The sequence below is a fragment of the Rana temporaria genome, chromosome 7 (genome assembly GCF_905171775.1).
Source record: "Rana temporaria chromosome 7, aRanTem1.1, whole genome shotgun sequence".
NCBI classification, from domain to species: Eukaryota; Metazoa; Chordata; class Amphibia; order Anura; family Ranidae; genus Rana; species Rana temporaria.
Window position 1 is genome coordinate 157,156,527 of NC_053495.1, and position 144,179 is coordinate 157,300,705.

At 45.1% G+C, this 144,179-nt stretch overlaps 1 protein-coding gene across 1 annotated transcript; it reads left to right on the forward strand.

The window, feature by feature from the left end:
* Positions 1–28,255: 28,255 nt before the first annotated feature.
* QSOX1 (quiescin sulfhydryl oxidase 1) lies at positions 28,256–115,678 on the forward strand. Its single transcript, XM_040360237.1, has 12 exons — positions 28,256–28,543; positions 78,445–78,545; positions 82,667–82,715; positions 87,308–87,404; positions 89,401–89,491; positions 94,677–94,822; positions 95,781–95,909; positions 97,270–97,399; positions 98,613–98,735; positions 104,497–104,641; positions 109,774–109,950; positions 114,634–115,678. Exons 1-12 carry the CDS (start codon positions 28,285–28,287, stop codon positions 115,449–115,451), a joined length of 2,265 nt encoding a protein of 754 aa, XP_040216171.1. The 5' UTR covers positions 28,256–28,284; the 3' UTR covers positions 115,452–115,678.
* The last annotated feature ends 28,501 nt before the right edge of the window (positions 115,679–144,179 follow it).

Genomic DNA, 144,179 nt, shown 5'->3' on the forward strand with positions numbered 1-144,179 from the left:
TTTACCCCAGTCCTTGGCAGTCCAATCCCTGTATCTTTTGCAGAATATCAGATTGTCCCTGTTGTTTTTCCTGGAGAGAAGTGGCTTCTTTGCTGCCCTTCTTGACACCAGGCCATCCTCCAAAAATCTTTGCCTCACTGTGCGTTCAGATGCACTCACACCTGTCTGCTGCCATTCCTGAGCTCAGCACTGGTGGTGCCCCGGTCCCACAGCTAAATCAAATGTAGGAGATGGTCCTGGCACTTGCTGGATTTTCTTGGGTGCCCTAAAGCCTTCTTCACAAATGCAGTGGATTTTTTTTATGGGATTATGTTCATTTTCATGACAAAGAGGGACTTTGCAATGAATTGCAATTCATCTGATCACTCTTCATAACGGTAGTGGATGGTTGCTACTAGTTACTAACATCCACCATGTTCACCCTGCTGCCAGACCTTCATACATCACTTTCCAGTAGACAATGAACAAACATTTGCTTTTGTTTTGTTTTTGTTTATTTGGGGTATATAACTTGGTTCTGGAAGGGGTATGGGATGCCCAAAGAACAGATCACTTTTGCCATCGTTATCAAAGAATTGCTGAATCAGTTGCACTTATAACAAATGATGGAAAAGGTATACCCTCAAATATTGGGAATTTTAAGACAATTTAGACAAAAAATAAAAATGTATTATATAAAAAATATTTATTAGTACAAAAAGATCCTAAAAACAGTAGTCCTATGGATGAAACCAAAGGCAATGCAAATGTTGGATACATAAGTATACATAAAGCAGAAATAAGTGGTACATATCAACTACATTGAACAAAGAAACCATAATACAAGTGAGTAGTTGAAGAGACTGACGCGTTTCGAAAAAGTGCATATAAATTCTTCATCAGGGACAAAAAAACACTTCTGCAATACAGAGTATAATATCAATGCAAGAGATACAAACATTGGACCAAATTCATAACATTATTTAGCGTCTACACCACACCTGTTTAGAAAACGTGCATGTCAATATGCTAATTTTTAGAAAGGACAACTCTTCCATCCCAGGCAATCCTCCACGATCAGTGTAGGCCCTCCATCGCATTAAGGGGCCCAAGAGTAAAAAACTCAACAAGGACATCAAAACCCAAAAGGCTCCACCATGTTGAATCCCGACCCCAAACGAAATAAAGGAGAGGGGGAAAAAAGAGACCTACAAAGAAAAAAAAAAGAAAAAATAGCTTGGGTCCAATATCAAGTCTGACTGCCAAGCATATCCAAAAAAGGGGGTCTAGGCTTGTCCAAACTACAAGGGAGATGACGTCAAACCCCCCTCAAACAATAAGAGGATAAGGGGAGCTGTTGCCACCCCACCCCCCCTCGACACAAGACACCTCAGCTATAACCAAAAAAGTAAACCCTATATATACCCATATATATATATATATATAATATATATATATAAAATATAAACCCCCTCCTCCGTATATTACCCAAAATGGGAAAAAATACACCCTTAGAGACCCTCTAAATCCACCAACGGGGACCCTGATAAGCCCTAATGAGTGCCATATCCCTGGTCTAGCTTTTGTTGGGCCTCCCCGGTCTAGAGTCTAGATACAGGCAGCCAGGCATTATTGGCCTGATCTCCCTGTATCTCTTGTCATCTCCAGGGTGGATCACATGATTCTGCAGCCGCGGAGGGGGTGGTCCTATCCTGCTGTGGTCCCGTGGTCTGGCGCAGGGTGGTTCTTGTGAGGGAGAGTGAGCCGCTTAGTAAAACTTACCGAGCAGGTTCTCGGTTTTCCCTTCATGATTCCCGGTGAACTTTTTACCACCGGGAATCCCGTACATGTGTACTAGGCATTCGGCCACAGCTGTACAGCATCATATGCTACTGGCCTTACCCTACGCAAGTTTCGTCTGTTGCAATGGCTGTCTTCAGGGGATAGAGAGAGAAACTAAAATTCTTATGAAAATTCAATTGTTGTTTGAAAGTGGTTCAAGGTTTCATTTGTTGCTTCATTAGATTTTGGAATTAATGGACTTTACTGAATGAAAACCACCTTTACTGTTAGAATTTTGTACATTTGAAAGCATTTTTTCCAGCCTGCTCCTTCGAATTTTCTCATCACTGCAGTCGAAAACATATAACGATTTAACACCAGGATTGATTGGGAAAACAAGTTTTTAGATTTTTATGGAAAATGTCAAATGTTGTTTTCTCCAATGAGATCTGTGAGTCCTGGTCTGTTTAAAGCTTCCTATAGACATATGATCTACTTGGGTGTTTTTATTATTTTATTTCCACAAACCAGCAGACATAATACACTGCTGATCTATTATGGATAGTGTTCTAGTTTCCTCCATCTGCAAGTTTGTGTACTTTGGCTCTTACTTTGCTTGCTGTGTTTGCACAAGGGAAAGGTGATCGTTGTGTTCCAGAGCCACGATGAAAGCTAAAAAAAAATCAGTTACATTATTTAATCAACGTTCTCTGTTCCTGCCTAAGTATGCCACCAATTATTGGATTTGCCCTAGAAATACAAATAGGTGTGTCATTTCATACAAAAAAAAATAAGAAGGGAGATTAGGATGGTCTGGATATTACTAAGTCTTCTTTGTTTTGGATAATCGCTTGTAATGTGTTTGGTAAAAATTATATTGTTAAAAAAAAAAAAATTATATTGTTGCTGGTGATGCAGAAGCAAAACTGCACTAAAGACTAATAAGGTACTCAGGATGTACTAGTGGGTGGTAATTGGCTAACATTATTTTAATATATTGCAGCTTACCAGTTTACCAATCCAATAGGGTCCTTCTTCCCATTAGGGGCCCCCTTCATTCCATAGGGTCCTTCTTATAGGGCCCCTACATCTCAAACATTCCCTTAATTCCTTAGTGCCCCTCGTTCCCACAGTAGCCTCTTCATTCCCTGGGCCCGCTGGTTGTCTTGTATCTCCCTGCCCCCTCCAGTCTGGTCCCCAGCCCCTTTCTCTGCCCTGGTGTCCCTGTCACCTGCCACCTAGGACTAGGCCCGAAGCCTGCCTGGCTCTGCATTATGCGACTGTGCCAGGCCGGCCGATTCCCTGGATGGGTTTCTGCAGCAACATCATCCTCCGGCCTCCCTCGTCTACTCCAGGGACCTCTCTGCCTGCCTCCCTGCTGCTCTTAAGACATCACACAAGCAGCTCTGGCTCATTTAAACTCACAGCGACTGATTGCTACCAGGAAGGCCACTGTAGATAGGTGAGTTTTGCCAGATGAAGCCAAAGAGCTGTCAGAGAGGAGGGGGCAGGGGAAGTCGAGCAGTGATGGAAAAGGACGAGCGCGGCCGGAGGTGGCTGAAGATGTGTACAGTGTCCGGAAAGAGTGCACCACGCTGCGTCTGGAAGTAAAACAAGTTTCATACCCAGCCATGGGCAGTACAACAGTGCTCAAATGCATGGCTGCGTGAGCCTCATTGGTCAATGTCCATCTGTATCGCTGTGATCTGTGCGGTAACCAGCCCTGGCCACGCAGGGAGTTTCCAGGGTGGCACAGGGCAACCTGTCACAGTGTCATATGTTGATGCACCATTTGGAGCATGCGTGCTTCTTCATAAGATTTGTCGGCGGCCATCTTTGATGTGGTTATATAGAGCACATCGATTCTGGCCTAATATATACACATGCCAGCAAATACACTTATAATATTGTTATACATGCTATAATAAAATACAACAGACAAATTCATATGTAATAGAGAATAAGACATCATAAGATCATAAGGGTCCTGTTAAAACAAATATATAGGCAAGGAAAGGTAACCCTAGACTCTGAACTGCCCTTTCAGGGCCCACATCCAATCCCTGTCCAAATTATGCTGCTGTAGCCTCAGCAACATCTCTAGAATATGCCCCTTTTTAACCAATGACCCCACCAAGCACCATTCACTTCCTGGTTATCTCTCGCCTTGACTACTGCAACTTCCTCCTCATTGGATTACCTTTACATCCCCCCTTCAGTCTATCATGAATGCTGCTGCAAGACTCATCCACCTTACCAACCATTTAGTGTCCTCCACCCCTCTCTTCCAATCTCTCCACTGGCTTCCACTCACGCAACAAATACAATTCAAAGTACTAACAATAATTTACAAAGTCACACTCAACTCTGCCCCTAGCTACATCACTAACTTATGCCACATGCACACGGGCAGAATTTCCGCCAGGAAAAGTTCGATGTGAGCTTTTGGTCGGAAATTCCGACCGTGTGTAGGCTCTATCGGTATTTCCGACAGTAAATTCCAACGCCAAAAAAAAAACATGCATGCTCGAAATCAATTCGACGCATGCTCAGAACCATTGAACTTTATTTTTCTTGTCTCGTAGTGTTGAACGTCACAGTGTTCTTGATGGTCGAGCAGGGCCCTCTGATTCCTCTTGTACCAATTTGTAATGTAACTGTAATGTCTGCCTTAACTTTGTTAAGCGCTGTACAAACTGTGGCCACTATATAAACCCTGTATAATAATAATAATAATCATTTCTAAAACCAATAGGTTAAAAAATTCTCGCACAACTTAATACAACTTTCAAAGTGATGTAATGTATTGTATTGTAATGTATTCTTTCGTTTTTAAACATGCGTGGTCTTAGTCACACGATTTTTCTTGTACAAATACTATAACAATTACATGAAAATAGTTCATTCTGTTATCTTCCGAAACATTGTTATTCTTGTCTCTTCGGATATTTTCGCATGAACTGTCGTGATCGTCTCTCGAATGCTGTGTACCTACCAACGATCATCAGATTATCGGATGATTACTCCAAAAGGATTTTTTTTTTTTTTTTCAATATTCCCATTGTGTATATGAGCCTTAAGCGTTAGATTTACTGAACATGTTTGGCTATGTACATTCTAACTAGGGTTGTGAAAAATTGAGCAAATAGAAAAAACGTACGCAAGCTTAAGTACATGGTGCACTACAAACACTCCGCAGGGCAGAACACTGAGTGATGTCAGAAACCAAACAGCTGAGAAAACACACTTACACGTCACTGGGTAGAAAATGAAATACACTACATTGTCTAGTCATGTCATGATTAGGAATCATATTGAATAATGGGGGTAGAGAGATCAAGTAAATAAAAAAAAGAATTGTATGTAAAAAAAAAGTAGTAGAATATAGAAAAAAACAACTTTATTACACCATTATAAATTCCCAAAAATAAAAACGTACTTAAGCAAAAAAAAAAAGAAGAAAATATTCAAATTTCTCAAACAAAGAATAGGAATAATGTATCACCATTTTAACATAATTATTAAACCCTTGAGTTCTATTTGCCCTCCAGGATTAAACCCAAGGATTTTCAACTTGGAATATTTTTTTAATTATAAATCACCACCACAGATGTATTGGTGGACTCTATCCAAAGCATGAAAAGTAAGTTTCAGTTGATTCTTAAGTTCACAAATTACATATCATACTTGCGGTGACCCTAAATTACCTGTTCTTCAATCCTTAATAGGCATATCGAAAGATGACAGTGTATACCAAACATCAAATAATCCAATCTTTGAAGGACAACTGAACTGATACGAGACACGAAAGTTGTAGGACTTGTATGACTTCCAATCCGAATGCCATGCGTCTTCAATGAATGGGATCAGACTTTGATCTGACCATACCATGTCCTTTCAGTCTGAATCTTAAGTGGGGAACCCCATGCCAAAATTGAAGAAAAAAAATTGTGTGAGGCCCCCCAAAATCCATACCAGACCCTTATCTGTGCAAGCAGCCTGGCAGGTCAGGAAAGGGGAGGGGGAGCGAGCGCCCCATCCCCTCCTGGACCATACCAGGCCACATGCCCTAAACATGGGGGGTGGGTGCTTTGGGGCAGGGGGGCCTTCTTGATGGGGACAAGGGCTTTTTCCCGACAATCATGATCTTGACCCCCTATTAGGGATGAGCTGAAAAACCCCCTGTTCGGTTCGCACCAGAACCTGCGAACAGACCAATAGTTTGTGTGAACTTTAGAACCCTGTTAAAATCTATGGGACTCGGACGTTTGAAACCTAAAGTGCTAATTTTAAAGGCTAATATGCAAGTTATTGTCCTAAAAAGTGTTTGGGGACCCGGGTCCTGCCCCAGGGGACATGTATCAATGCAAATTTTTTTTTTAAAAACGTCAGTTTTTTCAGGAGTAGTGATTTTAATAATGCTTAAATTGAAACAAAAAAAGTGAAATATTCCTTTAAATTTTGTACCTGGGGGTGTATAGTATGCCTGTGAAGTAGCGCTTGTTTCCCGTGCTTAGAACTCTCCCTGCACAAAGTGTAATTTCTGAAGGAAAAAAAGTAATTTAAATCACTCGCGGCTATAATGAATTGTCGGCTCCCGGCAATACAGGGAAAAGTCATTCTTTAAAAAAAATGCGTGGGGGTCCCCCCAAATTTAATTACCAGGCCCTTCAGGTCTGGTATCGATATAAAGGGGAACCCCGCATCAAATTTAAAAAAGGCCCTTGTCCCCATCAACATGATCACAGACCCCCAAAGCATCCTCCCAACGTGAGGGCATGTGGCCTGGTACGGTTCAGGAGGGGGGGCGCTCTCTCGCCCCCCCTCTTTTTCTGTGGCCTGCCAGGTTGTGTGCTCGAATAAAGGGTCTGGTGTGGATTTTTGGGGGGAACTCCACGCCATTTTTTTTAAATTTGGGGTGGAGTTCCCCTTAAAATCCATACCAGAACTGAAGGGAACCCAGGGTATGGGCTATGTACCAATTAGAGAGTGGGTTGGAACTATTTAGGAAGTATCTAAGGCTTCTGTCCTAATTAATTTTCCAGTGTGTGGGCTAAGTGGGTTGAGCTCCATGAGCCCTGGTGAAAAGTCTGGGTTTGGGTCAATAGAAGTCAAGAGACTGGGTGAAAAGGCACATTTCATCCTTTTACATGCAGCCCTGAAGTTCTGTAAGGTAGTACCAATGAGGGGGTGTACCACGCTTTTCATTAGGTAACATGTTAGGTCTGATCCACGTTAGGTGGCAGATTGGCAGGTAGGAGAACAATTCTTCCAGTCTAATCCAATCTTTAGAGTTTGCATGAACGTGCCAATCAACTATTCTAGTCAAGTGGCAAGACCAGTAGTACATGTATACATCTGGAAGTCCTTTCAGTTTGGGGTTCACTAGTCTATCCCAACCCATGCGAGGGTGTTTGAGGCCCAGATGAAATTGTTTATAAGTGGAGAAAAATGTTAATAGGATTTTAATCAGTAAAGTCTGGAAAATTATTTTGTATGACTGCTCCTCTCCCGAACCATGAGAAAGGGCCCAAGTTCCTTTTTTTAGGTCTTGTTGGATGACTTTGAGAATAGGAAGAAAATTCCTAGAATACAGATCAGTAAGTTTTACAGGGAGCTGGATACCAAGGTAAGTAATAGAGTGGGGATCCCATCCAAAGGGAAAATTAGCTGGGGTAAATTGGGGTACCAATGTTGTCAAAAACTAAAAATAGTTCTTCATTTCTTGTGTAAAGCTTCAAAAAGGTTATTATATATCCCCATCAAGATAACTAGCACTATCCACGTTGAATCTAAGTTCATACAATTTTCCTTACTCATCTGTATTCAGCATCAGCAATTATCACACAACTTGCACAATGCTGTTAAAAGGACTTTGTTCTTGTGAAAACATTACAGAGGGCAATCAACCCTTGACTTCTCCCCTTCAGGGGGCACACAACAGGACAAGGCAGCAAACCTCTATAAATAAACAATATGATCACTTACAGACAACAGAAAGAGCAGCAACAATATCACAGAACGATTAACTCCATTATGTCCATATGGGACTTTTTTCTTTTTTTTTAAACAAAGCATCTTTAACCAGAAATATGTTTGTATGCGTAGCATGTGTTTATGCAATTATTTACATATTTGCTTAAAAAAATAAAAAAAAAGTAAAAAATCCGGCCTTTCTTAATTTTGTCACAAATAAAAAAGGATGCTGAAGATGCTTGTAGTACCAGGCAATGTTTTTTTTTTTATTTATTTTTTTAGTTACAACCCCAATTCCAAAAAAGGTGGGACACTATAAAATATACATAAAAAACAGAATGCAATGATTTGCAAATCTCATAAACCCATATTTTATTCACAGTAGAAAAAATAAAACATATCCAATGTTTAAAGTGACACTAAGGCCTCGTACAGACGGGCAAACATGTACAATGAAAACGGTCCGCCAGACCATTTTCAGCGTACATGCCCGCCCAGAGATTTCTGTATGATGGCTGTACACACCATCATACAGAAATCCGCACATACACGATACGCGGCGACTTGCGCGGCCCTGGCAGTTCAATGCTTCCACGCATGCGAGGGATGGCGGCCGCTCGGACATGTACGGCAAGTCTGTACAGACGACCGAACATGTCCGACGGACAGGATTCCAGCGGGCATGTTTCTAAGCAAGTTTAGAAACATTTGCCCGCTCGAAAAAGGCCTGGCGGGCAAATGTACGCTGGAATCCTGTCCGATCGGCCGTACACACGACCGAACATGTCTGCTGAAACTGGTCCGCGGACCAGTTTCAGCAAACATGTTCGGTCGTGTGTACGGGACCTAACAGTTACATTTTTTTGTTTTAAATAACAAACATCTCATATATACCTCCACTGTGCAGTTTGTTTTGCACAGAGTGGCCCCAATCTTCGTCTTCTGGGAGAAATCTCAGAAAGCGCAAGGGACAAGGCCAAAACACTGTATCGGATGCCTGTGATCTTCGGACCCTCAGATGGCACTGCATTTAAAACAGGCATGATTCTGTGAATCCTTCCACAAATAAATGTCTGTGAACACAGTTCACTGTGCCATCCAAAAACACAAGTTAAAGCTCCATCATGAAAAGGCGAAGCCATATCTGAACATTAGCTAGACACGCCCTAGTCTTCTCTCATTTAAAATGGTCTGTTGCAAAGTGGAAAACTGTTCTGTGGTTAAACAAATTCATAATGTATTTTTGGCAACCAAGGGCCCCATGTTACCAGTGCCTATTTCAAAAGCCTGCATTTCTGATGGTTTGGGGGGTGCATTAGTGCATATAGAATGGACACCATCAATGCGGAAAGATACAATTATGTTCAAAATAATAGCACTGGGCCAGATTCAGATAGGAGATACGACGACTTATCTCCTGATACGCCGTCGTATCTCCAAGGCCGGCCGGTCGTATCTATGCGACTGATTCATAGAATCAGTTACGCATAGATATGCCTAAGATCTGACAGTTGTAAGTGACTTACACCGTCGGATCTTAGGCCGCAATTCCAGGCCGGCCGCTAGGTGGCGCTTCCGTGTCTTTTACGCGTCGAATATGCTAATAAGCATTTAAGCCGATTCAGAAACGAACGACCGCCCGGCGCTTTTTTTTACGTCGTTTGCGTTCGGCTTTTTCCGGTGGAAAGTTACCCCTGCTATAGCAGGGGTAAGTGCGGTTTATCCTATGTTAAGTATGGCCGTCGTTCCCACGCCGAGTTTTGAATTTTTTACGTCGTTTGCGTAAGTCGTTCGCGAATACGGCCAGACGTAATTTAGGTTAAAGTCGAAACCAATGACGTCCTTGCGACGTCATTTGGAGCAATGCATGCTGGGAAATTTAGCCGGCGGCGCATGCGCAGTTAAATCGGCGCAGGGACGCGCCTGATTTAAATAGTACACTCCCGCTAGCCGCGGAATTTGAATTCCGCTCGGGGGATTTACGATACGCCGCCGCAAGTTTTGAGGTAAGTGCTTTCTGAATAGAGCACTAGCCTCAAAAACTTGCGCCGGCGGATCATAAATCAGATAGATTACGCAGATCTAAAGATCCGCTAATCTATCTGAATCTACCCCAGTGTGTTTAAAAAGGGAGTAAAGCTCAAAATCCTTATAATAGCTTTCATTTACGTACTAGCAAACGCACAGGAAACACTGCACAGTCTATTCTAGATCAAAACATGAAGAAAAATGTTTCAAATTTGTTATTACTTTACAGGAAGTGAAGAAAAAGGAATATTAAGCATTTCCAAAAAAAAAAAAAGCAGTGTCTGCATATATGCAGGTATTCCATCCCAGGATGATTGTACTACATTCCACAATTCCTCTGCATTTCTTGGTTTTACCTCAGAAAACAGCATTTTTGATGTCACCTCACATGTTTTCTATTGGATTAAGGTCTGGGGATTGGGCTGGCCACTTCATAACGTTAATCTTGTTGGTCTGGAACCAAGATGATATTAGTTTACTGGTGTGTTTGGAGTCATTGTCTTGCTAAACCACCAATTTCAATAGCATTTTCTCTTGGCATAAGGCAACATGACCTCTTCAAGTATTTTGATGTACACTTATCCATGATCTCTGGTATGCGATAAATGGGTCCAACACCATAGTATGAGAGACACCCCCCATATCATGATGCTTACGCCACCATGCTTCACTGTCTTTACCGTGTACTGTGGCTTGAATTCAATGTTTGGGGGTCGTTTGACAAACTCTCTGCGGCCCCTAGACCCAGAAAGAACAATCTTAATTTCATCAGTCCACAAAATGTTGTGAAATTTCTCTTTAGGCCAGTCTATGTGTTCTTTGGCAAACTGAAAAAAAATTACGTGGTCCAAGGCACCACGAGTAATTGGCCTCCAGCCCAAATTTGGACAGAAAAAGAGAGAGTTTGGTCAGGGGGACTTTAAATGAGGCCAATCACTATGTAGAGTAAGCATGTGAGATATACAACACAGTATTGCTTATATAGGTTCCGACAAACCGGAACCTACAGTATATAAGCAATACTGTGTTTTATATCCCACATGCTTACGCTACATAGTGATTGGCCTCATTTAAAGTCCCCCTGACCAAACTCTCTCTTTGGGCTCTTTAACACGTCCGCTCCACTCGTCCGTGTATTACAAGTCCGTTCACGGACTTGTAATACATCCCTATGGGATCGCGTCCGTTAGCGGATGGAGCATCCGCTAGCGTCCGCGACTATCCGCGTCCGTCGGGATCCGGTTTTGCGGACGGAAGAAAACCATATTTTTCTTCCGTCCGGCGGAACGGATCGGATGCAGACGGACTGACGGTCCGTCTGCATCCGATCCCCCATAGGGGAGAGCGGAGCAGAGACAGAGCGGTCTCTGCACAGTGTGCGGGGACCGCCCTATCCACCGACAGCTCAGCGGGGATGACGGAAGATCACTGCTGAGCTTTGGCGGACACACGGAGCGGACCCAGAAACGGTCCGCTCCGTGTGAAAGAGCCCTTTTTCTTTGGAAAACTGTAACCTCTTTAGCACGTCATTTTTTCAACAATGGGACTTTGGCGGGGGCTTCTTGCCAATAGATTGGCTTCACGTAGGCGTCTTCTAAATGTTAGGCCTCGTACACACCACCCAACATGTCCGATGAAAATGGTCCGCGGACCGTTTTCATCGGACATGTCCGCTGGGATAATTTGGTCTGATGTGTGTGTATACACCATCAGACCAAATTCCCCACGGACAGAATACGCGGTGACGTGGCGGCGACGATGATGCCGCGACGTGCACGCACCAGGAAGTTCAATGCTTCCACGCATGCGTCGAATCACTTCGATGCATGCGTGGGATTTCGTGCCAGAGGACATGTCCGATGAGTCGTACTGACCATCGGACATGTCCGACGGACAGGCTTCCAGCGGACAAGTTTCTTAGCATGCTAAGAAACCTTTGTCCGCTGGAAACCTGTCCGCTAGGCCGGGAAACTGTCCGGTCGGCCCTACACACGACCGAACATTTCCGCGGAAACTGGTCCGACGGACCAGTTTCAGCGGACATGTTCGGTCGTGTGTACAAGGCCTTACAGTACTCACAGGTAACTTTACACCTTTCATCGCCCTGGAGCTTAACATTGGCTGAGTCTTTGCCATCTTGATTATTCTTTGATCCATTTGAACAGTAGTTTTCTGTTTTCTTCCACGTTTTTCTGATTTTGGTTGCCATTTTAAAGCATTTGCGATCATTTTAGCTGAGCAGCCTATCAGGGTCTGCACTTCTTTATATGTTTTCCCCTTTCCAGTCAACTTTTTAATCAAAGTACTCTGTTCTTCTGACCAATGTCTGGAACGACCCACGATTTTACTCAGATTTGCAGAGAGAAATGCACTATACCCAGCATGTACAACATTTCCTTCATCCCTAAATAAGGGCCACCTGTTTGACATCTGTTTTTTCTCAGACTGAATGACCTCACTTATTGAACGCCACACTGCTATTATTTTGAACTTATTTCAATTAAAGATTACATTTCTTGTATTAAGAGAGGTATTTGCTCCAGGGAGAGAGATATCATTGTGCCCCTGTACAAATCATTAGTAAGACCTCATCTGGAATATGCAGTTCAGTTTTGGGCCCCAGTTCTCAAAAAGGATATCAGGCAACTGGAGAAAGTGCAGAGAAGGGCAACCAAACTGATAAGAGGCATGGAGGAGCTCAGCTATGAGGAAAGATTAGAGGAACTGAATTTATTCACTCTTGAGAAGAGGAGAATAAGGGGGATATGATCAACATGTACAGATTTATAAGGGGTCCATATAGTGAACTTGGTGTTGAGTTATTCACTTTACGGTCAACTCAGAGGACAAGGGGGCACTCTTTACGTCTAGAGGAAAAGAGATTTCACTTCCATATACGGAAAGGTTTCTTCACAGTGAGCTGTGAAAATGTGGAAAAGACTCCCTCCAGAGGTGGTTCTGGCCAGCTCAGTAGATTGCTTTAAGAAAGGCCTGGATTCTTTCCTAAATGTACAGAATATAACTGAGTACTAAGATTTATAGGTAAAGTTGATCCAGGGAAAATCCGATTGCCTCTCGGGGGATCAGGAAGAATTTTTTTCCCCTGCTGTAGCAAATTGGATCATGCTCTGCTGTTTTTTTTTTTGCCTTCCTCTGGATCAACTGTGGGTATAGAATTGGGTATATGGGATTGTACGATATTTATTTTGTATTTTTTTATGGTTGAACTGGATGGACTTGTCGTGTCTTTTTTCAACCTGACTAACTATGTAACTATGTAACTACACAAAATCAGCAGCATGCATATCATGACTGTCAGGTCTGTTGGTTTTCTATTACTCTACTATACCTACTGGTAAATTTTTAGCCATGTAGAATATAATTTATACCAAAAACTGTGATTGATCTGGTTGGTGATGCTGGACTACTATTATTCTTAACACAACTGTATATCCAGATTTTAGAGCAGCATATGCTCCCATCCAGATTATGTCTTTTTCAGGGAAGGCCTTGCATATTTCCACAGGAAAATGCTAACCCGCATACTTCATCAATGACAACAGCATGGATTTGTAGAGTATGGGTGCTGTCACAGGAAGCCAGGTAAATCTGCGGGTGTTGTCACAAACGGGACATACATTTCTGCCTTGCTTAGACAATACACTAATCATTATTGGGCGTCGGCTGCAAAAATAGCCAGACAAGGTCTAAGGTCGTTGAAAGACTCCAGCTGTTCAGAGTGAGGCAATTAAGCCCTCTATAAGAAGTCCAGAGGATTACCACTAATTGGCTGCATCACTCCTAAGGCTGTGTGAGTAGGAGAGCAGTGCCAGAAGGTCTTCGGTGGAGGTAAGGAGAGGATTGATTTTTCTGTGTGATAAAAATCTAAAGACTATTGTTTGTGCTGTATGACCAGCACTGTCTACCCAGCAGTAGGCTGTGTTAGACTTCATAGATAGGTTCCTGTGTGGAAGGTAGACGCCCAGAGTGGCTAGGATTTATTTTATGTTTGATTTTGTTTATGCTGTTTGGATGCTTGCAATTGTTTTTCCAGCAAGATGGAAAAATAAACCAGAAACTTTGTTTTCAACCGTCTTCGACTGCCAGTCTGTATAAATTCAGTGTGTGGTGAACCCAACCAAGGGGTCACACACCCCGCTACTGAGCTAACCCCTCACAGTGCTTTTGCCCTGCCTACAGTCCAGACCTTTCACCATTTAAAAATATATGGCACATCTTGAAATTAAAAATATGACATAGGCCTCGTACACACGGCCGAGTTTCTCGGCAAAAACCAGCAAAAAGCTTGCTGGGTTTTTTTTTTTGCCGAGGAAACCGGTCGTGTGTACACTTTTCAATGAGGAAACCGCCGAGGATCTCGTCGGGCCAAAAAGAAAGCATGTCTTCTTTTTCCTCGACGGCAATGGGAAAATTTGGCTCGCCGAAATCCTCGGCGGCTTCACAAGGAACTCGACGAGCAAAACGATGTGTTTCGCCCATCGAGTTCCTCGGACGTGTGTACGAGGCTATAAAAGACCAAGACTGTTGAGTAGTTACAGTAGCAGACAAGAATGGGACAACATTCCTCTCCCAAAAGAGGAGATGCTACACCATGGTAAACATGGCCCTGTCACAACTTTTTTGAGATGTGTTGCTGCTATCAATTTCAGTTAAAGTGGAGCTCCACCCTAAAGTGGAACTTCCGCTAATCGGATTCCTCCCCCCCTCCGGTGCCACAATTGGCACCTTTCAGGGGGGAGGGGGGTGCAGATACCTGTCTAAAGCCCCATACACACGGTTGGACTTTTTGCCAACAAACTTCAAAATGAGCAAGTTTTCCGTAAAATCCTCTTTAATGTTTTTTATTTTCTATTGTAAATAAAATATTTGTTTATGAGATTTGCAAGTAATTTTAATTCTGTTTTTATGTAGATTTAGAGTTCCAAATTTTTGGAAATTCAGGTTTTACAATGTGCCAACAAATTAGGCAGTGTCTTTCACAGTGCAAAGACCCATTTCCCATTACCAAGTCAACCTTCCCATGTTTTGGGAAGAAACCAGAACAAAACAGAGGCATATAAGCTCAATACCTATAGTATCTCTACCAATGACAGCCCCCGGGACCCTTGTGCTGCAAGGCAAGCCACAGTGGTTGTAAGTAAATAGGTGCAACTTTGACTTTTTTAATTCTTTTTTTTTGGTTTATAGCTAAGAAAACACAATTTTGTTGTTTGTACTAAAAAAAATTAAAGACACACGTAGGGGGCTTAAAAAAGGGTGTCATCATTCATGGGTGCCACAGACTCCATAATGCCTAAATACAGCCATGTCTTGTAGTGATCCCAATCATTTGTGCACCAGACCTTTGTTGTGTACCCGAGTGTGTATGCTTAAGATATCCCATCATTTTTGTGTAATCGTCCTCCTATGCCTGAGAGCCCATTCACACTGATCGGTTTTTTCTTCCGTTTTTGCCTTACCAAAAGCAGAAGATAAATGCATGACTATTAAATCCTATGGAACGATTCACACCAGTCAGTTGGGGGTCAGTTTCATAATTAAAAGTCGTGCATGCTGCATTTTTGGTGCATGGTTGGTGCTTTGAAAATGCAAACGCACCAAAAACGCACCTCATTGAAATGAATAGAAAACGCATCAAAAACGCACCTGAGGCTGCAGGTGCACTCATGTCCTTTATTTTACAGGTGCAAAACATTTTTGTTATGCTTTGCAATAGAACAATGTGAAAGCAGCCTTAGGCCCCATACACACGATAGAATCCATCCGCTGAAAAATCCCAGCGAATGGGTTTCAGCGGATAGATTCTATGGTGTGTACAATCCAGCGGATCTGTTTCCGCGGATTTTTCTCCCATGCGATGGATTTCCAGCAGATAAATATTTGAAGACATGTCTTCAAATCTATCCGCTGGAATCCATCCCAACGGATTGATCCGCTGGTCTGTACAGACTCACCGGATCAATCCGTCCAAAGGGATCCCCCGCATGCGTCGTAATGATTCGACGCATGCGTGGAATTCCTTATATGACTGCGTCGCGCACGTCGCCGCGTCATCATCGCGGCGACGGCGCGACACGTCATCGCCAGAGGATTTCGGCGCGGATTTCGATTCGATGGTGAGCACACTCCATCGCATCAAAATCCGCGCAAATCCTCGAGAGGATTTATCCGTGGAAACGGTCCGCTGGACCGTATCCGCGGATAAATCCTCCCGTGTGTACGGGGCCCAAGGCCAATGTTTTATCACAGTGGAGCCCTAAATATTTTTCTGGAACCCTGATTTTTTACTGATTTGAAAGAGTTTTTTTTTCTCTTTTGCTCAGATTTAAACCCCCTAAAATCTATGACTTATTGGATAACTGAAAAATTAAAAACTTGTCTACCTACTTATGCTTGAACTCAAATCCCAGCAAGTCTCGCCTGCCTTTGTAGAACATACTACGTTACTATTATTATTAATAATAATAATTATAATTTATAGATAGAGTGGTGTCAGCAATTTATATGGATCTGGAAAACAAAATAGGCCATAAAGAAAGAAACATAATTGTGGAGGTTTTTTTTTTCTTTACAATAGTCATGTTGTAATCATCCATGGTGAAATCGTATGCAGGGTGTAAAAGCTTGGCACTAGCACAGTGCAGGAAGGAGATCATTTTTAGCAATTTGTATGGGGTTGGTCCAGTTCTCTCCCTCTGCTGTGTTTGTCTGCTATCATGTTTGTGGATAGTATCTCCCAATTAAGTGCCTAAAGTACTATATTATTTCTGCGCAAACAGCACTATTTGTGAGTGAAGGTTGCAGGAGAAACCTAGGTAGTGTCTGACTGGTTTTAAAAGCAGTCTGAGGCAGAAACAGATAGTAGTATAGTCTATGATCCAAGCAAGAATCAGGTCAGGTGGCAATCAGTAGTACAATCTGTATCCTGGCAAGTGGTCAGGGCAGGTTGCAATCAATAGCATAATTCATATCCAGGCAAGAGGTCGGGATAGGTGGTAAATAGAGTAACCCTCCATTGGCTAGCCGTAAAGGCCATTCAATACCCTCTGCCTCACCCACAAACAGGGGAGGGCTGGTAGCCTTAGGCCTGGGGGGCGAGTCCAGTCAAGTGGCCCATTGAGCGTGGAAAAGTGATGGATCGAGGAAAACAGTCTAAGATTTTTGATGATCACAAGAGTCCGCACAGAAACCCCTTACATCAGAGACCGCACAGAGGCCCCTCTTACATCAGAGATTGCACAGAGGCCCCCCTTGCATCAGAGTCCTCGTGTCTGTGCAGAGAGAGAAGGGGATGTCAGTGCTGGTGTGCGCTGAGGCTGAGCTATGTGTGAGACGAGACATAGCTCAGCTCTGCAGCCATCTACCTCAGGGCTCACACAGGCACGGCTGCACAGTGGGAGGTGAGCATCGGCCGTGACCTGTGTTAACAGAGCTCCAGCAGGCATATTCCTGCTCTGCAAAAACAGCATTTGGTAGTGGTGGCCGGTGGCTGTGCATAGTGTCACCAGCCCGGGGGGAGATTTCCACCATGCCCCCCCTGCCAGCCCTCCCCTGCCTACAAATACACGCAAGGAAACGCGCGGCAATGCTTATGCGAAAAGATAAAACACTACACCCCAAATCTGTCCCTACGATCAACTAATCAGAACCTCCTCCACATCCCCAAGTCCCGCTACAAATCTAAAGGAGAACGTAGATTCGCAGTCCAAGGACCACGGCTATGGAACGCTCTACCTATAGACATTCGGATGGAAGAAAACCATCGGGCCTTCAGAAAAAAACTTAAGACCCATCTATTCTGAAGCATGGCTGGACGACGACATTGGATACAGCACCTTTAGGTGATTTAGTTTGAATATGTAGCGCTATACAAGTTACTCACTCACTCAATATAAAGTATATACAGGCAAGGGTCAGTAACAGAAGCAAGGTACAGGAGTGAGAAAGCCAACCATATCACAAGCCCAGATCCCTAGGCTTGTGATGTTTAAATAAGACAAACCGATCGTGTGTGGGCCCCATTGGTTTTGCATTGCCAGCTTGTGGGAGGGGTACTGTTGGATACACTAGCATATTTAGATGGACTTGACTATCAAACAATGTTGGAAATCTGGTCTCCTTGGTCACAGCTGAATAGTTCACTGATCAAAGGGAGTGGGTATTGGTTGGGAATGGCAATACAATTTGAGGCTCTAAAGTCAATACATGGCCTGAGGGTGCCATAGTATTTCTACAGAAAAAAAAGATACCTGCACCACCAGGAGAAAGTAAGGGGTAAATGAAACCAAATTAGGCTTTAGGAAGACAGTGGTCAGTGCAAAAGCTGTCCCAAGTCACAATCTTGGATGTTTGTCAATAGCAACCAGGGAATACAGAGGGAGCTGAAGCTGAGAGGCTAGGGCTTCATCTATGAAGTAACCAGCTGACTCCACAAAGGCAGAGATATTATGCTTAAAGGATCACTAAAGGATTTTTTTTTAGCTAAATAGCTTCCTTTACCTTACTGCAGTACTGGTTTCATGTCCTCATTGTTCGTTTTTGCTTTGAAGTTGCTGTAATTCCTGGTTGTCTGTTTCCTTATAACCATAGTACTGGGAGCTTTTCACGGTGGTCTAAGCTGTCATTACTGTGTGTCTAAAACTTAACAGAACCAATCAGATTCATTTTAAAAACAAAACACTGCCCTGGATTTGTTTGTTTTTGTTCTGTGGGTCTCTTTACTTCACAGAAACATGAAACCAGTTTAAAAACGAAAGTGAAACTGTAGGCACATTATATGATTGAATTTAATCTATTTTTAATAATTTTAAAAAGGAATCAGTTAACTTTTATGTCTCTATACCCTGTAAACAGTCTTTTCAGCAACATTTTTTTCCTTTAGTGACCCTTTAAGACATTTATAAGATATGCAAGCAAGGATAAATAATTTGTTTTGTTCCTTGGAGGAAGGATATGGCCTAGTGAACTGCCCCCCCCCCCCCCACAACACAGGCTCTGCTAGACCTTGGATGCCTATTAAATGACCTTTGGTTCCATAATAGAGATGATTGGCGAGTGGCCCCAATCTACATAGCATAGCCTCTTCTAATGAAATAGTGGTAGCAAGAACCTTGGGTAAGGATGAGAAGGGTAAAGTAGCAGAAGAGGGGGAAGTAGCCAGAGTGGCACCAGGCTGGTTACTGGCAGCAGACAGTAGTGTAGTTTGTAATCCAGGCAAGAGTCAGGACAGACGGTAATCAGTAGCATAATCTGTATCCAGGCAAAGAGTCAGGTCAGGTGCCAATCAATAGTATAATCTATATCCAAGTAAGAGGTCAGGGCAGTTGGCAAACAGTAGAGTAATCCCTATCCAGGAAAACATCAGTAACAGGAGCAAACAAGAGACAAGGCTTGGCAAGCCACAAGGTACAGGAACCAGAACGCTAACACTATCGCTGGCACTATCATAAACTCAGGAGTCCAGGGATTGTGATGTTTAAATCAAGCACTGAGTTCTGCCAGCCAAAATAAAGAGAGGAGGCTAGGTATATGGAGTGCCACTCCACCAAACAACAAAGGATGCCAACCAAGGTGGGGTCAATGGAAGAGGAGACATTGCTGGCAGCGTGGGGCCTGTTGCCCTGCAAACAAAGCCCTGGCACCCAAGTGGTGGCTGCAGGAATTGTATGAGCTGTGGGGGGGGAGACAGGAGGAGCTTCTGTGGGCTACACCTTTTCACAAAAGGCAAATCCACTTTGCACTTCAAGCAGGGGAGGGCTGGTAGCCTTAGGCCTGGGGGGCAACTCCAGTCAAGTGGCCCATAGAGCGTGGAAAAGTGATGGATCGAGGAAAACAGTCTAAGATTTTTAATGATCACAAGAGTCCGCACAGAGAAGAAAAGTTTTTCTTAATATTGGCCAGTTGATTTATTTATTTTTCTTTGCAATGTTTTTTGTATTAAGACAAACCAACTGTTGTGGAAGTTAAATCTTTGTTGGATGTGACTAAGGGATCCCTGCAGCAGTGTAATAGTTTTCTCTCTGGGGGGCCACCCCCACCATGAAGGCTGCGAAGGCAATAATATTGTAGGGGCCCTGCGGCATAAATCTCTCACGATAGAGCTAGCAGTCACCTGGCATTCAAGAGAAGTTTGTTTACCTTGCAGTGGAATGTCTCAAAATGACTCTTACAAGTCCTCTGCGGTGTAGTGAGTTGAGCACAAGTGAAGCAATTGTGTTTTTTGGTTCATCTTGGCTGTCACCCGAGATTTGAGTTTTGGGTGTTTGTCATTAAAGAGGAAGTAAACCCTCTTAAAAAAATCCGCAAAAAAAAACCCTGCAAGAAAAAGGCATAATGAGCTAATATGCATAGCATAGCATACTAGCTCATTATGAATTACTTACCTGAGATCGAAGCCCCCGCAGCGGTCCTCGATATCCTCCTCCCGGAGTGAGTTCCGGGTATCGCTGCTCCAGCGCTGTGACTGTGATGAAGTCACTCCCGCGCATGCGCATGGGAGCCGCTAGTGACAGCACAATCGCCTTCACTAACGGCACGTTCAGTGCACCTGCGCTGTTGACTATGGAGCGCATATCTCCGTAACCGTGTAGTTTAAGGAGATATTTCTTGGACCTACAGCCTTAATCTAGGCTTACCTGTAGGTTAAAGTGGTCTGTAAGGGTTTACAACCACTTTAAATGGGGTGCTTGCCTTACCCACCAAAGTAAACCTCTGGCTGCAGTCAGAAGTCATTATTCTAGCGGTTGTATTACTACTACTACTAAATGGCAACTTCCCATTGTGTGTGTCCTTGGCTGCTAGAATGCATGTGGTCTTTTATTTTTGGGGTCCCCTTTGTAATCCATACTAGATCCTCATCTAAGATAAGGATCTGGTATGGATGAAGGAAATCCCCGGTAACTTTGTGTACAATCGTCTGGGAAATGTAATTTAGTGTCTGGAAAAGTGTTACTAAACCCAGGACCCTGAATTCACTATCTCTGGTCTCCCACAGTACACAGAACATGGAAATGCAATCATTTTAGTAAATATAAACTGCTAAATACCTTTTCTCATCAGCAGTATATAGCAGTCTTGTGACTCCTATCAGTCTCTGCTTAAAGCTTGTAGGAGGAGTTTTCATTCTACTCTGACTGCAGGACCCCTGACCCCCTGTCTGGACAGTGCTGATTGGCCCTGTGCTGATCAAATGCACTCTCCCAAGAAAAAAAAAAACTCTCTATAGAGCATGTGCAGAGTGTCCTTAAGGCTCTATAATGGCAGAAGATAGATTGGGGAGTGTGATAGAAGGGGAGGATCAGAGAAGCCTTTTTACACAATGCAGAGGATTAACCCCTTAGGTTGCACAGTGAGTATAACAAGCATGTTTTACTGCATATAGAGACTGATTTCACTGTTATGGGTATAGTAACACCAGTTAAGGCAAACTTTTTTTTTTTTTTTTTAAATAACAAACCTGTAAATACTTACCTCCGATGTGCAGTTCGTTTTGCACAGAGTGACCCGGATCCGGTCTTCTGGGGTCCCTCGGCGTCTGTCTCGGCTCCTCCTCGCAAAAGTTTTCCACCTTCATGCGAGAAAGCTTTTGCGAGAGTGCTCCCGTAATACAGCGGCGGGCATAGCTGCCGACTGTATGACTCGGCCCCGCCCCTCGGCACACCGCATCATCTGTTGTGATTGACAGTAGCACCAGCCAATGACTGCGCTGCTATCAATCTGCCCAGACTAGCCAATCAATGGCCAGGCTGGGAACCGTAGAGGATCACGGGGACTTTCGAGGGGTCAGGTAAGTAAAACGGGTTTCGGGGGGGGCGATTACCGTCGGATGTTTTTTCACCTTAATGCATAGGATGCCTTAAGGTGAAAAAACATTTACCTTTACAACTCCTTTAAGCCCCGGAATGATTTACCCCCTTAATTACCAGGTAATTTTTTGCGATACTGCGCCGCTTTAACTGACAATTGTGCGGGCGTGCGACGCTCTACCCAAACAAAATTGGCGTCCCTTTTTCCCCATAAATAGAGATTTCTTTTGGTGGTATTTGATCACCTCTGCGGTTTAAATTTTTTGCGATATAGACAAAAAAAGACTGACAATTTTGAAAAAAATAATACTATTTTTAGCTTTATTCTATAAAACGTACTGCGCAATTGTCCGTTACAGCAACTCAGAAGGGGGGAAAACCTTCCGGAGCTGAAGTGGTTAAAGCGGAGGAAGGTATGAATCTGCAAGAATGTAAAATATATGTCTTTACCTGGAGTGGATTTTACTCCTTTAGAGCTCATGCACACTGGGGCCCGGATTAACGTACGAGTTACGCCGGCGTATCTCCAGATACGCCATCGTAACTCTGAGTCCGAGCCGTCGTATCTATGCGCCTGATTCTTAGAATCAGTTACGCATAGATTTATATTAGATCCGACTGGCGTAAGTCTCTTACGCCGTCGTATCTTAACTGCATATTTACGCTGGCCGCTAGGGGCGTGTACGCTGATTTACGCCTAGAAATATTTAAATCAGCTAGATACGCCAATTCACGAACGTACGCCCGGCCGACGCAGTACAGATACGCAGTTTACGTTGGGCTTTTCCCGGCGTAAAGTTACCCCTGCTATATGAGGCGTAGATGAGGCGTACCAATGTTAAGTATGAATGTCGTTCTCGCATCGAATTTTGAAAATTTTACGTTGTTTGCGTAAGTCATTCGCGAATAGGGCTGGGCGTCATTTACGTTCACGTCGAAAACATTGGCTTCTTGCCGGTTAATTTCGGAGCATGCGCACTGGGATACTTACACGGACGGCGCATGCGCCGTTCGTAAAAAGCGTCATTTACGTGGGGTCACATAACATTTACATAACACACGCCCACATCTACCACATTTGAATTAGGTGTGCTTACGCCGGCCTATTTACGCTACGCCGCCGCAACTTTCATTTGAGAATACAGCACTTGCCTGTAAAAGTTGCGGAGGCGTAACGTAAATAGGATACGTTACGCCCGCACAAAGATACGCGATTCTACGTGAATCCGGGCCTGGATGTTTGGCCATCTCTCAGGGACGCCTTTCCTCCTGGCAGTGGTGTTTTGGCAGAAAAAAACGCTTGTAAATGTGTGTAAAGGCATTCTATGCATTACGATAAAAAGCCTCCTGTGTGCAGCAGCTCCCCTCAGCCCCCCTAACACTTACCTGAGCCACCATCTAGATCCAGCGATGTTGTAGGAGTGTCTAAGCTGCCTGGGATGCCCCTCCTTATTGGCTCCTGCTGCTGCCAATTAAAGTCAGTGAGCCAATGAGGAGAGAAAGGGGGCCGGGCTGCATCTCTGTGTCTGACTGGAGCTGCGGCTGGGTTCGGGTGCCCCCATAGCAAGCTGCTTGCTGTGGGGGCACTCAACAGGAGAGAGGGGCCAGGAGCATCGAAGAGGGATCTGAGAAAAGGAGGATCAGGGCTGCTCTGTGCAAAACAACTGCACAGAGCAGGTAAGTATAACATGTTTGTTATTTATAATAGAAAAAAAAAAAACGTTTTTAATATCACTTTAAGAGCTTCAATTCATTTTATTGGCTATAAAAATAATTTAGACCGGGCAATGAATTACCTTTCAAGTGTTAAATGTGCCTAGCGTTAGCGTCTAGTGTTTTTTCTGCCGTTTTTTTTTTCGGCGGCTCCTAGATGCATTGGCAGGGGGGACTTTTCTGCCTCTGCACACCTTTATGTGCATGGACGCGCGCTAACAGTGCAAGCGACTGCCTGGAGGACAAACAGATCTTTTTGCAGGTTCTCATATTGCATAGATTTGGTGAATCTGGAGAGAGTTTGTGCTGAGATTGTACAATCAGATTGTTCCTGCTTCATATGGTAAGTGGCCCTATCGATTTTGTTTTCCCTTAGCAGTTCCTTTAGACTGCAGCAATTTATTTGCAAAGCCAAGTATTTCTCCCCTCCCTGCTATGTAAATAGAATGTAGAGCTGTCAGTCTAGCCATGTCCAGGACTGTCCCCCTCCTCATATATAGGAGTTCATAGGAGCTGACTATAGCTGCTGCTGGGCATGTACTGTTATGCCCCCCACACACGGGCAGAACATCGGGCATTATCCGAGAAATGATTTAGCCTGTGTGTATGGCAGCCAGTCTGACATAAGCCAGGCGAACGTCCAACTTCTGTCAAAGGGGCATGAGTAAAAAAGGTCTGCCGATCGACATCTGATCAGCCAATGGCTGAGAGCAGTGACTGGTGTGTTCACACTAATAGCTTAGCGTGGAGATTGTTGTACTAACATCGCATAGTTAGTACAGCGGCTCCTCTCAAGCTCTTCATTTATCTTTTTTCATTCAGCCAGCTGGGTTGAAGGACACAAAACTGCCAGTGTGTACGAGGCTTTGTGGTCTGTGCAGCTTTCTCTCCTGGTATGAAGTTGAATACATGGGGCAGATCCTCAAAGAAATTACGCCGGCGTATCTGTTGATACGCCGCGTAATTTTAAATTTTGCGCGTCATATCTTTGTTTTGTATCCACAAAACAAGATACGACGGCATCTGTGTTAGATCCGACAGGCGTATGCCTTAGTACCCTGTCGGATCTAAGATGCAATTTTCCGGCGTCCGCTGGGTGGCGTTCCCGTCGTTTTCCGCGTCGAATATGCAAATTAGCTTTTTCCGACGATCCACGAACGTACGAGCGGCCGTCGCATTCTTTTTCCGGCGTATAGTTAAAGCTGCTATCTGGTGGCGTACTCAATGTTAAGTATGGCCGTCGTTCCCGCGTATAATTTAGAAAATGTTACGTCGTTTGCGTAAGTCGTCCATGAATGGGGCTGGACGCCATTTACGTTCACGACGAAAACAATGACGTCCTTGCGACGTCATTTGGAGCAGTGAGCCCTAGTTGTTTTGATGGACGGGGCATGCGCAATTAGTTTGGCGCAGGGACGCGCTTCATTTAAATGAAACGCCCCCTACTCGCCGCATTTGAATTCCGCGCCCTTACGCCGCGAGAAATACTCTACGCTGCCGTAACTTACGGCGCAAGTTCTTTCTGGATTTAAACCAAAGCCAGGTAAGTTACGGCGGCGTAGCGTATCTGAGATACGCTGCGCCGGTGCAGATCTTTGAGGATCTGCCCCATGCAATGTAAGTCCCTGGACTATACATTATACAATCTGATCGATATCAATCCCCTTTAGATCTACCATCAAGTATGCGGTGGCGGCTTGTGGCCCCGTGGCACTTCAAAGAAAGCCCCCCCTGCTCTCTGTCCGCCGGTCGTTCCACTTACCCCATCTAGGTTGCGGGCATTGGGCAGCGGCAAGGATCGGGCATCGGCGGACATCAAGGATCGGTGGAGATAAGGGCATTGCCGGACATCAGGCTGAGGCAGGCATTGGGTAGTGGCTTCTGTGTCTTCTGCTCCTCCTTCCTCCTACTCGCTTCCGCCGTTCGTCTCCTCTTTTCCTCCTAGGCGTCCCTTCAGCCAATCGGGTGATGGGTATCAGACCCGCTTCCCGATCGGCTAGGAGGAAAATCAGTCTTGCAACAGCGAATATTCATTCGCTGTTGCAACACACCAGGGTGGACTCTCCGGACCCAGTGCTCTGCGCCCCGAGCCCACCCTATTTTGAAGCCTATTAGAGCCTCTAGCTCTAATCAGTGCTTCTAAAAACACACCCCCACCCATCCCCGCCATAGGAATTCATACACCCGGCATCCTGAAAGGGGCTGGGCGTATGGATAGGGAGGGCAGCAGGATGGATAGGGAGGGCGGCGGTATGGATAGGGAGGGAGGCGGTATGGATAGGGAGGGCAGCGGTATGGATAGGGAGGGAGGCGGTATGGATGGGGAGGGAGGCGGCATGGATGGGGAGGGCGGCGGTATGGATAGGGAGGGCGGCGGCATGGATAGGGAGGGCGGCGGCATGGATGGGGAGGGCGGCGGCATGGATGGGGAGGGCGGCGGTATGGATAGGGAGGGCGGCGGTATGGATAGGGAGGGCGGCGGTATGGATAGGGAGGGCGGCGGTATGGATAGGGAGGGCGGCGGTATGGATGGGGAGGGCGGCGGCATGGATGGGGAGGGCTGCGGCATGGATGGGGAGGGCGGCGGCATGGATGGGGAGGGCGGCGGCATGGATGGGGAGGGCGGCAGGATGGATAGGGAGGGCGGCAGGATGGATAGGGAGGGCGGCGTTATGGATAGGGAGGGCGGCGTTATGGATAGGGAGGGCGGCGTTATGGATAGGAAAGGCGGCGGTATGGATGGGGAGGGCGGCGTTATGGATGGGGAGGGCGGCGTTATGGATGGGGAGGGCGGCGGTATGGATGGGGAGGGCGGCGGCATGGATGGGGAGGGCGGCGGCATGGATGGGGAGGGCGGCGGCATGGATGGGGAGGGCGGCGGCATGGATAGGGAGGGCGGCGTTATGGATAGGGAGGGCGGCGTTATTGATAGGGAGGGCGGCGTATGGACAGGGAGGGCGGCGGTATGGATAGGGAGGGCGGCGTTATGGAAAGGGAGGGCGGCGTTATTGATAGGGAGGGCGGCGTATGGACAGGGAGGGCGGCGGTATGGATAGGGAGGGCGGCCTGATTTTATTGTAATTAATTTTGCAGGCGTGTCCTCATTTTGCTAAATCTAAGGAAGCTTGTAACAGAGATCACACAATCAGATTTTATAGCGTATAGCCAGGTATCACCATACACATTACAATCTGTCCATACAATCTCTGTACAATCACCTTTAGATCTACCAAAACTATGAGAATCTGACTATTTAAACAATTTGTATCCAATCAGACAGGCACTTGCACGACTTACCTTACTGGCCTTGTTCACATGGGCGTACTACACCTGTGCGAGGGTCAGGTTTGCCTGCATGGGGATGTACAGGTGTTGTATGCACCCCCCCCCCCCCCTGCAGGTGATCACCATTCATGTCAGTTGGTGTGCAGCAGCTGCACCGACACAGCCGCTGCTCCCAATTTGGCAGCCACATGGATGCAGATACACGACCCCGAGGATCACACTAGATGCGATGCCAATTCGCTGCGGATTTTGCGCAGCATCAAAATCGCAAACCAATTGCGGAGTGTATGTTAAGTTTACAACACCCTGAAATGAGTTTGCAAAGCGAAGTGCGATTTCCGGAATCGGATCGCATGGATGTGAACACTCATGTGATCTGATTCTGGCGCAGACAAAAAAAGGTTCCTGCACGAGTTTGGTGTGAATGCGGTGCGATTTGAGCCATACAAAGCCTTGGCTCAAATCGCACTCCAGAGACACGGCGCAGGAATGTGCTGCGATTTCTGGGCAAATTACATGCGGTGAACCCGGGCTGAACGCACACTGTCTGCGTTAGAAGACGCGCACGCACTTAGATGTCGGTGCAGTGGCTGCGCCCCAACTGACATGAATGGGATTGACTGGGGGGGGGGGGGTGCATGGAACACCTGTGTGTCCCCATACAGGTGTACCCTATAGTACTCCCATAGGTGTGCGCAGCCTGTTGCATTAGGGTGTGCTCCTGAAAGATCAAAAACACGGTACAGATCTCTCACTGTGTTCATTCTGAAAAGGAAAGGGGCCAGTAAATAACATTACCCCTTCCTCCACTTATCCTAAAATATCATCTATGTGTGCCCACTGCAGTAGCCAATGGGAGAGGAGGGAAGTCAGCCATGCTGTGGGAGGGGACACCGGGCAGCAGGGGGAATCTGCACTGCAAGGAGTGATTAGGATGTGCCTGGGCACACCTGGCACACCCTGTGCGCACGCCTACTCCCATGCATAGGTGTGCGCACAGGGTGTGCCAGGTGCCACCCTAATCGCCCTGAGCAGCACAGATCCCCCTACTGCCCTGGCTCCCATCTTTCCCGCCGCAGCGCTGCCAGCTTCCCTTCTCTCCTATGGGCTGTTGCTGCTGGAATGTTTTAGAAGTGGGGAAGGGGCCAGTAAATATGTAATTTACCAACCCCTTCCCTTTCTGAATGAACATCGTGAGTGATTGGTAGTGTGTGTTTGGGCTTTGGGGTGCACACCCTAATGCAATAGGCTGCGCACACCTATGCTCCCATGTGAATGCGGATCATGAGCCCGCCATACAGTTTACAATCTGATTGTACAATCACGTTATAAGATGTATGGTGAGCTTGTGATCTACCACTAAATTTAAAGTGCAAGTCTGATTTAAAAGGAATTGAATTCGATGTTTAGTAGTTGTCCTCGTAGTAGATGGTTTTAGTAAAGCAGATTGCATGGTGTATGGCCATGTGAGATGTGTGTCTCTGTAGATGGTTTTAGTAAAGCAGATTGCATGGTGTATGGCCATGTGAGATGTGTGAGATCGGATGTGTGTCTATGTAGACGGGATGTAGCTCGGTGTCAGTGATGATGATGTGGGTAGGCTGGCTCCGGGAGCTGTGGGCAGGCTCTGGGTGTCTCCTGCACCCACCCACCCCCGGGATGTCAGTGTCCGGGCACAGTCGGGCTCAGTACACGGATGATGATGAGGATGATGATGATGGCGGGCCCGGGTTGGCTCCGTGTCTCCGGAGTGCTGGGCTTCCTTCTCCTGGTTGTCTCCCCGGCTCAGGCTCACTTGTACGGGCCCGATGATCTGGTGGTGTCCCTGGCCGACGGCGCCCATTCCGTCCTCCTCAACTCCTCTAGCGCCTGGTTCGCCCAGTTCTATGCCAGCTGGTGCGGGCACTGCCAGTCCTTCAAGCCGACCTACCAGGCACTGGCCCGGGACATCAAGGGTGAGACACGCAGAACCGAGTACTGGGATGAATGGGGAGGGGGGGGGGGGGGGGGTACAGGGATGTATGGACGGTGCCATCCTCCTGTCTGATCTGTGCCAGGCGCTCCTCTGGTACAGGGGTTATATAGAGATGTAAGCATGTGTACGGTGCCATCCTACAATATGATCTGTGCCAGGCTTTCTTCTTATGGATGTATGGACAGACAGACATTGTGCCATCCTCTACTCTGATCTGTGCCAGGCAATCCTCTGGTATAGGAATTGTACAGGGATGTATGCACATGTATGGTACCATTATCCAATCTGATCTGTGCCAGGCACTCTTCTGATGCAGGAATTGTACAGGGATGTATGCACATGTATGGTACCATTATTGGATATGATCTGTGCCAGGCACTCCTCTGGTATAGGAATTGTACAGGGATGTATGCACATGTATGGTACCATTATCGGATCTGATCTGTGCCAGGCACTCCTCTGGTACAGGAATTGTACAGGGATGTATGCACATGTATGGTACCATTATCGGATCTGATCTGTGCCAGGCACTCCTCTGGTGCAGGTATTGAACAGGGATGTATGCAGTTGTATGGTACCATTATTGGATCTAATCTGTGCCAGGCACTCCTCTGGTATAGGAATTGTACAGGGATGTATGCACATGTATGGTACCATTATTGGATCTGATCTGTGCCAGGCACTCCTCTGGTATAGGAATTGTACAGGGATGTATGCACATGTATGGTACCATTATCGGATCTGATCTGTGCCAGGCCCTCTCTGGTATGGGAATTGTACAGGGATGTATGCACATGTATGGTACCATCTTCCAATCTGATCTGTGCCAGACACTTCTCTGGTACAGGAATTGTACAGGGATGTATGGACATGTGGACATGTATGGTATAATCACCCAGTCTAATCTGTGCCAGGCATTCCACTGGTACAGGAATCGTACAGGAATGAATGCACATGTATGGTTTTCCCATCCAATCTGTTCTGTGCCAGACACTCCTCTGGTACAGGGATGTATGTACATTTATGGTACCATCTTTCAGTCTGTTCTGTGCCAGGCACTCCTCTGGTACAGGGATGTATGTACATTTATGGTACCATCTTTCAGTCTGTTCTGTGCCAGGCACTCCTTTGGTACAGGGATGTATGGTACCATCAGTGCCGGTCCTGACCTCCCTGGGGCCCTAAGCAAAATTACATGTTACATTAAAGTTGAGAAGCGGGGGGCCTGATGAAAATTCAGAGGGGCTGAAAATGACTTCTCACCAGGCGGGGCCTCTAGTAATTTGGGGGGCCCTCCGCAGCTTTGCGGGGCCCTAATCGGCTTGCATAGTGAGCCTATAGGGCGGATCGGCCCTGCGTACCATCATCTAATCTGATCTGTGCCAGGCACTCCTCTGGTACAGGGATGTATATACATTTATGGTGCCATCTTTCAGTCTGATCTGTGCCAGGCACTCCTCTGGTACAGGGATGTATGGTACCATCATCTAGTCTGATCTGTGCCAGGCACTCCTCTGGTACAGGGATGTATATACATTTATGGTACCATCTTTCAGTCTGTTCTGTGCCAGGCACTCCTCTGGTACAGGGATGTATGGTACCATCATCTAATCTGATCTGTGCCAGGCACTCTTCTGATACAGGGATGTATGCACATGTATGGTACCATCATCTAATCTGATCTGTGCCAGGCACTCTTCTGATACAGGGATGTATGCACATGTATGGTACCATCATCCAGTCTGTTCTGTGCCAGGCACTCCTCTGGTACAGGGATGTATGCACATGGTATGGTACCATCATCCAGTCTGTTCTGTGCCAAGCACTCCTCTGGTACAGGGATGTATGGTACCATCATCTAATCTGATCTGTGCCAGGCACTTCTCTGGTACAGGGATTGTACAGGGACGTACATGTATTGTGCCAATGGGCAGATTGTGGATTGCCATGACAGATACAATAGCTGGCAAGTCTGATTTGTATAGTTCTTCTCGTTTCTCATTTTATAGGGTAAAGCTGGCCATACACTGGTAGAATGTTGAACGAACGTTCATACACTTTTGCTTTTTAACTTCAAACACAATTCTGCCAATGTGTGCCCAGCTTTACCCTCAGGAGTCCTCCAGGTAGGACTGTGTACAGATCTCCAGCCTGTAAAGGACTCCATAGGGAAGATTGTATTGTGAGATTTGGATGTGGCTACAAATGGAATGATAATATTGGTTTTAGCACAATGATAATATTTAGCATATGGATTTATTTTTTTAATTGTTTATCTAAAGTTAAACCTTTATTTATTTTTTTGGTAACATTTCTGCTGCTGGCTATTGATTGGTGCAGATAGTTTGGCGTTAAAATATAACCAAAGGCAAAACTTTTTTTAGTTTTGAAAAGAGTGGAGAGGGATTAGATTGCTTGTCGGGTTTTTATTGCTGTCTGTGTCCCCATTAGGGAGATTCCCCCTCTCTATTTGTCCTGTTTACCATTATCATTAAAAGTAAAAGAAAATCCCAAATTTTGGGCTGTCTCCAGGTAAGTAATAGAGGGACAATCTTCCAATGGGGACCTGGGGGTTCCCCCAAGCAATTCTCTTAAAGTGTTACTAAACCCAGGACCCTGCATTCACCATATCTGGTCTCCCACAGTACACAGAACATGCAAATTCAATTATTTTAGTAAATATAAACTGCTAAATTACCCTTTCCCATCAACAGTATATACAAGTCTTGTGACTTCTATCATTGTCTGGTTAAAGCTTGTAGGAGGAGTTTTCATTCTACTTTGACTGTCCTATGATGCACGACTCCTGACCCTCTGTCTGGACAGTACTGATTGGCCCTGTGATGATCATATACACTCTCCCAAGAAATAAAAAACTCTCTAGCAATACACACCAAACTGAGTATGTGCAGAGTGACTCTAAAGGCTCTGCCTTATCAGTAGATGGATTGGGGACAGTGGCAGAAGGGGAGGATCAGAAAAGACAGGATCAAACAGCCTTTTTACACAATACAGAGGATTAACTCCTTCCACAATGAGTATAACAAGCATGTTTTACTGCACAGGTGTCAAACACAAGGCCTGTGGGCCGAATCCGGCCCTCCAGGTCATTTCATGCGGCCCTCACACCCTCCTGGTCTCAGCAGTCAGCAGCAGAGAGGACAGAACTGCTCCACTTCTGCACTTCTCTGTCCAGCCCTCCTGGCAGCAGCACAAGACAAGGGGGTGCACTGATGTAATAGACAGTGGGGGGGATGCTAAACTTTTGATGGTGGGGGGGCTCTTGACACCTGATGTAAGGGGAGTGAGGTGCTGATACAACCGGCCCTTTGAGGGCAACCATAATGCTGATGCAAAAGGGACAAAACACGTATTGTAGAGAGAAATTGCTGCTCACCCTGAAAGTGACGTCAGAGAAATTTTCAGGATTTTTCAGGGGTTTTTAGGCAGCTCAAAATAATGAATTAGAATGAAATGTGTAAAAAAGGTTTATTTGGGGTTGACACATACAAAATAGGGGGGGATGGGGAGTATCGTTAAGATATGAGTTGCGGTATTACAAAAGCATTTACAATTCCATAACTTTTTACAGCACACAACAGGTTAATATACAGCTTGATAATTGTAAACATAAGGGGGCAGATCCACAAAGAAAGTACGCCGGCGTATCTACTGATACGCCGGCGTAATTTCAAATTTCCCGCGTCATATCTTTGTTTTGAATCCTCAAAACAAGATACGACGGCTTCTGGGTTAGATCCGACAGGCGTACGTCTTCGTACGCCTTCGGATCTTAGATGCATTACTTCGGCGTCCGCTGGGTGGCGTTCCCGTCGTATTCCGCGTCGAGTATGCAAATTAGCTATTTCCGACGATCCACGAACATACGAGCGGCCGTCGCATTCTTTTACGTCGTCTCCGTTCAGCTTTTTTCGGCGTATAGTTAAAGCTGCTATTTGGTGGCGTACGCAATGTTAAGTATGGCCGACGTTCCCGCGTCGAATTAGATTTTTTTTTATTTCGTTTCAGTAAGTCGTCCGTGAATGGGGCTGGACGTAATTTACGTCCACGTCAAAACCAATGACGTCCTTGCGACGTCATTTAGCGCAATGCACGGCGGGAAATTTAGGGACGGCGCATGCGCAGTTCGTTCGGCGCGGGGACGCGCTTCATTTAAATGGAACACGCCCCCCTACTCCCCGCATTTGAATTCCGTGCCCTTACGCCGCGAGAGATACACTACGCCGCTGTAACTTACGGCGCAAATTCTTTCATGATTCCAACCAAAGCCATTTAAGTTACGGCGGCGTAGCGTATCTCAGATACGCTGCGCGGGTGCAGATCTTTGTGAATCTGCCCCAGCATATATAAAAATAGATCCTAACGCGTTTCGACCCTAAAGGTCTTCTTCAGAGGTTTTTGTTGTGACTGAAAATAAATTTACAAATAATTATTTATTAGTGTTACATCTTTTTATCAACTGCCCCCCCCCCTCCCGTTGTGTGCTGTAGAAAGTTATGGAATTTTAAATGCTTTTGTAATACCGCAACTCATATCTTAACGATACTCCCCATCCCCCTCTATTTTGTATGTGTCAACCCCAAATAAACCTTTTTTACACATTGCATTCTAATTCATTATTTTGAGCTGCCTAAAAACCCCACTGGGGAAGTATTTCTCTGACACCATAATGCCGATGTGGCCCACAAGCAAATTGAGTTTGACACCCTTGTTTTACTGCATATACAACATTGTGTACTTAAAAGTGGGGTATGCCTGTACACACTGGGCCAGATCCACATACATGTAGAACGGCGCAGCGTATCAGAGATACACTAGGCCGCCGTACCTTACCTGGCGCATTTTCGAATCCTCAGCGATTTCGCGCCGTAATTTACGGCGGCGTAGTGTATTTCTGGCGGCGGATTTGAAATTGGGCGGGTTGGGTTTCATTTAAATGAAGCGCATCCCCGCGCTGAATGAAATGCGCATGCGACGTGAGTTACGTCCATCCCTATTCACGGACGACTTACGCAAAAATTTTTTTTAAAATTTCGACGCGGGAACGACGGCCATACTTAACATGGCAATTCTATGTATACGCCGCAAAACACCAGCTTTAACTATACGCCGGAAAAAGGCGACTACAGACGTAATTCGAAAATGCGACGGCCGCGCGTACGTTCGTGGATCGTCGTAAATCGCTAATTTGCATACCTGACACGGAAAACGCCACCCAGCGGACGCCGATGTATTGCATCTTAGATCCGAAGGCGTACGAAGACGTACACCTGTCGGATCTAACCCAGAAGCCGTCGTATCTTGTTTTGAGGATTCAAAACAAAGATACGACACGGGAATTTTGAAATTACGTGGCGTTTAACTAGATACGCCGGCGTAATTCGTTTGTGGATCTGGCCCACTGATTTTACTGTTGTGGGTTTAGTAACACTTTATTTTTCAGGGATTTCCACTCACTTCCTGTTTGGCTATGGGATGGAAAGTGAAGGTAAATCTCCCGAACGGAACACAGATGGTGAAAAAAAAAATCTGACCGGGGTTATAATCCTCCCTTACTCTATCCACAATGAAAATAAAAGTTTTGCCTATAGTCCTACTGTAAGCTTTCAGGATGCCAAAGTTTCCTTTGGTTGGGGTCACATTAGTGCAATGCAGAAACTCGCGCAAAATCACGTGTATTCCCACAGCGCACAAAAAGCGCACATCCCTTATGAAGGTGCGGTGGTGCTATTAAGTCACCTTGCTAAAGTGCGTGCAAAATCTTCCACCAAAAAGCATGTAAAGAATTACAATGCATTTTAGTGCAGCGCAATTAGGGAAAAAAAGGCGCCTGCACTTCTCTTGTCTGATCTTCGCGCATTAGGCAGCAGCCAATTAAAATTACACACATACGCTGTTGCATCTGCTTAGATGTTAAAGGAGCTTTCTTCATGCTTTTTTAGTTTTCAGCGCTGTCGCAATTTGAATGACAATTGCGCGGTCATGCAACACTGTACTCAAATGAAATCTTTATGTTTTTTCCCCCACAAATAGAGCTTTCTTTTGGTGGTATTTTATCACTTCTAGTTGAGTTCAGAATTAAATGAAAATGCTGAATCAAAGAGCTGACAAATGTGTTTGATGGTCCAAGCACTTTACGCCTCCATCTAAGACAATTAGGCTGCGTACACACGATCAGTCCATCACTGGTTAACCGATGAAGCTGACTGATGGTCTGATGTGCCTACACACCATCAGTTAAAAAAACGATCGAGTCCAACGCGGTGACGTAAAACACAACGACGTGCTGAGAAAAATTAAGTTCAATGCTTCCAACATGCGTCGACTTGATTCTGAGCATGCGCGGGTTTTTAACCGATGCTTTTGCATACTAATAGCTAGATTCAGAGAGAGTTAGGCCGGCGTATCAGTAGATACGCCGACCTAACTCGGAATCTGCGCCGTCCTAAGTTTAAGTGTATTCTCAAACTGAGATACACTTAAACCTAGCTAAGATACGTCAGCCTGCGCCGTCGTATCTTAGGGTGCAATATTTAGGCTGGCCGCTAGGTGGCGCTTTCGTTGAGTTCGGCGTAGAATATGTAAATGACTAGATACGCCTATTCACAAACGTACGTGCGCCTGTCGCATTAAAGATACGCCATTTACGTAAGGCGTTTTCAGGCATAAAGTTATTCCATCGAATAGCTGGACTAGTCAATTTTAAGTATAGCCGTCGTTCCCGCGTCGAAACTTGAAAATTTTACGTCGTTTGCGTAAGTCGTCCGTGAATAGGGCTGGACGTAATTTACGTTCACGTCTAAACCAATACGTCCTTGCGGCCTACTTTGGCGCAATGCACACTGGGATATGTACACGGACAGCGCATGCGCCGTTCGTAAAAAAACGTCAATCACGTCAGGTCACCCCCCATTAACATAAAACACGCCCCCTCATCCTAATTTGAATTAGGCGCGCTTATGCCGGCCCTTATTTACGCTACGCCACCGCAAGTTAGAAGGCAAGTACTTTGTGAATACAGTACTTGCCTCTCTGACTTAGGGCGGCGTAGCGTAAATACGATACGCTACGCCGCCTTAAAGTTGCGGCGGCGACTCTCAATCTAGCTATAACCGTCGGTTTTGACCTATCGGTTAGGCGTCCATCGGTTCAATTTTAAAGCAAGTTCTAAAATTTTTGGCCGAAGGATAACTGACCGATGGGGCCCACACACCATCGGTTTGGACCGATGAAGCGGTCCTTCAGTCCGTTTCCATCGGTTTTGAGCGACCGTGTGTACGCGGCCTTAGAGATTTCCCTACTTGCTTGATTGCTTCTTTTTCAACTTAAAGCGGAGTTCCGGCCACAATTTCACTTTTAAAAATAAATACCCCTGTAATACACAAGCTTAATGTATTCTAGTAAAGTAAGTCTGTAAACTAAGGTCCGTTTTGTTAGGTTGTTACAGCATTTAGACACTTTATAACATAGAAATTGACTGGGGCCATCTTAAGTGTGGGCATCATGAAGCCAGACTGTATGACTTCCTGGATTTCAGCCTTGTAGATCTCGCACATGCTCAGTGCTGCACAAGCAGTGTCAGATCAGGTTTCAGCACCTGTGCTGTCCAAGTCACATGATTCTTTGAGACTGGGGAGTGCACAGACTCCTGGAAAGTTACACCCACTACATTCCCAGGAGTCTGTGCGGTGTAGGTTAGGAAGCATTAAGCACCTAGGTGCAGGAAGTGGGAAGATTAACTATTCTGCCTAGCAACAACACTTTGAAGGCATCTAAAAAAAAAAAAAAATGTTTCGTAAAGGACTAATGACATTTTTTTAAAACTACTGATGTAATGTTATATTTATGGGTGGAACTCCACTTTAATGCAAAAACAAAAAACTTGAAAAGAACTGAAAAGAATCCCTCCTGAGTTGATTGTTGATAGAAGTGATCAGGATATTGAGGGATCTTATGATAGAACAGTTGGCATGTGACCGCTCAGGATACCCAGAGGCTGTGATACTTGCACAGTAATCAACATGAGCAATGTCAGGACAAGATAATCCAGTGCCCAGGGCAAATATGGGAAATGACAGCGCCCCAGAACCTCCCCATGCCTATCACCCAATTAACACCACCTGCTCCTCATCAGGTGGAGAAGGGGACGGGGCCAAATCAGCACGCCCAAAAAGCTCTCTTTTCCCTTTAGTACAGTGTATTTCCACCCACCCCACCCCAAGCTACTTACCCAGTCTGGAGAAGTGGCTGCCAAAACTCTTGGCTGTCAGGGAGCGCTCTGTGGGAGGAGAGGCACGCTGTCACTTGTAAGCACAGACTCCAGCATAGGAAACTGCCTTCTATGCTTACAAGTGACAGCGGTGGGTGCAAGGCTGGAGCCGAGTACCTCCACACCCTGGATGAAAAAAGAAAGACCTGCTGGCAGGAGAGACACTGAAGTGTGATTGGGGAGAATTGAGCTGCTTGAGCCCCTGCCTGTATATAGAGAGGCTGCACCCGGGGCACATGTCCCTTCTGTCCCCATCCCTGCCCCATTTCTGAATATGAGCACCAGTTGGTGCCGCTGTATCTTTCGTCTGATATTGGACTGCTAAGGACTTCTACATCAAAACATTTCCAAGTTCTTAAAGTGTGTGTACACCCCAAATCTATTTTTTATATGTTTGGTATCATGTCTCACTGTATACCTTTTTTTTTAAGTAGAACTCAGACCTTACATTCAATAAAAGAAAATCTACACTTATGCCTTGTACACACGATCGGAATTCCCAATGAAAAAAGTCAGACGGGATTTTTTCATCGGATATTCCGACCGTGTGTGGGCCCCATCGCACTTCTTTCCATTGGAGTTCAGAAATAGAACATGTTTTATTTTTTTCTGATGTAAATTCCGATCATCTGTGTGGAACTCCGACAGAGAAAAAAACACGCATGCTCAGAATCAAGTCGACGCATGCTCGGAAGCATTGAGCTTCATTTTTCTCGGCTCGTCGTAGTGTTTTACATCACCGCGTTTTGGATGGTCGGAATTTGGTCCAACAGTGTGTATGCAAGACTGATGGAAGACAGCTTGAACGGAATTCCGACAGAAATTCCGATTGTGTGTACAGGGCATTACAGTTTTCTCTTTATCTCCCTGCAAAGGCTCAGAGATGACGATTGATCCTGCCAGTGAAGTCCACCTAATGCAGCTTTCTGTAATGGTGTGATGACAATGCTGCACTGTTCCTGAATTCTGAGAAGAGTTGCCACTCTCATGTAGATTTTGGGCCGGATTCAGAAAGACTTACGACGGGCGTATCAGTAGATATGCCGTCCTAAGTCCGAATCCGCGCCGTCGCAACTTTAAGCGTATGCTCAAACTGAGGTACACTTAAATGTTGCTAAGATACGATCGGCGTAAGTCTCCTATGTTGTCGTATCTTAACTGCATATTTACGCTGGCCGCTAGGGGCGTGTACGCTGATTTACGCCTAGAATATGTAAATCAGCTAGGTACGCCTATTCACGAACGTACGCCCGGCCGTCGCAGTACAGATACACCGTTTACGTAAAGGCTTTTTCCGGCGTAAAGTTACCCCTGCTATATGAGGCGCAGCCAATGTTAAGTATGGACGTCGGGCCAGCGTCGTATTTTCCGTCGATTACGTCGTTTGCGTAAGTCGTTCGCGAATAGGGCTGGACGTAATTTACGTTCACGTCGAAAGCATTGGCTTTTTGCTGGTTAATTTGGAGCATGCGCCGTTCGTAAAAATCGTCATTTACGTGGGGTCACGATGATTTTACATAAATCACGCCCACATCTTACACATTTGAGTTAGACGGGCTTACGCCGGCCAATTTACGCTACCCCGCCGCAACTTACGGAGCAAGTGCTTTGTGAATAATGCACTTGCCTGTGAAAGTTGCGGAGGCGTAACGTAAATAGGATACGCTACGCCCGCATAGAGTTACGCGCTCCCTACCTGAATCTACCCCTTTGCCTGTTGTACTACATTGGGATAAGTTAATGTGGCAGAGGCTGTGGCACTGCTGATTAAAAAGCTGAAACCTTCCCACTGTGAGCTGCAGTGTCTGGAAATGGAGACACAAATGAAGGAGGATTTGACTCATTCAGGGACAGTAAAGTATATTTTTTGTTTACTTGATGAGGCCTTTGCATCTGGTTTTAAGTGAATCCGGGACTTGTTTTTTTTTTTTTTTTTTATTCTTTTTATTGAGATCTGGGACTTGTTTAGACTGTTGTACTTTAGTTATACTTTAAGCAAATATTTTTTTGTGAATATGTTACAAAGTTTCTTATCCTGCCAGTAACAACTCTTCGGCCCCTTCCTCACGTGGACAGATCCGCTTGCAGTGGTCCGCCAGCTCAGCGGGAGATCTCTCCGATGAGCCGGCGGATGACAGATCCCTCTCTGCTCTTTGAGCAGGGAGGGGCTTGTCCAGCGCCGCTGTCTCCTATGGAGACATGTCCGTTTTCATTAGATCTCACCTGATCCGATCCGCCATGGACAGATAGCGACGTATCACCATCCGTCTGATTTTAGTGGATTGGATCACCGATGACATCCGACGCTCCATAGAGATGTATGGAGCGGCTGTTCAAGTCCGCCAAAAAACTGACAGGCGAACCTGAAAGGTCCGACCGTGTGAAAGGGGCCTTCCTGTTACAGGCTGACAACGCTAAACCTCTGTAGCATGATGATAGAGTAGCAAGTGCTTCACAGTACAACCTAAAAGCAGGTGATGCAGTGGAGAGCTAGTAACCATGAAGAACTAGCTTGTGTAATTGTCAGGCCTCATACACACGACCAAGTTTCTCGGCAGAATTCAGCCAGAAACTCGACCGGAGCCGTATTCTGCCGAGGAAACCGGTCGTGTGTACACTTTTGGCCGAGGAAACCGACGAGGATCTTGTCGGGCCAAATAGAGAACATGTTCTCTATTTCCTCGTTAGTCAATGAGGAAATGAGGAAACTTGGCTCGCCGAGATCCTCGGCGGCTTCACAAGGAACTCGACGAGCAAAACGATGTGTTTTGCCCGTCGAGTTTCTCGGATGTGTGTATGGGGCCTAACATGTGGCTGCTGAGGACCACAAGCAACGATCAGTGAACAGGGCAGCAAGGATGATGTCACACGTGGCATAGCATAGGAGGCAACGCGTTTCAGGGCAAAGTCCTCTTTCTCAAGCCCCTTTTGACACATGTGCTCTAATGAGTAGAAAGTCATGCCCAAACCACGGCAGACATCTGACAGACCATTCTGGGAGAGGGGGGGCTGGCACCAAGCACAACGTGTGGCCCCCGAGATGGTAGCATGCTGCATTCTGTCTCTGGTTGGGTGCACACTGACCTTGGATCCTTACTGGCATCACAAAACCTACAGATTCCACATGGCTCTGCTGAGACTCTGACCTAAAAAAATGAATGTAGAGGTCGGATGCATTTTTTTTTGTTAAATATGTATTAATCCATTTGTTTATTGACGTCTATACATCAGACCATAATGAGGGCCAGCTGGGGAGAAATGAGGGATAGTTGGATTTGGTTCCAAAAGTGGGACAGTCCCTTCAAATGAGAGACAGTGGTAGATGACAGAGAAATTAGAGGTGTAGAATTTGCTTTTGAGCAGTTTCAGCGGGGGTTGATTTATTTTGGATATGCTTTGTGGCGTTGGGGTGGCATTGTGTGCTTCTGTGTATAGGAAGTCACATAACTCCGCACTTTCTTTATATTATTTGTTTGGTACTTGTACAGCGTTGTCAATTTATGCAGCGCTTTACACATTTATTGTACGTTCACATCAGTCCTTGCCCTCAAGGAGCTTAAGGCCAGATTCACAAAAGAGATACGACGGCGTATCTCCTGATACGCCGCCGTATCTCTGTTTCTAACTATGCGACTGATTCATAGAATCAGTTACGCATAGCTAGCCCTAAGATCCGACAGGTGTAATTGTTTTACACTGTCAGATCTTAGGATGCAATACCGCGGCCGCCGCTGGGTGGAGTTTGCGTCGTATTCCAGCGTCGGGTATGCAAATTAGCAGTTACGGCGGATCCACGATGGATTTTCGCATTCGCTACGTAGTCAAGTTTCCCGTCGCAATTTTAGTCGTTATTTGACCTGCCCTAACTTTACATAGCAATCGTATTGCTGTATAAAGTATGGCCGTCGTTCCCGCGTCGAAATTTAAAAATTAACGTCGTTCCCGTCCGGGAATACGGAATTACGCTACGCGCATCGCCGTTCAAAAAAATTACGTCACTGCACGCAAAGCATTGGTCTATGTAGGCTGAGGAAGATAAAATTCGATTGGATAAGCTGCTGGTGATGGGGAACTTAAACCAGCCCACACCTCTCTCCACGTCCACCCTCCATCACTTTCTAATGCCCCATACACACGAGTGGAATTTCCGACAGCAAAAGTCTGATGTGAGCTTCTCATCGGAAATTCCGACCGTGTGTATGCTCCATCAGGCTTTTGCTTTTTGGAAGTTTGAGAGCAGGTTCTTAATTTTTCAGACAGAAAAAATCCATTCGTCTGTATGCAATTCAGGAAAAAAAATACTCTGAAACAATTCGACGAATGCTTGGAAGCATTGAACTTCTTTTTCTCGCCTCAACGTAGTCACCACGTTCTTAACGCTCGAAAGTTCAGAGAACTTTTCTGTGACCGTGTGTATCCAATCCAAGCTTGAGCGAAATTCCGTCGGAAAACCATCCAACTTTTTACAGTCGGAAATTGCGCTCGTGTGTACGCGGCATAAGGGTTGTGTCAGTGGTGAATGCAGCTTGCATCAATCTGCTTCAGGTTGCTTTTGCATTACTATCAACTTGTATTGGGAGAGAAGCGAACTTACTACTGACCTCTGTGCACTGCTTGCTGTACATACTACTGACCTCTGTATGCTGCCCTACATACTACTAACCTCTGTACAATGCCATACATACTACTGACTTCTGTACACTGCTCTACATCCTACTGACCTCTGTACGCCACCCTGCATACTACTGACCTCTGTACAATGCCCTACATACTACTGACTTCTGTACATTGCTGTAACGGCTACCCACTGGTAGTGAGGGTCTCAGCCGTTGGCGACGTCCTTTTCCCTGGCAAGCTGCGATATGCAGGTACCGCTGGTATATCCCATCGAACGCCCTTCCAAGAAACGAGACGTGCTACGTTTGAAGGGTCAAGCAGACTCACTTTATTTGGCATATTTCACCTGCTTATATCTGGTTACAACTGTTACAAGAACAATGACAGTTTCCGCCCTCCCCTTTTCCCAGTAGGGGGCTTCAACACAGACCCCCTGAAACAATGACATCTCCTTGAATTAATCACTTGGCCAGTTTCTAGACGCTTCGGCACCTCACCCCACTTAACATTTCCTGGCCAGGCACATAGAATTCAATTAACCTTTAAAACAATTATCACTCACACATAATCCCCATCAGCATACACCTCACAGGGGGGCTGTTTACCTGCACACAAAAGAAGAGTTCATTATCTATGCGAAGGGAACATTAGCATTCAACAATGAAAAGAAACTTGTCCAATTAACCCTTTGAGCTCAGAATACACTGTGGTACATCCACTTGTGACAAGCCATGCAGTTCCTTGTAGTCCTCCCTGCACGAAGATCATAACTGTCCTGGCAGCACGCATGTGTCCGTTACACTACTCCCCCTTTGTGGAACACTCCGGCAGACCCGGATTGATCCTTTTCGGATCAACTTGGGGATGTCCGGTCTGCTGTTAGGGTAAAAGTTCCGTTTGCCTGGACAGTCCGTCAGCCTTCCCATTGGCTTACCAGGTCGGTAGCTGATGGTGAAGGTGAATAATGGAATTCAGTTCTGGAACAGTCACTTGCTTTGCTCTCTCAATGGCTCCCAAAACCTGTTGCTGATGCTCTTGGGACAGATACGGCACCACCTGGATGCAAATCCCATTTAATCTTTTGACAATTTCCGCCTGTTTGTGCATTTCAATGTTCAAGCCACGGGACATCTCATAATACATGACATAGTGTCGTTGCATCTCTGATTTCTCACTGGCCAACTTGTCACATTCCCATTTTAGACTGTGATATTGTGCCGGATCTACAGTACATGTCGGGGAAGGTAGTCTTACCCGGTTCTCAGCAGCAAGCGGGTTGATTCCAGCAACGCGGGTGGTCACGGGACAAGCAGCAGCAGGTGTAGGTAAATAAGCCGAAGTCAGAGGGCCAATGTCGTTGCCCAGCACCACCTCGGCAGGTAGGTTGTCCATGATACCAACTGTGGTCTTTCCTGACCCGGCTCCCCAGTCTAAGTGCACCCGGGTGGTGGGTACGCGAAATACAGCACCCCCTGCGACCCGGACGGCAACTGTGCGAGTGGACACGTTCTCTGGCTTTACCAGATGTTTTTGAATCAGAGTGATAGTAGTCCCGGAATCTCTTAAGCCTTGTGCTACTTGTCCATTCACTCGTACCTCCTGACGGTGATGCTGACGGTTATCCGGAGAGGCCGCTTGTATTGGGTCTGCCTCATACCAAATTCCCAGACATTCCTCCGGGCCCCCCTCGGTCTCCAGGCAGTGGTCCGCAGAGGGACGTGATGGAGTGACCTCTGTGTTGGGTGTTGTGCGTCTCCAATTGTTATTTGTAGCTCTCAAAGGGCAATAACGAGCAATATGTCCCGTGTCGCTGCAGTGATGGCACGTCACCCTAGGCGAATCCCGGGGGTAGTTGCTAGGCCCCTGAGGACGTGGTGGGACTGGAGCCCGAAACTCTGGGCGTGGGGTGACGGTTGGAGTACGCGGTTCTACCTTATGAGCCAGCCGTGTAGTACCCTGGCTTACTTTCCTTGTTTCCGCGTACTCATCTGCTAGCCGAGCTGCCTCGTTTAAGTTAGCGGGCCGGCGATCTCGTACCCAGTCTTGTATGTCTGCGGCTAGGTCTTGAAAGAAATGTTCCATTAGGAACAGCTGCAATACTTCCTCCCCGGTGTTGGCCTTGCACCCTTGGACCCAAAGGGATGCCACCCTTTGTAACTGGTTGGCCCATTCCATGTGGGAGTCCACAGCCATCTTCTTGGACTCCCGGAAGCGCCGGCGGTAGGCTTCTGGCGTTACGGCATATCGGGTTAGCAGCGCCTTTTTAACTTGCTGGTATTGTAAAATATCCTCTGGAGCGAGAGCCCGAAGGGCTTCATTGGCTTTGCCCGACAATTTCCCCGACAAAATAGTGACCCATTGGTCTGGTGGTACCTGGTGTAGTGAGCACTGCCTCTCAAAGTCCGCCAAATATCCATCGATTTCCTCCTCACTTTCTACAAAAGCTTTGAATGCAGTGAACGGTATTTTCTTTCCTGTAGCAGCAGGTGGGGGGGTAGGAACTGCAGGTGTATAATGGGCTGTCTCGCTCTTACCAGTTCCAGTTCTTGTCCCCTCTTCGTTTGTATTTCTTCCCTTGCTTCCCGGAACAGCTGGTTGATAAGTTCCACGGACGTTTCTGGATACAAGGATAATCTCCGCTGTACAATCCCAGTAATTACATCTTCCTCGCTGACCGGTGCAATGGGCTCCGTTCCTTCCATGGATCCATCCATTTCGTCCAGCTCCAGCAGTTCAGCTATCAGCTCCCTCCGTGGTCTGTTGCTGGCGCTCCTACCACGAATCTCCAATAGATCTTTCAGTGTGGATCTTTTCAGCCTGGCGTACTGCGACTCCATTCAGCACTTGCTCTTTGGATAAAAGGACCATCCCACTACTGCCAACCAATGTAACGGCTACCCACTGGTAGTGAGGGTCTCAGCCGTTGGCGACGTCCTTTTCCCTGGCAAGCTGCGATATGCAGGTACCGCTGGTATATCCCATCGAACGCCCTTCCAAGAAACGAGACGTGCTACGTTTGAAGGGTCAAGCAGACTCACTTTATTTGGCATATTTCACCTGCTTATATCTGGTTACAACTGTTACAAGAACAATGACAGTTTCCGCCCTCCCCTTTTCCCAGTAGGGGGCTTCAACACAGACCCCCTGAAACAATGACATCTCCTTGAATTAATCACTTGGCCAGTTTCTAGACGCTTCGGCACCTCACCCCACTTAACATTTCCTGGCCAGGCACATAGAATTCAATTAACCTTTAAAACAATTATCACTCACACATAATCCCCATCAGCATACACCTCACAGGGGGGCTGTTTACCTGCACACAAAAGAAGAGTTCATTATCTATGCGAAGGGAACATTAGCATTCAACAATGAAAATAAACTTGTCCAATTAACCCTTTGAGCTCAGAATACACTGTGGTACATCCACTTGTGACAAGCCTTGCAGTTCCTTGTAGTCCTCCCTGCACGAAGATCATAACTGTCCCGGCAGCACGCATGTGTCCGTTACAATTGCCCTACATACTACTAACTTCTGTACAGTGCCCTACATACTACTGACCTCTGTACACTGCTATACATACTACTGACTTCTGTATAGTGCTCTACATACTACTGACCTCTGTGCACTGCTCTACATACTACTGACCTCTGTGCACTGCTCTACATACTACTGACCTCTGTGCACTGCTCTACATACTACTGACCTCTGTGCACTGCTCTACATACTACAGACCTCTGTACGCCGCCCAACATACTACTGACTTCTGTACAATGTTCTACATACTACTAACCTCTGTACAGTGCCCTACATACTACTGACTTCTGTAAACTGCTATACATACTACTGACCTCTGTACAGTGCCCTACATACTACTGACTTCTATACAGTGCCCTACATACTACTGACTTTTATACAGTGCCCTACATACTACTGACCTCTGTACAGTGCCCTACATACTACTGACTTTTATACAGTGCCCTACATACTACTGACCTCTGTACAGTGCCCTACATACTACTGACTTCTGTAAACTGCTATACATACTACTGACCTCTGTACAGTGCCCTACATACTACTGACTTCTATACAGTGCCCTACATACTACTGACTTTTATACAGTGCCCTACATACTACTGACCTCTGTACAGTGCCCTACATACTACTGACTTTTATACAGTGCCCTACATACTACTGACCTCTGTACAGTGCCCTACATACTACTGACTTTTATACAGTGCCCTACATACTACTGACCTCTGTACAGTGCCCTACATACTACTGACTTCTGTACACTGCTATACATACTACTGACTTCTGTACTCTGCTATACATACTATTGACCTCTGTACACTGCTCTACATACTACTGACCTCTGTGCACTGCTCTACATACTACTGACCTCTGTGCACTGCTATACATCCTACTGACCTCTGTGCACTGCTCTACATCCTACTGACCTCTGTACTCCGCCCTACATACTACTGACCTCTGTACAGTACCCTACATACTACTGACCTCTGTACACTGCTATACATCCTACTGACCTCTGTGCACTGCTCTACATCCTACTGACCTCTGTACGCCGCCCTACATACTACTGACCTCTGTACAGTACCCTACATACTACTGACCTCTGTACAGTGCCCTACATACTACTGACGTCTGTACAGTACCCTACATACTACTGACTTCTGTACAGTGCCCTTCATACTACTGACGTCTGTACAGTACCCTACATACTACTGACTTCTGTACAGTGCCCTACATACTACTGACTTTTGTACACTGCTATACATACCACTGACTTCTGTACACCGCCCTACATAATACTTACACTGGGAAGCCAACTTTTTAGGTAGACCAAATTAAAATAAGTGTATACAATACAATCAACACTACCTGTAGAGCTTCCAAATAATATATACAAATGTAACTAAGTTCCGTGTCAAAATTAATAATATATTCAGTTGCTGCTGTACACTCTAATGCCGCGTACACACCATCACTTTATGTGATGAAAAAAAACGACATTTTTAAAAACGGCAATTTAAATGACCGTGTGTGGGGGAAAACGTAGTTTTATGTCTTGTGAAAAACGACAAAAAAAAATTGAAGCATGCTTCAATTTTTTGTGTCGGTTTTCAAAACGTCATTTTTTGTTTCACAAAAATTGACCGTGTGTAGCAAAAAACGGCGTTTAAAACGTTTTAAAGACGTTTTTAAACCCGCGCATGCCCAGAAGCTAGTTATGAAGCGAGCTTCAATGGAAAAAAGTGAAGAAAAAACGATGGTGTGTAGGCAACGTCGTTTTTGAAAATTGAAGTTTCAAAAACGTTGTTTTTTACTTCACAGAAAATGTCGTTTTTTCCATCACATAAAGTGATGGTGTGTACGCAGCATAAGTGATTCCACCACACCAATTGAAGAACACAGCAGTATACCCTAGTATTATTAGATTTTTTTCATATTGCTCAGGGCAGATCTTCAACTATCAAAAGTTGCCTGGCCCCTACTTTAAAGAATAAAATGGAAAAACCGGATAGAATAAAACGTATTCTGCTATTTCTTGCCAACTCCTTAACTTGAATAACTCAGGGAAAGAACAATGGTGTACTGACAGTATAAATGTAATGACAGTGGGGTCAATTCACTAAAAGTTCAATGAGTGTTTGATCTAAAATGATCCATAAACTGCAATAGATTACATTTTTGGTTTTGGATTTAATATCGCTATCATTTATTATTTTGTTTGTTTCCTTTTTCAGTTTCTTTTTTTTTCTGGCTATAACATTGTATCAGAGCGAGATCAATGAAGTCACAATAAAGAATTTTGGAACTATAACAACAATGTTATTGTTTATTCGCAGAACAATCTCCCTCTGGCGCAATGTTACAATGTATTTACATTCCTGAGCTGAATCCTCACACTGATACATTGTTTACTCTTCACTTACTGGCTAGTGCTGAGTTCCTTTGATTGTTATTGTCTACATTCCTAAAATATTGAATGCCTGTATCATGAGATAAATAACATTTTTATTTATTTTTTTGCAAATTGACTTCAACCACTTAAGGACCAGAAGGATTCACCCCCTTAAAGCGGGAGTTCACCCACATTTTTTTTTTAAACATTAGATTCATGCTCATTTTGTCAAGAACAATCGGGTAGTTTTTTTAAAAACGAAGCAGTACTTACCGTTTTAGAGATAGATCTTTCCCCGCGCTTCTGGGTATGGGTCTTCGGGACTGGGCGTTCCTATTTGATTGACAGTCTTCCGACAGGCTTCCGACGGTCGCATCCATCGCGTCACGATTAGCCGAAAGAAGCCAAACATCAGTGCGGCTCTATACGGCGCCTGCGCACCGACGTTCGCCTACTTTCGGAAAATCGTGACGCGATGGATGCGACCGTCGGAAGCCTGTCGGAAGACTGTCAATCAAATAGGAACGCCCAGTCCCGCAGCCCATACCCGGAAGAGGCGGAGAAGATCGCTCTCTAAAACGGTAAGTACAGTTTCGATTTTAAAAAAACTACCCGATTCCCCTTGACAAAATGAGCATCAATCTAAGGTTAAAAATTAACATTTCCGGGTGAACCTCCACTTTATGGGCTAGGCCATTTTATTTTTATTTTTTTTGTGATACGGCACTGTGTCGCTTTAACTGACAATTGCGTGGTTGTGCCTTGCTGCACCCAAACAAAATGTATGTCCTTTTTCCCCCCACAAATAGAGCTTTCTTATGGTGTATTTGATCACCTCTGCGGTTTTTATTTTTTGCGCTAAAAACAAAAAAAGCAATAATTTTGATAAAAAATAAATATTTTTTACTTTTTGCAATAATAAATACCCCCCCCCCCAAATATTTAAAAAACAAATTTCTTCTTCAGTTTAGGCCAATATATATTCTTCTACATAGGTTTAGTAAAAAAAATATCGCAATAAGTGTATATTGATTGATTTGCGCAAAAGTTATAAAATCTTCAAAATAAGGAATACATTTATGGCATTTTTTTTTTTTTTTTACTAGTAATGCCGGTGATCTACGATTTTTAGCAGAACTGTGACATTGGGGCGGGCAGATCAGACACCTAACTGACAGTTTTGACACTTTTTTGTGAACCATTGACATTACTACAGTAATCAGTACTAAAAATATGCACTGTTAATGTACTAATGACATTGGCAGGGAAGGGGTTAACATCAGGGGCTATCAAGGGGTTAAATGTGTTCCCTATGTGTACAGGGGGACTGTGTGACTGGGGAAACACACAGATCCATCTTCCTGCATGGCAGAAAGACAGGCTTCTGTGTGATTTCCCTGTCAGAAGGATTTGCCCTGTTTACACAGGCAGATCCCCGGTTCTGTCACTGTGGGGAATGATTTATGCCATTTTTATTATTATTATTTTTTTAACTAGTAATGGCGGTGATCTGCCAATTTTAGTGGTACTGTGACATTGCAGTGGACAGATCGGACACTTTTGACACATTTTTGGGACATTTTTGGACACATTTAGACAGCGATCAGATCTATAAAAACGAACTGATTACTGTGTAAATGTCACTGGCAGAGAAGGTGTTAACACTAGGGGGCAATCAAGGGGTTAAATGTGTTCCCTCGTGAGTGTTTCTTACTGTGGGGAGTGGGACTGACTGGGGGAGGAGACTGTTCCTACTTACTGGGAATAAATGATCTGTATCCTCTCCCCTGTTAGAACAGGGATTTGTGTGTTTACACACACAAATCCCTGTTCTGGCTCTCGTGCCCACGATTGCGGGTGGTCAGTGGCGATCGCGCCCTCCAGCCACGTGCATCGAGTCCCCCACCGTGGAGCGGGCACACGCCTGCCATGGCTCTTAAAGGGGAAGACGTTCCCATACGTAGTTTTGCGGAAACGTGCCACTTTGCTGATTTGCTAATTTAGCATGCAATAAATGTTGGTGAATTGGCCCCGGTATCTCTTATTAGTCAATTAGACGTTCCCTTTTAAAAGCTTTCATGAGCTAGGTACATATTATTATACACAATTTATATAGCATCAACAATTTGCGCTGCGCTTTACAATGTAGAGGGGGACAGCATAATTACAATACAGTTCAATACAGAAGAGACAGGAAGGCCCTGCTCATGGAGCATACATTCTAAAGGGAGGGGGGAGGCGGTACAAAATGTAATAGCTGCAGGGGATGATTTGATGGGGGTGGCTCGGGTACAGTCCTTAGGTGGGTGTGGGATAGGCTTCCCTGAATAAATGAGTTTTAGGGATTTCCTAAAGGTTTACATGTTCGGGGCTCATCAGACATACTGGGGCCGGGAGTTCCAGAGGATGGGAGAGGCTTTCGTGAAGTCCTGTAGGCGAGCATGAGAGGAGGTAACAAGGGAGCTAGAGAACAGGAGGTCCTGGGAGGAGCGGAGGGGAAGATTTACTCGATATCTGCTGATGAGGTTGGGGATGGGGGGGCGATGTTGTGGATGGCCTTGTATATTGTGGTTAGTATTTAGAATTTTATACGGTGGGGTAGGGGAAGCCAATGAAGGGACTGGCAGAGAGGGGCAGCAGTCACGGATCGGTTATTGAGGTGCATGAGTCTAGCAGCAGCATTGTAATAGACTGAAGGGGAGATAGCCTGCGCAAGGGTAGGCCATTAAAGCGGAGTTCCACCCAAAAATGGAACATCTGCTTTAAGTGCTGGTGACCCCCTGGCCCTGACATTTGGCCTGTCATTTTTTGGGGGGGGTGCAGATGCCCTGTTTTTACAGGCTCCCACTTCCTCCCCTGGCGCCGCGTCACTGGAAGGAAGATCACCTCTCCCTCCTCCCTCTCTGCAATCTTCTGGGACACGTCACAAGTCTCAGAAGATTGCCTGGCCATCCACAGCACGGCTCGCGCGTGCACAGTGCACACCCGGCTGTGTAGCCACAGCTGGAAGCCCACAGTTAGAATGGCACTGCCACGGAGAGGAGCGGGGCTTCGTATGCCCGCGCCGCTGGACCGTGGGACTTACTTTTTGTAGCTACTGACTTTTAAATGGGTGGAACTCCGCTTTAAGGAGGCGGAAATAACCAAGCAGTGAATAAGTTGCTTTGTAAGGCAAATTCTGGAGATGTTGCGGAGGTTAAGGCGGCAAGATTTAGCCAGTGATTGGATGTGGGGGCTGAAGGAGAGGTCAGAGTGAAGGATTACACCCAGCACCCTGGCATGTGTGGAGGGACCAATGGTTGTGTCGTTGATTGTAATGGTAAAGTCATGGGGGGAGGGGACCGGGAAGGAGGAAATATAAGCTCAGTGTTAGATTGAGCTTGAAAAAGGGGTGTGAGATTCTTACCGATATGACATTTAGTAGGTTTGTGATTCTTTCTGATTGGGCGTTTCAATTTAGAACATATACTGTAGTTGTACTTTGAAGCCTTTCATTAAATGGTGAGCGTTGTTCTTGGTCGGCACTGCGTGTATTTTTAGGCTGCCGTGTGTCTTGATGAATAGTGATGAATGAACATCTGCTTCCCATAAAGACACAGGAAACTTCTCTTCTTGTTCAGATAGTAAAAGCTTTGTGTGACAGAAGTTGGGAAGCGGGCGGCTAAACTAAACAACATAAATGTTTAATAGTGTCATTTATTACCCAAACACAGCAGAGGTGGCAGTGCATGTGGGCAGTGTGTGTTTGTGCATATACTGTATATGTATGTCTATATATTATTTTTATTATACAGGATTTATATAGTGCCAATAGTTTGCGCAGCGCTTTACAAATATCCAGTTATGTGTGTGTGTGTGTGTATATATAGGGCTAGATTCAGGTACGGCGGCGCTTCTTTAGGTCGGCGTAGCGCATCCCCTTTGCACTTAGCTGACGTAAGATAGTGAGGCAAGTACTGTGGGCCAGATCCACAGCCAGCCAGCGCAACGTAACTTACACTGCCGCAAAGTTGCCAAGTTAGGTGCCGATCCACAAAGCACTTACCTGAAATTTTTTTACACGGCGTAACTCGACGTAAACGACGTAGAATTAGCGCGACGGGCCCGTCGGAACGTTCGTGGATCGCCGTAAGTGTTCATTTGCATATTTTAGGCTGGCCGCAATGGCCTCGCCACCTAGCGGCCGGCCTAGAATTGCATCCTTAAGATCCGACAGTGTTATTCAATTACACATGTCGGATCTTCTGCCTATCTATGGTAAACTGATTCTGTGGATCAGTTCCATAGATAGAAACAGGGATACGATGGCGTATCAGTAGATACGCCGGCGTATCCCTTTTGTGGATTACCCCCTGTATTCACAAAGCACTTGCCTCCTAAGTTACGTCGGCGTAGCGCAAATGGCCCGGCGTAACCCCGCCTAATTCAAAATAGGCAGGTAGGGGGCGTGTTGTATGGTAATGAATTCACGATTCATTACCATACATGTAAATGAAGCGCCGATCGTACGGCGCATGCTCAGTATCACATCGCAAATACTCAATGCTTTCGACATGAACGTAACTTACGCCCAGCCCTATTCACGGACGACTTACGCAAACGACGTAAAACGTGGAAAATATTCTACGCTGATCCGACGTCCATACTTAACATTGGCTGCGCCATCTTTTTGGTGGTTTATCGTTACGCCTGAAAACGCCTTACGTAAACGGCGTATCTTAGATGCGACGGGCGTGCGTACGTTCGTGAATAGGCGTATCCTGATCATTTGCATATTCTCGGCGTAAATCGACGTACACGCCCCTAGCGGCCATCGTAAATATGCAGCTAAGATACGACGGCGTAGGAGACTTACGCCGGTCGTATCTTAGCAAGATTTAAGCGTATCCCAGTTTGAGAATACGCTTAAAGATACGACGGCGCGGATTCAGAGTTACAACGGCGTATCTAGTAAGTCTTTGTGAATCTAGCCCATAGAGTTGAAATGCTTGTGTTGGCATACTCAGTGTTGCACAATTTTAATGTAGGCATTAAATGAATGTATAAGAAACAGGTTCATTTTACTGTGTGGACCCTTGGGGGCATTTAGTTATCTGCTGCCCGCTCACATGCCACCCTGATCTTCCATCAGGCTATCTGTGATTCCTTCCTGAGCAAGTCATAACTTACATAGGGCTGTGCACTATATGAGAATTGCATTGTGGGCAGGGCTGCTGTTAGAAATCACGGGCCCCATACAACCTTTCTGACAGGGCCCTTTTCCCCTGTCTGAAAGTGACAGAGGATTTATCAGTCCTTTTTCTCTGTAACCTCAACTGCACAGATGAATGAATAGGAAGCGCTCCAAGGCTTCCTGCTCAGAAACAGAGGCATAGTAAACACAGCTTCACTAATAAATGGACACATGAGTGATTGGCAATGATCGCTCACTGTGTTCATTCATAAAACTAAGGGGCCAATAAATGATATATTTACTGCCCCCTGCCCCCCACTCTCCATCTTGAAACATCCCCCTGTGTGCCCACAGCAGCCGCTGGTGAGAGAGAAGAGGAGGGAATCTGGCAGCCCTGTGGGGGAAAGGGGCACATAGGGGGGCCTGAAGAGCAGATGGAAGGGGCACATGTATTACAACCAATCCCCCTGCAGTGCAGTTGGAGCTAGAAAGAAGAGGAGAAGCTGGCAGGACTGCAGGCAGAGGCAGAAGAGGACCTGTGTCTGCAATAAGACAGAACAGCTAGACCTCCTGTTCCACAGGTGCCCTGGCCCCCCTTTTGAGCTGATGGGGCCCAGGCCTAGTACAAAAGGGCTGGCTGTACTGCCTTATCAACAGCCCTGTGTTCCGCCTATCACAGAGGTCCTCTCATCCTCGGACAGTTTCCCAGCAGACACTGTGTTCAGTGTTCTGCCAATCACGGACGTCCTCTTGTACGAGGATGAAAGAATGTCCATGATTGGCGGAACACTAAACGCAGTGTCTGCTGGGAAACTGAGTCCGAGGACGAGAGGACCTCCGTGATAGGCGGAACACAGTGTCAAATGCCTATCACGGAACGGAAAGGCCAGGAGGAAGCCGCGACTTTTAAAAAATGAATGCCTGTCAAGAATTCAGGTACTCGGGCACAGAGAGACTGCAATGGGCACAGAATTGTCCCTGTCATTACTTTAAGTGCATGGTTTTGGTAAATCTCAAGACAAAAATCTGCAGAAAATCTAATAGTGTGTATGGGGCTTAGAGGACAGACTAGAGCAGGGGTGGCAAACACAAGGCCCGCTGGCCGAATCCGGCACGCAAGACCTTGCCATGTGGCCCGCGCAATGGGCCGTCCGTTGCCTCTAGTGATGCAACGGATCGTGACCGATCCGTGATCCGCGGAGCACACCGCTGCCTCTGCCTTAGGAAAGGCCGCGGCTTCGGCCTAGCTCCGGAGCGGTCGGCCATCTTGGTACACCCGGCTCCTATAATGGACGTCCTGGAGATCCAATCACAGGACCGCGGGACGTGTGACATCCATCATAGGCGCCGCAGACTCCAGAAGGCGGCAATTACAAGCCTCCTCGACACCATGCACTAGGGAGCAGAATATGACAACACTAGTGCATGGGCGGGCGGCTCTCCTCTCCTCCCCTCCTTTCTGGCTGGCTGGCTGCTGTGACACATGATGTCAGGTAGGTCCATGTTACATGTATGTCAGGTAGGTGAAGTCATTGTGTATGTCAGGTAGGTCCATGTATGTCAGGTAGGTGAGGTCAGTGTATGTCAGGTAGGTCCATGTATGTCAGGTAGGTGAGGCCAGTGTATGTCAGGTAGGTGAAGTCAGTATATGTCAGGTAGGTCCATGTATGTCAGGTAGGTCCATATATGTCAGGTAGGTGAGGTCAGTGTATGTCAGGTAGGTGAGGTCAGTGTATGTCAGGTAGGTCCATGTATGTCAGGTAGGTCCATGTATGTCAGGTAGGTGAGGTCCGTGTATGTCAGGTAGGTCCATGTATGTCAGGTAGGTCCATGTATGTCAGGTAGGTCCATGTATGTCAGATATGTGAGGTCAGTGTATGTCAGGAAGGTGAAGTCATTGTGTATGTCAGGTAGGTCCATGTATGTCAGGTAGCCCATCCCATCCTATTCCACCCCACCATACCCCATCCCATCTCATCCTACCCCACCCCCATCCCATCCCATCCTACCCCATCCCATCCCACTCCACCCCCACCCCATGCCATCCTATACCACCCCATCCCATCCCCATCCCATCCTACGGCACCCCCCCACCCCATCTTATCCACCCCCATCCCATCCCAGGGTGGATGGAAGGAGAGTGGAGGGTGCAGAGGTCAGAAATTGCACACGGTCCATAGCATACTCCTGTATCCTGCATTTCGTACGCAGCAAACTCCTGAACCCTGCGCTCCATAAAACCAGTAATAAACAAATGCAGTGACAATTATTTATGATAATAGTGGACATGTAGTCTTAGGCCCCGTACTCACGACCAAACATGTCTGCTGAAACTGGTCCGCGGACCAGTTTCAGCAGACATGTTTGGCCGTGTGTTGGCCCGAGCGGAACATTTTCGGGCGGATCGGACAGGTTTCCAGCGGACAACTGTTTCCTGGACTTGCTTTAAAACAGTCCGCTGGAAACCTGTCCGGCCGGACATGTACGGTCGTCTATACAGACCTACCGTACATGTCCGGCCGCCCGCCATCCCTCGCATGCGTCGAATGACTTTGACGCATGCGTGGAAGCATTTTAAAGGCAGGCCGCCCACGTCGCCGCGTCATTGTCGCGGCGACACCGCGGACACGCCCCGCGTATTGTTTACGCGCGGACACGCCCCGCGTATTGTTTACGCGCGGACCTCTGTTCGATGGTGTGTACAGCCATCGAACAGAAGTCCCCGGGCAGAAATGTCCGATGAAAACGGTCCGCGGACCGGTTTCATCGGACATGTCTGCTCGTGAGTACTCGGCCTTACAGATACAACCAGCCCTTTGAGGGCAACCATACTGCTAATGCGGCCCCCGATGAATTTGAGTTTGCCACCCCTGGACTAGAGCAAAGTGTTTCTATAGCTTACTGCACCTTGCACTTCACCAATACTTTTTTTTTTGCATTGCTCCATTAAAGAATTCCTCATCATGTTAGTATTTCTAGGAAGGAAAAGGGAGTCGGCCTGTACGATCATCAGACGGGACACTTGTGGTCTGTACTGTAAAACGACTGCAGTGATGGTGTGATGGCGTTTAGTCTGGATTGTGAGAACAGATGACTTTCTAAGAAAGGAAAGTAATTCCTGTGTCGTCTATGATGGATTAGTCTGCTTTACACGTGGAATGGAAGAAACTGGTCACATACAGCAGTCAAGGTCTGACAGCACTGATGGAATAGATGCCTTTACATATTTATTTGCTCACATGTAGTCAGTGAAGTGTTATACAATTGTACTGTATTGTTCAGGGGGCTCATTGGACTGCTGGAGAGCTGGGTCACTTTGGAGTGGTGGTCCTACTCGCCTACCCGATGCCACACAGGGGTTATTTAATCCTTGCTGCAGCAGTTAAAAAATAATAATAAAAATAAATAAAAGAACAACAGATCATCCAATGTGCATAATTACAATAATGAATCACAAAGGCTTTAACCTGTAAGAGACGATTACTAATCCGACGTTTCATAAACCAGGAAAGTATTTACAAAGTTTACTTGCAGCTGTCGCAATACCTGATTAGAGATTGCATCTGATTTGATGTCACCGGGTGGTGCCGAAAGGGCTTTAGGTGGTTCAGCAGGTTTGGGCTGAAATTCAAGCCATCCATGCCAGCCTTAAAGTGGCTGTAAAGCCTAAAAATGTTTTTTTTTTTTTTTTTGATGTCACAATGTAGAGAATAAGGGGCCAGATTCACATAGAACTGCGGCGGCGTAACGTATCAAAGATACGTTACACCGCCGCAAGTTTTCATCGCAAGTGCCTGATTCACAGAGCACTTGCGATGAAAACTACGCCGGCGGCCTCCGGTGCAAGGAGGGCCAATTCAAATAGGCATGTGCCATTTAAATTAGGCGCGCTCCCGCGCCGGACCTACTGCGCATGCTCCGTTTTCCAAATCCCGTCGTGCTTTGCGCGCCGTGACGTCATTTTTTCGAACGGTGACGCGCATAGCGTACTTCCATATTCCCGGATGTGTTACGCAAACGACGTTCATTTTGAAATTTCGACGCGGGAACGACGGCCATACTTTAGACAGCAATACGTTTGTTGACTAAAGTTAGGGCACCTACTACGACAACTAACTTTGCGACGGGAAACTGGACTAGCGGCGACATAGCGAACGCGAAAATCCGTTGTGGATCGCCGTAACTGCTAATTTGCATACCCGACGCTGGTTTACGACGCAAACTCCACCCAGCGGCGGCCGCGGTATTGCATCCTAAGATCCGACAGTGTAAAACAATTACACCTGTCGGATCTTCTGGCTATCTATGCGTAACTGATTCTATGAATCAGTCGCATAGATAGAAACAGAGATACGACGGCGTATCAGCAGAAACGCTGTCGTATCTCTTTGGTGAATCTGGCCCAACATTTCCTATCATCTGTGCCCAGTCTTGCCACACAGAGCTAATCCAGCTCTGAGCAATCCTCTTTTTATTGTTCAGGGAAATTAGACTTCCAGATAAAAACCAAAGTCCTTGCTTGAGTGACAGGTTATTTACATATCTTGTGCACTAGCTTGCAGACATACACAGCTTCTGTAACAAGTGCTCAATTCCCATCCCCCTCCCCTCTTCCCTCCAGCTCTATGTATATTCTGATGGCTGTTGCATTTTCTCATGGCACTGAACTGTGACTCACCCCATATTTTGAAAACATTTAATCAAAACACAGGGGAGGGGATGTGAATTGTGCACTTTTTTTTTAGAAGCAAGGACTTTGGTTTTTATCTGGAAGTCTGTTGTATTTCACTGAACAATAAAAGAGGATTGCTCAGAGCTGGATTAACTCTGTGTGGCAAGACTGGACACAGATGATAGGAAATCTTGTACTCTACATCGTGACATCAAAAAAAGTGGTTTACATCCACTTTAAGGTAAAAAATGTTTAGGTATCACGTATCAGCCCCCCACACCCCCTCCTTTTACTTACCTGTCATCATCTGATCCAGCACCGTGCACATCTGCAGCTCTTCTCTCCTCTCACTTCTGGGTCTCGCTGTCTTTTCTGGGGCACTGGGAGCCATTGTCTCCTAGTGCTGTCAATCAAAGCCAGCGAGGAGGGAGTGGGGGCGGGGCTGAGTCCCGCTGTCTGTGTCAATGGACATAGCAGCGGGGCTAGGAGTGCCCCTTTTTGGAAGCTGATTCCCATGGGGGCACTAGACAGAGGGGAGGGGCCAGGAGTGCCAGCAGGGGACCTAAAAAGAGGAGGTTCGCGGCCGCTCTGTACAATGTAATTATAGACATGTTTATTTTCTTAATTTACCTTTATAATCATTTTAAAGTGGGGGGATATAAAAAGTCATATACTGTAGCTGCTGACTTTTAATATAGAATAAAAAACTTTTAATATCGGGACACTTACCTGTCCAGGGAGCCCGCGATTTGGGCACCGGGTGCAGGCATTGCACGCTTCACAGCCGGTTTCCTACTGCGCATGCGCAAGACGCGCGGAGCCTTCTAAATGGCGCCATTGTCTTCTGGGACACACACAGGTCTCAGAAAGCAGAAGGGGATAGGAGGAGGGCTGGGTGCAACCGCGGAAGTGACGTACCTCGCCACAGTGACATAGGACGGAAGTCATGAAGAAAAAAATGCCAAAAAAGAATCAGAAAAAATCCAAAAACAAGGGGGGAGGAGGATGGGGGTTCTCTTTTTGCCTGGAACTCCGCTTTAAGTCTTTTACTAAACACAGTTTTTTCAACAGTTTTAAGAGTGCTTTTTAATAAAGCAGCCGATCGATTGCTATGGGTATCAATCAAACTTGGGCATGGTTCAGTTCAACAGTGCCCAGTGTGAGTGCATACTTAAAGGAGTTGCTGAAATGACTGTTTATAGGGTATAGAGACATAATATAATAGTTAACTGATTCCTTTTAAAAATAGATAAAAATCAATCATATAATGTACCTTTAGTTTCTAGTTTCGTTTTTGCATGTTGTTTCCTGCTTCTGTGATGTACAGAGCCACAGAGCCAATACAGGGCAGTGATGGTTTGGAAAACAAAACTGATTGGTGCTGAGGGGTTTTAGACACACAGTAATCACACCTCCTTGATTAGTGACCACAGAGAGAAAGCTCCCAGTACTGTGGTTATCAGGAAACAGACAACCAGGAAGTGTGGAGATCAGAGAAGAATTACAGCAACTTGAGAACAAAAACGAACAATGAGGACATGAAAACAGCACTGCATTAAGGTAAAGGAAGCTATTAAGATAAAAAAAAATCCTTTACAAACCCTTTAAAGAGGTATTAAAGTGGTTGTAAACTCTGTACAACCACTTTCACCTACAGGTAATCCTATATTAAGGCTTACATCTCCTAAACCTACACGGTTTAGGAGATATTTACAATGTACCCGCGCACCGATGTCTTCGGCGCCAGTGCCGTTTCTAAAGGGGTCATGCCGTGACTGGTGACTCCCGTGCGAATGCGCGGAAGTCACAGACCCGAACCCTGCGGCCCCCCGGGTGGAAGAGGGCTGAAGAATGGACGCTTCCAGCCAGCCGGGACATCGGGGACATCGCAGGCTTTGGTTTCAGGTAAATGAGACATAATGGGCTAGTATGCGATGCCCAATATATAAGAAAGACACATCAGGGTTTACTTCCTCTTTAAACCCAAAACAAAAAATGTAATATACTGCAGCTTACCAATCATTAGATGTGGTATCTGCATTCCTTTTTTTTTTTTAGGCTTCTCCCCCTCTTTTTTTTTTACCTGGTGACCTGGCCAGTAACACCTCCTGTATTAGAGTGCCTACACTGTGGATGAAGAAGCACAAGTGGCACCTCTGGACAGCAGCATTGTCAACCCCCTGGGTGAGGAGGGGGGGGGGGGGGTGGTGTATATGATGTGCTAGTAGATTTTCATACACTAAAAAAACTTTATAAGCAGTTACAGCAAAAAAAAAATCCTTTGGGGATAAAGGTTTTACATAAAAGCTGACCATTTGTAAGCACCTATCAGTGGCAAATGGTTTGTCTCATCCCTGTAACTGCTATAGGACAGCTTGTTCTTTTGAAATACAACAGACTTAAGCCTTGTACACACGATCCGTTGTTGGCCAACCGAGCATCTGATTTTTGTCCAAAGGGCGTGTACCAGGAACTTGTCTTGCATACTAAATTACACAATTGTCAGCCAACAAACACGAACGTAGTGACTTACTATGAGGAATTTCAGCTCTTGAGCACCACCCTTTGGGCCGAATGGCGGCTGGTGCGCCAAATTTTTGGAGGGCGCAAACAAACTGAAAAATTCTGAAAAACCCCACATCAAACGCAGCCACTGTGGCCATCAAACGCCACCACTGTGCCATCAAACGCCACCACTGTGCCATCAAACGCAACCACTGTACCCATCAAATGCCTCCACTGTGCCCATCACACACTGACACTGTTCCATCATCCCACTGTGCTATCTAATGCTCCCACTGTGCCATCTAATGCTCCCACTGTGCCCATCAAATGCTCCCTCTGTGTACCTCCTGCCCGCCGTCTGCCTGGCACTTACCCTGTCTCAGTGGGGCAGCGGGTGATGGCGAGCGGTGTCTTCCAGGCTCCTCAATGTCTTCTTCCATCCTCCTCTACTCCCATCCTCTCCTATGATTGGACGCCTGATAGCGCCTGTTGTCTCAGCCAATCAGGTGACGGGTAACAGACACGAGCACCCGATTGGTGGAGAGGCGAATCAGTGTTATCAAAGCGAATATTCATTCGCATTTCTAACACAGCTAGGTGCTTCAAAAACACCCTCCGCCACTGTAATTCAGGAGCCCGACACCCGAAAATAGGGTGTGTCAGCAATGCAATGCATGAATCTATCCATTGGTGATAGAGGGGGTGGCAGGAGAGAGGGGGCGGCGCCCGTGTGCCCTTATGGACGCATCGCTACTGTTTGGGCCCCTTCTGCTAATTTCGTGTTTGGTGAGCATTGATTCCGAGTATGCGTGTTTGTACATTTGTGTGATGGATTTGTGTACTGACCATCGAAAAGCCAGACAACAGGCCGTTGTCCGCCGAAAATTTACTAGCCTGCCATCCAACATTTGTTGGCCGAAAGCTAGACAACAATTGTCAGAAGGAGTGTACTAACGGTCAGATTTTAGGACAACAGTCTGTCAACAGACAATTCCCTGCCAACAATCGGATCGTGTGGCTTTACTCTCCAAATCACCATAGAAATATAGCAGAAAGTCTAAAAAAAGAAAACGAATGCAGCTATCACATGTAAGTATTTGGTAAGCTGCAATCTAATAAATGTTTGCTTTTGGGTTTAATATCACTTTAATCCCTTCATTTATAGTTCATAGTATTGTTAACATGGAATCAGGTATTTTAGTTTGTACTTTCTTTATCCTTCTTTAGCTGCACATACTGAGTGTGGAAAGTCCATGGTAAGAACAAATGTTTGCACTCCTGTGTATGTAATCAGTGTGTGTGTTCACTGGGTGGATCCGCTTACTGGGAATAAACAAACAGGGAGGTTTCTACCAGTGTTACCATGATCAAAAAAGATTATTATTTTATTATTATAGATTTACTGAGGCTGCTCCGGGTGAGCAGTGTTTGATCTTCCCTGCTGGAAAAGTCAGGATCACTTGCTTGTGCTTCATCAGTGATCTAACTTTCCATGACAGATCATTTCAAAGTGTATCTCTAACTGTAGTTTTCTTTTAGGCTTCATTTCCATGGACGTTTTTACAGCCACTTTCTTTAGCCTTTTTTACAGCTTAACCACTTCCATACCAGGCACTTACGCACCTTCCCGCCCAAGCCAATTTTCAGCTTTCAGCACTGTCGCACTTTGAATGGCAATTGCGCGGTCGTGCGATGTGGCTCCCAAACAAAATTGGCGTCATTTTTTCCCCACAAATAGAGCTTTCTTTTGGTGGTATTTGATCACCTCTGCGATTTTTTTTTTTTGCGCAACAACTAAAAAAAGACTGAAAATTTTGAAAAAAAATTACGTTTTTATTTTTTTCTGTAAATTTTTTGGTAAATAAGTAAGTTTTCTCTTTCAATTACGGGCACTGATATGGCGGCACTGATGGGCACCGATGAGATGGCACTGATGGACATCGATGAGGTAGTACTGACGGGCACAGATGAGGTGGCACTGATTGGCGGCGCTGGTATGCGGCACTGATGGGCACACATAGGCGGCACTGATGGGCACACATAGGCGGCACTGATGGGCACACATGGGCGGCACTGATGGGCACACATGGGCGGCACTGATGGGCACTCATGGGCGGCACTGGGCACTCATGGGCGGCACAGATGGGCACTCATGGGTGGCACTTATGGGTGGCACAGATGGGCACTGATAGGTGGGCACTGGGCATGGATGGGCACTGTGGGGTGGCACTGGTGGACACTGTGGGGTGGCACTGATGGACACTGGGGTGGCACTGATGGACACTGTGGGGCAGCACTGATCTACCCATGTTGCCAGTCAGTGCCCATTTGTGGGCACTGATTGGCATCTTTTTTTTTTAAAGCTTTTTTATTTTTCAAGACTTTTTTTTTTTTTTTTCAATACTTTTTTTTTTATTTGCCCTTCCCTGGTGGTCCAGGGTGGGCTTCCCTGGTGGTCCAGTGTGGTGATCCGAGGGGGGGCTGCGCTGATAAACAATCAGCGCGAACCCCCGCTGTCAGGAGAGCCGCCGATCTGCTCTCCTCTACTCGCGTCTGTCAGACGCGAGTGAGGACGAGCCATCAACGGCTCTTCCTGTTTACATCGTGATCAGCCGTGATTGGACATGGCTGATCACGTGATCAAAATCGGAGATGCAGGGTGTCAGACTGACACCCCGCATCACCGATCGCCGCACGGCATGAAATCCTGCAGGACGTCCAGTCAGGATTTCAAAACCACTTCCCGGACGTAAATCGGCTTTAGGCCGGGCGGGGAGTGGTTAAAAACGCCTGTCCATGTTTTTTTGAGCTGGAGCTCAAAAACGTCGCGGTAGCGTTTTTTAACGTCTGGCATTTTTACAGCTCTACTCTGGAGCTTCAGAACGCACTGGTCCTGGGTTTTTTTTGCAGCTAAAGAACGGCTCAGCCATCTTCAGCTCAAAAACGTCATGGTGGGCATGAGGCCATAGACTAACATGGAGAGCTGTTTTTAAGCTGCAAAAAACGCTCAGAAAAGTGGCTGTAAAAACGTCCAAAAACGTCCATGGAAATGAAGCCTTAAAAGTTTTTCATTTTGAAGTTGTCCAAGTGCATTGCTAGGATTGGCAAAGACCTGGGGTACCCCTGGGTGGGCACTCAAAGGATATGGATGATTCAGTGCACATAGCATGCTGTAGCGAATGCTGGCTGTGGCCTGCACTGCCACATTTTGGACTTCTACCTATGGGCAAGGCCCCAATCAGGGGGGTACAGGCATTACACCGGTAAGGTCGTTTGACCCCCCATCCCCCCACCTTTAGAAACTCGCGGCAGTGTTTGGACGAAATTCGAATTAGTGCTATAAAAATGCACTGATTACTGTGTAAATGTGACATTAAAAATGATCACCGCTCCCGATTACAGGTAGCTGTGATCAGTGTCCTGTCACTAGGCAGAACAGGGAAATGCTTGTTTACATTAGCATTTCCCCGTTTTTCCTCTCCGTGAGACGATCGTGAGTCTTCCGGCGGGACCCGCGGTCAGAGTCGAGGAGCTTGCTGCCGGCGTGCGCGCCCGCAACCCCAGGCCTTAAAGTAGGGTTGCCACCTCATCCCTTTAAAACCGAACACATATTAATTACACAGGTTCTGTGGCTAATTAAGGAGGTAATTAGACTCATTTGGTGCCTTATCTGCATTAAATTAGCCTCAGAACCTGTGTAATGCATATGTGTTCGGTTTTAAAGGGATGAGGTGGCAACCCTACCTTAAAGGTGACGTAGATTTACGCCAATCTGCCCAGCCATGCCATTCTGCCTGTTGTATATAGTTGTGCAGCGGTCGGCAAGGGGTTAAATATAGGGATAAAAAGGAGGGGGAGGGGTTAATTATGGATAATTAGGGTTAACTAATTGGTAATAAGGGGTTAACTGGGAACAAGTTAATTAAAAACATTTTTTTAGCTTGTAAGGCTGATTTAACTGACATAATTTGCAGATTATAGGTCAACATTTAATCTGCAGATAAAAGAACCAAAGTAAATACAAAGTAACAACAATGTTACATTGTCAGAAATCCAATGAGTTTGTATCTTTTCTACTCTGCTGCACTGAAATCTAAAGCAGTGTTATCAGTCCTGCCAGGTTAACCTCTGAATTACCAAAAACAAGAGCTGGGGCAAGGGTCCCAGGAGGGGCAGATGTCCCAAGTGAAGAGTTTTCATATGGGGATGGTGGGGGTCCGCGTGCTGAGAATAAACAACCCACTCATCATAAGGGACATGGTGGTGGGGGGTTAGTCTGGCATGTTGCATTTGATGACCTATTGGCCCTATAGAATGGTCTTTATTTAAAATCAGGAGTGAGCAGCCTAGGGTGACAACAACACAGCTCCTACATACATACAATTCAGTGAGTGGGAGTGATTCTAACTGTAGGGGGAGGGGACACACAAGGGGAGGAGACCAATTGGTGTTCCTCTGTACTGGCAACACACAATCTGTCTCCTCTCACAGACAGATCCACGTCCCTGGCTCTGTTTCAGGTAATCGCGGGTGCCTAAAGGACACCGCCAGGCACGCGCATCGGCTCCCGAGTGACGTGGCGGGCGTGCGCCCCTTAGGCGGCCAGGCAGGCCCAGGACATCATATGGCGCCCGCGCAGGATGGGAGCTCCCCCTCGTGGAAGTGATTAACAGACAGGTTCAGGAGGGTAAACGTCTCTCCCTCACATTTAAATTCCTTTTTTATTTGTTAACGAAAATTGGCATTGATTTTCGTCATAGTATTCGCCAATTTTCTTAACCCCTTCAATACAGGGCATTTTCACCCCCTTCCTGCCCAGACCAATTTTTAGTTTTCAGCCCTGTCGCACTTTGAATGACAATTGCGCAGTCGTGCAACACTGTATCCAAATTAAATCTTTATGTCCCCCCCCCCCCCCCCCCCCACAAATAGAGCTTTCTTTTGGTGGTATTTGATCACCTCTGCAGTTTTTATTTTTTGCGCTATAAACAAAAAAAGAGCGATAATTTTTTTTTTCCAGTAATGGTGGCAATCTGCGATTTTTATTGTGGCTGTGACATTGCGACGGACCCTTTTGACACGTTTTTGGGACCATTCACATTTATACAGCGATTAGTGCTATAAAACTGCACTGATTCCTGTGTAAATGTAACTGTCAGGGAAGGGGTTAACACTAGGGGGCGATCAAGGGCTTAATATGTTCCCTAGGGAGTGATTCTAACTGTAGGGGGAGGGGACTCACAAGGCGAGGAGATCGATCTGTGTTCCTCTGTACTAGGAACACACAATCTGTCTCCTCTCACTGAAGGATCCACGTCCCTGGCTCTGTTGCAGGTAACGCGCGGGCACGCGCACCGGCTCTCGAGTGATGCGGCAGGGGGCGCGCGCCCTTTAGACGGCCGGGGAAGCCCAGGACGTCATATGGCGCCCGCCCAGGATGGGAGATCCCTTCTGCGGACGTCATACATGGGTAGAGAAGTGGTTAACAGACAGGTGGAGCTTCGAGGAAAGAAAACGTTCAGGAGGGTAAACGTCTCTCCCTGACATTTAAATTCCTTTTTCGTTTGTTGACGTAAATTGATTTTCGCCATTGTATTCGTCAATTTACTTAATTAAAACTTTCTTTTTGTTTAGTTTTCGTCACTGAAAACATGAAGTTGACTAAATGAATTCTGCTTCACACTGTCGTAAATCAGACCTACGCTGTAGGTTGTAGCCAGCTTCATTGTGTAAGAAAACACAATGTAGTCTTGGTAGAAAATGAATAAAAGTGAAAAGCAAATATAAGCACAATACTGTTTTTAACAGCCAACTTTTCTTTAAATGGTTTGTCCACCCCACCTAGTAGGACCTCCTTGGAGTCTTACCGCGCAACCCCAACAGCTATAACAGGGGAGTTCCCATTCTTCTTGTTGCATTTTCCGAAAAGGAAATAAATGAGGAATCCAGGTAGGAGTGGTACCCCCAGTGCAGAGATCCCCCCAGTGCAGAGATCCCCCAGTGCAGAGATCCCCCCAGTGCAGAGATCCCCCAGTGCAGAGATCCCCCAGTGCAGAGATCCCCCCAGTGCAGAGATCCCCCAGTGCAGAGATCCCCCAGTGCAGAGATCCCCCCCAGTGCAGAGATCCCCCAGTGCACAGATCCCCCAGTGCACAGATCCCCCAGTGCAGAGATCCCCCCAGTGCAGAGATCCCCCAGTGCACAGATCCCCCAGTGCACAGATCAACCCAGCTGGAACCCTGAGGACAAGAAGCTGTTTAGTGGTTAAGCTCTTTACAACCTATAAACAATGGAACATCAGATTTATTACCTGAACCATGCTAAGGACATGAATCCCAGCCAATAATAATATAGGCAATTGGCAAGGATGAGTGTGGGAATGTAGTGCACACCCATATAATGAGATTATCAAGCACATGGATTAAGGTTTGGGAATATTTGTTTATTGATGTTTAAATATTGCTTTACTTAATGCACTTTATATTCCCAGTAAGTGTGCCAATAAATGGAAATTCATAAGGGCCGCAATGCAGGGGCGGACTGACCATTCGGGCACTCAGGCATTGCCCGAGGGCCCCATGCCACTAGGGGGCCCCATCAGGGTTGCCAGCCTTAGTAAAACCAGGGACAGTATTAGCTAGATTCAGGTCAGCGTATCAGTAGATACACCGACCTAACTCATAATCTGCACCGACCTATGTTTAAGTGTATTCTTAAACAGAGATACGCTTAAACATATCTAAGATACGACAGCTTGCGCCGTCCTATCTTAGGTTGCAATATTTCAGCTGACCGCTAGGTGGCGCTTCCATTGCGGTTGGCGTAGAATATGTAAATCAGTAGATACGCCTATTCACGAACGTACGCCTGGCCGCCGCAGTACATTTACGCCGTTTACGTAAGAGATAGGCCGCCTAAAGTTAAAGCTGCCCCCTAGGTGGCGTAGCCAATGTTAAAGTATGGCCGCCGTTCCCGCTTTGAAAATTTTACGTCGTTTGCGTAAATCGTCTGTGAATAGGGACTTACGTAGTTTACGTCCACGTCGAAATCAATAGGCCCGTGCGGCAGACTTAGCCGCAATGCACACTGGGAAATGTAGGCGCCCGGCGCATGCGCAGTTCGAAATAAACGTCAATCACGCCGGGTCAAGCCTCATTACCATAAAACACGCCCCCTCAGACAAATTTGAATTAGGCGCCCTTACGCCCGCCCGCTTTAGGCTACGCCGCCGTAACTTAGCAGGCAAGTACTTGGAGAATCTTGCCTCGCTAACTTACGGCGGCGTAGCCTAAACACGCTAAGCTACGCCGCCGCAAAGTTGCGGCCATCTCTCTGAATCTGGCTATATGTTTGTAAAATCTGTGTTTTTTTTTTAAATCCCAAGATTATAACTGCCCCTCCTCTCCAGTAACTTTTCGGTGTGTGTACGTGTATTCTGTGTGTATGTATACTGTGTGTGTATATTGTGTGTCTGTGTGTGTGTATACTGGGGGCCCCATAATCTCCTATTGCCCGGGGGCCCCATAATCTCCTATTGCCCGGGGGCCCCATAATCTCCTATTGCCCGGGGGCCCCATAATCTCCTATTGCCCGGGGGCCCCATAATCTCCTATTGCCCGGGGGCCCCATGAGTTTTCAGTCCGCCCCTGCTGCAATGTCACCTATTCCAGTGGCTTCTCTTAGGCTGGATTCACACCTATGTATCTTTAGTGCTTTTTGAATCTTACAGATTAGCACTACATTCCATTTAACATGGTTTCCTATGGAAGACGTTCTGTAGTGCAAATCTGAAAAATGCAAAAAGCACAAAAAATGCCTAGATGGGAATCCAGCCATACACAGTCGAATTTCGAATTAATTTTCCTTTTAAAATCAGAAAGTTTTTTTTTTTGTGATCCGATGATGCCACCATTGATTTTTGAAATTCGGCCGACTAAACCTTCATGTTGCCGGGAATATTGTTTTCTCTCCGGGAATATTCGTTTCTTGCACATGCGCATTTGTTTTCTATTACATTTCTCTCACGATTCCCCCATTATTGATCAGAAAATCGTTTGTTTTTCAAAAAAATTCCAACATGTCGGATTCCTCAAATTTGATTGCCGCACGAAAATCGGCTGTTGCTGCAGCCCACTAACGGTGCGAAATTCGTACGAAAATTCTTTGATACGATTTTCGAAAAGAAAATTCTTTTGAAATTCGAATTCGAGCCCCCTTAAGGCTCGATTTACACCTATGCAGGTTGCTTTTGAGCATTTTTGCAGTGCCTTTTGCGGTGCTTGCTGCGTTTTTTGATGTGCGTTTTTACCGCGATTTGCGTTTTTTTTTTTTTTAAAGCCAGCAATTTTTATTTTTTTACATTTCCTTTAACAACCAGCTATAAACTGGTTAAAAAAAAAAAAAAACGTAAAATAAATAAATATTGCTGGCAAAAAAAAATTAAAAAAATGCAAATCGTGGTAAAAACGCGTGTCGAAAAACGCAGCAAGCACTGCAACATACATAGGTATGAATGGAGCTTAAAGGAATATGAGGTTAATACAAGAGAGGTGTGCTAACAGGAGCATTTATCAGGCTTCAGTTATCATTTTTTATTTTTAGATTGCAGCATTGCCCTGGGTGTCACTAAGACAGAAACTCCCCCCAGTTGGGTATAGATGCAATAACATTTTCATAGGGAATCCAACCCTTCCCTTCTCTACTCTACACTTTCCAAAATAGGAATTATGGCTAGACACATTAACTGCTTGCCGACCAGCGCACGATTATATACGTCGGCAGCATGGCACAGACAGGCAGATGGATGTGTATATATATAAGTCCCCTTTAAGATCGCAGCATTGTTTGCACGCATGCGCCGCCGGCGGCGCAAGCTCCGTGAGCCCGACCGCGAGTCCCGCGGACTCGATCGCCACTAGGATAACCCGCGATCGTCTCACGGTAAGGAAGAACGGGGAGATGCTGATGTAAACAAGCATCTCCCCGCTCTGCCTAGTGACAATGACAGTGATCACCGCTTCCTGTAATCGGAATCGGTGATCACTGTCTTGTCACATGTAGCCCATCCCCCCTACAGTAAGAATCACTCACCAGGGCACGCTTAACCCCTACAGCGCCACCTAGTGGTTAACCCTTTCACTGCCAGTGTAATTTTCACAGCGATCAGTGCATTTTTATAGCACTGGTTGCTGTAAAAATTACAATGGTCCCAAAAATGTGTCAAAAGTGTCCGATGTGTCCGCCATAATGTCGCAGTCACAATAAAAATAGCTGATCGCCGCCATTACTAGTAAAAAAAAAATATTAATAAGAATTCTATAAATCTGTCCCCTATTTTGTAGACGCTATAACTTTTGCGCAAACCAATCAATAAACGCTTATTGCGATTTGTAGAAGGATATGTATTGGTCTAAAATGAGGAGAATTTTTTTTTTTTTTATATATATATTTTTGGGGGATATTTACTAAGGAAAAAGTAAAAAATATTGATTTTTTTTTTCAAAATTTTCGCTATATTTTTGTTTATAGCGCAAAAAATAAAAACCGCAGAGGTGATCAAGTACCACCAAAAGAAAGCTCTATTTGTGGGGAAAAAAGGACGTCAATTTTGTTTGGGAGCCACGTCGCACAACCGCACAATTGTCAGTTAAAGGGGTGCTTAAAATGAAGAACTGTTTTCTGTAACTGCTTATAATGTATTCATTTCAGTTTGGCTTCAGTTTGTTAGTGTATTTTAGTGTGATAGTACATCTAACACTCGTCCCTCCCTTGACTGACAACGCTGCTGTCCAAAGGTGCCTCTTGTTCTCCTTCATCCAATGTGGGGGCACGTTAATACAGGAGGTGTGTCTAGTGGCGGCAGGTGCTCAAAATGTTTGGGGGGACTCAAACAAACAAGCCACTGTGCCATCAATTGCAGTCACTGTGCCCATCATATGTAGCCAACTGTGCCCAGCAAATGCAGCCACTCTGCCCATCATATACAGCCACTCTGCCCATCATATGCAGCCAACTGTGCCCATCATATGCAGCCAACTGTGCCCATCATATGCAGCCACTGTGCCCATCATATGAAGCCACTGTGCCCATCATATGCAGCCAACTGTGCCCATCATATGCAGCCACTGTGCCCATCATATGAAGCCACTGTGCCCATCATATGAAGCCACTGTGCCCATCATATGCAGCCAACTGTGCCCATCATATGCAGCCACTGTGCTCATCATATGCAGCCACTGCGCCCATCATATGAAGCCACTGTGCCCATCATACGAAGCCACTGTGCCCATCATATGAAGCACACTGCGCCCATCATATGAAGCCTACTGTGCCCATCATTTGCAGCCAACTGTGCCCATCATATGCAGCCTCTCTGCCCATTATAGGCAACCTCTGTGCCCATCAAACGCATCCAACTGTGCCCCATCAATTGCAGCCACTGTGCCCAGCAAATGCAGCCAACTGTGCCCCATCCATTGCAGCCTCTGTACCCATATAATGCAGCCACTGTGCCCATAAATTGCAGCCTCTGTGCCAATAATATTCAGCTACTGTGCCCCCCACCCACTCGCCTGCTCACACGCACTTACCCCATCGTGGTGGAAGGTCAGGCAGCGGGTCAGGTGTCAAGCTGTGGGATGGCTCCTGTGTCATCCGTGCGCGTCTTCTTCTTGTTCTTCTAGGCAGCCAATGGGATCGCCTCTGCCTTCAGCCAGTCAGGTGCCTGGTATTACAAATGCACCTCCTGATTGGCTGAGAGGCGTGATCACCACTAGCGACGCCTGATCGCGTGCGCGAAAGCCAGCACAGGGATTTGTGTGTGTAACCCCTTCCCTGCTAGTGACATTCATACAGTAATTTGTGCATTTTTATTGCACAGATCGCTCTATAAATGTCAATGGTCCCAAAAATGTGTCAAAAGTGTCCGATGTGTCCGCCGCAATATCGCAGTCATGATAAAAATCGCAAATCACCGCCATTGCTAATAAAAAAAATGATAAAAATGCCATAAATCCATCCCCTATTTTGTAGACACAATGGTCCAGATTCACAAAGTACTTGCGCCGACGTATCTCCAGATACGCCGCGTAAGTGCAAATATGCGCCGTCGTATCTGTGCGCCGTGCCCACAAAACTAAGATACGCCTAAAAACAAGCTTCATTCCACCGACGTAACTTGCCTACGCCGTCGTAGAGTGGGTGCATATTTACGCTGGACGCATGTGACGCTCCCATTGATTTTCTATTCCAATATGCAAATGAGGGAGATACGTCGATTCACGAACGTACTTGCGCCCGACGCAGGCTACGACTGGTGCGCATAAGTTGTACGTACGGTGTAAAATTATGCCCCATAAAGGAGGTGAAACTCAGCAGCATCCATGCAAAGGGCTGCACCGGGGAACACAAGCCCGCGTATTTTACGTAGTTTACGTTGGACGTGAATATGACTAGGCGTAGGTTACGTTCACGCCGTAGGCAGTGATCTGGCGTATCTTAGGCAGTTGTTCCGACGTGATTGCGAGAGTGCGCACTGAGATGCGTCCACGGGACGGCGCATGCGACCTTCGTTAAATGTATCTGTCTTGCGCTCGGCCCATCATTTGCATGGGGTCACGCCTCATTTGCATGGCTCACGCCCACTTCCACCTACGCCGGCTTACGCCTAGGAAACCCAGCGCAGTTTTGGGAGGAAGTGCTTTGTGAATTCCATGTTTGCCTCTTTGCGCTGCGTCGGCGTAGCGTAAAGGAGATACGCTACGGCGGCATAAATGTGCGTCGCTGTCTGTGAATCCGGGCCAATAACTTTTGCACAAAGCAATCAATATATGCTTATTGTGATTTTTTTTTTACCAAAAATATGTAGAAGAATACAAATTGGCCTAAACTAAGGAAGAAATTATTATTTTTTATATATTTATTGGGGTAATTTATTATAGCAAAATGTAAAAAATATAGCTTTTTTTTCCAAATTGTCGCTTATTTTTTGGTTTATAAAAACCGCAGAGGTGATCAAATACCACCAAAATAAAGCTCTATTTGTGGGGGAAAAAAAGGACATCAATTTTATTTGGGAGCCACGTCGCACGACCGCACAATTGTCATTCAAAGCAGGACAGTGCTGAAAGCTGAAAATTGGGCTGGGCAGGAAGAGGGTGAAAATGCCCTGTATTGAAGTGGTTAAAGAAGAACTGCCGTCTGCTCACATAATTTATAATAAAAACATATTTGCCATTCTAAAGCTTGGGTACAGCGTCGCACGACTCCGCAGTTAAAGCGAAGCAGTGCCGAATCGCAAAAAAAAGGGCTTGGTCAGGAAGGGGGTAAATGCTTCCGGGGGTTAAGTGGTTAACAAAACAAAGGGTCCAAATAACAGAAGTGCTTCATTAGAGTTTGCATATACTTTAAGCCAATCGGGTGCTTTATAATCTGATAAAGTAAAACGTTGGGGTTGAAGCTGGGCTTTACCATACCCTTTCACCACTGGCATACAGTGACCAGTTCTACATCCTGGGGGCAAGCTGGGCTATGCTGTGTACTGTAGGAGGCTCCTTGTCTTATAGATGTTTATAATGTTAGGATGTATATAAAACCCACTAGTTCTGGTGACTTCTAGCTCTCAGAAGAGTTACGCCGGTGTATCTACTGATACACCGGCGTAATTCGAATTTCCCGCCGGCGTATCATTATTTTGTATTCACAAAACAAGATACGCCGGAATTAGGCTAGGATCCGACTGGAGTAAATCACTTACACCGTCGGATCCTAAATGCAATACAAAGCTGACCGCTAGGTGGCGTTTACCTTCAGGTCTCATTTGTTTATGCAAATGAGCCTAATACGCCGATTCCCGAACGAATTAGCGTCGCGTACCCGTCGCTTACGTCGTTTCGTTAGCGTAAGGTTACCCCTGCTATATGAGGGGTAACCTTACGCCAGTCCGCCGTATGCCATGTTAAGTATGGCGTCGGGTCCGCGTCGGCTTGTTCCGTCGGTTACGTTGTTTTCCTAAGTCGTCCGCGAATACGACTTTACGTCAATGACGCCCACGTCGGCGTCATTGACGTTTTCCGTCGAGAACTGGAGCATGCGCACTGGGCTATTTTAAGCCCGGTGCATGCGCAGTTTGATCGGCACGGGGGCGCGCTTAATTTAAATGCAAGCCGCCCCCTTTGAATTACGCGGGGATACGCCGGGCCAATTACACTACGCCGCCGCAAATTACGGAGCAAGTGTTTGGGGAATACGGCACTTGCTCCTGTAAGTTGTGGCAACGTAGTGTAAATGGCTTACGCGACGCCGCCAGGATCTACCAGAATCTGGCCCAGAGTTTGTATTACTGCTATTGACTGTTGAATTGAAGTAAATGTTCGTTACAGAGACAGAATGTTATGAGAAGAAGATATGTACATGGAGACGTCAGTGTGACTCCCAGTGATATTTGTCTATGTCTAAGCTTAGTGCTAATATTTGCTGAAACAGTCCAAGGCTCAGGTAACTAACGGCTAATAGACCACATTTTTACATCATGTACTATGTGAGTAATCAGGAAAGAAAGAACAGCTTGAGACCAAGAGCAGAAAGTAAGGCTTTAATGACGTGGAACAGCTTGATATTACTTTGGATATTTAATTACAACTTTGTTTTTTTTACTTCTTTTGTTATGTTGTGCTGCCCCACCCCTTTTGTGTCGGTAAAAGCACAAAAGAACCAATTATTTAAAAATGTTTACCTGCCAGGTTTTTCCTTTCATAATTTTCATTAACTTGCAATGTGCATCAAGAAAAATGTGATTTAAAGTGGTTGTAAACCTCAGACATGAAATATAACAAAACATATCCCTCTATAGCAGTGGTTCTCAACCTGGGGTCACGACCCCCTCGGGGGTCGAATGACGATTTGCCAGGGGTCACCAAATCCTGGGCTGTTTCTGAAGACTGGATCACTGTCCCAGCCTTTTCGCGGCCACCCATCTGGGCTGTTCCTGGGGCCCGCGGGCGCCCATGCAGCCTCTTCGCAGCCGCCCATTCAGTTTATGGCATGGCTGGGGGCAGAGACTATATAAGTAAGCTGACTGGTGAGGAATGTGAAGTGGAAGGGGCTGGAGGAGGCCCCAACTCCTGATTTTAGCATAGGTGTCACCAGGGGCGGACTGACAACTCATGGGGCCCCCGGGCAATAGAAGACTATGGGGACCCTGGGCTTACAGATGGCCACCACGCCAGGAGGCAGTGCAGAGGCGGGGCAGCTAAAATCTCAGGATTTTCACATCAGAAGCATGTTGGTTTCAGACATATCAGGGACAGATGTAAACAAAACATAGATTTTTACCCTGATGTGGGGCATGGGGCCCTCGGGCAGTGCGCCCCTGGGTGTCACTGCTATGAGACACCACAAAGTCGGAGACTCCGTGAAGCTGGAGACACAGTGAGTAACACTACCTGCGATTATAGTTGCCATTAAAAGTCCCCACTACATTTCTCAGATCAGCAGATGACCTTCATCAAGTGAACCTAAGTTGGCTGATCAGAACTGGAGTAAAAGACGGAATAAAAATATAGAATACATGGAAGGGAGAGGAAAAGAGAAGGAGGAACAAAGAAAAAATGGAGAAAAAGAATACGAGAACAAAAAAAAAATGGCTAGAGAGAGGGATGGGGGGGAAAAAACAAGAATTTAGGACAGAGAGAGATAAAAGGGAAAGAAAGGAGAACAAAGAGAAAGAGTGGAACATCCTACAAGGTACCGGTAAAGAGTTTTAATGCTGTACGAGTGGAAGGGACTCAGGGAGCGCTAAGTGTCCGTGGGTTAGGGGCACAAATGACTTGACTTGGCTGCTAAAAACCCACGCTACGAAAATTATTTTACTGTTATGCCGCGTACACACGATCATTTTTCGTGTTGTAAAAAACAACGTTTTTTTTATGTCATTAAAAACGATCGTTTGTGGGCTTCAGAGCATTTTTAGGGTTCTGAAAAACGGGCAAAAAAAAAATCGAACATGCTCTATTTTTTCACAACGTTTTAAACGTTGTCGTTTTTCGGCTTGTAAAAAATGGTCGTGTGTGGGCTTTAACGACGTGAAAAATCCGCGCATGCTCAGAAGCAAGTTATGAGACGGGAGCGCTCGTTCTAGTAAAACTACCGTACGTAAGCACATTCATCACGCTGTAACAGACAGAAAAGCGCGAATCGTCTTTTACTAACACGAAATCAGCTAAAGCAGCCCAAAGGGTGGCGCCATCCGAATGGAACTTCCCCTTTATTGTTCCGTCATACGTGTTGTACGTCACCACGCTTTGCAAGAGCATTTTTTCTTTTCGCGATCGTGTGTAGGCAAGGCCGTTTTAATGATCAAGTTGAAAAAAACGTAGTTTTTTCTAGAGCCTGAAAAACGTTGTTTTTTACAACCCGAAAAATGATCGTTAGGGGTCCCCACAACTTTTAAATTTTATCAAGGGGTCACGGCACTAGAAGGTTGAGAACCACTGCTCTATAGTATGTGCTTGTCTCAATCCAGAGCACTGCGCCTCATTTCTGTCTGCTGCTTTGTTACTCTGCTATAAGCATAAGTCACTGATGAGTTTTCCTGACACCAAGAGAGAAATGTTGACAGGGGAGGACACAGTCTAATTGACAGCCTCAGCTCTGTTCCTGTGTGCTGTGTGAAGGGGGCGTGTCCCTTTCCTCCAATCAGCTCTCAGAGTTCTCCTGATGTAACGTCAGCTCCCCACCCCTGCCTTTCAGAGCTTAGAGATCTGCACTATGAATGGATGTAGGGGAAAGATGATGTAGATAAACACGTACAACTTATGTAGGAGGATTTGTTTTACCCATGTGTATCACCTGAGGCCAGTCACTTCACTGGATATTTGTACGGGTTTACAAGAACTTTAAATACTTTGAATCCCAGAAACAGAAAAGGTTTGTTTTAAGTGTCAGAAAAGTGTTCAAATTCTGTATTACTGTAATTATTCCAGGTTAATGTCTCAGACAGCTTGGAAGCCAAAGCATCTGCATGATGCTGCCAGTCAGTTTTCCATTAGTCATGCGCTTACCACTGTCACTTGTAGCAGTCAGCCTTCTCTGCCAGTTTCTGTATAAGAGTGACAGCATGCTCCAAGTGACAGGGTCTCCACAGTGCAGGAGTGTCTGTTAGGAGGCTGCCCCTCATACTGCAAAGTGGGTAAGTAACTGGGGATGGGTGCAGTGGCATCACTAGGATTAGTGTCACCTGGTGTGGTAGTACATGGTGTCACCCAGCCCCTCCCCCCCCCCCCCACCTTAGTACAGACTCAACTCTCTTCCAGCCCCATTTCACCAGCAAAGAACTGTACAGAATTAGCTTTCCTCTAGTTTATCTACAGTTAAATTCTTTCCCAGCAACATAAGTCACATCATGGTGGAGCAAACCACATGAATAAGTAAGTATCTACGTATAATGATTGAAGGCTAAGGGCCCTTTCACACATGGGCATCCGCTCCATAGGGCAAGGGGGGGCAATTGACCCCCCCTGGAAAATCGAGAAGGTGTTGAAGCCTGAAGACACCCCTCCGCAACTGAAGCAGTGACAGCGCCGTGGTGACAGGCAGGTTAGAACAGAGAGAGAGAGAGGCGAGCTGTTGGCCGTGGTGTTGCTAGGGTGGGCGGGGGGTGGTCTGGTGCGGGGTGACACCGCTGCACCTGACCAACCATCCCCTTCTCTCGCGGCCATTGGCTGTCTGAGCGGTCCCGGGTTGGATGTCACACAGGCACAGCGAGCAAAGTGTAGCCATCTCCCCCTCCAGTGTTGTGCTGTGCCGTCTTAATGGCTGACCTTAGGTACTGAATGGGATGGGGGAGGGGGGTCCATCTGTGCTGAAGGGGGGGTTTGTGCTGAATGGGGGTCCATCTGTGCTAAAGGGGGGGGGTCTTTGCTGAATGGAGGGATCTGTGCTGAAGGAGGGGGTCCATCTGTGCTGAATGGAGGGGTCTGTGCAGAATGGGGGGGGGGGTCCATCTGTGCTGAATGGAGAGGTTTGTGCCTAAGGGGGGTCTGTACATTCTCTAGGCTATATTTATATGGGCATGGCGTGAAGCTGAATTATCTCAAGAGTCATTTCACACTGCCAGCTGGCCGCGTTATCGGTAAGGCGCTGCTAAAAAGCGGCGCTTTACAATCGTTTTAGCTGCGCTATTCGGCCGCTAGCGGGGCGCTTTTTACCCCGCTAGCTTTTAAAGAAAGGGTTAAATGCGACTGTGTATCGGCGCTGCCAAGGCGCCCTCCCCTGAAAATATTTCAGCGGACGCCCATGCTTTCACATGTATGGATCTCGTGAGGATCCGTACCTTTATCATCCGCTTGCTCAGCGGGGATCGCTTTGTTGATCCTTACTGAGCCGGCAGATGACTGTGCAGAGACCGCCCTGTCAGATCTCCGCTCTCCTCTATGGGGGGTTTGGATGAACACGGACCGTCTGTCCGTGTTCATCCGATCCGCAGACGGATGGAAAAATAGGATTTTCCTACGTCTGCAGAAACGGACCATACCGGGGACCGATGAGATGTTCATATTTCATCCAAAAACGGATGGATGAAATACGGACATACGGTCCGCATGTGTAATAAAAAATATATAAGCATAAGGGGGCAGATCCATAGAGAGAGTACGCCGGCGTATCTACTGATACGCCGGCGTACTTTCAAATTTCCCGCGTCGTATCTTTGTTTTGAATCCTCAAAACAATATACGACGGCATCTGGGTTAGATCCGACAGGCGTATGGCTTCGTACGCCTTCGGATCTAAGATGCAATTTTTCGGCGTCCGCTGGGTGGCGTTCACGTCGTTTTCCGCGTCGAGTATGCAAATTAGCTATTTCTGACGATACACGAACGTACGAGCGGCCGTCGCATTCTTTTACGTCGTCTCTAGTCGGCTTTTTCCAGGCGTATAGTTAAAGCTGCTGTTTCGTGGCGTATAGTTAGACCTGCCATGTTAAGTATGGCCGTCGTTCCCGCGTTTATTTTGAATTATTTTTTTTGTTTGCGTAAGTCGTCTGTGAATCGGGATGGACGCAATTCACGTCTATGTTAAAAAAATTGATGTCCTTGCGACGTCATTTTGCGCAATGCACAGCGGGAAATTTAGGGACGGCGCATGTGCCGTTCATTCGGCGCGGGGACGCGCTTCATTTAAATGAAACACACCCCCTAATCGCCGGCTTGAATTACGCGCCGTTACGCCACCAGAGATAGACTACTCCGCCGTAACTTACGGCGCAGAATCTTTATGGATTCGAACCAAGGACAAGTAAGTCACGGCGGCGTAGCGTATCTCTGTGGATCTGCCCCTATATATTTTTTCTAAATTGTTAATATAATAAAAAATTGAATGTAGCAATGAAAAGTAGAAATGTTATCTGTTATCATGTACCAGAATACAGGCTTTAGTATAATTACTTATGCTGATGGGGCATAGTGTGTGATCCCCTGACCTCGGCAGGAGATCCGACCCCTGAGGAACCGTCCAGAAAAAAAGAGGAGGGGAAGAGGGAGAAAAAGAATAAAAAGAGATGAGGGAGAAAGGGATAAGAAAAATATACCCCTAATAATACAAGCACAACTTTCCATGAAACTCTTATATTTCTGAAAACAATCTTTGAACTGACGTTTGAATGGAATAGACATAATAATGATATCTAGATTTATTTTTACAGATTGGAGACCTGCGGTGTACTTGGCTGTCCTAGACTGTGGAAATGAAGACAACACTTTAGTTTGTAGAGAGTTTGAAGTACAAGGATTTCCTTCCATGAAGGTAACTTATTTCAGCAATCATTAACAACCAATCAGGTCTAATTTTCCATTCTCTTATGTAGCGCTACCTCCGCAGGGGCTGCTGGTAACTAGTTCTCCTACTACTGCACAGCCAGGCAACAAACATTTCCACCCACATCCAACACCAGAAACCAGTCTTTAAGCTTGGTTTTATTTTTTTATTAGTGGTAATAATTTGGATAGGGTAAAGGGGTTATGGAATGCCCCGTTAACTGAAAAAAAATTGATGGGAACAACCAGGGGCGGACTGACCATTCAGGCACTCGGGCACTGCCCGAGGGCCCCATGCCACTAGGGGTCCCTATCAGGGTTCCCAACCTCAGTAAAACCAGGGACAATATGTAAAAATCTGTGTTTTTTTTAAAATCCTAAGATTATAGCTGCCCCTCCTCTCCAGGACCTTTTCAGTGTGTGTATGTGTATTCTGTTTGTATGTATACTGTGTGTGTATATTGTGTGTGTGTGTGTGTGTGTGTATGTATACTGTATGTGTGTGTGTGCATGTAAACTGTGTGGCCCCATAATCTCCTATTGCCCGGGGGCCCCATAATCTCCTATTGCCCAGGGGCCCCATGAGTTGTCTGTCCGCCCCTGGGGACAACTTCCTTCCTATGTGCAAAATCCTGGACTGTGTTCATTCCTGAACTCCACCAGTCCCTAATGATCGAAAAGCAAAAGTCCCTTGAGGACTAGGAGCTCTCGGCCCCCTTTACAAAAATAGCACAGTATGTTGTAAGCTGCATACAGGAGTGTCTCCTCTCCTTTGCAGAGCTGCTACCAGCTCTCCTGCTTGTAGGAACTACCAGCCCACCTGGCTGCCCCGAAGATCTCTTAGGGCAATGGATAGGAAGGTTTAAGCACAGCGCTACATGTGTCAGTCTCTCCCCTTGTAGATCCCTGGGTGTGCTAATGTACTCACTCTGTCCTCTTAGCTCCCTGCTGCTCCTCAGGCAAGAATCCTTTTTAGACAGCAATGCTATCAGGAACTTCCCAAGCCAGTCCAAGCCTTGCCTGGAGGCAGAGCCTCCCCAGACCCAGCGGTCCCTCCTAGGTCACCAACAGTCCCCTCACCACTCCATCTTCCAACCAAATCCCCTGCTGGCATGGCTCCCCCATATTTAAGGGCTGACTCAGCCACCTTGCCAGGACATTCTGCCTGAGGATTGGCCAAGTTCTCTTAAATATGCAAATAAGCCCTCCTGGCCTCCATCCACTAACTTCTAGAATCTTCTCCAAACTTCTAGATCCAAAGGTACCAGAGACCTGCTTCTGTGGAGCCATCCAGCTTGACATGCAGTAAACACTGACCGAATTTCAGACTCACAAACTAACCTTGAGTCATAACTTAAATGTTCCTGCACTAGTAGTAGCACACTAGAGGGTGCTACACTTAGTACAGTCAGTGAGAGATGATGGATAATTGGTTGCCTCACTTGAAATTTGACTAATTCCTGTTGAATTTGCTGAAATTCAATATGTGAATAACCCTGTTAGCAGCACCTGACTTGGCAAACTTCAATTTGAAAATGCAAGGAGACACAGACACAGTCATTGTTTGGGTATTCGGACAGCCATGGGAGCAGCAGCTGTCAGAATACAATAGCCGGCAGTGAGAGATTCCTCTATCCACGCTCTTTAGCAGGGATGGGGGAATCCATTGTTTTTTCTTGTTCAACATGTGTGTCTAAGGCTGGATTCACACTAGTGCGGTGCGAATTCCAGCTCTGTTATCTCTGCAAAGAGATAAGAGAGCTGTTCAGCAGATCATCTCCGTTTTTAGCTGCAAATTTGGAGACCTGGGAGAGGAGAGGGGGAGGGGGGGAAGCGTATTGAGGAGAATGAGAGAAATCCTGATGAGAAATTAACACATCTGCGAATCAGATGCGTGCCCAGAAGATAATGGACCTGAATTCGCACCTGGGCCGCACCGCAATTCTTAGAAAACGCACACGTTTTTTGGGCAATGCGCAGTGCGAATGCATCACACATATGTGAACCAGCCTCATTAAAATCAATGTATTTTATAATGTTATGCGAATTGGATGGGGTTTAAGCCGCACTCAATTCGCATAGGTGTGAACCCGGCCTTAAGGAGAGAAATCGTAACGTACTGCAGCCTTACTGAAGATCACCCTATCCTTTTTGTCTTAGCAAATATACATTGCTGCTATTACTAAATCATTGAACATCTTTATTTGATGAAAACTCATGTAAGCACCCAAGTTTCACATGGGGCAGGAGTGGAAGCCAATCAAGTGTTCTGCATGCAAATGTTGACAAACAATGTGCTGATAGGTAAAAAATAAGGGCAGAGGGATGACTTCATCAGTCTGCTGCTGATCTGCAGTCCAGTAAGAAAGCTGGGAGTAAAGAGAGGACACCATTGTATTTCTTAACCTCTGAATGCACATATGTGGCCTCTTGGCATGTAGGCCTTCACGCCGAGTGACCACATATATGCGACCCTGTGTAAACCACTTATTGTGCTGAGAGCGCGCTCCCAGCATGGTAGCCAGCAGTTACCAGAAAACTTCCGATGCATACTAGCAATCGGAAGCTTTCCCATCATGTGACTGCTGTAACAGCCAATCACGGCGGTCACATCACTCCAATGCCCGCCTCAGCCTTCCAGCGTTTAAATCCCTTAAAGTGGCAGGAGGTGGCTGGTGGGAAGGGGTTAATTGTAAATGGGATTATCCATCAGTCAGTGCAGAGCTTTATAAATCTCAGGAAGGAATGGACAGCAAGACAAATCCTTGGCAGGTAAAACAACTCCTTTAAGTGCAAATAATCTGTTAGCTTTCCTGGAGTTCAGCTCATAAAGCTTATGTACTAATACATTTGACATTTAAAGGATAACTATGCTTTTAAACGAAAACCTGTACTGAAGGAAATATATGCAGGTAACATTTTCCAACGTTCTTGTAAAAAGGATAAATTCACTGGAGAGATTTGTCCAGGTGATGTAATCACTAGGCACTCCCTGACACACAGGGTGTCTATGGGACAGTAATGAGGACACAGACAGCAATAAGAAACCTGACATATGTGCTAATCCTTCCCCACTCTTTAACCACTTCCCTACCTGCCCATAGTCAATTGACTTCCACAGATGGGATCTCCCATCCTGGGTGGACGTCATATGATGTCATGGGCTTCGCAGCCGTCTAGGGGGCACACGTGCCCGTGGCATCGCTCAGGGCCCGGTGCGTGTGGCCGACGGCTGCGATGTCTGCCGGGCACCCGCTCTTGCCCGTGATTACAGCAGGACCGTGGATCTGTGTGTGTAAACACACAGATCCACGTCCTGTCAGAGGTGAGGAGATCGATGTGTGTTCCCAGTACAAAGGAACACAGATCGGTCTCCTCCTCCCCTTGTAAGTCCCCCCCTACAGTTAGAATCACTCACTAGGGAACATATTTAACCCCTTCAGCGCCCCCCAGTGTTCCCTGCCAGTCACATTTACACAGTAATCCGTGCAGTTTTATAGCACTAAACGTTGTATAAATGTGAATGGTCCCAAAAATGTGTCAAAAGTGTCCGGTATGTCCGTCGCAGTGTCACGGTCACAATAAAAATCGCAGATCGCCACCATTACTAGTAAAAAAATTAATAAAAATGCAATAAATCAATCCCCTATTTTGTAGGTGCTATAACTTTTGCGCAAACCAATCACTATACGCTTATTGCGATTTTTTTTTTTACCAAAAGTATGTAGAAGAATACATATCGGCCTAAACTGAGGAAATATATATATATATATATATATATATATATGTATATATATATATATATATATTTTTTTTTTTTATTGTGATATTTATTAAATCAAAAAGTAAAAAATATTGTGTTTTTTTTTCAAAATTGTCGCTCTTTAATGGCGCAAAAAATAAAAACCGCAGAGGTGATCAAATACCACCAAACGAAAGCTCTATTTGTGGAAAAAAAAGGACGCAAAAGGATAAGGGGGTGGGGAGTAGTGTTTAACTCGGTATCTGACACACCAGGAAGTAGATTTTACTTTTCTTATATACATTTATAGTGTTTAATACATACATTTCTGTTTGGTCTTTATAATGTATTTTTTTTTCTCTCCCCAGTTTTTCCATTCAAATACCAAAGAGAAGTCAGAGGCTGTCCGATCTCAATGTATGTGAGCATTTAATTCTCTCAGCATTTTTATCACTGATTCTTTATCTTATTTAGTGGATGAGGGAAAACATTGGTTTGTCCTCAATTTAGGATGTTCTTTATAATTTCTGGTAATATCAGCATGTGTATACCGCTCCTTCCCATTTAAAACAATGGGAAACCACGGTAATACCGCCCTCAATGCGCCTCTGCAGAGGCGCATTGCGGGCGGTATTAACCCTTTATCGGCCGCTAGCAGGGGTTAATACCGCACCGCTAGCAGCCGCATCCCACGGCAATTCCGATGGTATAGCGCCGATATTTTTTGCGGCGCTATACCGCCACCGCACCTCCCGCCCCAGTGTGAAAGGGGCCTTACTGTAATTATTGTTACGTAGTTACATGTCAGGTTGAAAAAAGACAGAAGTCCTTCAAGTTTACCTAGATTTCATATACAGAACCCTATACCCATGCTTGGTCCAGAAGAAGCTAAACTAAACCCTTATAAGGCATGGTCCAATTTGCTCCACCAGAAGAAAAATGTCTTCCTGATTCCCAAGGGCTGTGGTCTGGAAACTCCAGCCTGTGGGATCAATGCAGCCCTTTGCTTGACTATATCCGGGCCTTGGAGAATTATTCCTTTTTTATTGATACAAAGCGCTGTTCCTCCCAATGACACCAACAGTGAAGCACCATTCCTTCTACTGACACCAACAGTGGGGAATAATTCCTCCCACTGACACCAACGATGTGGCATTAATACTCCCACCAACAATGAGGCGCCATTCCTTCTACTGACGCCAACCGTAGGGAATAATTCCTCCAACTGACACCAACGATGTGGCATTAATACTCCCACTGACACCAAAAATGAGGAGCCATTCCTTCTACTGATGCCAACTGTAGGGAATAACTCCTACAACTGACACCAACAACGTGGCATTATTCCTTCTACTAACACCAACAATGGGGCACTACTTCTCCCACTGACACCAACAAAGAGGCACCATTCCTTCTAGTGACGCCAACCGTAGGGAATAATTCCTCCTACTGACACCAACAATGTGGCATTATTCCTTCTACTAACACCAACAATCAGGCACTATTCCTCCCACTGACACCAACAAAGAGGCACCATTCCTTCTACTGACACCAACAATGGAGAATAATTCCTCCCACTGACACCAACGATGTGGCATTATTCCTTCCACTAACAACAACAATGGGGCACTATTCCTCCCTCTGACAACAACATTCCTTCCACTAACAACAACAATGGGGCACTATTCCTCCCTCTGACAACAACGAGGCACCATTCCTTCTACTGACACCAACAATGGAGAATAATTCCTCCCACTGACACCAACAATGAGGCACCATTCCTTCTACTGACACCAACAATGGAGAATAATTCCTCCCACTGACACCAACAATGAGGCACCATTCCTTCTACTGACACCAACAATGGAGAATAATTCCTCCCACTGACACCAACCATGTGGCATTAATACTCCCAACTGACACTATCGATGGGGCCAGTGGCGGCAGCTCCATTAGGGGCACAGGGGCGCCGCCCCCCTAATCCATGCGCCTAGCCACTAATCTACATCAGAGCGCCGGACGCATGGATTTCAATGTTTTTTTTTGTTCGTTTGTTTTTAAGCACATGATTAGAGCACATATTTTGTATTTTTTTTCTTTTTTTAAGCACATGATTGTACTGATTAAACTAAAATCCTACGATCTGGTATAAATGTTCATGTTTGTCCCTTTGGAAAATTTTGGATGACTGTGACCTAACGATCAGATTATCCTACGATCATTTCAAAAGCGGTATTTTGAAATATTTATTGTTTATGTTCATGATTCATTATTCTTATATATTTTATCATTATTTCATTTGGTTTATATACATAGCGCTACATTAATTTACTATAACAATTTATTATTAGTTAATTATTATTTCAAATTTTCTTTCTCATTTTGGATTTTCAAATTTTCGGATTTAGAAATTTTCTAATTTTCGAATTGCGATCGTAACGAATGACCCGAAAAACGAAAGAAAAAAAAAATGAATGAAACGAAAACTAACAAATTTTTCAGCAGTGCACATGTCTAATGCAGCCTATTCTTACTCATGTGCCTGTACACACAGGCGCCTAAAGAATAAGTTCACCTTCGGGAACATGTTACATGTTCCAACAATTTCTCCAATTCCTGTTGTTCCCGATCCTGCAGTCACTCCCCGATCTCCCCTCCCTGTGACAGCATGCTAGGGATCTTCTCCCCATAACTGCGGTCACTATTTGAAAAGGGCGTAGCCGTCTCGGGCTCTGCCAACATGGCTTCATCAGAGTTCTGTGAATGAATGAACTACAAGTACCGACGACCTTTGCGACCACCAGGTATGCCCCCCTAGACCATCAGGGAAATGCCAATCTGTGCCCAGGCACCTGCCATACAGTGCCCACCCACTATGCCTACCACTGCCAGTGCCACCAGGGGTGCTTATCAGTGCCGCATATCAGTGCTGCATATCAGTGCCACATATCAATATCACCAGTGCCCAGCAGTGCCACCTATCAGTGCCAATCAGTGTCCAGCAGTGCTGCCTATCAGTGCCACCCATAAGTACCCATCTTTGCAGCCTTTCAGTGCCCATCAGTGCCACCCATGAGTGCCCATCAGTGCTGCCTATTAATGCCCATCAGTGCCACATATCAGTGCCAATCGTCAGTACCCGTCAGTGGTGCCGCCTTATCAGTGTCCATCAGTGAAGGAGAAAACTTATATATTTACAACATTTTATAACAGAAACAAAAGCAAAACTTTTATTTTTTCAAAATTTTCGTTCTTTTTTTATTTGTTTAGCAAAAAATAAAAAACGCAGAGGTGATCAAATACCTCCAAAAGAAAGCTCTATTTGTGGGAACCAAAATGATAAAAATTCTGTTTGGGTACAGTGTAGCATGACCGTGCAATTGTCATTTAAACAGCGTCAGCGCAGAAAGCTGAAAATTGGCTTGGGCAGGAAGGGGGGTAAGTGCCTGGTATTGAAGTGGTTAAAGGTGAACCAAGCAGGCTGAACGAAAAAAAAAACTGACAGCTGTATACCAACTATGCAATGTTTGTACAGTGACCCCCCCCCCCCCCTGTTCTATTGGGTTCTGACAGGAGACGCCCCCCTGCTAGAACACTCCCGTCAGCATTCTCAGCCATTGACTGAGAGCGCTGATCGCGAGCCCGATCGGCAAACCTTTTTCTTCGTTCATGCCTCTTTGACAGAAGCTGCCCAAACTGTCGGACTGCAGTACACACAGGCCGAATGTTTACATAGAATCGTCCGAAGCCGCCCGACATTCGGCCCGTGTGTACTAGGCTTTAGGCACTAAGGGCCAGATTCTCGTCCAGCGGCGTATCTCTGCGGCGACGTAACGTGTTCCGATTTACGTTACGCCGCTGCAACTTAGACGGGCAAGTGCTGTATTCTCATAGCACTTGCTCCGTAAGTTGCGGCGGCGTAACATAAATCGGCCGGCGTAAGCCCGCCTAATTCAAATGTGGGACAGGGGGGGCGTGTTTTATGTTAATCTTCTGTGACCCGACGTGATTGACGTTTTTCATGCGCCGTCCGTGGAAATCTCCCAGTGTGTATTGCTCCTAATACGCTGCAAGGACGTATTGGTTTTGACGTGGAAGTAAATTACGTCCAGCCCCATTCACGGACGAGTTACGCAAACGACGCAAAATTTTCAAATGTTGTCTAAATTTACTAAACATTGATACGCCGCACTTATGCCACCATATAGCAGGGGCAACTATACGCCGAGAAAAGCCTAACGTAAACGGCGTAAATTTACTGCGTCGGCCGGGCGTACGTTCAGGAATTCGCGTATCTTGCTGATTTACATATTTCGACGCGTAAATCAGCGTACACGCCTCTAGCGGTCAGCTTAAAAATGCAGTTACGATGCGACGGCGTAAGAGACTTACGCCTGTCGGATCTAACAGATATCTATGCGTAACTGATTCTAAGAATCAGGCGCATAGATACGTCCAGCCGGACGCAGAGATACGACGGCGTATCTGGAGATACGCAGTCGTATCTCCTCTAAGAATCTGGGCCTAAAAGCACATATTGACACAGTTACCCTCTTGCAGCCCATATGTTCTGTAACATGCTACCATGCAGAGAAAGAGAGGAATGGACATGATTGACTTCTATGAATCCCATAGCTGACTGTGTTGTGCCGCTGGAAATCACTTAGATGTGAGCAAGTGGAGTTGCGTCTATAAAACCATTTTATAAGAACTACTTAAATGAAAAGTGACAAATGAATAGAGATTTGGTAAGAAGCCAGTTCAGACTTCTAATAAACACTTGGCACTGGAACTAAATCACAGCTATTTTCTGAAACTCAGCAAAATGATTTATATTCCTTGTAAAATGCTACAAAATATTAGTACTAGTAATTATAAAACACGTAACTAATTTAAATATTTTAGTCTTTTTTTAATACTGCCTATTAGTATTTTGTAGGGGCTGGGGGGCAAGAAAATGCAGGTGTTACTAAGACTTCTATTTCACTCTTTGCACCATATTTCTGCAGCTCGGGATCCAGGATCGATAAAGAAATTCATCATTGACCAATTGGAAGCGAGAAAGGATTCTCCACCCCCTGCATGTCCACCACTAGAGCCAATCAGGTATGCCTATGGAAATGGGAACTTAACATAAACCTGTCATTAGAGAAATGGCTGCAGCCATTGCTAAATTCCTTCTGAAAGTACTTGTATATATTTTTTTCTAACACCCTCCTAGAGAATAAAATGGCGGTCATTGCAATACTGTTTGTCACACCGGTCTTACAAGCGCACTTTTTTTTGGAAAAAATCATTTTTTTTAAATTAAAAAACAGTAAAGTTACCCCAATTTTTTTTATACTGTGAAAGATAATGTTACCCCGAGTAAAATGATACCCAACATGTCACGCTTCAAAATTGCGCCCGCTCGTGGAATGGCGCCAAACTTTTACCCTTAAAAATCTCCATAGGCGACGTTTAAAACAATTCTATAGGTTGCATGTTTTGAGTTACAGAGGAGGTCTAGGGCTATAATTTTTGCTCTCGCTCCAACGATTGCAGTGATACCTCACATGTGCGGATTGAACATCGTTTTCATATGCGGATGCTACTCACGTGTGCGCTCGCTTTTGCACGCGAGCTCGTCAGGATGGGGCGCTTTAAAAAAAAAAATGTGTTTTGTTTTCTTATTTATTTTAACACTGTTTAAAAAAAAAAAAAGGGTCACTTTTATTCCTATTACAAGGAATGTAAATATCCCTTGAAATAGAAAAAATAATGACAGGTCCTCTTAAATATGAGATCTGGGGTCAAACAGATCTCATATTTAGACTAAAATGCAATAAAGAAATTTTTTAGGAAAAAATGACAACAAAAAAAGTGCCTTTAAGACGCATGGGCGAAAGTGAAGTTTTGACGTCGCTTCCTTCCCCTGCTATGCTATGGAGACGGGTGGGGGTCATCTTGCCCTCACTCGTATCCATGGCAAACAGCGTGAAGGACCCAATCGCCTGGGTGTAGTTCAGGCTCAGGTAAATATAAGGGGGGGGGGGGGCTGTGGGGGAAGCTGCATGTAAAAGATTTTTTACCTTAATGCATAGAATATGTTAAGGTAATAAAAACGTAAGACCCCTTTCACACTGGGGCAGCGGGTTCGTTAGCAATAAAGCACCACTTTACCGCTGTTATAGCGGCGCTTTTCAGCCACTAGCAGGGCGCTTTTAACCCCCACTAGAGGTCGAGCAAAGGGTTAATAGCGCCATTCATTTCAATGGGCAGGGGCAGTGGAGGAGTGGTGTATACACCGCCCCTGCACTGCCCCAAAGATGCTGCTTGCAGGACTTGTTTTCCTGTCCTGCAAGCGCACGGCCCCAGTGTGAAAGCACTCAGACTTTCACACTGTGGTGGCTTGAGAGGCGCCATTCAAGCGCTTTACAGGCGCTATTTTTAGCGCTAAAATGCCTGAAAAGCACCCCAGTGTGAACGGGGTCTTATGCCGCGTACAGACGGTCGTTTTTTGTGATGAAAAAAAACAACATTTTTAAAAACGTCATTTAAAATGACCGTGCGTGGGGAAAAAGTTTTATGTCTTCTGAAAAACGACAAAAAAAAAAATTCAAGCATGCTTCAATGTTTTATGTCGTTTTTCAAAACCTAATTTTTTGTGTCATTAAAAATGACCGTGTGTAGCTAAAACGACGTTTAAAACAACGTTTTTAAACCCGCGCATGCTCAGAAGCAAGTTAGGACGCGAGCTTGAATGGAACAGAGTGCCGCCGTACGTGCTGAACGTAACCGCGCTTTGCTAGAGCTTGTTGAAAAAACGATGGTGTGTATGCTACGTCGTTTTTTAAAATGAAGTTTGAAAAACTTCGTTTTTTTTCATGCTAAAAAATGTCGTTTTCTTTCATCACAAAAAACGACCGTGTGTACGCGGCATTAGGCTTTAGAACCACTTTAAATAATAAAACTGCTTTTGAAATTACAGGAACATGTTAAAGCTTTTATGAGATATCAGTTATTGGGTTTACATCTGTCTTTAATATGTTATTCAATATTGTCACATGATGATGAATTGATTAGAGGACAATGATATGACCAATCGCATTGTCTCTTCCAGCACCCCTGAGATTGAACAGTTTTTCCAAAACAATGACGAGACGTATTTAGTTTTAATATTTGAACTTCCTGAAATGTATACAGCAAGAGAGGTAAGAATTAAATATTAAGGTGAACCTATCATTAACCTGCCCCGCCCCTATTCACAGTATTTGCATACAGATCTATATCTTGATGTTATTTGTTTTTTTCAATGTTATGTTAAAGCATGCATTTATGGAAATACTGACTTACAGGTAAGTCAGGGAGTTGGCTCTAACTTCCTTTCAAACAATTTCCTAGCACCATCATTTTTTTCCTTTAAATCCTGTTGACGCTGTGGTTTTTAGTGATTGGTGGCCATGTCTGACGCCTGCTGAACACCCTGCAAGTGGAAGGTTTAAAAGATTGTATTGAGAAGAATGTCTGAAATCACACTTTGGGGGGAGAATAAAAAAGGAATGTGCAGGGCAAAGACATAGATTCACTTTAATTCCGGCTCTGATAGCTGCTTGTACTTACCTTCTCTTTGCTCACATGGTGCTCCATCCATCCAGGGAAACAAGATGACATATTTGAACTTCTTGGTATGGGAACATTGTAACGTTTTACCATATGACAGAGCTGGGGCTTGGTGATTGGCTGATCAACCACCCAATGCTGTCACATGGGATCAAGTGGAGCGCATTCAACCCTATGTAAGCTCTAAGTCGCAAACTAGAGCTTACATTGGGCCAGATCCACGTAGTTCGGCGTAATTTTAAGCAGGCATAGGGTATCGTAGTTACGCTATGCCGCCGCTACTTTGAGAGGCAAGTGCTGTATTCACAAAGCACTTGCGTCTAAAGTTACAGCGGCGTAGCGTAAATGTGTCGGCGTAAGGGCGCGGAATTCAAATGACAAAGATGTGGGCGTGTTTTATGTTAATTCAACTTGACCCCACGTAAATGACGTTTTTTTTGAACGGCTCGAAATCACGTCGCAAATAGTCAATGCTTTCGACGTGAACGAAAAAGCCCTATTCGCGAACGTTTTACGCATACGACGTACACAACGGAAAATTCGCCGCTGGCCCGACGTCCATACTTAACATTGCGTACGCCTCATAGACCCAGGGGTAACGTTGCGCCGAAAAAAGCCTTAAGTAAATGACGTAAAAAAATGCGCCGGCCGGACGTACGTTCTGAGAATCGGTATATCTAGCTAATTTGTATACTCTATGCGTAAATCAATGGAAGCGCCACCTAGCGGCCAGCGTAAATATGCACCTAAGATTCGACGGCGTACTAAGACGTACGTCAGTCGGATCTAGCCCCCATTCAGTCGTATCTTGTTTTGTGGATACAAAACAAAGATATGACAGGGCATCCTAGAAGTTACGCGGCATATCAATAGATACGCCAACGTAACTTCTTTGTGGATCTGGCCCATAGAGTTTATCTTTCTCATCCTCATCAAGAAAAAAATACAGGCAGCTGACTGGGCTGCTATTAAAGTGAATAAGCTATTTTCTCTGCATATGCAAATACATACAGGTTTATAAGCCCCAACTCACTTAAAAGTACCATCTCAATGTGTTTTCCACTGAGGAGTCTTCAAGAAGTACCTGAAGGAGGAAGTCAGTGCTTCCTGAAGACGCATGCGTGCGAAACTCATTGAGGGGGGACCACTCACTCATATTCAGAAGGCGGTGACATCACTTCCTAGTAACGAGTTCTGGTCTGTGGAACACACACCGACTCTGTGGGAGCGAGTGGTGGTGGTGAGAGGCTATCTCTGAGCTGTGGGGCTGTTTGTGTTGGTGCCTTTGGGCACATACAAATGTGAGTTTACATCTTTTATTCTTTAATGCATTTTACTGAATAAATCTTACTACACTATGAGATTATCCTTTTCTGGCTTTCGTGATTTGTTGAACATAAGAGAGACTAATTGCGGAAGCCCATGGTGAGATTGAAGGTTAAGTCAGTGAACCCCTTTTGTCTCCTCCTGCCTTCGTGTATATATAGAAGGGTTTGATATCTGTTTGAATGAAGGAATAAATGTCAGTCCACTATTCCTGAGCACGGTGTTGGGGATGCTGAATATCTAGAGACGGGCATTATTTATATTTTAGATGGACTTGTTTTTTTTATGTAACATTTACACTTAGGTCAATATATTTGGACACAGGCAAAATGTTTGATTTTTCAGGTATTTACCAAAACATATTCAAGCTAGGGGTGCAACGGATCAAAAAACTCACAGTTCGGACCGTTGATCGGATCATTTTTCGGATCAGCAAAAAGTCCCCTGTCACCTTTTTTGTCTTGGTGTCAGGAAAAATTGTCAGAAATGATTCATGCCAATAGCAGAGGAATGAGGCAGCAGACAGAAATGACACTTAGTGCTCTGGCTACAGACAAGTACACACTTATAGAGGGATGTGCTTTGCTCATATCACAAAAGTTTGTTCCAGCTTCAAATCAGTGATCTGCAACAAGTAGGCAAATAGGGACCTTTGACTTTCTGGATCTGCACTAAGAAGTAAAGAAGAAGTAAAATTTAGGCACCCCGTGCATAAGGAATTTTATTTGATACTCATTGAGATACTCCTTCAGGTTTGTCTACTAAAGGGAACACTGAGGTCTGGTCATAATAAACACTGACCCTATCACTCATGCCGCGTACACCCGATCGGTCAAACCGATGAGAACGGTCTGATGGACCGCTTTCATCAGACCAAACCGATCGTGTGTGGGCCCCATCGGTTATTTATCCATAGGTTAAAAAAAAGCAATCTTGTTTTAAATTTAAAAATTTAAAAATCCACGCATGCTCAGAATCAAGTCGACGCATGCTTGGAAGCATTGAACTTCGTTTTTTTCATCACGTCGTTGTGTTTTACGTCACCGCGTTCTGACACGATAGTTTTTTTAACCGATGGTGTGTAGGCACGACTGACCACCAGTCAGCTTCATCGGTTAACCAATGAAAACGGTCCATCAGACTGTTCTCATCGGTTTGACCAATCGTGTGTATGCGGCAAAGGAGTTAGTCTGGAAACGTTATGGTGAAAAACAGCTATTTCTTCACATTTAACATTTAAACAGTCTGTCGGTTTTTCAAATACCGTATTTAAGCATATAAGCTCCGTTTTGTGTTGAAAATAACTGTGAAATCTAAAACTCCGGTGGGTGTAACAAGATGTCCGCTTGCCCCCTTCTCACTCTATCATTACTGTGCAGGAGTGTGGGGTGTAGCAAGATGGTGGCGACGGAACGTCACTTCCGGAGCAATCTGTGCTGGGGAGCCGAATGTGACGAGACTGCGGCCGCCGCCGGGTGGACCAAGATGCCGCCGCTCCGGGAGCTAGGCCGAAGCTGCGGCCTTTCCTATGGCTGTTGCAGGACCGGGAGGCCCGTGGATCACGTTGTGTGCGGTCCCGAAGGTGTACGGATCAATAAGGATCCGTTGCACGCCTTATTCAAGCTATAGTTATATAATGGATATGGGCTGAAAGTGCACACTCTCAGGTCTAATTTGAGGGTATGTACATCCAAATCGGAGGAAGGGTTTAGGAATTGCAGCTCTTACGAATAGCCACCCCTCCTTTTTCAAGGGGCCAAACGTAATTGGACAATTGAATCAAAAGCTGTTTCATGGCCAGGTGTGGGCTACTCCTTGAATTAAAGTTGAAAGTCTTCACTTCAAATTCATTTGGATTGTTTTCTTTTAATTTCATTCTGGTGGCATACAGAGCCAAAAGTATGAAAATTGTGCCTGTGTCCAAATATATAAATATGGACCTTACTGTATATATTTGTGTTTTATGAAAGTTTTTTTGCACCTGCATATGGATTAGTATTTGTTGGAAAAAAAAAGTTGTTACACATCTATATAAAGGTGTAGCGCCTACTTTTTCTACTGTGTCACAATTCCAAAGGGGAAGCTGCACTTTGGTATATTAGAGGTGTTGGACGCATATCATTGAATTGTTTGGGGGGGGGGGGGTGCCCTCTTATATACATTTTTGTATTGTAAAAAGTAATGCTAACTTTATTATCTTGCTGCATAAAGCCTATGCAGAGAGAAGAGTTGTGCGAGGTACCCAGCAGGTCCATCCATCATAGGCTTGGCCACAAAAGACTGTGCAGACCTGTGCACTGCCGAAAAAATTATTAGTTTTCATTTTCATTTCATTCGTTTTTCGGGTAATTTATTATGATCGAAACTCGTAAATTCAAAAATTCAAAGATGAGAAAATGTGAAAATTCTAAAATTTGAAAATTCAAAACTGGATGGCTAAGACCCCTTTCACACTGTGGCGGTGTGGGCGGTAGCGGTAAAGCGCCGCTAGTTTTAGTGGCGCTTTACTGCTGTTATAGCAGTGCTATTTGGCCGCTAGCGGGGCGCTTTTAACCCAAGCTAGCGGCTTAAGGAAAGGGTCAAAAGTGATGTGTTGTGGCGCGGCTTAATCGATTTGCAGGCACTTCGACAGTGCTGCCCAGGGGCGTGCCCAGCAGGAGCGGACTGACAACTCATGGGGCCCCCGGGCAATAGATTATGGGGCCGCACATTATACACACACAAACACACATACAGTATACATACACGGTATACACACACAGACACACAATATACACACACAGTATACATACAGAATACAAATACACACACTGAAAAGGTACTGGAGAGGCGGGGCAGCTATAATCTTGGGATTTTTTTTAAAAACACAGATTTTTACATACTGTCCCTGGTTTTACTGAGGCTGGCAACCCTGATGGGGCCCCCTAGTGGCATGGGCCCCTCGGGCAGTGCCTTTTTCATCAGCAGTATGTACCAGTCTTGTGACTTCTATCAGGTTAAAGCTTGTAGGAGGAGTTTTCATTCTTCCCTTATTATTCCTATAAGGCTGCAGGACCCCTGACCCTCTGTCTGGACAGTGCGGATGACATGCACCCTCCCATGGAAAAAAAAATCTATAGCAATACACACAAAAAAGAGCAGATGCAGCTTTCCCCCAAGGCTCTGTTCTATCAGGAGATGGATTGGGGCTGTTGAAGAAGGGGAGGATCAGAGATGACAGGATCAAACAGCCTTTTTACACAATGCAGGAGATTTTAAGAGGAGAATGCAGATGCAGAGATGTTTAACAAGCCTGCTTTACTGCATATATAGAGACTGATTTTACTGTTGTGGGTTTAGTAACACTTTAATGTTTAATATACTTCCCAATAATTGACCTTTGTATAGTGATGTTTTGTTTGCGGGAGAAACCCATATTGTATCTGAGCACTGTAATATTCCCTTTGTCAGGTTGCTCTGGATATGGTGCAGTATGATGGTGTCTCAGTCCGGAGGGTACTCAATATACAGGAGGATCTGGTCACAAAATTCAATGTGTCGTCATTTCCATCTGGATTCTTGCTAAATAGAGATGGATCAGTCAGTATAATCAATCTGTAAGTATGTTCCTATTCCAGTACTTCTTATGTCACTGGAGGACATTTATAAAATAAATGTAATTATAGGGGAAATAATGATGTGGCTCCAATAACCAAACATTGTTCAATATGAAGCTTGTTGTCACTTTTACATTCTTTTGCCAATTCCCCCCTCTAGTGGCCATACTTAATATTGCAGTCATAGCTAGCGCGTTCTGTTTTTCTTAGTAGCACAGAATTAAAGCGGGAGTTCACCCTAAAAAAAAATTTTAACATTAGATTGATGCTCATTTTGTCAAGGGGAATCGGTTAGTTTTTTTTAAATCGAAGCCGTACTTACCGTTTTAGAGAGCGATCTTCTCCGCCGCTTCCGGGTATGGTCTTCGGGACTTGGCGTTCCTATTTTGATTGACAGTCTTCCGACAGGCTTCCGACGGTCGCATCCATCGCGTCACGAGTAGCCGAAAGAAGCCGAACGTCGGTGCGGCTCTATACGGCGCCTGCGCAACGACGTTCGGCTACTTTCGGAAAATCATGACGCGATGGATGCGACCCTCGGAAGCCTGTCGAAAGACTGTCAATCAAAATAGGAACGCCCAGTCCCGCAGACCATACCGGGAAGCGGCGGAGAAGATCGCTCTCTAAAACGGTAAGTACAGCTTCGATTTTTAAAAAACGAGCCGATTCCCCTAGACAAAATGAGCATCAATCTAAGGGTAAAAATTAGGATTTCCGGGTGAGCCTCCACTTTAACCACATGATGAAAATATTGCTGTTGTCAAAAGCAGATCTGTTTCTTTTCACTGATTTATTAAAATTTTCTTTATAGCTTAGCCCTTATATGTGCATCTGAAAAATGACTGTTTAAAAAATTGATAAAAATGTATGCAATACATCAGAAATAGGTTTTCTGGTATACAAGTATAGTAATCAATAAAATAAACAATGTAACAATTTAATGTTTTGTTTTTCCTAGGGGAGATGTGTCTCGAGCGGCATACACCAGCTTCATTCGTTCTCTGCCAGGGGTGAAGAAACTAAACCTTAATCTTTTTGGATGGAAAGGGGTTGAGGAGAAGAATGTGACAGTGAGACCTGCAAATAGGTACTTGGTTAAAGCCTAACTCCAGGTTTTTTATTTTTATTTTAATCTCACTTATATAGTGAGTGAGTGAGAAACTTGTAAAGCGCAACACATGCGAACTGAATCGCCTCTGGGCGCTGTATCCATTCCAGGGGTAAGGAAGCTCCTTAACCTCAGAAGAGATGGGTTTTAATCTTTCTCCTGAAGGACAAATGGTCCGACTCCAGTCGGATGGTGGTTGGTAGTGCATTCCACAGGCGGGGTCCCTGGACTGCAAATCTTCGATCTCCTTTGGACTTGTATATGGCTTTGGGTATCTGGAGTAGGTTTTGATTAGTGGATCGCAGAATGCGATTGGGGTTATGGGCTTTTATTTTTTCGCATAGATATTGGGGGGCGTTTCCTTGAATACACTTATGCATTAGGCAGAGTGCCTTGAAAGTGATTCTGTCTTTTACTGGCAACCAATGAAAGGATCTCAATGAAGGTGAGATTGACTCCCATGGTTTTTTGCCAGTCACTAATCGAGCGGCCGTATTTTGAACGACTTGCAGACAAGTGATTTGGTATTTGGGGAGTCCTAGGTAGAGGGCATTTGCGTAGTCAAGTCTGGAATTTATGATTATTCCCACCACGACTGCTATGTCCTCTTTTGGGATGAAGGGGGTGACACGGCGTAGTAGGCGCAGCAGATGATGGGATCCGCTGACTACAGACCCTATTTGTGCATCCATTGTCATATAGACATACAAAGACATACAAAAAGCAGCTTTGGTTGTAATACTTGCCTTCTTTCTGGTGCCATCCCTGCAGTGTTTGCTTTCCGTCACAAGAGGTCCTCAGTCTTCTGAATTGACATGTTAGGCCTTGTTAATACAGAAAAAATATGGGGTGCAGTAAGAATCAAACATATTCCTGTGGCTGAATGTAAACGGCAGTGCCGGGTTAAACTCTGTAGAGGCATTCAAAATCTTGGGACCCACTTCACAGGTTTCTGGAGGTTTCTCATGTGTGCATGCTCTAGTAGGATAACATTGAACTAAGTAATGTGTGCATGCCGGCCACTAGATTTGGGTGACTATCACTACTATATATTACATTACATGTACGTTGGTTTCACCCAAAGTTTTTACAAACTGACAGCTCAAAGTAGATACCAGAGAAGGGGAGGTTTCCGAAAAGCTTAAGTTCCATTTTGGGTGGAACTACGCTTTAAGAATGAATGGCACCCAAACGTGTGTAGCAATGTAAAATCACAGGCAGAATTGTTGTGATTCTGCCAGCAATTCCAAATCACAAAGTGTGAACGGGGCTTATAACAGAAGTGCCCCATTTTGGAGTAGTGTGGCTTTTGATTAAATAAGTCAATGCTGTTTTTTAGGTCCAAAATCTACATGGCAGACCTGGAGTCTTCTCTCCATTATTCTTTGAGGGTGGAGGTTGTTCGCTATTCCACATTGGAGGGGGAGCGTCTGAAAGCTCTTCGTGGCTATATCAATGTGCTAGCAAAGGTAAGTGGATGCTTACCTCTTTAGTTATACTTTAAGGTATGTAATTGTTTTCTATAGTTACAATCAGGGGCAGACTGACAACTCATTGGGCCCCCGGGCAATAGGAGATTATTCGGCCCCCGGGCAATAGGAGATTATTCGGCTCCCGGGCAATAAGATTATGGGGCCCCTAGGCAAGAGATGATGGGGCCACACAGTATAGACACACATACAGTATACATACACAGTATACACACACAGGCACACAATATACACATACACACACTGAAAAGATACTGGAGAGGCGGGGCAGCTATAATCTTGGGATTTAAAAAACACTGATTTTTACATACTGTCCCTGGTTTTACTGAGGCTGGCAACCCTGATTGGGCCCCCTAAGGGCATGGGGCCCACGGGCAGTGCCCGAATGATCAGTCCGCCCCTGGTTACGATAACAATAGCACTCTATGGACATGGACCTCCAGTGCGCGTTCCTGGTAAGACTTCATAAATGTGCACTGCCAAAAAGTTTGTTTGTTTTCGTTTCATTCTTTTTTTTGCTTTTTTCAGAAGTTTGTAAATTCGAAAATTCGGAATTCGTAAATTCGAAAATCCAAATTTTTGAATTATTTGGAATTTACAATTTTTGAGTTTAAAAATTTTCGGATTTTTGAAATTTCGAACTTCTTAACTTCGAATTTATGAGATTTCAAATTTTTGGAATGTCGGAAATTCCAAATTTTTGGAATGTCGGAAATTCCAAATTTTTGAAAATTCGCAATTTCGGAAATTCGCAAATTCTGAATTTCCAAAATATCTAGCTTCCTAACTTCAAATTTTAGAATTTCTGAATTTTCGGACATTTGAAATTTCGGAAATTTGAAATTCTAAATTTCGGAAATTGGAAATTCTAAATTCTAAATTTTGGTAATTGGAAATTCTGAAATTCTAAATTTCCGAAATTCGAATTTCCGAAATATCGAACTTCCTAACTTCAAATTGTCGACTTTCCGAAAATTTTACGTTTCAGAAATTCTGAAATCCGAAAATTCAGAAATTGAAAATTCGAAAATTTAGGAGATTTCTGAATTAACTAATTTGTCAAAATTAGTTAAACAAATTTGGAACTAAACGAATTGCACGTGTCTAATCATAACCCTACATAGTACAGCTGCCTTAATACGTTATTAAATCTATCATGATATCTTAGTTTACTCTTCTGTTCCTAAAACAGTATTTTCCTGCCCGCCCCATGCTGCGCAATCTTCTGCATACACTCAATGACTGGCTGGGTAAACAGGAGGGAGATACAGTAATGTATGAAGACTTTGCAGATGTTTTAAATAACACTTATAAGGTAAGAAAATCTAAAATATCTTATGATAGTAAAAAAAATTCAAATCTTTTACTTAATACCCATTGATGCTGATAGGGTGCAGTATTTGTTCACATGATAATTATGCATCTGGCTCTTAATTTTTATATCAATTTTGTTGAGTTGAGTGGTGTTGACAGGGCCACCCACAGCTTGAATTTCATCCGAATTGGACAAAACCTGAGCCATCTATGGCCAGCCTAGTGCCAGCCTGCAGCCCTGATCAGTGTATTCTGGCAGCGCTGTCAGACTACAATGACACAGCAGGAAGGATTCCTCCATGCACCTTGCTTGTGTGGATGGGGAAATCCATTCAGTTCTTTTCTATCAGCCCGCTGGATGATCAAAAAAACTCTGGGTCATCTACGGCCAGCTTTTGAAGTAAGGCCGAGTAACTTGCATCAAAAAGTGGTCTGAAGAAATGTGCAATTTTAAAAGCGTTTTATTTAGCTAGAATCTTTGTTTATTATTTTTTTTATATAAAATAAGCACTAACTGACACTTTTGACACTTTCTGGGGACCAGTGACACTAATGCAGTGATCAGTGTTAAAAAAAATGCACTGTCACTGTACTAATGACACTGGCTAGGAAGGGATTAACATAAGGGGCAATCAAAGGGTTAGCTGTGTGCCTAGCCTGTGCTTTCTCACTGTGAACTATGGGAATGCAGTAGTCCATATTTCTGCTTTGCAGGAACCCAGGATTCATGCCTTACCTACTGACAGAACGGCAAACTGCCTTGTTTACATAGGTATATCACTGTTCTGGCTCTGTAACAAATGGAGTCCCCAATACCCGTAGATCAGCTACTGCTTTGTTTAATCACAGTTGGGTCACCGTCAGCATGCATGCGTGCCCCAGACCATAGACCTAGGTACGTGATTCTGCGCAGGAGAGCCACCTTGCCATCGTGTATATACGGTATATGGTTGGGAAGCAGTTAAAGTGTATGTAAACCCAGACAAAGAAGTTCTCCTTTTTGCTTCCTTATAATCTGTTCAATTTTACCATTAACATTATTTTGTTATATCTGTTTGACAAGTGCAAAAAAATGCTGTTTATCCAGCCAGAAGTCTTGTGAACTGACAACTTCCTGGACTCCTTTCCTCTGTGGACAGTTATGCCCTGTACACACGATCGGACCTTTGTCCGGCCAAATTCACATCGGAATTCTGACGGAATTCCATTGGAGGAAAAGAGAACATGTTCTCTATGTAATCTCCGATGGAATTCATCTGAATTTCCGATGGAATTTCTCTGATGAGGCATACACATGGTCGGAATTTCCGATGGGAAAAATCCGTCTGACTTTTTCCATCGGAAATTCCGATCGTGTGTACGAGGCTTTATCAGTCAGTCTCTGTTGACTACAAAACACATCTTCCTATGTCAAGGAGGGAGGGATGTGTTATATAGTTCTAACACAATTCTTTCCTAAGGTGACAATGCTGTTTCTCCTAGATACAGTACGGTTGTCACCATAGGACAGGAAGTATGGGCCAAATTCTCAAAAATCATGCGTAACTTAAATTTCAGCAGTTAAGTTACACTGACTTAAAATCTCTACCTAAGTGCCCGATCGTCAAAGCACTTACCTAGAAATTTCAGGCCGTGTAACTTAAGTGCCGCCGTCGTAAGGCGGTCCTCCTCTCCTGGGGGCGTTTAAAATTTAAATGAGGCGCGCTCCCGCGCCGGCCGTACTGCGCATGCGTGTGACGTCATTTTCCCGACGTGCAGCGCGCGAACGTAATTAACGCCGGGCGGCTTTGAGAATTTCGACGGGACACTAAAGTTGCGACGGGTGAAAAAAAAAAGACTCGCCGGGAAAACAAATAATTATTAAAAAAAATGACAGCGTCGCTCAGCATGCATTCCTGAGAGGGAGAACTCCATGCCAATTTTCAAAGAAAAAAACCGGCATGGGTTCCCCCCCCCAGGAGCATACCAGGCCCTTAGGTCTGGTATGGGTTGTAAGGAGACCCCCCCACGCCGAAAAATTGACGTAGGGGGTCCCCCTACAATCCATACCAGACCCGTATCCAAAGCACGCTACCCGGCCGGTCAGGAAGGGAGTGGGGACGAGCGAGCGCCCCCCCCCTCCTGAGCCGTGCCAGGCCGCATGCCCTCAACATGGGGGGGTTGGGTGCTCTGGGGCAGGGGGGCGCACTGCGGGCCCCCCCACCCCAGAGCACCCTGTCCCCATGTTGATGAGGACAGGACCTCTTCCCGACAACCCTTGCCGTTGGTTGTCGGGGTCTGCGGGCGGGGTGCTTATCGGAATCTGGGAGTCCCCTCAAATAAGGGGGCCCCCAGATACCGGCCCCCCACCCTAAGTGAATGGATATGGGGTACATCGTACCCCTATCCATTCACCTGGAGGCAAACAGTAAAAGTTAGTAAACACACAACACAAGGCTTTTTAAAATAATTTATTATTCTGCTCCGGATGCCCCCCCTGTCTTCTTTATTAGCTCTATTTCCAGGGGGGGGCTTCTTCTTCCACTCTCCGGGGGGGGTTTCTTCTTCCGCTCTCCGGGGGGGGCTTCTCCGCTCTCCGGGGGGGGCTTCTCCGCTCTCCGGGGGGCTTCTTCCATCTTCTCCCCTCTTCCGCTGTTGACTCGGCGAACCCCGGTTCTTCTCCAGCTGTCCGGTGCCTTCTTCTTCAGCGCTGGCTGCCTGCTATGTTTGTGTGTTAGCTCAATTAGTAACAGGCAGCCGGCGCGGTCTTCTGTGACGTCAGGGTCTTCTGTTCTTCTCCCCTCTTCCGATGTTGACTCGTCGCATCTTGTCGCTGTAATGATGGAAGCGCGCCTTGCATCCCATTTATATAGGCATCACCGTCCCATCATGCTCCGGTAGGTACCCACGTGGTGGGTGCACGTGGGTAGGCACCCACCACGTGGGTACCTGCCGGAGCATGATGGGACGGCTCTGCACCCAACCCCCCCATGTTGAGGGCATGCGGCCTGGCACGGCTCAGGAGGGGGGGGGGCGCTCGCTCGTCCCCACTCCCTTACTGACCGGCCGGGTAGCGTGCTTTGGATACGGGTCTGGTATGGATTGTAGGGGGACCCCCTACGTCAATTTTTCGGCGTGGGGGGGTCTCCTTACAACCCATACCAGACCTAAGGGCCTGGTATGCTCCTGGGGGGGGAACCCATGCCGGTTTTGAATTTTAAAATTGCCGTAAAGTTCTCCCTCGGGAATGCATACCAAATGCCGTCGCTGGAATGGGCCTTTACAATGTGTGACTAACTTTCCACATTATAAAACCAGCCCTAGTTTTGCGCTGGCAAATTCGGAACTTAGGCAGAAATCACAGTGATGAAATGCTTTGAAAATCTGCTTAAGTCCTCATTTGCATACGCAAAGCTGCATTTCAATGAGAAATGCCCCCAGTGGCGGATGCGGTACTGCATCCTAAAATCTGACCGTGTAAGTGTCTTACACATGTCAGATTTTCTGCCTAACTTTGGAAAAAGCCTTTTGAGAATCGTTTCCAAAGTTAGGCACAGGGATACGCAGGCTGAACAGCAGTTAAGTCTGCGTATCTCTTTTGAGAATCAGGCCCTATGTTCCTGGCAGGATAACCAGATGAAAAAATAAAGTGTGAAACAAATTCAACCACCTGAGAAAAGGTAAGCTGCATTACATTCATGTTCTTGGGTTTAGATATGCTTTAACCACTTCCCATCCAGGCCAATTCTGACACTTTGCTCCTACGTGTAAAAATCTACGTTTGTTTGCTAGAAAATTCCTTAGAACCCCAAAACATTATATACCGGATATACTCGAGTATAAGCCGAGTCTTTCAGCGAATTTTTTGTGCTGAAAATGCCCCCCTCTGCTTATACTCGAGTCACCTTTTTGAGCCTGATCTCCGGGACTTTGGGGACCCGTCACCGGCCGGCCGTAGGTTCCCAAATCCTGTCTCAGAGGTCTTCAGACAAGTCCTTCATGGCTTGGTTTGTGCTCTGACATGCACTGTTAACTTATAAAGACAGGCGTGCGCCTTTCCAAATCATGTCCAATCAACTGAATTTACCACAGGTGGACTCCAATCAAGGATGATCAGTAGAAACAGGATGAACCTGAGCTCAATTTTGAGTGTGATGGCAAAGGCTGTGAATACTTATGTACATGGGATTTTTAATACATTTGCAAAGATTTAAAACAAACTCCTTTCATGTTGTCATTATGGGGTATTGCTTGTAGAATTTTGAGAAAGATAATGAATTTAATCCATTTTGGAATAATGCTGTAACATAACAAAATGTGGAAAAAGTGAAGTGCTGTGAAATTTTCCCGGATGCACTGTAGTTAAACAAATCTTTACTGTCCTGTTTTGCTGTAGGCAGTGTGGAGCAAATCATGTTCAGGAAGAATTGATCCACAGTGCTTGTGGCTAAAGAGGTCAACAAAAACTAATTTATTGGAATAATAAGTTCAGCTTTGGTATAATTATAGGTATAATTAGCTAGATTCAGATAGGTTTACGCCGGTGTATCAGTAGATACGCCGTCGTAACTCTGAATCTACGCCATCGTAAATTTAAGCGTATTCTGGAAACCAGATACGCTTAAATTAGGCTAAGATACGAGCGGCGTAAGTCTCCTACGCCGTCGTATCCGCGCTTCCGTTGTTTGCAGCGTGAAATATGCAAATGAGCAAGATACGCCGTTTCACGAACGTACGTGCGCCTGTCGCAATTAGTTACGCCGTTTACGTTAGATATACGCCGGCGTAAAGATAAAGCTGCTCCCTAGGTGGCGCAGCCCATGCAAGGTATGGACGTCGGAACAGGCCTTTCTTTTTACGTTGTTTGCGTAAGTCGTACGCGAATCGGGCTTGACGTAATTTCCGTTCACGTCGAAACGGCGTACTTTGGAGCAATGCACACTGGGATATGTCCACGGACGGCGCATGCGCCGTTCGTTAAAAACGTCAATCACGTCGGGTCACCAGTCATTAACATAAAACACGCCCCCCTGTTCCACATTTGAATTAGGCGTGCTTAGGCCGGCTCATTTACGCTACGCAGCCGTAACTTAGGAGGCAAGTGCTTTGTGAATACAGCACTTGCCTCTTTGACTTACGGCGGCGTAGCGTATATGCAATACGCTACGCCGCCTCAAAAGTAAGCCGCCCTACCTGAATCCAGCTATATAAGTCTAATGCCTTGTACACACGATCGGAATTTCCGATAGGATGAAATCCAACGGAATTTTTCTGTCGGAATTCCGTTCAAGCTGTCTTGCATACACACTGTCTGACCAAATTCCAACCGTCCAAAACGCGGTGACGTAAAACACTACGACGAGCCGAGAAAAATGAAGTTCAATGCTTCCGAGCATGCGTCGACTTGAGCATGCACACAGACGATAGGAATTTCCGATATTCCGACATGTTCTATTTCTAAACACTGATGGGAAAAAAGTCAGATGAGGCCCACACACGCACGGAATTTCAGAAAAAGGTCCATCTGACTTTTTTCATTGGAAATTTCCGATCGTGTGTACGCGGCATAAGAGGCCTATTGATAAAGCAGTGAATGTGACCTTTTCCAAATATTCACTGCACATGAATCTTCCCAGCCTATGGGTTCTGAATTACAGGGAATGATTGATAAAAAGTCACATTCTATAACCTGGGTTGAACTGTTGATGTTATTCAGCTCTTGATTACAGTATTTGTAACATGCATTCTTGTTCTTTTCTGTGTTCCTACCTGTCTGTCCCAAGGTTAAAGATGCAGTTCTGTCCCCCCACGTGAACTATGTCTGGTGTCAGGGTTCACAGGCTAAATATCGAGGTTTCCCCTGTACTGTCTGGACGCTCTTCCACTTGCTGACAGTCCAAGCATTTGAACTGAGAGCGCCTGATTCTGGTTAGTGAAGCAAATATCCTGAATCTTCTGTGCTGGAAGTTAAGTAGATATTGACTTTTGTCTTTGCGTATGAACTGCTTCTCTCACCATACAAGCTTATGGGCAGGGCCGCCATCAGGGGGGTACAGGCCAGGGCCGATCCGCTCTATAGGCTCACTATGCAAGCCGCTTAGGGCCCTGCAAAGCTGCGGAGGGCCCCCCAAATTACTAGAGGCCCCGCCTGGTGAGAAGTCCTTTTTGGCCCCTCACCTTGCTTCTCAACTCGCTGGCTGCATGGGAGAAGAGGTAAGAAGTCAGCACCTCCCGCTTCTCACCTTAATGTAAGTATGTAAGATGTAATTTCCGACAGCAGAACACCCCCTCCCCCCGCTTCTCAACTTTAATCTGACATGTCACTGTCGGCAGCGCCAAACCCCCCCCGCTTCTCAACTCTAATGTGACATGTCATTTCTGGCAGCCCCCCTGCTTCTAAACTTTAATGTTACATGTCATTTTGCTTAGGGCCCCAGGGAGGTCAGGATCGGCACTGGTACAGGCAGTACACCTGTAAAGGGCCCGGGATGTGGCAACCCCCTTTTTTTATTGTAAGGTCCCCAGGGCCCCGGAAGGGAACCCCCCCTTTTTTTTATTTTTTATAATTTTTTTATATATATTTTTGTTTGTTTTTATTAAAGGGCCCAGAGGTCCCCAGGGCCCCGGATGGCAACCCCCCCTTTTTTTATACATTTATTTTTTATTTTTTATATATATATATATATATATATATATATATATATATATATATTTTTTTTTATTATTATTAAAGGGCCCCCTGGATGGCAACCCCCCCTTTTTTTATATACATTTAATTTTTTAATTTTTTTATACATATTTATTTTTTATTTTTGTTTGTTTTCATTAAAGGGCCCAGAGGTCCCCAGGGCCCCGGGTGGCAACCCCCGCTCCCTTTTTATATATATATATTTTTTATTTCTTTTTTTTGTACGGTCCCCAGGGCAACCCCCCCCCCCCCCCCCCAATTCGTGAAGCTGTGTAAGGGGCCCCATAATTCCTGATGGCGGCCCTGCTTATGGGAATGGGAGTACAACACTAGCTTGAAGCAGGTTGATATCAAGGGCGTCAGTTGCAAGTCAAAATCAACTGTCAATGAATTGTGAATAATCTGATATCAAAAGCATGCTGTTTGTAGCCCAAAGCCCATCGACAGACAAGGGGCCATTACATATTACAGGAGAATGATATGATTGGAATTCAAATTTAATTCAAATCAAAATTTATGTTGATTTAAAAATAGTCATAGGTATTCGTAGCCTATTGCATTAGGGTGTGCATCCCAAAGCTCAAAAACACATGCGTGGATATGTCAGTAGGGCAGAGGTTGGTGTCAGTAGGACAGTGGATGGTGTCAGGCAGTAGAGCAGTGGACGTGTCAGTAGAGCAGTGGATGGTGTCCGTAGGGCAGAGATTGGAGTCAGTATTTTTAAAATAATATATTTTTTATAATATTATTCTTATTTTATTTTTATTTTCTTACAATTTTTTGGGAGCCCCGTCGTGGGGCTTTGGTGAAATATCAGACCAGTCCCTTTCTCTACAGCATGGGTGCTCAACCTATGGCCCTCTAGCTGTTGAGTCTTTCCTGTAACTGTAACTGTAACTGTCAGTGGCTTGCAGTGCCTCATGGGACTTATAGTTCCGCAACAGCTGGAGAGCCACAGGTTGAGTAGTCTCCAAATTGCTGCCCTTTGCTTGCCTCTATCTTTCCCTTGGGTCACTATCCCTCCCACTGATACAAGACCTTTTCTGCCATCAGACACAGACAATGGGGCACCATTTCTCGCACTGACACCATGAATGGGGCACTATTCCTCCCCCTAATACCAGATGTTTACTCCCACTGATGCCAGGAAAATTTCCACTCCCATTGGCTAAAGTCAGGCCCTCCAAGAGTCTGAAGGACAATAAACTGGCCCTTTGTTCAGAATGTTTGGAGACCCCTGCTCTACAGCCTCAGCTGCACTGGCTTCCTGTGCATTCACAAGCTGAAGCATATGAATGGACACAGTTATGAATGAACACAGTGAGTGATCAGTACTGTGTTCATTCAGAAAAGAAAGAGGCTGGTATATATTCCTCAATAGCCAAAAACTATACAAATCCACTTTGTGTGCACTAAATGCTTTTACAAACCCAAAGAATATTGTTTAACCACTTCAGCCCCGGACCATTTCGCTGGCCAAAGGCCAGAGCATTTTCTGCGATTCGGCACTCAACAAAATTGAGTGGCTCCCAAACAAAATTGACTCCCAAACAAAATTGACGTCCTTTTTCCCCCACAAATAGAGCTTTCTTTTGGTGGTATTTGATCACCTCTGCGGTTTTTATTTTTTGCGATCTAAACAAAAATAGAGCAACAATTTTGAAAAAAAAAACAATATTTTTTACTTTTTGCTATAATAAATATCCCCAAAAAATATATAAAAAAAATATATTTTTTGCTCAGTTTAGGCCGATACGTATTCTTCTACATATTCTTATAAATATTTTGGAAAAAAATCGCAATAAGCGTTTATTGATTGGTCTGCGCAAAGGTTGTAGCGTCTACAAAATAGGGGATAGTTTTATGGCATTTTTATACATTTTTTTTTTTTTGTTTTACTATTAATGGCAGCGATCAGCGACATAATGGCGGACACATCAGACTTTTTTGACACATTTTTGGGACCATTGTCACAGCAATCAGTGCTATAAATATGCACTGATTACTGTGAAAATGACACTGGCAGTGAAGGGGCTAGCCACTAGGTGGCACTGAAAGGGTTAAGTGTGCCCTAGGGTGTGATTCTTACTGTTACCAGGTTTCACACCAGGTTACTGCACATATCTGGAAGAAATACAAACAGCACACCATGGGGTCTATTTATAAATCATTTGTCGCACGAAGAAGCATTTGTGCGAGTTGAACGAAATGTCCCATAATTTCACAAAGAGATTAATGGCTGTATCATCAGCTCCATCTAGTGGCCAAAATGCAGTATAATTTTCTCATTACGATATTTAAATACTTGAGGTGATTGTAGCCATATTAGTGCAATAGAGAAAATTGAGTACTGTCCGTGATACTTTTTTTTATTTGCACTAACATATAATTTTTCGTGGACGAGCTTTCGGGGTGTGTCTCCTTCTTCAAGGTCCAAGGAGTACTGCTTGGACCTTGGAGAAGGGGACACACCCCGAAAGCTCGTCCATGAAAAATTATATGTTAGTGCAAATAAAAAAAGTATCACGGACAGTACTCAATTTTCTCGGTATTTAACCACTTTGTATCCCGGCTATTGTACTTTGATGGCCACAAGGTGGCTCTACAATGCCGGAAGGATGTCTATTGACGTCCTCGGCTCCTCCGGCCACTGCGGGGCGCGCGAGTGCCCAGCCGCGTCACTGAGGTGCCGATGCGCGTGCCTAGCAGCCACGATGTCCGCCAGGTACCCGCGATCGCCCGTTACACAGCCAAGGGTGTGGATCTGTGTGTGTAAACATACAGATCCATGTCCTGTCAGGGAGAGGAGACCAATGCTGTGTCCCTTGTACATAGGGACACGGATCGGTCACTTCCCCCAGTCAGTCCCCTCCCCCCAGAGTAAGAATCACTCCTAGGGAACACATTTAACCCCTTCCTCGCCCCCTAGTGTTAACCCCTTCCCTGCCAGTCACATTTATACAGTAATCGGTGCATATTTATAGCACTGATCGCTGTATAAATGTGAATGGTCCCAAAAATGTGTCAAAAGTGTCCGATGTGTCCGCCATAATGTCGCAGTCCTGATAAAAATCGCAGATCGTCGCCATTATTAGTAAAAAAAATAATAATAAAAAATGTCATTATTCCGGCCCCTTATTTTGTAGGCGCTATAACTTTTGCGCAAACAAATCACGATACGCTTATTGCGTTTTTTTTTATTTTTTTTTACCAAAAATATGTAGAAAAATGCGTATCGGCCTAAACTGAGAAAAAAAATGGGATATTTATTATAGAAAAAAGTAAAAAATATTGGGGCAGATTCACATAGAAATAGATCGGCGCAGCGTATCAGAGATACGCTACGCCACTGTAACTTACTTTTGGCTGGTTCGAATCCTGGAAGATTCTCTGGCGGCGGAATCTCTGGCGGCGGAATTCAAATCAGCGATTAGGGGGCGTGTTTCATTTAAATGAAGCCCGTCCCCGCGCCAATGAACTGCGCATGCTCCGTTTCTAAATTTCCCGCCGTGCATTGCGTGAAATGACGTCGCAAGGACGTCATTTTTTAAACTTAGACGTGACTTACGTCCATCCCGATTCACGGACGTCTTACGCAAAAAAAATTCAAATTTCGACGCGGGAACGACGGCCATACTTAACATGGCAAATCTAACTATACGCCGCAAAAAAGCAGCTTTAACTATACGCCGGAAAAAGCCGACTAGAGACGACGTAAGAGAATGCGACGGCCGCGCGTATGTTCGTGGATCGTCGGAAATAGCTCATTTACATACCCGACGCGGAAAACGACGTGAACGCCACCCAGCGGACGCCGAAGTATTGCATCTAAGATCCGAAAGGCGTACGAGGACGTATACCTGTCGGATCTAACCCAGATGCCGTTGTATCTTGGTTTGAGGATTCAAACCAAAGATACGACGCGGGTAATTTGAAAGTACGCCGGCATATCAGTAGATACGCCAGCGTACTCTGTCTGTGGATCTTCCCCATTGTTTTTTTTTCAAAATTTCGCTCTTTTTTTGTTTATAGCGTCAAAAATAAAAAACGCAGAGATGATCAAATACCACCAAAAGAAAGCTGTGGGGAAAAAAAGGACGTCAATTTTGTTTGGGAGCCACGTCGCATGACCGCGCAATTGTCAGTTAATGCGACGCAGTGGCGAAAGCTGAAATTTCGCCTGCTCAGGAAGGGGGTATATGTGCCCAGTAAGCAAGTGGTTAAATAAAATTGTACTGCATTTTGGCCACTAGATGGAGTTGACTGCTGTCCTCTGAAGAAAAGGATAATGTGTTACTTTTATAAAAGATCAGTCTTCATTTTAATCTGTTGTCTGGTGAATGACATATCTCTCTTTGTATCACTGCTATAGAGCCGCAGGAGGTATTGCAGGCAATGCGGGAGTATGTCCGCTACTTTTTCGGATGCAGATATTGTGCTGTAGAGTTTGAGAAAATGGCCAGTGAGTCAATGAGCTTCGTTCGGGATCATGATGATGCCATCAGATGGTTGTGGTCAAATCATAATCGAGTGAATAAAAGATTGGCAGGTGAGTAGCAAACAGCTGTGATTCATGTGGTCTCCCTAAACAAGTGTCAGTTACCATTCTTTGACAGTGCTAATGCTGGCCATACACGGGTCAAATTTCAAAAGAACTTTCTTTTGAAAATCAGAAAATTTGTGTTTTGTGATCCGATGATGTTACCATTGATTTCGAAATTTCACCGACCGAACATTCAATTTCACCTCATGTTTCTACAGAAAAGAATTTTTGTGTCTGGGAACCTTCTTTTCTTTCCGGGAACCTCCTTTTCTTTCCGGGAACCTTCTTTTCTTTTCTTGCACATGCACATTTCTTTTTAGATTACACTGGGGTAGATTCAACAAGCAATTGCGTCTGCGTAACCATAGTTACGCAGCGCAATTGCTTAGTTGCGCCGGCGTATCGACTGCTCCTGATTCAGGAAGCTTGATACGCCGACTGCAGCCTAAGATATGACTAGCATAAGGCTCTTATGCCGTCATATCTTAGGCTGCATTCTTACGATGGCCGCTAGGTGGCGTTCCCGTAGTGGTCAGCGTATAGTTTGCAAATTGCATACTAACGCCAATTCACAACCCTACGCGAGCCCTGCGAACGCAGTTTACGTCGTTTCCGTTCGTCGGGTTCCCCGTAAGGCTGCTCCTGCTATTAGCAGGGGCAACCAATGCTACGTATACCCGTCGTTCCAGCGTCGCAAATTTAAAATTTAACGTTGTTTGCGTAAGTGAATCGTGAATGGCGCTGGACGCCATTTACGTTCACTTTGAAGCAAATGACGTCCTTGCGACGTCATTTGCCGAAATGCACGTCGGGAAAGTTTCCCGACGGAGCATGCGCACTACGTTCGGCGCGGGAACGCGCCTAATTTAAATGATCCATGCCCCCTATGGGATCATTTAAATTACGTGCGCTTACGCCGGGCATTTTTCAGGAGCGCACACGCAAATTACGGAGCTACTGCTCCGTGAATCAAGCGTAGCGCAGGAAATTTACGGAGGCGCAGTGTTAAAACGGTACACTGCGCCTCCGTAAGAAATGGGCAAGTCGTACCTGAATCTGGGCCATTGATTAGAAAATCTTTTGTTTTTTCAAAAAATATCCAACATGTTGGATTATTAAAATTCGATGGCCGCACGAATATAGGCTGTTGCAGCAGCCCACTAACAGTGCAAAATACGAACGAAAATTCTTAGATAAGATTTTCAAAAGAAAGTTCTTTCGAAATTCGACCCGTGTATGGCAAGCATAAGAAACGGAATCTGATTTAGGTTTGCTTCCTGGTGACTGGTCAACTTTAAAGCAGGATAAACTTTGTGTTAAAATCTCAATAAAATACATTTAATTTTTTGGTTGCAACATGACAAAATGTGGAAAATTGCAAGAGGTATGAATACTTTTTCTAGGCACTGTACTTTATGGGCTGCTTTAAAAGCCAAAGGATTTCTAAGTCTGCCCTTAAAATCCCCCTGTACCGGGAGGTACTTGTGCCCTTTTTGGGTTTATTCTTTCAAGTCTGCCTGGCTGGTCTGATTTGCAAACCCCTGCAACACTGTACAACAAATGATGTGACACTACCACTTTCTGCTTCAGTCTGTTTCATCCTCCTGCACTTTGGAATGATATGATGATGGTATTTTATTTTCCAACAAGTTGGCAGGAAACTCCAAGGATGAAGCAGAAAATAGTGGTATCATATGCAGTGTTGTGCAAATCACAGGACTGTGTAAAACGGAATTAAAAATCTTTTGGCTGGTGAAACAGCTTGTATATGTGTATTGTAATTGCTTACATCCTGAAATCTGTATATTAAAATGTCTTTGCATGATGCACCGTGATAATATATGTAATAATCCTTATCCCTTTGACAGCTACCAGAGAAAAGTTTGTATGGTTGCTAGATGTCAAACCCCACTGTCAATATCTTCAGTGCCCAAAATAATCAGTAAGCAATCAGAGTAACTCCCAATAAATGAAGCATTATGTCAACCATGACCTATAGGTAGATTCAGAAAGAGTTAGGCCGGCTTATCAGTAGATAAGCCGACCTAACTCAGAATCTACGCCGACTTATGTTTAAGTGTATTCTCAATCAGAGATACACTTAAACATATCTAAGATACGACGGCTTGCGCCGTCCTATCTTAGGTTGCAATATTTCGGATGGCCGCTAGGTGGCGCTTCCATTGCGGTCGGCGTAGAATATGTAAATTAGTAGATACGCCGATTCACAAACGTACGCCCGGCCGATGCAGTACTTTTACGCCGTTTACGTTAGAGATAGGCCGCCTAAAGTTAGAGCTAGGCCCTAGTTGGAATAGTAATGTTAAGTATGGCCGCCGTTCCCGCATCGAAATTCGTTTGTGCAAGTCGTCCGTGAATCGGGATTTACGTCGTTTACGTCCACGTCGAAATCAATAGTCCCGTGCGGCGTACTTAGCCGCAATGCACAGTTAAAAAAAAACGTCAAAAACGTAAGGTCAAGCCCCATTAACATAAAACATGCCCCCTTACACACATTTGAATTAGGCGCCCTTACGCCCACCCGCTTTAGGCTACGCCGCCGTAACTTAGCAGGCAAGTACATTGTGAATCATGTACTTGCCTCGCTAACTTACGGCGGCACAGCTTAAATGCCTTAAGCTACGCCGCCGCAAAGTTGCGGCATTGTATGTGAATCTAGGCACTAGTAATCAGATCCAAGTTGAAGGTTACGTTCTGCAAATGTACTTAGCTTGCAGATGCCAGTGCAATCTGTAGATTGGTGTGTTTCTGTCTAACACTGTATTTGTGTAAACAATTACAGCATTAAAACATTTTTTTTATATATATACCCTGTTCCCCCAGAAAAAAGACCTAACCTGAAAATAAGACCTAGCGTTATTTTCCAGGAGGGCTGCAATATGAGCCCTACCCCGAAAATAAGCCCTAGTTAAAAATGCTTGTAAAATCCTATAATCCACTATATTACAGTAGTATATAATGTACAATGTGTGTGTTTCTGCAATATAAATGCAGGGAAGAGAGCTCCAGCGGGTAACAGAAGCGCAGATCGGCGCTATAACAAATGTATTTGGCACAATTATATTACAGAAACGCACACATTGTACATTATATACTACAGTAATAGAGTGGATTATAGGATTGTACAAGTATTTTAACTCAGTTCACACTGGGGATTCCTGACAGGAGCCTGAAATGTGTACGGGGACGGTGTGTACACACATCAGACCATCAGGCCACTTCAGCGGTGAACTGATGAAAACGGTCCGTCGGACCATTCTCATCGGTTTTGTCCGACCGTGTGTACGGGGCCTTAGGGGGGATATGATCAACATGTATAAATACATAAATGTTCCATATTGTGAACTTGTTGTAGTCATTCACTTTAACGTCATCAAGGACAAGGACAAGGGGGCACTTGAGATTTGAGGAGGAAAAGAGATTTAACCTCTAATTACAGTGGAACAGACGCACCTGACCAGCTCATTAGATTGTTTTTTAAAAGGCCTGGATTCGTTCTTAAATGTACACAATTATAACTGGATACTAATATTTGTAGGTATTAAGACCAGGGGTAGTTTATCCAGGGAATATATCAGATTGCCTCCTGAGGAATTGCTGGAGTTTCTTTTAAACCTTCCTCTGGATCAACAGTGGATATAGGATTGTGTATATGGAGGTTTTCTATGTGTGTGTGCGCACTTTTCTTTTGGTTGAACTAGATTGGACTTGTGTGCTTTTTTTTTCCAACCAGAATAACTATGCAACTATGTACCTATATTGCTGAAATGTTTTGTAAGCATTTTTTCACATAAATGCAAGCTCACATGTTTTTGTTTGGGCAAGTGGAAAGCATTAAAGCGGAGGTCCACCCGAAAATTCATTTTTTTAAAGCCAGCAACTACAAATACTGCAGCTGCTGACTTTAAAAAAATGGACACTTACCTGTCTAGCACACCCACGATGTCGGCAGCCGTGGCCGAGCAATCGCTGGTTTCTAGGCTGCCCCTGCCACCATCCTGAGGGAATCAGTAAGTGAAGCGTTGCAGCTTCACTGCCCGGTTCCCTACTGTGCATGTGCAAATAGCGCAGCGCGCCCTCATTGGTCCCTGCTCTCTCCTGGGACCAGTGTGTTTCCCAGGAGACAGCGGGGGGGGGGGGGGGCTCGGGAAGTGGCAGGAGTCTATACCCGGAAGTGGGTGCAGATACCTGTTTTAGACAGGTATCTGCACCCCCTACCCCCTGAAAGGTGCCAAATGTGACGCAGGAGGGGGGTAAGTTTCCGAAAAGTGGAAGTTCCATTTTTAGGAGGAACTTTGCATTATACCTGTGACATTATATGTAGGCATCTTCATGTATCTTTTTCTTGGTTTGTGATGTAGTGTTGTCTTGAGGTGTGACGGAGTATGACTCTCAATCTGGTTACACCTGTTTCCCAATGTCCTTCCAGAACCTCTGACTGTTGCATCACACATTTCCAGATGCGTCCATTAAAGTACATATAGCCAAAAATCCACAATAAAGCTCATGTACCTTTTCAAGCGTCAAGCAACTGAGTGTAGAGATATAGACAACCACAATATAAAAGAATGGAAATTCCTAGTATGTTGGGCATTGTTGCGTGTAGGGAAATATGTGCGATCGGAAAGCTTTATGCTGTAGTAACTAACCACATGTTTGTTTTCCTAGGAAATAATGATGAAGACCCAGAGTTCCCAAAGGTCCAATGGCCATCCAAAGACCTTTGCTCAAATTGCCGGAGGAAACTCCTGAATAAAGAAATTTGGGATGGTCCAAATGTTCTTCGTTTCCTAAAACAGCGATTTTCTGAGAGCAACATATCCTTTGAATATTTGGAAGATGAGAAGGAGCTATTGAAAAAGCTAAGGGCAGAGACAACCACAAACACCACAAGAGAGAAAAGGGAAACAAAAGATTTGAACAAAAAACAGGACAGAAATTATAATCTGGTCCCACCAAATATGGTCCCACCAGGTAAAGCTGAAAAGGAAGGAAATGAGGACTTACTTCCAACAACCAAAGCAAAGCAGATCCCACGTCACAGACCTACCATTATAAAGAAGAAGAGCAACACAGCTCTGCAAAGAGATGGAAAGGAGGAGATTTTTGACCTAGATGCCTATGAAAATCATTATTTCCAAGGTAGAACTTTGCAGGACTCCAACTCAAAGCTCCATAAGCGTGCTCTCCACCCAAAGACATTGCTGGACCCCAGTGATGCTGAGTTTAATGAAGAAGCAGTAAAGGAAAGATTGCTCAAAAGGGGGATCGACACAAAATATTTTCTCGGGGTGATGGTAAAGGAAGGGGACGTTAACTGGAAAGGACGCTGGGTGAAGATGCTGGAAGTTGGGTTTTCACGCTTAGACATCAGTTTGTGTATTATTCTTTATTTCCTCACCAGCATGGGCCTCCTTGTTATGTATCTGTACCTTAATGTCAGATCACGATTTTTCCGCCAACGGTGCAGATGTCCACAACCTTGACTTAAATACTACCGTGCATTAACTAGGGCGGCAGACTTGTGGTATGTCATGTTACAGATGGAACTGTTTCAGATGCGAAAAATACCTGTTTTAACCTGTGGAAGTTTTGTGATAGCCTAAGACAATCAGTAAAGACCAAAACTAAATGCACTGAAGTTGTCCTCCTGTACCAACTGGTCTGTTAACAAAATAAAATAAACCTATTAAAAATATGTTTCTACAACAAAGGCGGATGTGTGGCTTATGTTATACCCTTTGTAACGGTCACCACCGTTTACGACCTTCCATCAACTACGACAGCTCATCTGACACACAGACAAACCAGCAGGCATCCCATTTCCCAGAATAACGAGACTTGCTCCGTGTTCTCTGGTTTCAAATGTAAGACAACTTTAATGGTTCACTCTCAGATTTTATACAGTTTTCAAGGCACAGGAACAATCAAACTCTCCACCCACACCCTGGGGGGGCTTCAATACACCTTCAGATGGCTAATTGCTAAACATTCTAGACATGTCGGCGCCGGCCTATAATTATCATGATCTAATCACTGCACATTCCTTCATTAACAGAACTCAAACAAAACACCATCACACAATGATCTTTTCTCAATCCACATCCCTAGACAGACGTTCTGTCTCCGCATACAGCTTGACAGAAAGGTATTCACACCTCTGAGCATCAATAGGCTTAAAGCAGTGTTATCACACAATGAAAGGTCTTCCAGGAGCCAGGCTCAATTAGCATGTCACTAGCCAGGGCTAATCATAGAAATGAGTCACTATTGACTGGTTGGGTCACAATTAACCAACAACTTGCAATATCTCAAGATCCTGCAATATAAACTATCAGTGATGTCCCCTGTCCTGTAATTTAGGATATAATTTCTCAGTCACCCTATGGCCCTATCGGACATAAGGTGACCCTAGACATAAGACTCCTTGGTGACGCCGGTACAGGAGTACCCCTCATCCTTACAAAGTCTCTGTTTGTCCCGGGTCATTCCGTTACACCCTTAAAGTGATTATAAAGTCTTGTTTTTTAAAATTGCACAGAGCAGCCCTGAACTTCCTCTTCTTGGGTCCCCCACCAGCACTCATGGCTCCTGCTTTTGGGCACAGCTGGATCAAGATGGGCACAGTGCTGGCTTGAGTGAGGACTCAAGTAAGTACAGTATCTCACAAAATGAGTACACCCCTCACATTTTTGTAAATATTTTATTATATCTTTTCATGTGACAACACTGAAGAAATGACACTTTGCTACAAGTAGTAAGTGTACAGCTTGTATAACAGTGTAAATTTGCTGTCCCCTCAAAATAACTCAACCCCCAACCATTAATGTCTAAACTGCTGGCAACAAAAGTGAGTACATTCCTAAGTGAAAATGTCCAAATTGGGCCCAAAGTGTCAATATTTTGTGTAGCCATCATTTTCCAGCACTGCCTTAACCCTCTGTCACGAATGTCACATCTACCCCAATGCAGGTGGTCAGACACTATAGCTGGCTACTGTGCGCTTCACAAAAAGTGTAGCTGCTGACTTTTAATAATCAGACACTCACCTGTCCCACGGTCCAGCAATGTGGGCTCTGGAAGCCCCCAGGAAGGCACAGACATTTCAAATGTGGGCGCCCAGCTGTGGCTTCACAGCCGGGTGGCACTGCAAATGCGTCGGCGGTGCTGCACGCTGTGAATGGTCGGGCAATCTTCTGGGACCTGTGGTGTGACCCAGAAGATTGCAGGGAGACATTCTAACTGTGGGCACCCAGCTGTGGCTTCACAGCCGGGTGGCATTGCAAATGTGTGGGCGGTGCTGCACGCTGTGAATGGTCGGGCAATCTTCTGGGACCTGTGGTGTGACCCACGGGGCCTGGGGAGGAAGTGGGAGCTGGGTGCCCATAAAAACTGGGTATCCCCCCCCCCCCAAAAAAAAACGTACATTTGTTGTTGACTATCCTTCTTCCACCCTGGAGCCGCCTCTGGGAGCTGGGAGCCCATTACGTGACTGGACTAGAGTTCACTTAGATTAGGTAAGTTTAAAGATCTCTCCCTTACAGGGTAGTTATCATAGGGCTTAGAATGGGTGTGGCAGCAGGTTTAAAGCAGAGTTCCGCCAAAAAATAAATAAATAAAAGTTAGCAGCTACAAATACTGCAGCTGCTGACTTTTAAAATACAGACACTTACCAGTCCAGGGCGCCTGCGATGTCCTCACCCAAAGCCGATCTGTCCCTCGGCTCCCGGATGGAGGCGCTAGCATCTTCAGTAAGGGAGTCAGGAAGTAAAGCCTTGCAGCTCCACAGCCTGGTTCCCTACTGCGCATGCGCGAGTTGTGCTGCGCATTCTGAGTGGTCCCTGCTGTCTTCTGTGACCTGTGTGTCTCCCAGAAGACAGCAGGGGGGGCAGAGGAGGGGCCAGACATGTCGTAGATCGCCGCAGATATTGCGGCAATCTTTCAACAGAAGTGGGAGCAAATACCTGTATTAGACAAGTAACTGCTCCCCCTCCCCCTTGAAAGGTGACAAATGTGACACCAGGGGGAGTCATTACCTCATGACCAAGCGCTAACATTTGCACAAAATGCATCTACCTCTTTGTCCTCTGCTTCGTCTGAAGCTTCAATAAAAGGATTTTTGGCCATGGCCATGCCCCCGGCCCAACTTCCTGAGCCAGAACAAAAAAAAACAGAACAAAAAAGAAAATGGTAGCGGGCAGCGGCGGCCGGCCATAAGTCAGGGCGGCCTGGCAGGCAATTTCCACCCTGCCCCCCGGCCCAGCCATCCCTTAGTTATGTACTCCTGACCCTTGCACTTTGTGCCATACATGCCCCTGACCTCTGCACCCTGTGCCATATACACTGTACACGCTACTGTATATTACTATTTTAATTAAGTTCTTCTTTCAGGTAGGCTTAGGGGAAAAAAAATCCATTGAGGAGGCAACAAAATCGCTTCCTAAACACCTGGCAGCCTCTCCTCTACTGCCCTCTGAAAAGCAAATGCAGATCGCTTTGCAAAGGGCAGTAGACACTGCCATCCATGTGAAAGAACCCAAAGTGTCGGATCTCTGTTTATTTTCAGTGTGCACAAAAGCCTATGTTATAGAAGTGTTACATTTTGTTTTTTAACCACTTCAATACAGGGCATTTTCACCCCCTTCCTGCGCGGTCAGCACTGTACCCATATGAAATTTTGATCATTTTTTTCCCCACAAATAGAGCTTTCTTTTGGTGGTATTTGATCATATCTGCGTTTTTATTTTTTTGCGCTAACAAACAAAAAAATAAGACAATTTTGAAAAAACACAATATTTTTTACTTTTTGCTATAATAAATATCCCAATTTAAAAAAAAATTAAAACACTTTTTTTCCTCAGTTTAGGTCGATATGTATTCTTCTACATATTTTTGGTAGATAAAATCGCAATAAGCGTATATTGATTGGACTGCGCAAAAGTTACAGCACCTACAAAATAGGGGATAGATTTATGGCATTTTTATTATTATTATTTTTTTTTTACTAGTAATGGTGGCGATGTGCGATTTTTTTTTCAGGACTGTGACATTGCGGCAGACAGATCGGACACTTTTGACACTATTTTGGGACCATTGCCAATTATGCAGCGATCAGTGCTATAAAAATGCACTGATTTCTGTATAAATGTCACTGGCAGGGAAGGGGATAACCATAGGGGGCGATCAAGGGGTTAAATGTGTTACCTAGGGAGTGATTCTAACTGTGGGGGGAGGGGACTGACTGGGGGAGGTGACCGATCTGTGTTCCTATATACAAGGAACACACAATTGGTCTCCTCACCCCTGACACAACGTGTATCTATGTCCCTGCTCTGTGACCGGCTATTGCGGGTGCCTGGCAGACATCGTAGCTGCCAGGCACACTCATGCCCCCTAGCGGCCAGGAAGCCAAGGTCGCCATATGACGGCTGCCCGGGATGGCAGAGCCACCTTGTGGCTGTCATATTACTATGGCTGGAATGGGAAATGGTTAAATGATTGTGCTGAGGTTTATACATGTCTGTGAGACTGTTGCTTATGGCAATCAAAGCATATTTTATGGGTACAAGGAGTCTCGGGTGTTTGTTAACCATGTCCCACTCTCAGAACAACTTGGCCAACCCACTGTTCACCAGGGCGCGCTACGCACGCCACATTCTTGCTCTCCTTCTGGCCCCCAAAAGTGTACCAGGTCTTTTACAATCCTAGGATACCAAATATGTTGCACTTAAAAAAATATAAATAAATGAATATCCAAAAAGTGAATCATAAGTCTTTAACCACTTAAGGACCGCCACCTGTATATTTACGTCGGCAGCATGGCAAGGACAGGCAGAGGTACGTACATGTACGTCCCCTTTAAGATGCCAACGTGTGGTCGAGCGCCTACAGCCTTCTCCGTGAGTCTGTCCGCGGGTCCCGTGGACTAGCTCTCCACGGGGATACCCGCGATCGTCTCATGGAGAGATAGAGCGGGGAGATGCTTGTGTAAACAAGCATCTCCCCGCTCTGCCTAGTGACAATCACAGTGATCACCGCTTCCTGTAATTGGAAGCAGTGATCACTGTCTTGTCACATACAGCCCATCCCCCTACAGTAAGAAGCACTTACCGGGGCACACTTAGCCCCTACAGCGCCACCTAGTGGTCAACCCCTTCACTGCCAGTGTAATTTTCACAGTAATCAGTGCATTTTTATAGCACTGATCGCTGTAAAAATGACAATGGTCCCGAAAATGTGTCAAAAGTGTCCGATGTGTCTGCCATAATGTTGCAGTCACAATAAAAATCGCTGATGGCCACCATTACTAGTAAAAAAAAATTACTAATAAAAATGCCATAAAACTATCCCCTATTTTGTAAACTCTATAACTTTTTCCCAAAACAGATCAATAAACGCTTATTGTGATTTTTTTTTACCAAAAATATGTAGAAGAATACACATCGGCCTAAACTGGGGAAATATTTTTTTATATATATATATTTTTTTGGGGATATTTATTATAGCAAAAAGTAAAAAATATTGCTTTTTTTAAAATTGTTGCTCTATTTTTGTTTATAGCGCAAAAAATAAAAACTGCAGAGGTGATCAAATACCACCAAAAGAAAGCTCTATTTGTGGGGAAAAAAGGACGCCAATTTTGTTTGGGAGCCACGTCGAACAACTGCGCAATTGTCAGTTAAAGCGACGCAGCGCTGAATCGCAAAAAGTGGTCTTTGACCAGCGAAATGGTCCGGGGCTGAAGTCCAAAAAAATGCATAATAAATATGTAGCCAAAGAACAACCAACTTGGGAGTGCTCGTAGAAAACCTCCACCATTTGAGAAGCCACCGACATAAAGGTCAAGATGTACTCTTACCATAGAGTATGGACCCTCTGATTATGGAAGGTCACATAAGCCTTATGCCGCGTACACACCATCACTTTATGTGATGAAAAAAAACGACATTTTTAAAAACGTCACTTTAAATGACTGTGTGTGGGGGAAAACGTAGTTTTATGTCTTGTAAAAAACGACCAAAAAAAATTGAAGCATGCTTCAATTTTATGTGTCGTTTTTCAAAACGTTGTTTTTTACTTCACAGAAATTGACCGTGTGTAGCAAAAAACATTGTTTAAAACGACGTTTTTACACCCGCGCATGCCCAGAAGCTACTTATGAAGCGAGCTTCAATGGAAAAACGTGGTGAACGTAACCTCGCTTTGCTAGAACATTGTGAGAAAAACGATGGTGTGTAGGCAACTTCGTCTTTGAAAATTGAAGTTTCAAAAACGTCGTTTTTTACTTCACAGAAAATGTCGTTTTTTTTCATCACATAAAGTGATGGTGTGTACGGGGCCAGGGCCATCTTTTCCATTGGGCACGCTGGGCAGTTGCCCGGGGGCCCCGCTTGCCTGGGGGGCCCCACCGGCTGCCCAGCAACCCCAGTAAAAAATTATGGAGAGTGACGGGTTAGAACTGCCCATGCCCAGTTCGCGGAAATCACAGAGAAGATCCGGTCCTCCACGAGTGCGGGGGGTTGCTGATGTAAGGGGGGAGTGAATGCAAAAATGTAAGGGGGCACTGATATAAAGGTTCCCCCTCCTATATTAGTGACCCCCCTTACCTTAGTGTATTTAATCTAAGGAAGGTGGTCTCTGGTCACCAGAGTACCCCCCACATCAGAGTCTGCAGGATTCCACCTTACAATGCAAGGGGGAACTCAGTCTGCGGACCCTGATGTAAGTGGGAAAGAGAAAGCAGTGGACTCTGATATAAGGTGGTCTCTGGTCACCAGAGCCCCCCTCCACATCAGAGTTCCCCCCTTAGATCATGATCTGCAGCGTTCCCCTTTACATAACAGTTCCCTTTCACTGTAAGGGGGAATCCTGCAGACTCTGATGTAAGAGGAAACTCTGTGCTGGCTGGGTTATAGTAACCTGACCTTCGTGTCAATGAAGAAATTTTTTTTTGTTTTACTTTTGTTTAACTTAAACACATTTCTAATAGCACTAGCTATATGTTTATAGTTTAAATACTGACATTTGCATTGTTGGGCACTGAAAACTGTAATTTTAGGTACTTTTTTTGCAGTGGCAGTAAAAAATGTGGTTCTGCCAGTAAATTTTATGATTTTTGTCAGTAATTCTCGTGCGTGATTGTGTAGACAGGGCCCCAGTGCACTGTATTGCCCGGGGGCCTATAATGCTCTTAAGATGACACTGTACGGGGCATAAGTAATCCACCACTATTAGTTGGCGCAGGAAGACAAGACGATGGTATAGATCGCTGGTCATCCAAATTTTTCAGCAGTACACCCAATAAAAGAGAAGAGGCTTTATATTGCCGTATCCAGCGCCGTCACACTGTCTATCGATCTATACCATCATTTTTTGGATATTCATTTCTTCTTCTTTTTTTTTTTCTTTTTTTAGCACAACATATTTGGGATCCTGTATTTTTGTTGTGTAAAATGTCTCACAATTAGTGTTGCAGCTTTTCTTTGATTTAATTACGTTTTTGGTTTTATTGTTACACAAGCGCAATATTGCTCACATATTTTGGACTTTTACAATCCTAGCACCGCCCTTGCCTCCAATTATGTGAAAATTAGATCCCTGTTTACTTATTTTTTTCTGCCTATGACTGGATAATTAAAAATAATTATTATGCGAACGTTCTGAACTCCTTCTGTAAATCAGCCTCACTGTGTGCACCATTAGTTACTTGAAACAACCACAAGAGGGAGCCATTATTTTGTTTTAACTCTATGTGCAAAAATAACTGCAGCCTTACTTTTATTCTTCACACTTTTAACTTGGCAAAAATATATCTAGCATTTAGGATAATGGCCCGGATTCACATAGACTTACGCCGACGTATCTAATGATACGCCGCGTAAGTCCACGGATGTGCCGTCGTATCTATGGGCTTGATTCTGCAAAGGAGATACGCCTAAATTTCGGCTCCAATCGGCCGACGTAAGTCTCCTACGCCGTTGTATCTTGGGCGCATATTTACGCTGGCCGCTAGGGGCGCTTCCATTGATTTAAGCGTTGAATATGTAAATTTCCTAGTTACGCCGATTCACGAACGTCCTTGCGCCCGTCGCAGTAAGCTACGCCATTTACGTAAGGCGTACGTCCGGAGTAAAGATAAACCACCAAATAGCAGGTGTAAGTCATGTTAGGGTATGGACGTCGGAACTGCCGTCGGATTTTACGTTGTTTGCGTAAGTCGTACGAGAATGGGGCTGGGCTCAGGTTACGTTCACGTCTTATGAATTGAGCCGGCGTATCTTAGGGAGTAAATTCAATGTGATTCTGAGCATGCGTGCGCATGCGCCGTTCGTTCGGCGCTTCATTTACATGGGGTCACGATTTATTTTAATACAACACGCCCACTACCTACCTACTTTGAATTAGGCGGGCTTACGCCGGCCCATTTACGCTACGCCGCCGTAACTTAGGGAGCAAGTGCTTTGTGAGTACTGGTCTTGCCTCTCTATGTTATGTCGGCGTAGCGCTAATTAGCTGCACTACGCCCGCTCAAATATACGCCGCTCTACCTGAATCCGGCTAAATATGTTTCTGCTAGAGTACTTCACTGCTCAACTCTTGCTTTTAAGATTTCTGATTTCTCTCTATGCGTAAGTTGGTAAATCAGCACAAGAAGCCTGATACAATGATGTCATATGATGCAGTGGCAGCCTCTCCATTAGGGGCATGCGGGTGCTCGATCCATGCGTCCGGCCCCCTGATCTACATGCATTGCGCCGGACGCATGGATTCCAATAGTTTTTTTTTTTTTTTGACGTACGTGTTTAGAGGCAGAGGCTTTAATAGGCGTTAAAAAAGAGTGGGCTCAGGGCGAAGAGCACTGCACTCCAAGCTCCAATCAGGAAGTGGGTCGTGAGAACCGTCCCCAGATTGGCTCGAAAGAAGAGCCAATCGGATTGGCCACCAGGAGGAGGAGGGAGGAGAAGCAGAGGAAGTGAGGAAGCAGCCAGAGAAAAGCCGACAGCGCCCAGAGCGCTGCGCGTAAGATGGGGTAAGTGCGGGCCCCCGACCTACTAGCTAACTGACCCAGGGTGGGTGCCATCCGTGACCAGCCACCACTAATATGAATTTTGACCTTCAATTGCTGAATGCTTGTTTCAAGTCTGTGACTCAGAAATATTGAAGCCAAGCACAACCAGGCAACTAAAACGTTTATGAGAAGGTCAGCGATGGCCATGACCATAATTCTTATAAGATGGATATACTTTAAAGTACAATTAAAGGCAAAACTTTTTTTTGTTTTGGATAGAGTAAGAATTTTTGTTTGCCTTTAATTATAATTTAGGCTGTCTACCAAAAGATCTTAACTACCGTATGTACTCGAGTATAAGCCGAGTTTTTCAGCACATTCTTTTGTGCTGAAAATGCCCCCTTCGGCTTATACTCGAGTCACCTTTTTGCACCTGATCTCCCAGATTTGGGGAACCGGTACCGGCCGACTGTAGGTCCCCTGGACCCCAACCTTGGCACACATGTAGCCCCACTCTTCCTCTACAAGTGTGCAAAGTTTGTTGTCCGGGAGACCTACAACCAGGGAGCACCGATTTTTCAAATCCATAGACTCCCATGTTAAACGGTCATTTCTCTGGTGACTTTGAGGACCCGGTACTGGCCGGTCGTAGGTCCCCTGGGACACTGAACTTTACACACATGTAGCGCCTTTCCTCCTCTACAAGTTTGTTGTCTGGGGAACCTATGGCTGGGGTGCACCGATTTTTTAAAGCCGGGCACCCCTTCCATAGATTCCCATGTTAAACGTCAGTCTAGTCATCGACACAGTAAGGCATGGGCACAGTGAGGCATGGACACAGTGAGGCATGGGCACAGTGAGGCATGGGCACAGTGAGGCATGGACACAGTGAGGCATGGACACAGTGAGGCAGGCATGGGAACAGTGAGGCATGGACACAGTGAGGCCTGGACACAGTGAGGCATGGGCACATGAGGCATGGACACAGTGAGGCAGGCATGGGCACAGTGAGGCATGGGCACAGTGAGGCATGTACATGGACACAGTGAGACAAAGTGAGACACAGTGAGGCATGCAGATGGCCACCCTAGGCTTATACTCTAGTCAATACGTTTTCCTATTTTTTTGTGGTAAAATTAGGTGCCTCGGCTTATATTCGGGTCGGCTTATACTCGAGTATATACAGTACATATCTTTCTACAAATGTGTTGTGATTTTGCATGTTTTTGGTGAAGTAAAGAGAGAGCTTTGATGGCACTTTCCTGTGCCAGATGATCGCCATAGAAATTAGGCTAGTTTCACAATATTGTGGTTTCCCTGCGATCATGTTTGCATGGACACAGTAGACCATTCATTTAAATGAGCTGCTGTACCCAAGGAATATGCAGGGAAAAGGGTTTTCTCTTGAAATGGAAAGGAAGAGGTGCTGCTCAGCCCGAAAAATAGAATATGGGAAAATCCCCCAGTCGGGTTTTTAGGCAGCTGAATTAAAAAAATTGCAGAGTTGTATAATAAGAAGTTTTATTGTTTAAAAATTATTAGAATCATAACAGTTGAGATATGAGCTCTGACATGAAATCTTGTACAATATACACACACAGGAATGCAAGCATAAAAATTGTCATACAACTGGACATTGGACATGTGCAGGTATTGGACAATTGCTGACGCGTTTCAACCCCTTGAGGGGGTCTTCTTCAGAGGTTTTTGATACTGCTGTAACAAAATGCATGGGTAAACAAACTTTGCTTTTACAAATTACTGAAGAAAGAATATATAGGTAGATTCAGGTACAATGGATTAACTTTAAGGCGGCGTAGCCTAGCCTGTTTAGGCTACACCGCCGTAAATTAGCTAGGCTAGTATTGATTCTCAATATACTTACCTGCTAATTTACGGCGGTGTAACCTAAAACGAGCAGGCGTAAGGGCGCCTAATTCAAATGGGTTGGGGGGGGGGCGTGTTTCATGCCAATGAGGCTTGACCTCACGTTTTTGAAGTTTTTTGTCACTGCGCATGCGCCGGGCGACTACATTTCCCAGTGTGCATTGCGGCTAAGTACGCCGTACGGGCCTATTGATTTCGACGTGGACGTAAACGGCATAACTCCCGATTCGCGGACGACTTACACAAACAACGTAAAAAATTCGAACCTCGCGTCGGGAACGGCGGCCATACCTTAACATTGTTAATCCACTTCATAGGTGGAATAACTTTAGGCCGCCTAAGGCCTTACGGAAACGACGTAATTCGACTGCGGCGGCCAGGCATACGTTCGTGAATCGGCGTACAAGCTCATTTACATAATCTACGCCGGCCACAATGGAAGCGCCACCTAGCGGCCATCAGAAACATTGCAATCTAAGATAGGACGGCGCAAGCCGTCGTATCTTAGATATGTTTAAGTGTATCTCTGTTAAAGAATACACTTAAACATAGGTCGGTGCAGATTCAGAGTTAGGTCGGCTTATCTGTAGATAAGCCGGCCTAACTCTTTCTGAATCTACCTAATAGTATATATAAATAGATTGCATAGTTACCAATTTACTGCGTGTGAGCATGAATGACTTGAACCAGAGTTTTCATTAAAATGTAGTCCAAAGAAGATCCCAGATGAACCTCCCAAACCAGGCGGCATTCCGAAAGAAAAAAACGCACGGAAGGACGTCACATGCGGCTTACATGGAGTCACAGGTTATGGAGAGAAAGTCCACAGGACAACCGGCATGAGGAAGGGGAAAGAAGAGGGAAGAATAGGGGGTCCCAGCACCTACGGCAGAGTATTGAATATGTAATTACAAAGTTAGTTAGAGAATTACATAGCAATAAATTTAATATTTCAATGTATTTTTATATTTTTATATGAGTGAGCGGACAGAAAAATGACAGAAATAGATTAAAACTGGCATTTATAGATTGGGTAGTGGATCTAAAACATGCACAAAACAGATCAATATCTGCAAGTGCATGTTGGTAAAATTAGATCATCCGCCATGGCCGAATAGATCATTAAATAAAATGGTTGCGAGGATTAGAAGAGCCTGCTTGTAGGGTAATCATGTTAAATTAATAATTAATAAATGGTTACCATATGTTATAAGGTAGGTAAACCAAAACACTCAAAATTGTAACATTGTATGGCATTGGGCACATAAAAAGTGAAGAGAGGGGAGCGAAGACAAAAGCTGAACCATCCATGTGGGTTTTCTCTTTTCCAAAATCCCAGCCGCAAGGAAACTGTATAGTGCTATGCGCTTCCCAGCATGGTAAAACCAGCTGCAGTTCCCAGTGTAATGCTGTGTACACACGATCGGACATTCCGACAACAAAACCGCGGATTTTTTTCCGACAGATGTTGGCTCAAACTTGTCTTGCATACACACGGTCACACAAATTTTTTCGGAAATTCCGAACGCCAAGAACGCGGTGACGTACAACACTACGACGACCCGAGAAAAATGAAGTTCAATTGCCGGTGCGGCTCTTCTGCTTGATTCCGAACATGCGTGGAATTTTGTGCATCTGAATTGTGTACACCCGATTGGAATTTCCGACAACAAAACTTGCGAAACGCGTCAGCAGTTGGGTTTTATTTTACTTTGCTGTGACTTGTAGTGCTGTCCTTCTTTCAATAAAGGCTACAATTTGTTCAGAGTGCGGCTGTCCAGAGACAATTTTTGTTCCTGCTTTGCTAAGTGCATTGCCTGCACCTGAGTTGTCTGCAGCGGTGGATGTTCGTTTGGGTTCCCACCTGGAGCGGCTATTCCCTTTCCCCATCCCTGTCCCATTGCAGAGATTTTCCTTCACTTCCTGCCCCATAGCCAAACAGGAAGTGAGAGGAAATCTATGCAAACTAAGGAAATACATCCCCCCCCCCAGGCCATCAGAACTAGTGTCCCCACTCGAAAATTTCAGGGCAAGTCTTAAACAGAAAGGGGTGTGGCTTTGAAAGAAAATTGTACCTTTACAACCCCTTTAAATCACCCCCCCCCCCCCCCCCCCACACACACACACACAATCCAAAAAACAAACAAACGTGTGGCTATACTTTTTTTTTTTTTTTTTTAATCAAAGTCTGTTTTATTGAGCAAAAGAGACAATACATACATAAGGATACCATGACAAACGTCGAATAAAGCTTACATAATCTCTTAACAGCAAAAAAAAAAAAAAAAGTAAGCATCATTCCTTAACAGTATAAACGTAAACTTGAGACTTCATAATTGGTACCAATAACAGTCGGTTACTTCAGGGTATTAACACCTCATGGCGCCCGAGGTCCCGCCCCCACCCATCACACGCACCTCCCAACAAACAGCGGGCAAGCCCCAAAAGGAACAAACTCGTGTGGCTATACTTTTACTTTTATTTTCAATAGCAGATTGAAGAAAAAAAATCACTTTCATGCCAATTATTTTAAGTACATATTAGGCAATACCAATGTTTTCCGGGGCTTAAATATAATACTTCTTTTGTTTCCAGCTTTGCAGGACTTTTCTGGTTGTGTTCTGGATTTATTTCATTCTTGCCAGAAGCAGACTTTGCGACACGAACCACAGTACACAAGTGGATGTAATGGTAATTCAGGGTCTTGTCAGACTTGCTACACCATAGAAATCTTCATTTCAAGCTGACAAATGTGAAGAGCCCTCTTCACGAAATACACAAATCCTCTGTTGTTTGGGGAATCAACAACATCCTCCACAAGAGGTTAACTATGAATAATATCAACTTTTGCCATCTAAATGTGACACTTAGCAATACATTCTATAACAGCATTTTAAAAAGAATGTAAAGTGTTTAACAGGGCTCAAGTCCTGCGGGAACGCGTGGGAACGGAGTTCCTGCACTTTTTTCACAGCAGGAACGCAGTTCCCTTTGCAGGACTAGAGCAGTCGAGCCTCCCGAGCCAATTCTTCACTAAGCGGCGATGCCCAGCTCGAGTCACTGTCGGGGGCAGGCGAACCTTAGTAATCCTTTATGTTACTGGCCGCTTCCTGTATATGGATTCATGGGGTAGTGGGCGGGTATTCCGTCACTTCCTCAATGCCGCAATGTCTCCTGGGAGCTTTTGTCATTGTTCTCAGGAGACATTGCGGAGGTCTGCCGTGAGTTATCGCAGGATTTAGAAAGAACTTGCGGTTTAGTATTTATGCATATGAGCGTATCATTTATTTTTTTTTTTTTGGTGGGTTAGTGGATCTTGGGTGGGAGTTCCCACACTTTTTTCCCCAGGACTTGACCCCTGGTGTTTAACCACTTAAGACCGGACCTTTAGGCAGGAAAAGGACCTGGCCAGTTTTTGCGATTCGGCACTGCGTCGCTTTAACTGACAATTGCGCGGTCGTGCGACGTGGCTCCCAAATAAAATTGGCGTCCTTGTTTTCCCACAAATAGAGCTTTATTTTGGTGGTATTTGATCACCTCTGCGGTTTTTATTTTTTATATAAACAAAAATAGAGCGACAATTTTGAAAAAAAATCTAAATTTTTTTACTTTTTGCTATAATAAATAACCCCCAAAAATATATAAAAAACATTTTTTTCCTCAGTTTAGGCCGATACGTATTCTTCTACCTATTTTTGGTAAAAAAAATCGCAATAAGCGTTTATCGATTGGTTTGCGCAAAATTTATAGTGTTTACAAAATAGGAGATAGTTTTATTGCATTTTTATTCATTCTTTTTTTTTTACTACTAATGGCGGTGATCAGCGATTTTTTTCGTGACTGCGACATTATGGCGGACACATTGGACAATTTTGACACATTTTTGGGACCATTGTCATTTTCACAGCAAAAAATGCATTAAAAATGCATTGTTTACTGTGAAAATGACAATTGCAGTTTGGGAGTTAACCACTAGGGGGCGCTAAAGGGGTTAAGTGTGACCTCATCTGTGTTTCTAACTGTAGGGGGGCGGGGCTGGATGTGTGACGTCATTGATCGTGTTTCCCTATATCAGGGAACACGCGATCAATGACAGCGCTACAGTGAAGAACGGGGAAGGTGTGTTTACACACGGCTCTCCCCGTTCTTCAGCTCCGGGGACCGATCGCGGGACTCCAGCGGCGATCGGGTCCGCGGGTCCCGCGGCCGCGGTCACGGAGCTTCGGACCGCGTCACAGGCGCGCGCCCGCGACCCACGGCTGGGCACTTAAAGAGGACGTACAGGTACGTGCTTGTGCCCAGCCGTGCCATTCTGCCGACGTATATCTGCAGGAGGCAGTCCTTAAGTGGTTAAAGGGGTTGTAAAGGAAAGAAATGTTTTCCCTAAATAGCTTCCTTTACCTTAGTGCAGTCCTCCTTCACTTACCTCATCCTTCCATTTTGCTTTAAAATGTCCTTATTTCTTCTGAGAAATCCTCACTTCCCAGCATCTTGAGGGGGGAGGGGGCGAGCAGGCAAGTCGGGACACTCTCGACTTTGCACATAGAGAAAGGAGCTGTGTGTTAGTGGGTGTCCTGACACTCCTGCTCGTCCCCTCCCCCCTCAAGAGTCTTTCTCCACACCAGGGGGAAAGCCTTGTATTGCGGTGGTGAGTTACAGACAGAAGAACAGGAAGTGAGGATTTCTCAGAAGAAATAAGGACATTTAAAAGCAAAATGGAAGGATGAGGTAAGTGAAGGAGGACTGCACTAAGGTAAAGGAAGCTATTTAGGGATTTTTTTTTTTCCTTTACAACCCCTTTAATATTTCCTTTATTGTGTTTAGAAGGTAAAAACGTATTTATAAGACCTGGCCAGGCCAAAGAATTCTTGAAGACTTGAGTCCATTTCTGCTGCTCAAAATGTAGTATAAGAACAAAGGACATATAAGGCTTGCCATGCATGTCCCTCTAAGAAGGCCATAATGTTTCTCATCAGCAGTATATAGCAGTCTTATGATTTCTATAAGTGTCTGGTTGAAGCTTGTAGGAGGATTTATCCTTCTCCTCTGACTGTCCTATGAAGCTGTAGGACCCCCGACCCTCTGTCTGGACAGTGCTGATTACATGCACCCTCCCAAGAAAAACTCTCTAGCAATACACACCAAACTGAGCATGTGCAGAGTGCCCCTAAGTCTATGTACTGTCAGGAGATGGTTTGGGGACAGTGGAAAAAGAGGAGGATCAGAGGAGACAGGATCAAACAGCCTTTTTACTTAATGCAGAGGATTAACCCCTTAGGTTCCACGGTGAGTATAACAAGCATGCTTTACTGCATATACAGTACTGATTTTACTGTTGTGGGTTTAGTAACACTCTAACCCAAAATTTACATTGGATGTCTGGAGGCCTATGTCTGTGTTCTTTCCTAAGATTGATGAACTCACTCACAATAAAAACCCAATAAATACATGTAGAGTTGTGCAGAATGCTGGTAAATGTCTAGAACAGAAACATTACAAAATGTGCAATTCAGGACTGCTAATAAGGCTTTAAAAATCAGGACTGTTCAAGTCAAATCATGACAGTAAGGATGTGTTTGTGTACAATATAGCATGTAATAAATATAAGGAAGGTGCAATAAAGTGTCCCTTGTCCTGTATACATGCGTTGCAGTAGACATGTCCCATGCCGTATTCTTTGTGACATGATGTCAGCTTCCCTCCAGCACACGATTGTGTTTATCAGGATGGCGGTGTTACAATCTGTGCTTGTGATTGTGGTGCAGCCCCTTATGTCACTGTGCCAGCTGTCTATACTAGTCATATCTCTGGTCCCAGATAATCTGGGTACTGGGGATCCGATGTTTGCACTCACAGAGGAGCCCATCTGTTAAATCCTCATGTAACCAATTGAATGGTATTATGGAACAAGTTATCCTGGGTAATCCTGCCCCTGCCCTGCTGTGGATACATAGGGATAACTGAGCGGCTGCTAATCAACTCTATTAAGAGCTGGATAGAGCAATCCGATTTGTCGTGCAGTATATGGATTTTATTGTGGGGCAGAGGCAAGCAGTGACAAAAAACTGCTCCTGTACATATTCACTGACCATACAGAGTGACCAATGGATTCTACACGGCGTCCTTCCATCATTTTACACATTCTAATCATGGTAGACCCATAATATGCTTGCACCCCAGTGTAATTAATTCAGCATTTTTTATATATATATAAATGTATATATCAGGATCAGGGTATTAAAGCCCACATGATGCAAGCAAGGGCTTATCTTTATAGTGGCCTAAATTGGTAAATCAGCTTTAGCTCCGGTATATGACCTTTCCATGCTGCCCCATAACCTAAACAAATACAAGAAGCTCTGCAGTTCTAACCTCTTAGTGGGTTCAGGTTCCATCCAGCTCTGGCCCCAAAGGGCAGTTAGAGGCAATCATCAGCTCCTCAGGCTGGGTTCACACTGAAACTACACGACAGTCATAGGACTTTCATCCTACTTTGCTCTGCGACATCAGTCCTACATTGGTCCTCCATTGGTCCCATGGGAATCCGCTCCATAGGGCAAGGGGGGTCGTTTGCCCCCCCGGAATCGCCAGGGAGAGCCAGGAGCAGGGCCGAACTGGCCCTGGGGCCGATTTAAGCGGTGACTGCAGCGCTCCCCTCCCCTCTAGTTGTTCCTTATTTAGAGTGCCTGTCCCTCTTCTGGAATTAAATCCATTTGTCCCTCATTCCAAAAGGTTCGTCTTTTTGACCTAAAATAAACATACTGTCAATATAGTGTAGTGTTTCAATCAAGGGAAAGGGGTGCTGTGTAATGTAAAGGGGGCCAGTGATGCAGGGTGCTGTGTAATGTAAAGGGGTCCAGAGCTGTGGGGTGCTGTGTAATGTAAAGGGGTCCAGAGGTGCAGTTGTGGAGAGGGGGTACACAGTAGTGACAAAGAGATATTGAAAGATGCAGGGGGCACAGTGGGGTGTTTTTACATTTTAACATGGGGGGGGGGGGGGGCGCTTTTAACCCGCGCTAGAGGTTCGGAGAAAGGGTAAAATGCGACTGTGTATCGCCGCTGCCGAAGCGCCCCCCTCTGAAAAAATTTCACCCATGATTGGTCCTACATCCATCCGACTTTCATGAACAGTATACTACTTTGCTCCAACTTTGTGATAGTCTGAATTGTTCTTTGACCAATCAAAACAATCCCAGTGTGAGATAAATTCCTTTTACTGCTGCTGTAATCATCATTTTGGATGTCAAAAGTCTGATGATAAGGACAAGGATCCTACTTTGATCCGACTTCAATGATATTCAATGGGCTGAAGTAGGATCAAAGTCAGACCAAAGTAGTACAGGGAACCTTTTTCAAAGTCGGACTGACTTGTGTCAGACCAGTTAAGACGGCTCTCATAGGAAAACATTGATTTTCACACGTCATGCGACATGAGCTCCCAATGTCGGAGCGTTTGTCGGACCAGTGTGAACACGGCCTTAGACAAAGGCAGCCAATCAGTGTCTTTGCCTGCACACTGATTATTTCCCAGTAACAGCAACATGTGTGTAGCCAGAAAAATCCTGAAAAGTGAGCACCAGTGTAACCTTGGATTACGAGCATAATGCATTCCAGGAGAATGCTCGTAATCCAAAGCACTCACATATCAAAGCGAGTTTCCCCATAAAAGTCAATGAAAACGAAAATAATTAGTTCCACATTGACTTCTATGGCATGCAATACCGCATGTGGCCAGAGGTGGGGGCGCCAGAGAGCCTCAGAAATCCTCGGGACAGCTCGGCTGAACTCGGAAAGGCTCGGAAATTTCGTATTTCCACGTTTTTACGAACGACTCAGATCGGCTCTGGCACCCCCACACCTCTGGCCAAATGCGGTACTGCACACCGCTGTGGCTTGAATCCTGAGTAAGGATTTTTTTTAAAAATGCTCGTATTGTAAAACACTTGTTAACCGCGTTACTCGCAATCCAAGGTTTCACTGTATTGCAGAGATCTTTATATTAATTTAGATTAGGGATCATAGAAAGGAAGATAGCTTAATTTCTGAGCATATATCCATTTTAAAGCTCGTCAATGGACAAATATTTTTCTGGCTTCCATACCTCATTGGCCTAGTATCAGTTGTACTTTCTTCATTTGTATATTCACCCCAAAATTGTATTTTTAAGTCTTTACCTTTCATTTTTTTCCCCAAATTTTTCCTGTGTCTCCATCTTCATTTTCCTCTTTCATTTTGAATTAATAACTGTTATTAGTAGAGATGTACAGTATGCCAGCTATGGCAGACAGAATTTCTATAGGAGATCTGCTACTGGATTACAAGTTGTTATTTTCTACAAACTTGGATCCCATGGACACTTTGGGGTTGATTGACTAAAAAAAAAATAGCCAAAAAGGCTACAAAATTTTTTTTTTTTTTTATACTTACCAGAAGTGGCTGTTACTAGGCAGATTGTCCAAATCTGCCACTTCCTTGTCCGCGGCGGGTCTTTTTTCTTCTTCTCCTCGCACTGCCTCCTGGGAAATGGGGAGTGGTGTCTTCTGGAACCTTGTGTGTGTCCCAGGAGACATCCGCCCATTCACATAGCGCTGCGCGCCTCGCGCATGCGCAATAGGGAATCGGGCAGCGAAGCCGCAACACTTCACTTCCTGATTCCCTCACCGAGGATAGCAGCGGGGCAGCTGAGACCTGAGCGATTGCTCGGCTTCGGCTGCCCGAAATCGCAGGCACCCTGGACAGGTAAGTGTCCTTATTAAAAGTCAGCAGCTACAGTGTTTGTAGCTGCTGACCTTTAATCAGGGCTGGACTGGGACAAAAATTTGGCCCTGGACTTCATCCAGACTGGCCCACTTTGACAGGTCTCTCCCATGGCGGCCGGAGAACTCCCACCCCCCCCCCCCCCCGGCCACCCAAGCCCCCTCTCCCCCTTCACTAGCCACTAGCCGTTCTACTTTATTAAAGTAGAATGGCTGGTACTGGTACTCTTATAGGCAGTACCAGTGGGGAAGCTATACATTATTTCACCCGGAGCAAAGAATCAGTTTGGTGCCCCCGCTTATGGGACAAGATTAGGCAGAAGTGAGAAACTCCCAGGCCATAGCCGTTGAGTCAGCTGTCTGTCCCCTCACCCATGCTCCTCTGTCATCCCCCCTGCTCCTCTGGTCCTACCCCTGCTTATTTGTCCCCCCCAGGTGAGCGATGCGGGGAGGGAGAGGAGGTGAGCGCTGCGGGAAGGGAGAGACAGAGGAGAGGAGGGGGCGGTGGAACGCTGTCACTGAAGCCGGCCCACTGAGCCATCGGCCCACCGGGAAACTCCCTGTAGTCCCAATGGCCAGTCCATCCCTGCCTTTAATATATATTTTTTTTTTTAAGCTGGACCTCCGCTTTAACAGAAAGCATAACCCACTACATTGACCATGTATTGTTAGCGCTTCTCTCTCCCTCTCTCTCTCCCTCTCCAAGCACTTTTTTTGTTTTATAATGGCAAAAATAAGTTAAAGCTCACATATAGAACTTTTGGTACAACAGAGCCAGACATGTACTCGGAACTGTTCATATTTCATCATGAAATCAGAACAGTGTACATCTTTTCATCTCAGCTTTAGTCATACAAATGCCCCTGTTTATGGAATTAACTAACCCAGGAGACATCATTAGATGGTTGGATCATGCATGCAAGTCTGACCATTCCAGGGGCGGACTGACCATTGAGGCTCTCGGGCACTGACCGAGGGCCCCATGCCACTAGGGGGCCCCATCAGGGTTGCCAGGCTCAGTAAAACCAGGGACAGTATGTAAAAATATGTGTTTTTTTTACATCTGTTCCTGATATGTCCGAAACCGACATGCTTTTGATGTGAAAATCCTGAGATTTTAGCTGCCCTGCCTCTGCACTGCCTCCTGGCATGGTGGCCATCTGTAAGCCCGGGGGCCCCATAATCTTCTATTGCCCGGGGGCCCCATAAGTTGTCAGTCCGCCCCTGGACCATTCTCGAATGTCTATAGCCAGCCTAACTGCATGGCTGTGTAGCAGGTACCCAAGGTGGCAGCTCTTAGCTTGCAAATAATTGTTTCTCCCTAAAAAGAAAAAAAAAACAACCTGGTACATCGTCAGTATGGAGCAACACGTCAAACTTCCCAGTAGTCTTTCACAGTTCATTTTTAGAGGAGTTTTAGGGTGCTCTGCTGGCCCCATTATTTTCCTCCTGCACTCTCCAGATTGACCAAAGGAAATCTACAGGAATAAGTGGAAGGCCACAGAATATCTACAGAACCATTGGATCATTGTAGAAATAAAACAAGTTAAATATTCTATATTTGTATTCCATTAAACTCACAATACACTCATACCGTATTGTACTATATATACTATATGATATACACTACTGTGCAAAGTTTTAGGCAAGTATGAAAAAAAATACTTTCAGAAATAGAAGTGTTAATAGTTTATTTTTATCAATTAACAAAATAGAAAGTAAATGAAATCCAAATAAAAATAAAAATTTGGTGTGACCACCCTTTGCCTTCAAAACAGCATCAATTCTTCTTGGTACACTTGCACACAATTTTTGAAGGAACTCAGTCGGTAGGATGTTCCAAACATCTTGGAGAACTAACCACAGATCTTCTATAGATGTAGGCTGCCTCTAATCCTATTGTCTTCATGTAATCCCAGACAGACTCTATGATGTTGAGATCAGGGCTCTGTGGGGGCCAATACATCACTTCCACTGCTCCTTATTCTTCTTCACACAAAGATAGTTCCTAGTGACATTGGCAGAAGACATTTGGGGCCAAAGGCATGCCTCCCTGATGGTATGGCATTATGGATAAGTATCTGTCTGTATTTCTTAGCATTTAGGACACCATTGACCCTGAACAAATCTCCAACTCTATTTGCAGAAACGCAGCCCCAAACTTGCAAGGAACCTCCACCATGCCTCACTGTTGCCTTTCAGACACTCATTATTGTACCTCTCTCCAGCCCTTTGGCGAATAAACAACCTCCTGCTACAGCCAAATATTATAAATTTTGACTAATCAGTCCAGGGCACCTGGTGTCAAAGGGAAGTAAGCACAACTCTTTCATATGCTGCATTAAGTTTCCTTGGCTGATCACTGCGTCTGCGGTCCTCAACGTTGCCTGTTTCTTTGTGCTTCTTCAAATGAGCTTGAACATCACATCTTGGAACCCCAGTCTGCTTTGAGATATTTTCCTGGGAGAGACCTTGCTGATGCAGTATAACTGCCTTGTGTTTTGTTGCTGTACTCAGACTTGCCATGGTGTAGGACCTGTGAAATTAAATTGACTTTTACAACCTCACAGTGGTAGCAGAGTTTGGCTGTTCCTCACCCAATTTTAAGCTTCCTGCTGTGTTTTAACTCATATAAGAAATTGATGACCATTAGCACCTGTTTGGTATAATAGGGTAATCATAAACCTGGCTCTTATTCTACAAAATCCCTGACTATGTGCAAGTGTACCAAGTGTGCAAGTTTAAGAATTGATGGTGGTTTGAAGCCAAAGTGTAGTCACACTAAATATTTCCCCAGATGAAGACACGTGATCGTCGTAAACGCGTAGGGATTGGACGGACAGACGTACACCTGGAGTGACGTAAGCTGGCGCTGTGGACGCAGCTCGTTTTTAAATTTGCTGCACGTTTTTTTCGTTTTTGATGTAAGCACAGGTCTTTTCAATAAATATCCCCGAGTCTTACTGTATTTCACGATTGGAGCCTCCTTTTGTTCCCCCTTTTCCAACTTGTTCTGAGCATTGCCTGGATTATCTGAGGAACGTGGATCTGCTGTTTAGGAGGATTCCACTGAGGCTTTACTGGATGCCCCTTATTATTAACCTGGAGGTAAGAGTCCTGGGAGCCCAGGGAGGGATGTGTATATACATCTGTGTATATACATCAGTCAACAACCTTTATCTGATTAAGTGGAATTCAGCAACATCAGCAGTTCCCATCTGGCAGCTTCTTTATTTTATTCAATATAGGACTATTTGGCACATTGTCACTGTAGTATTTTCTATTGCTATCTGTGACATCTTCACTTATATATTCACATTTTTGGGACTTTTTTGCACTTTCATTTGCTTTGTCCACATATTGAGCTTGCGAGCTCTCTTGTGATATATATCTATTTATTATTGCATTCACTTTTTTACTTCATCCACATTGAGCTTGTTAGCTCTCTTGTTATATTGACTTGTTTATTTATTCATTTTTTCACTTACCATGTCTGTGTGAGAGGTTGCGCAGAATCCCATTCTATTCATTTTTGCATTTGTGTATTGTAAACACTTTTAGGTTTTGCAGCACCTTATAATATATTTTGTTTAGGATTATCACTCATTAAGGGTCCCTATTAGCGCAAAAGCACTTGACACTAAATATTGATTTGATGTAGATTTTCTCCTCTGTTCTCTCACTTTGTATTTTGTAAATTTATAAAAATAAACAATTCTAATACATATTTTTGAAAGAATTCTTACTTTGCACTTTTCTTTACACCTGTCTAAAACTTTCGCACACTGTATAATCATATTTGTATTTCCTGTCTACCTTCTTCCTCTGCCTTTCTCCCTTAACCATCCATCACATGTTTCTCTCCTTCCTTTTTAGTTCTCTTTACTCTCTTCTTCTTTCACCTTCTATATCAGTCTCCTTCCTCCTTTCCCTTTCCTCTCCTCAACCTCTTCCCTCTCCTCTCTTCTTCGGCTCTTTCCACCACTCTGCCTCCTCTCTCTCTCTTTTGGGCCCCAAACACAATTGTGTTAATGGATGGGGCGTTAGTTCTTTCTCAGACACTTGATGGAAGATACGGACAAGGCTGCACAGCAGACTGACATGAGGCAAATCACTAGAGTTCAAGGTCGCCTTTGTGTGACCTTGAGAATACATTAACCCTGCTGCCAGACAGAGCCAAAAGCAGAGCTGAATGTGACAAGTGAACTACTCGTTATTCTTCTGAAAGTATCCACCTAGCTACTTCAGCTTTTCAAAGTAATATGAGTGTTGTATTGTCATCATAGATCATATACAGACTTCTTGTCCTGTCAGTCTGCAGAGCTGCACCAAACATAGAGCCGTATTGTACCAACACATTGGCCTTAATAGGAATGAAGTGTTCACTTTTTTTGTTGTCAAATTAATGTATTAAAGTACAATACCGAATGTGCTTTTTCCAAGGGTTACGTAGTTTGTAATGTTGTTCTATCACTTATCTTCAATTTGTATAGCAATTCAAAAAGGTACACACTGTGAACTGATTTGTTTTGCTAAAGTCAAAAGTTCCCTAAGTGGACCATTGATCTCAGGGGATGCTGCAGGGCCACCTTATGTTAAACTATTTAAGCTAGGTTCACATATACTATATTACCAAAAGTATTGGGACACCTGCCTTTACACGCACATGAACTTTAATGGCATCCCAGTCTTAGTCCATAGGGTTCAATATTGAGCTGGCCCACCATTTGCAGCTATAACAGCTTCAACTCTTCTGGGAAGGCTGTCCACAAGGTTTAGGAGTGTGTCTATGGGAATGTTTGACCATTCTTCCAGAAGCGCATTTGTGAGGTCAGGCACTGATGTGGAAGAAAAGGCCTGGTTCATATGCGTGAAAAGGCAGGAGTCCCAATACTTTTGAATAGCGAGGGCCAGTTAAGTGACTTGGTAACCGGTCGTGGGCCACAATAAATGGAGCGGGCGGATGGCAGGTCCATGTCTGCTCTGCATATGCAGAGCAGACACGGACACAGCCCACTATACTCTTTTTTTAGCTGATCAGGTTGGAGGTAGGACACAAGTCGGTTAACATCTGCCACTCCTTAGAGGTGAATGGAGGGTCCAATTGGGTCGGACTGACCGTGTAAAAGGGGCCCAAGGCTGCTTTCCCACTGATGCACTGTGATTTACCAACGCAGTGTACCTTTGGCTTTCCTGCACTTTGCAATAGACTTCTATTATATGCTGCATGTTTGGTGCATTTTCCGAATGTGTATGGCTCAGTGCAGGTAACTCGCAGATGCACTGCTCTAAATCTTCGGGTCAGTTTGAAAGCAGCCCAGTAACCACTGCAGAACAGATATGCCCATATATACACTGTGATTTCAGTAATAAACTGACCTTTAATAACAGTATTCTATTCCATCCCAGAGCAGGAGATGGCGTGCCACATCAGAGGGCTCCGTGGGCCACATCAGAGGGCTCCACGGGCCACATCATAGGGCTCCGCGGGCCACATCAGAGGGCTCTGCGGGCCACAGGTTGGGCACCCCTGGTGTAAAGGCAGGAGTCCCAATACTTTTGTTAATATAGTGTATGTGCATGAAAGTTTGTGCACACATGTCATGGGTACAGCAGCCCATTCATTTGAATGGGCTTCTGTACCCACAAGAAATATGGAGAAAAAAGTCCCCGACCCTTTTTAAATAACGCACGACGCGCATGCTAAAATGTGCACAGGTGCTGATGTGTGGGGGTGCCATTACGGGTATCTGCTAAAGAGCAGTGTGTTTCTGGTTCGGCTGGGAATGCACGCAAATATACATGCATTCTTGACCTGCACAAGTGTAAACAATGTGTTGTTCCATTATACAGTAAATTCAATAAACTTTAATAGGAACTTCAGTCGGCCTCCCTTTTTTTTTGGCCCTGCTTACCTGATGGTAGTATCTGCACATTTCAGATACTCACCCAGCCAGTGGATCCAGCATTGACCCATTGTGATCCTCTCATGCCCGGCCACGTAATGCCGACCCATATCCACAGCCAAAATCTCCTAGAATGGGCACACGAGCATCAGAACTGGACCACAGAGAAATGGAAGAAGGTAGCCTGGTCTGATGAATCATGTTCTCTTTTACATCTTGTGGGTGGCTGGGTGTGTGGGCATCTTTTACCTGGGGAAGAGATTGCACCAGGATGCAGTATGGAAAGAAGGCAAGCCAGAGGAGACAGAGTGATGCTTTGAACATTGTCTTGCTCGGAAATCTTGGGTCCTGCCATTCATATGGATATTACTTTGACATGTATGACCTACCTAATCATTGTTGCTGAATAAGTACAGTGACTTGAAAAAGTATTCATACCCCTTGACATTTTCCACATTTTGTCATTATACAACCAAAAATGTAAATGTATTTTATTGGGCTTTTATGTGATAGACCAACACAAAGTGGCACATAATTGTGAAGTGGAAGAAAAATTATAAATAGTTTTTTACATTTTTTTACAAATAACTATGTGAAAAGTGTGGCGTGTATTTGTATTCAGCCCCCCTGAGTCAATACTTTGTAGAACCACCTTTTGCTGCAATTAAAGTCTTTTTGGGGGTGTCTCTACCAGCTTTGCACATCTAGAGAGTGACATTTTTTGTCCATTCTTCTTTGCAAAATAGTTCAAGCTCTGTCAGATTGGATGGAGAGTGTCTGTGAACAGCAATGGTCATGTCTTGACACAGATTCTTAATTGGATTTAGGTCTGGACTTATATTGGGCCATTCTAACACATGAATATGCTTTGATCTAAACCTCTCCACTGTAGCTCTGGCTGTATGTTTAGGGTCGTTGTTCTGCTGGAAGGTGAACCTCTGCCCCAGTCTCAAGTCTTTTGCAGATTTTAGCAGGTTTTCTATTAAGATTGCCCTGTATTTGGCTCCATCCATCTTCCCTTTCAACTCTGACCAGCTTCCCTGTCCCTGCTGAAGAAAAGTATCCCCACAACATGATGATGTCACCACCATGTTTCAGGGTGGGGATGGTGTGTTCAGGGTGATGTGCAGTGTTAGTTTTGTGCCACACATAGCATTTTGCTTTTAGGCCAAAAATAATTTTGGTCTTATCTGACCTGAGCACCTCCAAGCTTGAGATATTTTGTTATAACCAGGGGCGGACTGACCATTGAGTCACTCGGGCACTGCCCAAGGGCCCCATGCTACTAGGGGGCCCCATCAGGGTTGCCAGGCTCAGTAAAACCAGGGACAGTATGTAAAAATCTATGTTTTTTTTAGATATGTCCGAAATCGACATGCTTTGATGTGAAAATCCAGAGTTTTTAGCTGCCCCGCCTCTGCACTGCCTCCTGGCGTGGTGGCTATCTGTAAGCCCAGGGGCCCCATAATCTTCTATTGCCCGGGGGGCCCATGAGTTGTCAGTCCGCCCCTGGTTATAACCTAACCCTGCTTTAAACTTCTACACAACTATATCTCTCACCTGTCTGGTGTGTTCCTTTGCCTTCAGGATGCTGTTTGTTCACAAAGGTTCTCTAACAAACCTCTGAGGGCTTCACAGAACAGCTGTATTTATACTGAGATTAAATTACACACAGGTGGATATTATTTACTAATTAGTTGACTTGTGAAGGCAATTGGTTCCATTAGATATTAGTTAGGGGTATCAGAGTAAAGGGGGCTGAATACAAATGCACACCACACTTTTCAGATATTTATTTGAAAAAAATTGGAAACCCATTATCATTTTCCTTCCACAATTATGTGCCACTTTGTGTTGGTCCCATCCCCCCACAGTTAGAAACACCTCCCTAGGGAACACTTAACCCCTTCATCGCCCCCTAGTGTTAACCTTTTCCTTCCACAATTATGTACCACTTTGTGTTGGTCCCATCCCCCCACAGTTAGAAACACCTCCCTAGGGAACACTTAACCCCTTCATCGCCCCCTAGTGTTAACCTTTTCCTTCCACAATTATGTACCACTTTGTGTTGGTCCCATCCCCCCACAGTGAAGCCTCGACCGAGAAACTCGACGGGCAAAACACATTGTTTTGCTCGTCGAGTTCCTTGTTAGGTTGTCGAGGATCTCGGCAAGCCAAATTTCCCCATTCCCATCGAGGAAAAAGAAGACATGCTCTCTTTTTGGCTCGACGAGATCCTCAACAGTTTTCTCGTCGAAAAGTGTGTACACGACCGGTTTCCTCGGCAAAAAAAAAAACCCAGCAAGTTTCTTGCTGGTTTTTGCAGAGAAACTCGGTCGTGTGTACGAGGCCTTAGAAACACCTCCCTAGGGAACACTGTATACCCCTTCATGGAAACAGTATTCCCTGATGACAGTGACCTCTTTCAGCAGGATAATGCACCCTGCCACACTGCAATAATGGTTCAAGAATGGTTTAAAGAACACGAGTATGAGGTGTGCCTCCCAATTCTCCAGATCTCCTTCCAACTAAGAATCTGTGGGGTGTGCGTGAAAAATAGTCCAAACCTTGGAGGCCCCACCTTGCAACTTACAGGTGTTAAAAGATCTGCTACTGATGGCTTGGTGCCAGATACCACAGCATACCGTCAGTGGTCTAGTGGAGTCCATTTCTCATTGGGTCAGGGCTGTTTTGGCTGAAAAAGTGGAACCTATTCAATATTAGGTGGGTAGTCATAATCTTATGCTGGTGGTGGGGGGTGTATGTCCCATAGCTGGGAACTTAGCTTTGGATTAGGGACTACATTTATCAGAGGTGACTTGATGCAGCAGTGTGGCGCCTACTGTACATGGATGAGACAAACCACTTAACACTGGCAGGGGTGCTTTCAATGATCAGATTTTAAAACCTTTATACAAAACCTTTATACTAAATGGTTTTCTGTAACTGATTTTAAAGTGTGAGCTGAAATCTAGCTTCAATTTGTAAGGCCCCGTACACACGGTCGTTCCAAACCGATGAGAATGGTCCGACGGACCGTTTTCATCGGTTCACCGCTGAAGTGGCCTGATGGTCTGATGTGCGTACACACCATTGTTCCAAAAAACGTTCGGGTCAGAACTCGGTGACGTCAAACACACGACGTGCTGAATAAAACGAAGTTCAATGCTTCAAGCATGCGTCGACTTGATTCTGAGCATGCGCGGGTTTTGAACCGATGCTTTTCTGTACTAACCATCGGTTTGGTCCGATTAGGCAGCGGTCCATCGGTTCGGTTTTGAAGCATGTTTTAAAATTTTGGACCGAAGGAAAACAGACCGATGGCCTATACACACGGTCGGTTTGGACCGATGAAACTGAACTTCGGTTCATTCTCATCGGTTTTGTCCGACCGTGTGTACGGGGGCCTTAGTGTTTCCATGTGTGTTTTGTTCCCCTTTTTTCCTTTGTCTTTTGTTACTGGTGCTTGCATATTTTTTATTTTGCTCCTTACTAAGGAATAGGGCTGTCCCAGTGACGTAGCACAGTGTGCGTCAGAGGGGGACGGGGTCACGTGACGCGTGGCCCGCCTCCCCTATAAAAGAAACGTCAAGCTCCGGCGCGTCATTCGCGGAGCTGTGCTCTGAATGGATGGATCTTCTCATCGCTGGACCAATC

Excerpts from the sequence above, each read along its gene's own strand:
- QSOX1 (XM_040360237.1), top strand. The coding sequence starts at position 28,285 with ATGATGATGAGGATGATGATGATGGCGGGCCCGGGTTGGCTCCGTGTC. Across the intron at positions 87,405-89,400 it reads CCACCACTAGAGCCAATCAG|CACCCCTGAGATTGAACAGT; the intron begins GTATGCCTATGG and ends TGTCTCTTCCAG. Across the intron at positions 94,823-95,780 it reads TCAGTCAGTATAATCAATCT|GGGAGATGTGTCTCGAGCGG; the intron begins GTAAGTATGTTC and ends TGTTTTTCCTAG.